Genomic DNA, 141945 nt, shown 5'->3' on the forward strand with positions numbered 1-141945 from the left:
TGATTTGCTAATGTATGTTCTCTGCTTGAATATTTTTCCTTGCCTCCACTTCCTGATTTAAGAAAAGGCTGTGTTCCTTGCCTCCCTTCTTTCAATGCTTGATTAGAGTGGTTAAAATGGCATGAATGACTTTAAAACCCAAAACCAAACCCATGCTGACAAGTCAAGAATAAAAAGATTATTATTTAAAGAGGTACTAATTATAGCAAACTGTTTTCACCCAGCTTTCAGAAATTCCACCAGGGAGCTCACCCACTCCTGCTGAGCTGCCATAGACCCCAAGATTATGTTGTCTACCTTGGCCTTAGAAATTTCCCTAATACAATTCTCCTCCCACACCCTCATTCCTGATGCAATACACCAGTTATGACGGCAGGGCAACTGTCTAAAAACTAAACTATTGGTGAAATTTCAAAATACATAACAAAAAAAAAATTAAACACAGCAGATGAAGACCTCTTAATCCAAAAAGCAGGGGAATTATACAAGGGCAGAGTGAGTAAAGTTTAGAAAATCAAACTGACCAATACAAATGAAATTATGATATTCCAGTGGTAGAATTCTCGCTTTCCATGCGAGAGATCTGGGTTCAATTTCTAGCCAATGTACCTCAAGCGCAGCCACCACCCCACTGCCAATGGAGGTTTGGGTGTTGCTATGACGCTGTCTTAGGCTGGGTTCTCTGAAGAAGCAAAACCAGTGAAGTGTAAAAATGTATACAGAGATTTATATCAACGAAACAGCACACGAGTTTGTGGAGGCTGGAACATCCCAAGTCTGTGGATCAAGATAGAAGTTTCTGATTCACGTAGCCTGCAGTGGCTGGCCCACCCAAGATCGGCAGGTCAGAATCCAGGGCTCTTGTTCTCAGGCCGTGAAGATCAATGAATCCTAAGATCGGCAGGCAAGACTGCAAAGCTTCTCCTGATTCACGTATCTGCAGGGGCTGGTGAACCCAAGATTGGCAGGTCAGAGAGCAGGGCTCTTGCTCACAGGCTGTGAAGATCCAGGAATCCCAAGATCAGTAGATAAGTTGCTAGCTCAAGCCCTAAGAACTGGAGGTCAGAAGAATAGGAGGCAGCCACAGGATCCAGAGCAGACAAAAGCCAGAATGTCCACTTACATTCGGATGCAGGACACACACCCAAGGAAACTCCCTTTCAACTGACTGGTGACTCACAGCAGATCCCATCATGGGGTGATCACATTTAAACACTGAGAGTCATGGCGCAGCCAAGCTGACACACAACCTAACCAACACAGATGCTGAACAGGTTTCAGTGGCACTTCCAAACTAAAATGGATTAGGAAGAAAGGCCTGGAGATCTACTTCAGAAAATTGACCAGTGAAAACCCTATGGATCACAATGGTTCAGTCCCATTGTGCTTGGGGTAACTCTGAGTCAGAGGCTGACCCAACAGCAGCTGACAACGGTGACATTTGCACTCTTCAGCATCGTCAACATCCTATCTCAACGCCTTTCCCTCTAATTCTATCACCATGCAAACTCAGATCATTAACTTGTCAACCTCTTAAAACAAACAGAGGTGACCAGGGGAATGACTGTCCTGGAAGACCCCAAGGAAACACTGCAAGAGGCAGCAAGAACTGTTGAGCAAGCAGCTGGCACTTTCCCAGAGGACATTCATGATACTTTTCTGGGGGTGTTGAGGGCAGGAGGGAAAGGGGTATTGTGTGATCAAAACCACCTTTTCCCAAAACTAAAATATTTGCAAGCTCAGGGGGTAAAAGTACTTGCCGGTCAGGTGTAGCATCCATCAGAGAATAAGGGTGGGCTTCTGGGGTGACCGACATGGGTGCAGACCCTGGCTGAGTGTGCTTACTAACGGTTGCCTCGGCTGGGAAGCTCTTTGCTTGTTTCTTCTCTGACAACTCCTTCCCATCCCCATGTTTCAGCTCAAGTGTCACCTTCTCAGAGAGGCCTGGTGGTGCAATGGTTAAGCGCTCACTGCTAGCTGAAAGGGTGATTCGAACTTACCCAGTGGCTCCTCAGGAGAAAGGCCTGGCGATCTGCTCCCGTAAAGATTACAGCCAAGAAAACCCTGTGGGACAGTTCTACTCTGTCGCATGGGATCACTGTGAGTCAGAATTGATCAGACGGCACCTGACAACATCTACAGTAAGTGTTAATTTAATTCATGCACGAATATAGAAATGGAGTCCCTCACCTCAGTTGCAGTTTCCTCACATGTAATGAGGAGTGTCAATATCCTCCACAGCCCTACATTAAGCCCTGTCACAGGCCAGCACTGAGTGAAACTCTGGGAGTATACTAGTGGGCCGAAGAGCCGGGCTTTCCTGGCAGAGGAGGCTGAAAACTACCTGCTATGACATAGGAAGCCCTTAATAAATGGGAGCTGTCATTACCTCTAGAAGCCCTGGTGGCACAGTGGTTAAAGCAGTTGACTGTTAACTGAAAGGTCAACGGTTTGAACCCACCAGCCGCTCCTTGGGAGAAAGATGCGGCACTCTGCTTCCATAAAGATTTACAGCTTTGGAAACCCTGCAGGACAGTTCTACTCTGTCCTACAGGGTCAGTATGGGTCAGAATTGACTCCACAGCAGTGGGTTTGGGTTTTTTGGGAATGTTATCTTCACCTCTTAGAGAAAACCCAAGACTTGGAAGTCTATGCAAAGCAAAGAAATTATGGAATCTTAAAAGATTTAACTACCACCTGTCTGTCAGTTTGTCGTAATGTGGCAGCCTGTGTATTGCTGTGATGCTGGGAACTATGCCACTAATATTTCAAATACCAGCCGGGTCATCCGTGGCAGACAGGTTTTAGCAGAGCTTTCAGACTAAGGCAGACTAGGAAGAAAGGCCTAGTGATCTACTTGCAAAAATGAGCCAACGAAAACCTCATGGATCACAACAGGGCATTGTCTGACTCACTTCCTTTGGCCATGTCATCAGGAGGGATCAATCGCTGGAGGAAGACATTGTGTTTGGCAACGTAGAGGGCCAGCAGGGGTGAGGGAGACCCCGGGTGAGATGGATTGGCACAGTGGCCACAATGATGGACTTGAACATGCTGGCAATGGCAAGGATGACACAGAACCGGGCACCATTTTGCTCAGAATTAAATCCACAGCAGCAAACAATAACAAAACGTTTAAAGGCTCTTCACTTTCTCCAAGCTTTTGCTTCACTTCGGTCCCATCGCAGCCCCCTGGCTGCATTTGAAACATGATTTTGATTTACAGAACTTTTAATTTTGGGTGTCAAATGACATAAATAGCAATAATAACTATAATTAGTGCCTGAGCAGAACAAAAGAAAAACAGGATGGTTCTGGGATTGGAAATTCCTAAGAAGACATGTCTCTCCAGAGGCAAGGGGCAGCTCAGGACCTACCCAGAACAGCACCCGCAGCAGCCCCAGGAGTTCTGCCCCTTCAGGCACAAGGGAAGGCACAGCTCCCCACTGAGAAGGCCACTTTAGACTGGTCTGGGCAAGGAGCCCTGGTGGTACAAGGGTTATGCATTCAGCTGCTAACTGAAACGTTTAAATCTACCCAGCTGCTCCACAGGAGAAAGACCTGGCAATCTGCTCCCATAAAGATTACAACCTAGAATACCCTAGGGGGCGGTTCTGCTCTGTCACATGGGGTCAGTATGAGTCAGGATCAACTCGACAGCACCCAACAACAGTTTGTCTCCACTGTTTATTTCTATTTGCATAAAGCAGCAAATAAGAATGATTTCGGACCAGTCTTGGTGACAGTGGGTCCCAACCCTATAACCCATTGCCGTCGAGTCAATTCTGACTCATAGAGACTCTATAGGAGTTTCCAAGGAGCGGCTGGTGGATTCAAACTGCTGACTCTTTGGTTAGCAGCCGAAGGCTTAGTCACTGCGCCACCGGGGCTCCCATGGTAGGTCCACAGGAGAGAAATAATGCCCTTGGTCATTAGTGGGGGCAGCCAGAGGAAGAGGGCTCTGGTGGAAACAGGACTTGGACAGGTAAAAGGAAAACATCAGCGACCCGCCCCAGAGGAGGAGGCAGGTGGCCCAGATGAAATGACAGGCCTGTTTGTTGCCAATTATCATTTGTCAGTATGGGGGCTTCATGACCCCTTACGTGGGGGTTTGCTCTACAGGAGGATTTTCTGCACCTCGATTTGGAAGACCATTAAGTTGCATTTTAAAATCATTTCAAAATTTGTATCAAGTAACATGTGCATTTAATTAAAATTTAATTCCTTCAATGCTTCATAAGTAATTCAAGCACTGGAGTTGTAACAGCTCTCTAAGGATGCTGGCTGCAATCTCAATCCATTTTTCGAAGAGAAGCCTGCCAGCTCTACTGCTGAAATATCTCCAGCGCGCCTGCCCTTCCCACCCTGCTGCACTGCCGCTTCGGACACTCACTCTGTCACACCAGCCTCTGGTCTGGAGGTCCCCTTGCCTCCAGGCCTCCATGACCCTGCCAAATGGGTCTTTCTGAAAAGTAGATCTGATTGGCCACTCTCTGAGCTACACTCCTTTCTGGGCTGTCCCGTAGCCTTCAGGTTAAGTTCAAATTCCTGAGCATGATACCATGGAAGAGGGCTTTCCAGTCCATTTCCTATTCTCCAGGACCCAACCCACCATTTTGCCTGATGTACTTGAGGAGTCAACCACAGCCAGCTGCTCCCCAGCATGCCTCTCAGCCTCTCTAACCTGCGCCCATGCTGTTGCCTGCCTGGAATGCCCTTTCTCCCATTTCTCTGCCTATAAGATTAATTCAATCATGCAATCTCCGGCATTGTTTCTATCACCAAGGCCATATTTTCCAACCACCGACCCTTCTTCTTCTCCAATCACCAGTATTATCACTGCATCCTGATTGCATATTTGATCAATTTCAGACTGCAGAAGTTGGTAAAAATCTTCCATTTCTTCATCTTTGGCCTTAGTGGTTGGTGTATCAATTTGATTAAGAACCATATTTTTTTTTTTCCTTATAGGCTTATGGATATTATCCTGTCACTGACAGCATCATACTTCAGGATAGAGCTTGAAATGTTCTTTTGACAATGAATGCAACGCCATTCCTCTTCAAGTTGTCATTCCTGGCATAGTAGACCATATGATTGATTCAAAATGGCCAATACCAGTCCATTTCAGCTCACTAATGCCTAGGATATTGATCTTTATGCGTTCCTTTTCATTTTGGAAGATTTCCAATTTTCCCAGATTCATACTTCGTACATTCCAGGTTCCATTTTATTAATGGATGTTTGCAGCTGTTTCTTCTCATTTTGAGTCATGCCACATCAGCAAATGAAGGCCCCGAAAGCTTGACTCCATCCACGTCATTAAGGTCGACCTGTTACTCCTGTTTTTACCCCCAATATCTAGCACAGTGCAAAACCAAGAATAAGTATTCAATAATTGGCTTTTGAATGAATGAATGGAGGGTACCATACAGTTGCCGGCATGCTCTTTTTGAAAAGTAAATCTGACCTTGTTATTCTGAGCTACATTTCTTCCTGGACTCCTTCCTGTGTGATGAGGTAACTAACACTGGGAGGTAACAATAAACAAGAAGAAAAAGGAGGAGAGAGATTTACAAGACTCTGGCAAATAACTTATTTTCATTGAGTTTCTGTTTCCTCATTTGTGAAACAAAAGTGCTGCCGGGATGAGCTTTGAAGGTATCTTCCAGGTCTCAAATTCCAGCTGGCTTGGCCCGGGAACAACTGTTTCCTATTAGAGTCTCTGGCAACCATAACCCGAGCCTTAGTGCCATCTAGTGAAAAAGAGGCACAGTAGCAGTGAGGGGAAAGGCCAGGGAAGGAAGAGGGAGCAGCAAGAGAAGGAAACCCAAGCTTAACTGTATTATGGGGCAGTAAGAAAGAAATTAGGTCAAAACTGAAAATATGAGGTTAAACAAGAGGCCTGGCTTCAGCGACTTTGAGCCCTGAAAGTATCCTGGCGATGCCCGAACCTATTGCCGTTAAGCCGATTCCGATTCACTGGGACCCCACGTGTTTCAGAGGAAAACTATGCTCCACAGGGTTTTCAACAGATGTAATGTTGTGGAGGCAGATCACCAGGCCTTTCTTCCTTGGTGCTGCTGGGTGGATTTGAACCTTTAACCTTCCAGTTAGTAGTCGAGCCCAAACCATTTGCACCACCCGGGGACCTAGTGATGGAATAATGAATTAACCTCAGTACATGTATAAAGCAGTCAGTTAGGATGCCTGAAACATGAAAAAGACCACAAAACGATATCTGCAGAAATTGCTGCTGGTGGTGCAGTGGTGAAAGCGCTCAGCTGCTAACCAAAAGATCAGTGGTTCAAAGCCACCAACCGCTCTGCGAGTGAGAAAGATGTGACAGTCTGCTTCCATCAAGGTTACACCCTTGGAAACCCAATGGAGCACTTCTACTCTGTCTTACAGGGTCGCTGTGGGTTGGAATTGACTCAGCAGCAGTGGGGTTGGATGGTCCTCTTGTTCATTTATCAAGGTACAGCTTGTTATTTCAATCAAATTTTTTCTTTGGGAGGAAATGTACTTTTCAATAACCTATGACATAGGACTCTAATGACTCAGTAAAACCACAAATTCAGTATTTCATTAAGAGTAGATACGTATTTCTCGAATTTCTTTCTTTACCTACTTTGGACTGTAATAAGAAACATTAAAGATCTAAATCGGACCTGTAACACTATAGAAAATTTTAAAGACGATCCTTAGTGATGCAGTAAAACAATAACACAAACAAGTGTTTAAATCATGCTCAAATGAAAGTTCCATTCAAATTACCAACCTGAAAACTTGTAATAACCGATTATTTGCTTTCTAAATTACTTTCTAGTTGCCAAAAATAAGAACAAGACTCAATCAACCACTTGAACAAACCAACAAAAAATTTAAAAAATTGAATATTTAAAGAAGGACTATGCTGTCCCCAGGGCCATGTCCTGAGACCATTTTCTGGGCAAAACAGATATTGAAGGGGGCAAGTAGACACTTGGGTAAATGAAGGCCCTTAAGTGAAGAGCAAGTCAAATCAGTCCTACATTTAAACCTTCCCTAAAGTGAGATTCCACTAGAGTGCATGGTTATGTTTGCAGATAATAACCTACACCTGCATAGCACATTACCTTATAAATCCATTCTGAGACATCATACTCCATTTGGGCCTGGTCGGACCTCGGGAAATATTTGCTGACTGATATCACATTATATAATGCAGTGATTATTATTGCATAACCCCGGAAACAATATAGTACAGCATTGAAACTAGGCCATGTCCCTGCAGTGACCATATTTTCCAAACTAAGAATAAGGCCATGTGTAGTGACAAGACACATGGGGTCACCAAGAGTTGGAACCGACTTGACAGCAATGGGTTTGGTTTGGTTTTAGTGACAAGAATGGGCACATAGAGACAAAGGGAAAACCAAGACTGCCAGTATATATCACTTCCAAATGATTTCTTTCTTGGGAGATTTAAAATCTAGAAGTGTATGAAAAAGGCAGAAACTATAGAAGGAAAAAACAAGTCAGCGTTTTTATAATCAAAACGAGAATCCAATGGGTTAGTTTTGGAGACAGATTTGAAGGAAGGGATGGCTCCCTGGGCACAAGTGTTTCAGGCATTAACAGCATAAAACAGTGAGTGAGTTATGGGTGATGGACTTAGGAGGCAGGTCTGTGCCTGGTTTTTATATTTTATCTGCCATTAAATATATGCCTCAACCCGTATGCTTAATAGATGTGCCTCCTTTATGCCTGATACAGTTACACAAAATTCCATCTGACAAATACAAAGAGTTTCAAACATACAAATTTGAAAAATGAACTTTAAATAAAAATTTTAAATTCAAATGATGCTTAAATAGATAACCAAAGTACATCAGGAGAAGATCCATCCACCAGTTCTGCTCAAAGCTATCAACTTCATGGTAAAACTCAAATCAGGAAAACACTCGCAATTAATTTCAAGGCCTGGAATTAAAAATACACAGCGCTGTGAGTCAGCAGCCTGCAGTCTGACCTGCCAAATTTGGGTTCTCAGCCTCTACAACCACTGAGTCAGGAGAAGCCAGCAGCCTGATGCCTGACCCACGAATTTGGAACTTGCCAGCCTCCACAACTTCGTGAGCCATTTCCTTGAATTACGTTTCACTGGTTTTGCTCCTCTAGAGAACCCAACCTAAGACACTGGGGTAGCCGTATGATAACTTTAGATGAACAAACTGGCAGCAACACAGCTCACTGAGACTCAGTCTCTCTCTCTCGGTGTACAAGATCAGCCATTACAATAAGAAGTTCTTATAGCTTGCCTGTATTTTTGATCATTTGTGTGGCGTTTTACCCCATAGCAAGATGTCTTCAAAGAGAAAGAACAGAACTAGTTCAACTGAAAGTAGCAGCAAGAAGCATAGGAATGCCATCGATCTTAATATAAAAATGAGCATCGTAAAAGCGTAAGAATCAGGGAAGAGAGTGAGCGCTATAGCCTGAGAACAAGGCATGGCGCATTCTACTGTATGTACCATTCTCAAGGATAAGGAAAGGATCATCGAGGCAGTGAAAGAATCACCAGGAACAAACGCTGTGATAACAAGACGCCAAAAAGGCCTAACCCACGAAACTGAAAAGCTCCCAATACTTTGGATCGAGGATCAAATACAAAGGAAGATGCCAACTGGCCTTCTTATAATTCAAGCTGAAGCACGCAGCACTTTTTAAAAAAGTTTTTATAGTGCTTTAAGTGGAAGTTTACAAATCAAGTCAAGCTCTCTCTCACACAAAAACTTATACACACCTTGCTACGTACTTCCAATTGCTCTCCCCCTAACGAGACAGCCCACTCCCTCCCTCCACTCTCTCTTTTCGTGTCCATTTCTCCAGCTTCTAATCCCCTCTACCCTCTCATTTCTCCTCCAGATAGGAGATGCCAACATAGTCTCAAGTGTCTACTTGATCCAAGAAGCTCATTCCTCACCAGCATCCCTCTCCATCCCATTGTCCAGTCCAATCCATGTCTGAAGAGTTGGCTTTGGGAATGCTTCCTGTCTTGGGCCAGCAGAAGGTCTGGGGGCCATGACCACCGGGGTCCTTCTAGACTCAGTCAGACCATTAAGTCCAGTCTTTTTATGAGAATTTGGGGTCTGGATCCCACTGCTTTCCTGCTCCCTCAGGGGTTCTCTGTTGTGTTTCCTGTCAGGGCAGTCCTTGGTTGTAGCCGGGCACCATGTAGTTCTTCTGCTCTGAGGCTGAGGCAGTCTCTGGTTTATGTGGCCCTTTTTGTCTCTTGGGTTTATAATTACCTTGCGTCCCTGGTGTTCTTCATTCTCCTTTAGTCCAGGTGGGTTAAGACCAATTTACGCATCTTAGAAGGCCACTTGCTAGCGTTTAAGACCCCAGACGCCACTCTCCAAAGTGGGATGCAGGATGTTTTCTTAATAGATTTTATTATGCCAATTGACTTAGATGTCCCCTGAAACCATGGTCCCCAAAGCTCTGCCCCTGCTACACTGGCCTTTGAAGCATTCAGTTTATCCAGGAAACTTCTTTGCTTTTGGTTTAGTCCAGCTGTGCTGACCTCGCCTGTATTTTGTGCTTTCTTTCCCGTGACTTAAAGTTCTTATCTACTATCGAATTGGTGAATACCCCTCTCCCACTCTCCCTCCCTTCCCACTCTCATAACCATCAAAAAATATTTTCTTCTTTGTTTAAACTATTTGTCTAGTTCTTATAATAGTGCTCTTATACAATATTTGTCCTATTGCAACTGACTAATTTCACTCAGCATAATGCCTTCCAGATTCCTCCGTGTTATGAAATGTTTCACAGATTCATCACTGTTCTTTATCAATGGGTAGTATTCCATTGTGTGAATATACCATGATTTATTTATCCATTCATCCGTTGATGGACACCTTGGTTGCTTCCAGCACGCAGCATTTTTGATACTCTTAAGAAACGTGCAGGAGAGGAGTGCAATGAAATGTTCAAGGCCAGCCATGGCTGGTTTCTGAGATTCCAGAGACGATTCAGTTACCACAACACACACTTAAAAGGTGAAGCTGCTAGTGCCGATGAAGAAGCTGCCAAAGTCTTTCTAAATGAATTCAATGAAATCATCTCAGAAGGGGACTATTTGCCTGAACAAATATTTGATGTGGATGACACCAGATTATACTGGAAGAAAATGCCTGATTGGACCTGCATCCATAAAGAGTCCAGAGCAATGCCTAGATTTAAGGCATTTAAAGACAGAGTGACCTTGTTATTAGGTGGACATGTTGTCGGATTCAAGCTGAAGCCATTTATAATTTATAAAGCAGATAATCCATGTGCATTCAAGAAAATAACCAAGCACTTATTGCCGGTTTACCACTGATCCAATTGGATGGCTTGGATGACAGACGCCTTCTTCGAGAACTGGTTTTTCCTTTTTTTTTTTTTTTTAATTTATTTATTTTGCTTTGGGTAAAAGTTTACAAATCAAGTCAATCTCTCATACAAAAAGCCATACACTCCCAGCTGCTCTCCCTTTAATGAGACAGCACATTCCTCCTCTCCACCTTGTATTCCCTGTGTCCATTCTGCCAGCTCCTATACCCCTCTTCCTTCTCCTCTTGCCACCAGACAGGAGTCGCCCGTATAGTCCCATGTCCACTTGAACCATGAAGGTCACTCCTTACCAGCATCATTGTCTATCTTATAGTCCAGGCCAATCCCAGTCTGTAGAGTTGGTTTCGAGAATGGTTTCAATCTTGGGCTATCAAAGGGTCGGGGGACCGTGACCATCAGGGTCCCTCTGGTCTCAGTCAGACCACTAAACCTGGTCTTTTTACAAGATTTTAAGATCTGCATCCCACTGTTCTCCTGCTCCATCTGGGATTCACTGTTCTGTTCCCTGTCAGGGCAGTCATCGGTGGTAGCCAGGCACCATCTAGTTCTTAGGGTCTCAGGCTGATGGAGTCTCTGGTTTATGTGGTCCTTTCTGTCTCTTGAGCTCATATCTACTTTGTGTCTTTGGTGTTCTTCACTCTCCTTTGCTCCGGGTGGATACAAAAAAAAACAGAAATCAGTGGGTAGAGGCCAATTTATGCATCTTAGATGGCCGCTTGCTAGCGTTTAAGACCCCAGATGTCAAAGACTGGTTTTTCAATTGCTTCATAACCCAGGTAAAGGAGTATTAAATGCAAAAGGAAATTCCTTGTAAGAGTCTCCTGCTCCTTGACATCCTAGACGTCCACCAAATCTAGGCAATCTCCACCCACACGTAAAAAGGTAGTTTATCTACTGAATACATCGCCCCTATACTACAGCCTATGGATCAAGGTGCCATTTCAAGGTTCAAAGCCCACTATTCACAAACAACAGTTGCCAAAGCTATAGCTATAACAGAGGATGGTAAGTTGACATTGTGTGAGTTTTGGAAAGACTACAATATCCTCCATTGCATCAACAGCATTGCAGCACCATGGGACGGTGTTAGTGTAAAGTGTATGCAAGGGATTTGGAAAAAAGGTCTGAAACATTTCTCTGCATTTGTTAACAACTTGGAAGGTTTAGGCCAAAAAGAAACGCTGGCCCAAATAAATAGTAAAATTTTGTTGCTAACGAAAGCCTTGAGTTAGAGGTTGATGCAGGTGACGTGAATGATTTGATAGGTTACAATGAAAGAGAGCTTTCAAACAAAGAGTTGATTGAGCTACAAGAATTGGAAACACAGAGGAATGTGGAAGAGGAAGAACAAAAAAGAGTAGAAAGAGAGCCAAAAATGTTTAGCGTAAAAAAATTGCCTAAAATTTTTATGGATATTAACAACACTTTATCAGAATTAGAAAGCATGGACCCAAATGTCGAATGTTTTAGAAAGGTAGAACGTGAAATGAATGAAATCATGAAGTGTTATCATGAAATATATGAAGAGGAAAAGAAAAACACTGTTCAAACCAAACGATTCAGTTTTCTCATGATTTCTAAGTCCCACCTCAGGATTGCAAACCCCAAGCTCAGGAACATTCGACAACCCCAGATAATTCTCAGCCATCAACCAGCTGTAGCTTTACGGACGACTCTGAAAATGCAGACAAATTATCATTCGAAGGGTTTATATCTGATTAATTTTGTTGTCCTGTACTGTATTATTGTAAAATGTGATTTTAGACTGTATTTCGCTTATATTTTTGTATACAATAAGCCAAGATCTAATACGTTGAGTTTCCACTGAACCTTAAAATGTACAATATTAAGCTTAAGTCAAGATTTAGTCAGGAATCGTAAGGTGAAGACAATTTCATTTGTTTCAGATCACCCCTTGGGTAGGCCTAGGCTACCCTGTATTTTACATAATGCCGCTTTTTGCATAATGAGCTGGTCTTTGGAACTGTCTTAGTTACCTAGTGCTGCTATAACAGAAATACCACAAGTGGATGGCTTTAACAAACAGAAATTTATTCTTTCACAGTTTAGGAGGCTAGAAGTCAGAATTCAGGATGACAGCTCCAGGGGAAGGCTTTCTCTCTCTGCTGGCTCTTGGGAAAAGCCCTTGTCATCAATCTTCCCCTGGTCTAGAAGCTTCTCAGTGCAGGGACCCTGGGTCCAAATGATGCGTTCTGCTCATTTGGGCTCTTCTTGCTTGGTGGTAATGAGATCCCTCTCCTTTCTGCTCCCTCCTCTTTTGTATCTCAAAGAGATTGACTCAAGATACAACCTAATGCTATAGATGGTGTCCTGCCTGGTTAACATAACTGCCTCTAATCCTGCCTCATTAACATCACAGAGGTTATTGTTACTGCAAATCAAGAGGATTCGATCTACCTGCTGCCTGCCGCAAAGCCAATACTGAGACAGGAGAAGGTAAGCAGCAAGAGGGCTTTGCTGAACACTGTGTTCAAGAGACAGAGGGTGCTAAATTTCCCCCAGATTCTGTCTGCCCCAAAAGGGCTAACTGGAGGGTTTTATAGGGAGAAGGTCAGGGTTTAGAGATTTCCAGGAATGTTGATTCCTATTGTTGACGTCTTGCAGGCCTCTTTATGCCATCCTAGTTTTGGTCACAAGACGGGTATAGGTTTTGCTCAATTATCTTGGGTCCTGATGTTATCACTCATTATTTTTGCCCCCTGGGAGAGAAACATGGTTTAATCAACAACAAAAAAATCTTGATTACCTGGTTTTTCTACGATGGAATTTGTTTTTCTGCAAAGGCATAATCGTGAGACAGATTCCAGAGCAAGTAATTGACGTTTTCAAAGACTAAAGATTTAATCACAGCTTATACAGCTAAACTAGAAAATATATTCTCTCTTATTTTAATATTAAAACACGACAGAAAATGTATTTTCTCTACTTCATTATGATTTACAACACATAGGATAATCCCATCAGATCACAACAAGGAGGACAACCACACAATACTGGGAATCATGGCCTAGCCAAGTTGACACACCTTTTGGGGGGACACAATTCAATCCATAACAGGAACTTAACCCTGTCAATAAGTGAGGAGTGTATATTAGGTTAATGTGAAAAAATTACCCTCTGAATTCATACCCATTGAAATGTAAATATGCTCTGATTCTCCAAACTCCCCCATTTCATCTAGAAATTCTGTTTGGAAATTCTTTATATCCATAGGTGTCACAGTCATTACTCCTTTTTTTGCTGAGAAGTATGCTCTGCTTAGAGGTGTTTTATAAGAGTTCTTTTTCCTGTAATGAATACTCAGCAATTCAGGCCTGTCTTTTCAGCTTTTTTTTTAGATGCTAGCATCCCTTGATTAATGGACCCGCCAACTGGCTGAGCTGATATCATACCAACAAAGGCTCAGCCTGAACAATGTCACTTCTTATCCTGGTTGTCCAAGCTCTTCTGGTTTAGAAGCTTTGTGTGCCTCCCAGGTACACTAGTACTTCATTTGGGGTTTTGTTAATAATAAGGAAAATTACACTAAAACAGATAATTGAATTATTTCATTCCATAGAAATGATTTCTGTTTGTTAATTTGTTTTGTTCAAATAATGTGCTTCAGATGATGGGTTTTTTTTTTTTTTTTCCGTTTTTCTCTCCTGTCAGCTAAACTGCTGCCAAACCATTTAAATCAATGTATAGATCAATACAAATGATTTTTTTTTTCTAGATTCTGCCTGGAGATAAAGCCTTGCAAAAATAGAGTTGTTTAAAAGAGGGGGGGAAAAGTCCTTAACTGAAAAATATTTTGTTTTCAAAAGTCAAAAACATAGAATCAGTTAAAAGTTAAGGTCATGGGCCTTGGTGGTCAGTTTTGCTTGTACTTTTGATGTTGCTGGTAAAATTCCATTTTAGTAGAAGAATTAGAGCTCTCAGATTATAAATGAGCAGAATTATGGGCTAGTCTCCACCACCCGTTTTGTCAGTTTGTCATAATGTGGGAACTTGCACTTTGCTATGATGCTGGAATCTATGCCACTGGTATTTCAAATACAAGCAGGGTCACCCATGGTGGACAGGTTTTAGCAGAGCTTCCAGACTAAGACAGGCTAGGAAGAAAGGCCTGGTGACCTTCTTCTGAAAATTAGCCAATAAAAACTCTATGGATCACAACAGAATATTGTCTGATATAACGCTGGAAGATCAGCCCCCTGAGGTGGAAGCTACTCAAGATACACAGTAGCCGAAACAATGGACTCGAGCATGCTAACGATCACACAGGTGGCGCAGGACCAGACATTTTGTTCAGCTGTGGGTGGGGTTGCCATGAATTGGAGCCGACTTGACGGCAACCACCAACGACAATGTGGGCTATCCTAAGCTTTTATATACAGATAATATTCTTGAAAAAATTATATAACCGTTAGGGTAGAATAAACTTCAAGAGGATTATGAAGACTAGTGAACCCAAAGCTATAAAACTATAGACCACCTCCCAAAAATGTATTCCACAGTGTGAATAAAGGAAAGTACTCATGTGAGCACCAAATGCCAGACTGGGGCTGAAACAAAAGAAGAAGAGCAAAAAAATAGTCTTTTAATGCATGGGGGAATATGTGCAAAATGCAGACCTCAAAAGACAAAAGTCCAAACCAAACAAAAACCAAACCCAGTGCCATTGAGTCGATTCCGACTCATAGTGACCCTATAGGACAGAATAGAACTGCCCCATAGAGTTTCCAAGGAGCGCCTGGCAGATTTGAACTACCGACCTCTTGGTTAGCAGCCGTAGCACTTAACCACTACACTACCAGGGTTTCTGACAAAAGTCCAGAGTTTGAGTATATGCATGCATAACTTCCATAACAACAAAAATCTAAACTGATGTTATAAAATAATAAGAGCCAAGATAGCTAGTCACAACATCCAATGAAAAGAAGGCAGAAGGTGCTTCCAGTGCTGGCAGACTGGACCAATCAACCCAAACTCGAGGAATAGAAGGTTCAGAGACATTTAGGTCACATAAAAACCACACTTGAGCAACATCAAGACTAAATGTCAAAAACCCAATAAAAAAAAAAACCTCAAAAGCCATGTAGAAAGGTCCCTACATGGGGCAAACAGTTTCTGCTCAACTACTAACCTTGTTGTTGTTGTTGATCGGTGCCACTGAGTTGGTTCCGACTCATAGTGACCCCATATACAGCACGCTGCTCGGTCCTGCACCATCCTCACAATTGTTGCTATGTTTGAGCCCATTGTTGCAGCCACTGTGTCAATATGTCTCATTGAGAGTCTTCCTCTTTTTTGCTGACCCTCTAACCTACCAGGAAACCCTGGTGACATAGTGGTTAAGAGCTACAGCTGCTAACCAAAAGGTCAGCAGTTTGAATCCACCAGATGCTCCTTGGAAGCCCTGTGGGGCAGTTTTACTCTGTCCTCTCGGGTCAGAATCGACTTGACTGCAGCAGGGTTTTTTTTTTTTTTTTTTGGGCTAACCTACCAAGCATGATGCTCTTCTCTAGGGATTGGTCCCTCCTGATAACATGTCTAAAGTACGTGAGACAAAGTCTCACCATCCTCCCTTCCAAGGAGCACTGTGGCTGTACTTCTTCCAAGACAGACTTGTTTGTTCTTCTGGCAGTCCATGGTATATTCAATATTTTTTGCCAACACTGTAATTCAAAGGCATCAACTCTTCTTCGGTCTTTCTTATTCATTGTCCAGCTTTCGCATGCATATGAGGGGATTGAAAATACCATGGCTTGGGTCAGGCACACCTTACTCTTCAAGGTGACATCTTGCTTTTTAACACTTGAAAGAGGTCTTTTACAGCAGACTTGCCCAATGCAATGCGTCGTTTGATTTCTTGACTGTTGCTTCCGTGGGTGTTGATTGTGGATCCAAGTAAAATGAAATCCTTGACTTCACTGTTTTCTCCATTTATCATGATGTTGCTAATTGGTCCAATTGTGAGAATTTTTGTTTTCTTTATGTTGAGGTGTAATTCGTACTGAAGACTGGATAATCTTTAATCTTCATCAGTAAGTGCTTCAAGTCCCCTTCGCTTTTAGCAAGCAAGGTTGTGTCATCTGTATATCGCAAGTTGTTCATGAGTCTTCCACTAATCCTGATGCCCCGTTCTTCTTCATATAGTCCAGCTCTTTGGATTATTTGCTCAGTGTGCAGACTGAATAAATACGGTGAAAGGATACAATCCAGATGCATACATTCCCTGATTTTAAACCACGCAGTATTCTCCTGCATTGTTCAAACAACTACCTCTTAGTCTACATACAGGTTCTGTCTGAGCACAATTAAGTGTTCTGGAATTCCCATTTTTCTCAACATTATCCATAATTTGTTATGATCCACAGTCTTTGCATAGTCAATAAAACACAGGTAAACATCTTTCTGGTATTCTCTGCTTTCAGCCAAGATCCAGCTGACATCAGCAATGATATCCCTCAATCCACATCCTCTTCTGAATCCATCTGAATTTTTGGTAGTTCCCTGTTGATGTACTGCTGCAGCTGCTTTTGAATGATCTTCAGCAATATTTTAGTTGCAGGTGATATTAATGATTGTGTTTGATAATTTCCACATTCTATTGGATCACTTTTCTTTGGAATGGGCACAAATATGGATCTCTCCCTGTCGGTTCCCCAGGTAGCTAGCTGTCTTCCAAATTTCTTGACATAGGCAAGTGAGCACCTCCAGTGTGGGAGCTGTTTGTTGAAACATCTCAGTTGGTATTCTGTCAATCCTGTAGCCTTGTTTTTCGCCAATGTCTTCAGTAAAGCTTGAACTTCTTCCTTTAATACCGCCAGTTCTCGATCATATGTTACCTCCGGAAATGGTTGAGGAAACCGTGGTGTCATAGTGGTTAAGAGCTATACCCACTCGTCTGGGCTCTTAAATGCTAGCAAGCGGCCATCTAAGATGCGTCAATTGGTCTCAACCCACTTGGAGCAGAGGAGGATGAAGAATACCAAAGTCACAAGGTAATTATGAGCCCAGGAGGCAGAAAGGGCCACATAAGGCAGAGACTACATTAGCCTGAGGCCAGAAGAACTAGATGGTGCCCAGCTACAACCAAGGACTGTCCTGACAGGGAACACAACAAAGAACCTCTGAGGGAGCAGGAGAGCAGTGGGATGCAGACCCCCAATTCTCATAAAGAGATCAGACTTGATGGTCTGACTGAGACTAGAATGGCCTCAGAGATCATGGTCCCCAGACCTTCTGTTAGCCCAAGACGGGAAACATTCCCAAAGCTAACTCTTCAGACAGAGATTGGACTGGACTATGGGGTAGACAATGATACTGGTGAGAAATGAACTTCTTGGATCAAGTAGACACATTAAACTATGTTGGCATCTCCTGTCTGAAGGGGAGATGAGAGGGTAGAGAGGATCAGAAGCTGGCCAAATGGACACAAAAAGAGAGAGTGGAGGGAAGGAGTGTGCTGTCTCACTAGGGGGAGGGCAATTAGGGGGGTATAGCAAGGTGTTTATAAATTTTTTGTATGAGAGTCCGACTTGATTTGTAAACTTTCACTTAAAGCACAATAAAAAAAAAAAAAGAGCTACGCCTAATAACCAAAAGGTCAGCAGTTCAAATCCATCAGGTGCTCCTTGGAAGCCTTATGGGGCAGTTCTGCTCTGTCCTATAGGGTCACTATGAGTTAAAATCGACTCCACAGCAACGGGTTTTGTTTTGTTTTTGAAATGTTGAACGTCGCCAATTCTTTTTAGTACAATGACTCTCTGTATTCCTTCCATCTTCTTTTGGTACTTCCGGGTCATTCAGTATTTTTCCCATAGACTCCTTCAGTATTGCAAGGGTATCGAGGCTTGAATTTTTTTCTTCAGTTCTTTCAGCTTGAGAAATGCTGGGCATGTTCTTTCCTTTTAGTTTCCTAACTCCAGGTCTTTGCAGATTTCATTATACTTTGTCTTCTGGAGCTGCCCTTTGAAATCTTCTGTTCAGCTCTTTTACTTCATCATTTCTTCCATTTGTTTTAGCTACCCTGTGTTCAAGAGCAAGTTTCAGAGTCTCTTCTGACATACACTTTGGTCTTTTCTTTTTTTCGTGCCTTTTTAATGACCTTTGCTTTCCTCGTGTATAATGTCTTTGATGTCATCCCACAGCTCGTCTGGTCTTCAGTCATTAGTGGTCAAAGTGTCAAATCTGTTCTTGAGATGGTCTCCAAATTCAGGTAGGATATACTCAAATTTGTCTTTTGGTTCTTATGGACTTGTTTCAATTTTTAAAAGATTAACCTATTATGGTTGATTGGATTTCAACTCATGGCAACCCCACATGCTACAGAGTAGAACTGCTCTTTAGGGTTTTCTTGGCTGTTATCTTCACCTACGGAACAGCTGTACTCTGCACACATGGGATTCCCATGATTCAGAATCCACTCGACAGCAAATAACAACAACAGCTTTACGGAAGCAGTTTGCCAGACTTTTCTTCCACAGAGCCACTGGGTGGGTTTGAACCACCAATCTTTGGGTTAGCAGCCAAGCACAAAACAATTGTGTCACCCGGGGACCTTCCATTAAGATTTCAGCCCAGAAAACCCTATGGAGCAGTTCTACTCTGTAGCACATGGGGTCACCATGAGTCTGAATTGACTGGACAGCAAAGGGTTTGGTTGTTTTTTTGTTTGTTTTTGACAATGTAATGCATATTGCAGATGTCATCCCTGAATGTTCTAAAGGCAATGGGGACAGCAGTTCTGTGGTAAGTATAAATAATAAAACACTCAATTGAATCCAATATAGGAAAGTTCAATGAAAATACAGCAAATATACAGCTTACTAATGAATGGTATATAAAAGGGATTTAAGTAAACTTTCCAGCAGCAACCGGTTCATGATGAAACAAATATAAAGTCCCTATCACTGACAACTTCCTCAGTTTGTTATATTGTTCTAAAAGATTGTTGTTGTTAGATGCCATTAAGTCGGTTTTCGACTCATGGCAACCCAATATGACAGAGTAGAACTGTCCTATAGGGTTTCTTAGGCTGTAATCTTTATGGGAGCAGACTGCCAGACCTTTCTCACCAAAGAGCTGTTGGGTGGGTTCAAGCCACCAACCTTTTGGCTGGCAGCCAAGTGCTTATGATTGGTTGTCCACAAATAATCTTACAATGACTCTTCTGCTAGGTATTTTACAAACACCGAAGAGAAATTGCTGAATAGAACACTCCGGATCCCCAACCATACATAACTTTGGGTGTTATTGGTTGTGCCATTCAATGTTATATCATTTGCTGACAAATTAATAAGAGAAATGTTATTTTCTTTGATATTACTAATATCATGCAGATATTTTTTAGGATCTTGCTCATTAAAATCGGGTGCTGTGTGTGTGTGTTCAGGAAATCCTAGTGGCATAGTGGTTAAGAGCTTGGGCTGTTAACAAAAAGTCTGTCGTTCCAATCCACCAGATGCTCCTTGGAAACTCTATGAGACAGTTCTGCTCTGTCCTATGGGGTTGCTATGAGTCAGAATCCACTCGACGGCAACAGGTTTGGTTTTTTTCAGTTTGGTGTGTGTTTAGGTGAAAGTTTGCAGCACGGATTAGTTTCTCATTCAGAAATTTATACACAAATCGTTTTGTGACAGTGGTTGCAATCTTGCAATAGGTCAGCACTCTCCCTCTTTCCTTTTACACCCTGGGTTTCCCCGTGTCCATTAGCCCAGGTTTCCTCTCTCTTCCTGCTTTCTCTTTGCTTTTGGGCAGGTCTCAGACACTTGACTGAACTAAGAAGCATGTTCCTCACATGTATTATTGTTTGTTTCATAGACCTGTCTAATCTTTCCCTGAAAGGTGGACTTCGGGAGTGGCTTCAGTTCTGAGTTAGCAGGGTGTCTGGGGGCCATAGTTTCAGGGGCCCCTCTAGTCTCTGTCAGATCAGCAAGTCTGATTTTTTTTTGTGAATTTGAATTTTGTTCTACATTTTTTCTCCCACTCTGTCCCTCTATTGTGATCCCTGTCAGAGTGGTAGGTGGTGGTAGCTGGGCACCGTCTATTTCTTCGGGGTTCAGGCTAGTGGAGGCTGTGGTTCATGTGGTCCGTTAGTCCTTTGGACTGATATTTTCCTTGCGTCTTTGGTTTTCTTCATTCTGCTTTGCTCCGAACGTGATGGAACCAATACAGTAGTTCCCCTTATCTGCGGGAGGATACATCCCAAGACCCCTCCATGGATGCCTGAAACTGAGGATAGTACCAAACCCTATATATATATACACACACACACACACTGTTTTGATCTATACATACATACCTATGATAAAGTTCAATTTATAAATTAGGCACAGTAAGAAATTAACAACACAGCAATAATAACATAGAACAATTATAACAATACACTGTAATAAAAGTTATGTGAATGTGGTCCCCAGGTAGGATGGAGCAGAAACGCTGTGAGATTTCATCACACTATTCATTTAACATTTTCAGGCCACAGTCGACCGAAGGTAATTAAAACCACCAAAAGCGAAACCGCAGATAAGGGGGGCTACTGTAGATGTATTTTAGATGGCTGCTCTCAGGCTTTTAAGACCCCAAACGCCACTCACCAAAGTAGGATATACAACATTTTCTTTGCGAACTGTGTTATGCCAACTGACCTAGATGTCCTCCGAGATCATGGTCCCCAGCCCTGAGCCACAGTAACTCAGACCCTCAAGGTGTTCGGATGTGTGTAGAAAGCTTCTATGGCTTTGCTTTGGTCAAGTTGTGCTGACTTTCCCTATGTCGTGTGTTGTCTTTCCTTTCACCAAAGATAACACTTGTCTACTATCTAGTTAGTGATTTCCCCTCCCTTGTAACCATCAAAAATTGTTTTCTTTCTGAGTGTAAACCTTTTCTTGCGTTTTTGTAATAGTGGTCCCCTACAATATTTGTCTTTTTGTGGTTAACTTATTTCACTCAGCATAATGCCCTCTAGATTCATCCATATTGTGAGATGTTTTTCAGATTCATCATTGTTCTTAATCGATGCAAAGTATTCCAATGTGTGTATATATCATAGTTTGTTTATCCTGTCATCTGCTGATGGGCACTTAGGTTGTTTCCGTCTTTTTGCTATTGTGAGTAATGCTACAATGATCGTGGGTGTGCATATGTCTATTTGTGCGATGGCTCTTATTTCTCTAGGATATATTCCTAGGAGTTGGGATTGCTGGATTGTATGGTATTTCTATTTCTAGCTTTTTAAGGAGGTGCCATATCGTTTTCCATAGTAACTGTATCATTTTACATTCCCACCAGCAGTGCATAACACAATAGTTGTTGTTTTCTTTTTTTTAATTCATGCCAGTAACATCAGGATGAAATGGTATCTTATCGTAGTTTTGATTTGCATTTCTCTAAGACGGCAGTGTGGTGGGAATGCCTTATGATCGAGAGCATTTCCTCATGTGTCTGTTAGCCACCTGAATGTCTCTTTGGTGAAGTATCTGTTCATATCATTTGCCCATTTTTTAATTGGATATTTGCTTTTTGTTATTGAAGGGTTAAAGTATTCTATAGTCTTCAGGAATTGTCAGATATGTTGTTGCCCAAAATTTTTTTCCCACTCAGTAGTTTCTCTTTAAAATTGGGTGCCTTTTGATTTCCTCCAAGCAAGTCTAAGAAATTCTGTGATTCAATAAGCATTAGTCTTTGTTTCAGTTTATTGTCTTCAGCGGCATTACTCATGCCTGGAACAATTACCACAGATTGCAATGAATAATTCAAATCTGAATCATACAAACTTTCTAATCTCCTATCTAGTCTTTCTTCCCCAGAGCCATCATGTAATGTTCCTGGGGTAACTAAAAACACGAGACCTACGTACCTCCTCAGGAGCCCTCGTGATGCAGTACTTAAACACTCAGTTGCTAATCAAAAAGTCAACAGCTCAAACCCACAGCTCCATGGAATAAAATACCTGACGATCTTTTCCCATAAAGATTTAAGCCTAGGAAACTCTATGAGGCAGTTCTACTCTGTCCTATGGGGTTGCTATGAGTTGAAATCGACTTGATGGCACTCAACAACACATATACCCTCGGTCTTATCCTTCCAAAGGAAACCCTGCCGGTGTAGCGGTTAAGTATTACAGCTACTAACCAAGAGGCTGGCAGTTCAAATCCACCAGGTGCTCCTTGGAAACTTTATGGGGTAGTTCTACTCTGTCCTTTAAGGTTGCTATGAGTTGGAATTGACTCGATGGCAATGGATTTTTTTTTTAATCCTTCTAAATGGAGCCCTGGTGGAGCAGTGGTTAAGAGGTCAGGTTGCTAACCAAAGGTTGGCAGTTCAAATCCACCAGCTGCTCCTTGGAAACCCTATGGAACAGTTCTACTCTGTCCTGTAGGGTCACTGTAAATCTGAATCAACTTGACAGCAGTGGGGTTTTGGCTGATCCTTCCAAGTAAATTTAGATTCTGAGAGAATACAAAGTATTATTCTCTGGTACAAACTTTTCTGGCTCATACTCCTTCCTGGCAGCAGCTTTTTTTCCTTGCGGTTGGTGTTCACTACCAGTTTGGCGGAAGTCATCCAATATATTATGGTCAATCTGATTTTAAAACCGTTTTCTTAATCTAGGTTTATATGTAGAAGGTTTCAGTATCATCTGAATTACTCTGCAAAAATAAAATTCCTTTTCAACCCATCTGGAAACACTTCAAGGTTTTTCCCCTTCTCATCAAGGAGCAAAACACTTTTTGTTTCAGAAATTTGGAACCGTGAAAGGTGGGCCTGACCACAGCAGTTTACACGTACATGTTTATACAAACCGGCTGTGGGGAAGTGAGACTTCCTGAGCTTCTCAGTGCTTTTATAAGAAGCCCTTCCCTCCTGAGGCTTTTCACATTTAGACCCAGAGCCATTTGTCTGGTTAGTTGCTCTCATCCAAAAGGATAATAAAACTTCTCTTATCTCCCAGGGAAGGCCAAATGGCTAAAGCTGAGCCCAGGTCCCTGGGTTAAGCCCCAGGTGCCAGGAAGACGCCAGCACTCTCTTTAGGTATTTACATGTCAAAAGAATGAAGTCCCAGAATTTGGAGACATCTTTAGGTGGTAATACCAAAGGTGGTAAAGTAGCTGGTTGTGCAGGGGTTAAGCACTTGACCGCTAACTGAAAGGTTGATGGTTTGAACCCACCACCTGCTTCCCTAAAGATTACAGCCTTGGAAACCCTATGCGGCAGTTCTACTCTGTCCTATGAGTCCAAATCGATTCGATGGCAGTGGGTTTGGGTTTTCTTTTTAGGTGGTAAAAGCAGAGAAGCTTGAGACTATCTAGCTCCTGGAGAGATTTTATTTACATACCAACAGGTTTTTTTGTTTGTTTTTTTTTTTTAAATCCAGGACTGAGTCTATTCCAGAATGGAGTGAGTGTCCCAGGAGCAAGAGCGTAAGCCTTGCCGGGGTGTTTTATACGAGATTGGATGAAATGTATTCATGAGCCTGATGCCCAAGTTGCTGGATAAATCATTGTCTCCCAGTAGTTTACCATCCTTTCTCCTCTACTCCCTTCTCCAAGGGACTCCATTCCTGAAGTCTGAATTTAGAAACCACATATGCCTGTGTTAAGTCAAAAATCACACCCGGAATGGGTGGCCTACGTCTGAAATAATCAGGAAGTTGTCAGAAGTACTTTTAGCGTGTCTGCATCTGTTAGGTTTTTTTTCATTGTGAGCAACAGAAACAGATGCTGACCACCTCAAGCAGCAGGTGAGCTTTCAAAACATATGAGGTAGCTCTCATCATTAGGGAAAAGCTGAAGACTGGGCCAGGAAGGGAAGGAACACAGGTAGTAATTAGAATCTGGGCAACAGGAACTAATGAACGGTGCGGCCCGGGAGCCAGAGTTGTGATGAATCTGCTTCCATTTTCTTTCTTTCTCTCTGCGTTTCAGCTGCAGGTAACAGCTGAATGGCTTAAATAAGAAAAGTATTTCATTATCTCATATAACAAATAATGTGGACAGAAGTACTCCCAGGCTTGGTCTGGCAACTCAAGTGTGTACCTCTGCTATTCTTTTGTCTTTTCTTTCAATCCCAAAATGGCTGCAGCAGCTCCAGATATCATGTCCTCACATCAGTATCCCAAGCAAGAGGGAAGAGCTACTGTAATAAGGGGCTTTTCTTTTATTAAGTAAGCTTTGCATTAGTCTTCCCCTTATAATCCATCGATTGGAAATGGATCAAATGGCCACCACTTGCTGCAGGAGAGGCTAGGAAAGCAAGTATCTGGCAAAAAGGAACAGGACAGCTATAATTGATTTAGATCAATTGAACTTCATTTCCTTGGCTACTAGATAATTAAGACAGGCAACATTGCTGTCTGCCTTAGTGATCTAGTGTTGCTATAACAGAAATACCACAAATGGATGGCTTTAACAAAGACAAACTTATTCTCTCACAGTCTAGAAGGCTAGAAGTCTGAATTCGGGGTTCCATTTCCAGGGGAAGGCTTTCTCTCTCTGTTGGCTCTAGGAGAAGGTCCTTGTCATCAATCTTTCCCTACTCGAGGAGCTTCTCAGCACAGGGACCCCAGGTCTAAAACATGCGCTATTCTCCTGGCTCTTGTTTCTTGGTGCTATGAGGGCTCCCTGTCTCTCCTCTGCATGCTTCTCTTTCCTATAGCTCAAAAGAGATTGACTTAAAACACAGCCTAATCTTGGCTCATCAGCATAACTGCCTCTAATCCTGCCTCATTAACATCATAGAGGTAGGATTTACAACACATAGCCCTGGTGGTGTAGTGGTTAAGTGCTACAGCTGCTAACCAAGAGGTCAGCAGTTCAATTCCACCAGGTGCTCCTTGGAAACTGTATAGGGCAGTTCTACTCTGTCCTATAGGGTCGCTATGAGTCGGAATCGACTTGACGGCAACGGAATTGATGGGAACGGGAGGAAAATCACATCAGGTGACAAAATGGTGGACAATCACCCAATACTGGGAATCATGGCCTAGCCAAGTTGATTGATATTTTGGGAGAACACAATTCAATCCATGACACTGCCTGAAACTAAATCAGTGCTCCGTTAGCAAGGAAAAATGGAGAATGGCTGTTGGTTGGCACCATACAGTATTGCCATAGGGCTCCAGGTTCAAAGCTCTGGGAAAGAGAACCAATGAGCCTAGCTTGGGTCACCATGGTCAAGACAACATGGGGGACCTTCCCTGAAAAGTAATCTTCCAAAAGGGAAACAGGGTCTTACTGCTAAAAGATGGAAGGTGGAAACTGAATGCCAAAACAAGTACATCGCCACCTCCTTCTCCCATTGGCCTTTTTAGGTACCAAGAACAGGTGACATAATTTGTGGAGCCCAATGCAAAAATGACTTTTTTTTTAAACAAGGACCCCTTGTTCAAAAATTATTAAGAATATCAAGGCAGTGACAGTACAGCATTAAACCAAGCAGGGGACCTTCCCGAGCACAGAACCCTGTGTGACTGCACAGGTCATACACCCATGAAGCCGGCCCTGCACCTAGCCCAGGATGGAATAAGCGCCCCAGGAGAGTAAGCATTGGTAGGGGTGTTTTAGTGTCTGTTTATATATGAGACTGGATTAAATACATTCATGGATGGTGGGGAAGCTATGATTTAAATTGTAATTTAACATCTGCCCAGCCGTCTGTACAAACTTTCAGTTAAAAAGCAAAGAAAGAAGTGATCACACCCCTTCCGTGTGGATAATAACCCTGGGCAGAGGCAGAATTCAGAGAAGACAGAGTCTCAAGGGGTTTCCAACCCACTTCAGGTGTAACAGAGTAAGGGCGACAGCAAGTAAGCTTTTTTTCTCATGCTGATTCAGACTTGGCAATGCCAACTGGTTATTTCATCTTTATAGTGGCTTCTGCAGTACAATGCATTACCTCCATTTTACACATGAGGTCATCAGGGCTCAATAAGGCCCATAGTCATGCATGGCATGTGGTCAAGCTGGGGTTGGAAGCCAGGCAGTTTGAACCCAGAGCCAAGTTCGTTAGTGCATCATCAAACAAGTCTAGTGGGCTTTGGGAGCACCTGGGGTTAAGCACTGGGCTACTAACTGAAAAGTTGACAGTTCAAACCCACCCAGACATGCCTCGAAAGAAAGCCCTGGCAATCTACTTAGGAAAGATCACAGCCATTGAAAGCTCTATGGAACGGTCCTACTGTAAAATACATGGGGTTGCCATGATGATGAGCTTTGAGAATTTGTAAGCAGTTGGCTCAGGGAGACCAATAGGTTCACGAGTATTTGTCAAAATACTTTAATTAAAGTGCATTGTAATATGAAAACCAGAGTGTAAATATAGTGTTCATGTTTACTAATAAAACAGATTAGAATATCCCAGGTAGCTGAATACACTCAGATAATGAACTTAATTAAATTTTGAATAGGTTCTTGGTTTGAATTTTATTTAAAATATTTACGTAGTTAAAATAACCTGCTATTCATTTTCTACCAAAATGCAGCAAGTGTTGAGACACTTCAAATTAGTAGAAAGTCAAAATGAATAAATAAGGGTCTTGTTTCAGCTGCAGAATTACAGAATTTCAGAGCTGTGCCATCCAGGCCTTGGCAACCAACTAGTCTAATTGAGATTGCAGAACAATGCCAGCCTCAAATTCAATTTACCTAATATCCAAGGTTTGTGAAAGTGTCAAGTTTAAGGAGATACTACCTCAGTGAAATTAAGACCCTGCTAATCTCATTTCAAAATCAATTTTCCCTCCAGGACAATTCTTAGGAACCTCGAGAATCTCTTGCTTTATAATAAGCAGTATATATTCAAGGCTTGATATCTAAGTACACTCATATAAAAAGATTCCTTTTTTAAAATAGAATCTCACAGTGAAAGTGCCCTTGAAGCACTCTGCCAACTATTGAAGGACAATATGTTACTTTATAAATACACCTGAAATACTTGCTAAAGATGGAAGTATTTGCTATGCTTGGATATTGAAATATGAAGTGCAGATATGGGAATGGTAAATGGGATGGCCACTACCATCTGTCATTCTGTCATACTGTGGTGGCTTGTGTGTTGCTATGATGCTGGACGTTACGCCACCAGTATTTCAAATACCAGCAGGGTCATCCATGGCAGACAGGTTTTAGCAGAGCTTCCAGACTAAGACAGACTGGGAAGAAAGGCTTGGCTATCTAGTTCTGAAAATGAGCCAGTGAAAACCTTATGGATCACAATAGAATATTGTATGGTATAGTGCTGGAAGATGAGCCCCGCCCTCCCCCCCCCCCGCCCCCAGGTTGGAAGGCACTACAGTAGCTGCAACAAGAAACTCAAACATAACTGACAATCACGAAAATGGCAAGGGACCGGCAACGTCTCTTTCCATCATACTTGGGGTTGCTGTGAGCTGGAGCTAACTCAATGGCAACTAACAACAACAAATGGGGATGGTAAAGGCAAAACAAAGCTGCCAAATCCTCCAGACTTCCTCTACTTAAAAACAGTGTTGATCAGTGAAATTAGGTCTGTACAAGATTGTTGCAGCATTATTTTTAACAGCAGAAGATTGGAAACAACACAAATGCCCATGGACGGGAGAGTGGTGAAATGTTACGGTACCAGGGTGGTACGTGGTACAACGGACTAGATTGCAGTAATGATAATACAAGCACTGCCTTTATATACTAATGTAGACCTGGTGGTGCAGTGGTTAAGAGCTATAGCTGCTAACCAAAAGGTCAGCAGTTCGAATCCACCAGCTGCTTCTTGGAAACCCTATGGGGCAGTTCTACTCTGTCCTATCAGGTAACTATGAGTTGGAATTGACTCGACAGCAACAAGTTTGGTTTGGTTTTGGGTTATACACTAATAGAGAATTATCTCCAAAATAAATTAAATGGAAAAGAACAGCGGCTCTAGTATGTTAACATTTCTGTTAAAAAAAAAAAAAAAAAAGGAAAGCAACAAGAATGACTTTACAAATTTCTTTGTGTAAGCATAAAACATTTTTGAGAGGATAAGAAAAAAACTGATACAGTGGTTGCCTCCAGGGAGGTTGGGACTAGGGGTAGGAGAGAGAATTTTTACTAGGCCCCCTTTTGTACCTTTTGAATTTTGACCTATATAAATATCTTATTACCTATTAAAATAAATTAAGAAAATATTATTCAAAGGAGAAAACAGTAATGTTGATCATCATTATATTCAATATGATGATTATCCCAATCACGTGATATGTCATGAACTAGATAAATTTCTTCACCCGGGGATTTAGGAATGCTTAGACCAGCCTGAAGGAGCCCTGGTAGCGCAATGGGTTAACCGCTTGACTGCTAACCAAAAGTTTGGCAGTTCCAACCTATCCATTGACTCCCAGGGAAAAAGACCTAGTGATCTGCTCCTGTAAAGATTACAGCCTAGGAAACCCTATGGGGGCAGTTCTAGTCTGCCACATGGGGTCGCTATGAGTCAAAAATTGACTCACCTGCATCCAACAACAACAGACCACCCTTGGAGCTGCCATACTATCTCATTTTTCACAGTGGAAAGTAATGTTCTGCTTTTAGTTTGATGAACAAACACACACATTCAGCAGCTCCCAACGCTCTTGACAAAGGACAGTCGTTTTAGGAAAATGGGCAGTACTGGCTGGGATTCCAGGAATTTTGTGTTGCTGGTGGAAAGAAATGGCCCAATATGAGACTGTATTTTTAATCACTGGCTCCGCTAAGAGTCAACTGGTATGCAAATAAAACCCTCTCACTAAATATTCATTGACTGAATGACCCTTCTTCCACTTCTTGAATCATAAAAACAACATGAGGTGTGATCTGGAGAAACTTGGGGGAGCTTAAGTGGTGTCATCAGCTGTGAGGTTTCATCTTCCAGGATTAATGGAGGTTGTTACCATCATCTCTGTGGTAACAAATGGAACGCTGCTGACCGGAAATGTGGCTCCTCCAGGTGGCTGGGGAAGCTGAGCCTTCCTGGCTGCTCCTTGCTGTGGTATCTGGTCTGAGTCAACGGCATCAGCTGTAGAGTGGAATAGTGGTCTGGGAAAGATCAACAAATACTAAGCATCCTAACAAGGAGCGCTGTGACACAATGGTTAAGTGTTCAGCTGCTAACGGAAAGGATGAACCCACCCAGCTGCCCGCGGGAGAAAGACCTGGCAATCTGCTATCTGCTTCCATAAAGATTACAGCCAAGAAAACCCGATGGGGCAGTTCTACTCTGTCACTGGGGTCGCTATGAGTCCGACTGGATTCGAGGGCACCTAACATCGATACCCATCCTAATTAATGTGACTGCTCAGCAAAGAAAAACAGCATGCAAGGGTCAGGTCAGAATTGCCATAATTTCCACTAAGCCAAATGAACAGCACGACAGCCGTCCTTTCCGCTGAAATGGTTTCTGTCCCTAAAAAAAAGGCGGGGGGCAGGAAATCCCTCAGGGGAAAAACCAGACATTCAATAGCCCTTTACGTCTCCAAAAAAGTTTCTTGGGACCTCAGTCTATCCCTTGCCTCTAAGATCTTTAAAAATAGAAAGTTAAGTTTGTTCTTAAAGACAGTAAGTTGATTTCAAGGCCAACCGCCTGGGAAGCGGGTGTCAGGGCAGCGCTGTGGGCAGGGTGGTCAGCTGGGAGCGAGGCCACTACTGGCGGGCAAGCTTCTCCTGGGGACTCGTCCAGCGGGCAGTGCCGGGTGCAGGCTGCCGGGCGGCGCGCGGGGCCTGGGGCGAGGGGCGCCCGGGGCCGCCTCACTCCTCCTCCTTCTGCTCGGGGATCTCCACCGACAGGAGCTGCTCGCCGGGCTCCGGGCCGGGGCTTATGCGGATCCGCACCGCGGGCTCCTCGGGCTCGGCCGCCCCCTCCGCGCCTCCGTCGGGCTTCCCTGGGGAGGCGGGTGGCGGAGGGCTTGGGGCCGGGGGATCCAGCGGCGGGGGCGCGGGGGGCGCGGGCTGGTCCGGGGCGGCCTCCGCCAGGGCCGCGGGGGGCTCTGCGCCTGCCAAGCCCGCCTCTCCGGCGGCGTCCTTAGCGCTCTTGCCCTGGAATCGGCAAAGGGAGACTGGTGAGGCACCGGCGGAACGTTCGAGGGGTCTGCAGACTGGGTGGCCCCATCTTGTCCCCGCCTCCTCAGCCCCCAAGGGGGAGACGGAGGAGCGCGCGCGGGGCGGGTGGCATCTAGGAGCTTGGGGAGGAGCCTCATCAGGGTTATTTAGTAGAATAAAACATGTTATGGTAACGCTGAGGAATTCAAAGCCCCCATTGGATTTAGTGGAAGGTCTTGGCAATATTTTAGATTTTTGTTGAGTTGTGGGGGCTGGAAGCCAGGGTGACCTATTGAGGGAGAGGCCACCGAATGCCCAGGCTGTGACCATGAATGCATCGGGCCACCAAGTGGAACCCAGGCTGAACTGGCCTGCCCTGCCAGGGAAGGACGCTCTTGGAGGGAGTGAGAAAAAATCTAAGCAAACAAGGTAAACTGATGAGGGGAGGAACAGCTGGTGGCATGGCCACCTTTCTGGGAGGTCTCAAAAGTTGAGATATGGGGCTGGGCACCACTGGCATTAGGCTGAGATGAGCCACGGGTCTGGGCACTTGATGGGTGGCCAGTCTGTGGTGCCTCCATAGACTGGCCATGGTCTGTGTATCAGGAGGGAATGGGGTAAAAACCAAGCCTCTGAGGACACTCACGAACCCCCTTACTCTGTCTGGCTCCATCTCTACACAGAAGGAACCCAGAGAGGGAACTGGCCCCTAGAGGAGGAAGTCTATGTGGTCCTCAGCCGCCCAGGCCCCACTTGAGGTGATGGGAGTGAATTTAAACAGAGTAGCCAGAGTGCTTGTGAGGAATAGAGACTTGTTGAAATTGTCTCAAGTCATGGGATGTTGAAGAAAGGAAGCAGAGAGGGGGGAGCAAAGAAATTGCTAGAACCCAACGAAGTTCTGGGAACCTGTTGCTCTCTCTGTCTTGGCATTTTGGCATCTGTTGAAGCATCTGCTCCACCTTCCTTGTCCACTCTAAACTCTGACCACCCACTTCCAGGGGAGGATGCCACGTGGTACCCCTGAAGCATCAGGCTATGCATGGAACTAGAGAATCATGGGAAATGCTCCGCCATGTTCAAAATGCTTTTACAGAAGGTCTCCTACTTGATCGTTCCAAACCCATGAGGTATCCATATAGCAATCTGGGTCTCAGAAAGCACGACGAGCTTCCCTGGGGTCATGGAGCTGGCGAGTAACAGAGCTGGAATTTGCGCATAGATCTTAGGACTCGTATTTAAGAGCTTCTTGCACTCTGCCACTCTATTCCAGTGTTGTGAATTACATCACCTTTTATCGCAACTCTCATGCAAATTCAATTCACACCTCAAGCTGCCTCAGTGAAAAAAGCTACCATCCAGGAGCCACAAGCCCCGTGTCAGATATAGCCTTTCGCTATACAGAGAACATCTTGGAGTCCACTCCAGAGTCATATCCACTCTCTGACTTTCCCAGCCCCTCTCAGCAGCCAGCACTAAAGACTTCATGTTACTGGCTTGACCCTGCCCTTAACACATTGTGAACCAGGCAGTCATGTCTTTCCTCAGGGGGGCCATCAGTGGCTGTGTCTGGAGAATGTCCGGGAACCCCTGGTGGCTTTGATGTCACTCACCAGACTTCTGCTGTCAAATGCCCCCTGGATAGATGCCCTGGGCTCTGACACCAGCCTGTATTGAGACTGAGTTCATCCTGCCCAATCCCAGATCTCCCCTTTCCCAGCAGCCTCCCTGAAGGACAGTCATGAACAGCTATACTTAATGCCATCATTCTAATTGGCATTCTTGGCTTTAGTCATAGAAAAAAAAATCCCAGAACTAATCTTCAAATTCCCTTTAGATTTATTGGGCTGGGAGCAGTTGGCACCGTGCCTGTCTGTGGGGTTTTGCCTTTCAAATCGTTTAAATTGTCAACAACACAGTAATAAATATGGAATGTCACCGTCATCTGGGGAGGGATGTGTCCTGCTCACACCTACTCCTCCTACCGCTGCAGCAGCACGAAGACTTCCCTTTGATGAGCCGTCCCTCCCCCGCTCTGTCTGGGGATGAGCATGTTGCCCAGACCTCTCCAGAGCACTGCATCTCCCTAGCCACAGTGATCAGTACAGGAATTGGCATGTGACCCAATTCTATCCAATGAGAGTGAGCCCTGGGACTTTAGCTAGAATCAATGGGAAAGTACTTTCTGCTGGAGTTGCTAAACTAGGAAGATGTAACCCTAGAGCTCCTGGGGGCGTGCCTGGGAATGGAGCATCACCAAGGAGAGCAGAGATGAGAGAATGAGAAAACAAGTCCTCTTGGCATCCTTTGGGTCCCTGAGTCCAGTCTTACTTGACCCAATAAATTCCCTGTTTTCTTAAGCCAAGCTGAGCTTGCACTCTGTCACTTGCATTTCTGTCACTTGCAACCAAATGAATCCTGGCTGATACAAACAAGAGTAAAAAAAATATAACCCTAAAACTAAATGTATGGTCTCCTCTCTGAAGGTGTCCCCTTGCTTTCTCCCTGGCACGTAGCAGAAATACACAGGATGGCCAGGTTCCTGACAGCATTACCTGTTCCAGCAACTGCTGCTGTCTTGCAGCGGCCTCTAGCGCAGCCAGTTCTTTGAGCCGAGCCCTGAGGTGGGCGAGCTTGCCGCCTTTTGCCCCCTTGGCGCCCAGCTTTCCTGCTGCAGCTAGGGCAGCGTTGAAGAGCTTGGGGGTGCCCGCCCGGAGAGGAAGGATGAGCACGCTCTTCTGCTCCTTGGGCTTGTTGTTGTTTCTCAACATGCGCCTGCAAGAAAGCAGCGCTCGCTTATATCACAAGCTCTCTCTGGGAGAGAAGAAAGCCTCATTTGTATAGAATCCTTTAAGTTAGAATTGTGTGATGGAGGTGGTTTGTGGCTAATGATTTCTGAGTGCTTTTTCTGTACCAAGCACAGTGCTGAGTACTTAACACGTAACATCCCACTGAATGAGCAGAACAATCATGATGACATGCATCTTATTGTCTGCGCCTTATAGAGAGGAAACTGAGGCTCCGAGGGGTTGAGTAACTTGTCTGAGCTCACACAGTTAAGAAATGTTGGGGGACACGTTAACATATAGGATCAGAAATAGCATACCAGGTGCTACTGAGTCAGCTCCAACGCGTGGCGACCCCATGTGTGCCAGAGGAGGACTGTGCTCCAAAATGTTTTCAATGGCTGATTTTTTGGAACGGGTTACCGGGGCTTTCCTCTGAGGCACCTCTGGGTGGACTCAAACCTCCAACCTTTTGGTTAGCAGCTGAGCACATTAAGCATTTGTACCACCGAGGGACTCCAGAAATAGCATACCCAAATGAAAAACCCTAAAGGATCCGAAGCTGTTTGCTTCTCCTTCTTCTGCTTCGTCATGGCTTCACCATCATCACCCTCAATCAACATCACCAGCACTTATTGAGTGTCTATATGTGTCAGGCCCTGTGCTCGGTACTTCACAGGCACTCTGAGGTAGAAAAACCCTAAAGTGGCCCCATGATTCCCACCACCTGGTGTACACCTCCCTGTGTGACCCCTCTCCCTTTGAGGGTGGGCAGGACCTGTAACTTGCTTTTAACCAATAGAGTAAAGCAAGACTGAAGAGATCTCACTTCTGGGATTACAATACCTAGGATTGTGACCTTGTCTTGCAAGAAGACTCTCTCCCCTCGTGGCTTGGATGAAGCCAATGTGGGAGGAGATTGAGGGCAGCCACTGGCCAGCAACTACCTAGGAAGTGAGGGTGGCCTCTGTCACAGTGAGAAACCAAGGCTACCAGCTCTTCAGCTGTAAGAAACAGTGCTGCCAACAACCGTGTGGGCTTGGAAGCAGGTCCTTCCCAAGCTGAGACTTGACAGGAGACCCAGCTCTGGGTGACAGCTTGATTCCAGGCTTGCAGAGGACCCAGCTCCAGATTCCTGACCCACACAAACTCTGAGATAAGAAATGTGTGCTGTTTTAAGCTGTTAAGTTCGTGCTAATATTGTCACGTAGCAGTAGATAACTAACACACACTTTCTCATTTCAGTCTCACTATAACCCCCTGGAGTCCCTGGGTGGTTCAAATGGCTAACGTGCTCAGCAGCTAACCAAAAGGCTGGAGATTCAAGTACACCCAGAAGTGCCTCAGAAGAGAGGCCTGTCAATCTATTCCTAAAAGATCAGCCATTGAAAACCCTGTGGAGCACAGTTTTACTCTGACACAGGTGGGGTTGCCATGAGTCAGAATCAACTCAGTGGCAATGGGTACAACCCTCACAGGTAGGTCTTATTATTCGCTTTCATTTCCAAATGAGGATATGGAGGTCCAGAGGGGGGTGAATAAGTTGCCCAAGGCCACACAGCTAGGAAGTGGCAGAGGTGGAATTCAAATCCATGCCTCTGGCCCCATATCCCAGATCTTACCGATGACAACACCAGGGTCATTGTCTTCCTGGAAGCTGACAACACTCCTTGAGAAGAAGAGAGCTGTGATTATTATGCCTATGACAGTAGGGGAAACTGAGACTCAGAGTGGGTAGAGTGACATGCCCAGTGTTGCTAGGAAGTGGCAGAGGCAGAATTACAACCCAGATCTTCTAAATGCACGTGCCACCCTGTATCTCTAAATGAGGATAGAATTTTCCATCAAACAGAGCCCCAGCTTTGACAAGGAATTTTTCATGAAATTTTTTCATGTGTTGAGTGGCTTGGCTCAAGAACAAATGTGTTTCGAAGGCAATCTGGCGGGCCTAGACTGCTAAGTGGCAAATCCATTCATCAGGGCTCCAGCGGAACTTGTTTGTTTAAAAAGGAGGCTATTACTGGCTGCTTATCTAATCAGAGGCAATGGGTTTAAGTTGTGCATATTGATATTAATTGCCCAAGACATGCATTCTCTAGCTGGGGCTCCCGCAGGGGAACACAAACATGATAATTCATCAGAGGCCTCTCGCAGGCCTGGCACCGTCACCTGTGTTATTTGAGTCCATAATTCACAGCATGACAGACCTGGGGAAGGCTCAGCATGGTACTGAAATGACAAAAAAGCACAGCCTAGAGGACCTTCACTGACCGATAATGGCCGGCTCTGTTTTGAAACACTGAGCCGGCTCCCGTGACATTTCCAGATTAAGGAAATCCATCTTCATTTTCAGATGACACCTGGCCCTGTAATTAGGATTGAGCTTTCGCCCCAGGTGGCGTAAACGGTTTTCGATTGACTACTAACCTAAAGGTTGTTGGTTCGAACCCACGTGAAAGAAAGGCCTGGAAATCTGTTTCCACAAAGATTACAGCCAAGAAAAACCTACGGAGAAGTTCTCCTCTATAACACATGGGTTGCCATGAGTTGGAATCGACTCAATGGCCATGGGTCTGGCTTTTTTTTTAATTCACCCCAGGAGAGGCTGGCATTTTTACCAGTTTCAACCCCATCTCTTGGAGTGGCAAGTCAGAAATGTGAGCATCTCATTGATTTGGGGCCTCAGGTAACCCCTCTGTAGAATGGGGAGCTTGGACAGAATCCCACCAGTGGCTCTCGCCAACACAGACATCCTGGGCCCTATGGTTCTCAGAGATAGTGAATGTGATACTCACCTCTCTCCTCAAGCTCCTCTGTCTAGAGAGCCAGCCACTCAGAGGGATTACGCCACATCCGACAGCCCAGGGCTTCCAGCGCCTCCATGTTGCAGGGCTCATCAGCCTCCTCATTCTCTCGCTGCCTCGCAGGCTTACCACAGGCACTGCCCAGGAGCAGAGGCTCCTGCACTGCTCTTGGGGGGCTTCTGAGGGGCCCCAGTTCATTTGCCAGACCCTCACCCTAACTGAGCCAGAGGGATGGGATGATAGCTACCAGCGTGGCTTTCCTGAGCCTTGCTCCCCTCGCAGGGATGAGAGAGAGAGTGTCAGGGAGTCTGATGACAGTTCTCGGACATATACTTCCCTGTCCCTTAGAAGACTAGGGACTGGCACTCAAAGCTGACATGGCTGGGAGAAGTGGGTGGATTTTGTGGGAAAAGCTCAAATGACTGGCCTTTTAAAAGCTTCTGTGGAGTCCTTGGTGGTGCAAATACTTTACATGCTTGGCTGCTAATCAAAAGGTTAGCAGTTCTAGTCCACCCAGAGGCACCTCGGAAGAACGGCCTGGTGATCTGCTTCCAAAAAATCAGCCATTGAAAACCCAATGGAGCACAGTTCTACTCTGACACACATGGGGGCGCCATGAGTCAGAGCTGACTTGACAGCAACTGGGTTACTCTTCAAAGAAGCCAAGGTCACTAAAGATAGAAAAAGGCCGAGGAACTACCCAGATTAAGGGACATTAAAGATACCCAGCACCTTTATGCCATGGGTGATCCTAGATTTGATCCAGGAATGGAAAAGAGCAAAAGAAAAGCTATAAAAGACATTATTGAGACAACTAGTGAAATTTGAATATGGACTATGGATGAGATAATAGTATTGTCTCAGTATTAATATCCTCATTTTGATAAAAGCACTCTGGTTATATAAGAGAAAGTCCTTGTTCTTAGGAAATGCACACTGAGGAATATATGGACTTTTTAATGAAAAACCAAAACTATTTTTATGTACCTGGCCTTCTTCCGGAGTAACTTCTGAGACTCGGGATAATGCACCAAAATTTCATTCAAGTCCTTCTTATCCAGGATGAAGAGGTTGGTAAACCCGTGGGCCACCACGTTGGCCGTGCGCCGATTCCCGCCCCCAACAGCCAGCAAGCTGAGGCAGAGAAGAGAAGGAGGTGAGACCATCCAGAGGCGTTGGTTTTGATGGTATTAAAACCTTCATCTTCCCCCCTGTGTGGAGCACAATGGCAGCCTACGCATCTGAGAGCCTGGGCCCACCCTGCATATGTCCACAGACGCTGGGTTGCATTCATAGCGGGGCATTCAGCCCCACCAAAGCAGCTCTCAAGGACATGGCCATGTCCCCCATTCTCCTCCCCAATGGCATCACTAGGGCTGGTGTCGCCCAGTGTGGTAACTCATGGTGTCACCCCACCATGGACCTCCTCCCAGACCAGACCGTAAAGAATCCTTAGTAATGTTTTTTTGTACTAACGTGACTCATAAATCGTGATTCCCGCTTATCACTCTTCTTTTCCTTTAATTACTACTTCATTGTCAAAAAAGTTATTGATATCGCTTCACAAATACTAATTAACACAATAACGTAGCTAAAGCTCCAGGAAATTTGACAAAATCTACGACTATAGACACAGCGGCAGCAATGAAAACAACAGCACGTGCTTGTAGGGCAGGCAGACGAAATCACGTGATTTGACGAAGTGTCTTTGTAATAATTTTTTTTTCTTTGTAACGGGTATAATGACAGCTCTGACCCAAGGGCGTTAGAAGGTTCAAAAAAGCAAATTAGCATAGAGTTTTAGCCTTGTAGGTAGATTGGTACATGTAAGCTGGGCTTACGAGAAATATTTTTGTTATAACTAACTGCAGGGATATTTTTATAAAAAATAAAAAATTTCTGGTGAAACAGTGCACAAAAATTTTACAGACAGTCATTTTGGTGCCACCCCCCTCTGACAGTGTCACCAGGTGTGGTCTGCGCCCCCCACATTTCCCTGCTCCTCCCCAGGCTTTGCCCAGCTCCCCTCACGTCACCCCTCCTCTCTGACCTTATTTCTCCAAACACGGATCCAGCCTTCAGCACCACCAGCACGGACTTCCCATCCGGGCCACCCAAGACCTGCACCTGACCCGCCTGGATGATGTACATCTCACGGCCAATCTCCCCCTGGAACAGAGAGGGGGCCAGTCCCCCATGTAGAGAAGCAGCAAGGGCTGAGCCCACAGCGAGGAGGAGCCCGGCTCTGGTCCTGGCCCTGCCACCCACCGGACGTGTGGTGTGGAACCAGCCACTTCCCCTCGTGGCCTCAGTCTCCTCGTATGTGGACTGGGGAGACTGACCATGCCCTGCCCTGCCTAACTGACAGCTTTATGATGGGGAGTGAGTGCTGTCGTGGAAGGAAAATTCTAGGGTGCTAGGGGAGCTCGGAGGTGCAGGTATAATGGTATCCTGCCAATTCCCAAGCATACACAAGGATGGAGGGCCCGGAACATGGAAAATCTAACAGTAGTCCACACAACAAACTCTTATTTATGCCTAACATGTATCAGGAGCTTAGGAAGCCTTTGCTAACTGAGATAAGAATGGTGATAACAACTAGCAACAACGATAATGTCATCCAGCACTTCAGTGGCATTCTTCCGGGTCAGGCACAGCTCTAAGTGCTTCGTGTGGTTGGATTTACTTAATCCTCAACAACCCTCAGGGGGAGGAATGTTTTGCCCAAGGTCTCAAAGTTAGGCTGAGGCTGACCCAGGCAGAAAATCTGGTTCTAGCGCTCATACTCTCAACCCGGTCTTTGTTAGGTGCTGTCAAGTCGATTCTGACTCAGTGACCCCATGTAAAAGTAGATCTGCCCCATAAGGTTTTCTTGGCTGTAATCCTTACGGAAAGAGCTACTGAGTGGGTTCGAACTGCCAACCTTTCAGTTAGCAGCTGGGCACTTAAGTGTTGTCCTACCGGGGCTCCTCTCTCAATGCTAAGTTAAACCACATGAATGAAAGAAGGAAGGAGCACATAGCTTGCTTTGGAGTGCAGTCAGACATGCCCAGCCTGCCACGGACCTTCCAGTGCTCACACCCTAATGGACCTCTGCCCTGACCCCCTGCCTGTTATCGCACTTGGCACATTTAAAGGGGGAAGGCCAAGGACAGGCAACTAGGTTATACTTTCAATTCATTCAACAAATGTTTCCTGTGCATCTCACACGTGAGTGGTCCTCATAACAAAGAGGAAGAAAGTTTCATTTCCCTGTTTCTGTGTCCAATTTGAGAAACAGGGCCCAATTGTGAGGGATGTAAGGAGCCCACCCTCGCCTCACTCAGCGGCCCCGGAGTGGCTCCGGTGTTCTCAGTGAGATCAGCGCAGAGCAAAACTGGCCAGCAGAGGACGCGGTTCACAGTACACATCAACGACTCAATTCCACTTTCAGTGCAGAGGACCCCAGCAACCTGATTAATCTTTTCTCATCTAAAGCAAATCCCACATAACCTGCAAAGATAATAGCAACACATTTGCGCCTACTCTGTTCCAGGCACAGTGCCAAACTCTGTATGCACATCTTATTCAAGCCTCACAGTCACCCCACAAGGGAGATACTATCAATATCCCCACTTTACCCAAGAGAAGACAGACTCAGAGAGGGCAAGCTACTTGCCCAAGGCTGCACAGCTAGGAAATGACTCCAACGTCAGACAAATCACTGTCTTGCTGCCAAACCCCTCTTGGCCTCTAAGGCTGCAGGTTTAAATTCTCAGCCATCTGCAGCATCCCCCTCCCTTCTTTCCCTGGCTCTCTGCTTCCAGAAACTTCACTGCTACACAGCACACAACCTGGACACAGGGGTCTTCTTGAGGTTAGCGGGGTTCCTGAGTCTTATAGGGGTTGCTTGGGCAACACTTTCACCCCTACACACGCATCCAGCCTTGTTAACAGCTCTGCACAAGAAGTCTGCAATCTGGATTCTTGTACCCCCAGCCACTCACTCACCAAGTGACCTTCATCTCTCTGTGAATCTCAAAGAGTGGGAGCGGAAAGGGTCCTAAACACTATCTAGTCCTGGGATTCAAGCCCAAATGTTTCCTGGGGTCAGGTGGGTGACATAAAGGGTGAAGGGAGCCTGGTGTGGTGCGGTAGGGAGTGGTGGGGCCTGTGGCAGCAGGAGAGAGCATGATGCCCTCCTGCAGGGGCAGCCCCCCCTCCACCCCAGCTGACTCTCACTATTTGAGAAAGCAGGACCCAGCATCAGCAGATTTTCTAAGTTTTCAAGCAAAGATAGAAATCTGGATTTTTATGTGAAACTTCCCCATTTTTAAAGGTTGGGAATTAGTTCAACTTGAAAAAAGAAAAAAAAAAAAAACTCACAAGATACCTGTGAGCTGGATTGTACACAAGGGCCATTAGTTTGCAACCTCTGATCTTGTCACACCCCATTTTCCTGATGGGAAGACTGAGACCTAGAAGGAGTTCCATTTACACAGTCAAGGCCCTACGCCTCTTCAGACTCCTTGCTTTCCTTTTCTGTAAAGCGGGCATCCTCACCTTGGACCTCCATGGTCCCATGTCTGAAGGAGCTGCGGAAATGCTTGGCAAAGTGTGAGGCACATCTGTGGTCACTGCCCGGAGCCACCTGATCCCACCCACACCGGGAGCTCTCGGTCAGGTCACCAGTATGTGGAGCTGCAGCCGCTCCTCCCTCCCAGCAATTCCGCTGTCTCCTGGCCCCTTCGCAGGCACACTCTCCAGCCCAGCTCCTTGAGAGGTACGTAGCGGAGTTGTAAATCCCGACCACATCCACAGTTGCCTCCTGCCACTCACCTTCTTACACACGTAGTCATTGGGCAGATAAACAACAGAGCGAAGCCTCTTCAGCATGTCAAAGATCATCTGCCGGTCACAGCCCTGTCCCGGAGAGGAGAAGGAGCCCCGTGTAAAGGCAGGTATGGCTGGGGCCTCCCAGAGCCCTGAGGGGATGGGATGTTGGGTGAGCCATACCTGGAAGAGGGCCACTTTGCTGACAATGTCGTAGTTCACATCAATGGCGAGGTCTAGCCGCATCTTGTCTGGAAGCTGTACCATCAGCTCTGACTCGTCTGTGAGCAAGACCCTGGGCTTTTCAGAGGCTAGGCCAGAGCCCCTCCCCAGCACACACCCAGACTGGGTGCACATTGGGCACACATTGTCCTGCCACATGGAGCTGCTCTGGGTCAGAGTAAGTGCCCATGCCGTTCCCGCTGCGACGAGTGCCCTCGTGCACTTTCCTAACTCCTACTCATTTTCGAGGCTCAGCACAAATGTCACCTCCTCCAGGAAGCCTTCCCTTGACATCCCCCACCCAGCAGCTATGTTAGTACCCTTGCACTGTAGCACTTACTACACCCTTTACTGCAACTGGGAATGTTCTGTCTTTCCCACTCACTCTATTAGAATAACATCAGTAAGTGCTACCATATATCTGGGAGTCCCTGGGTGGTGTAATTGGTTCATGTGGCAGCTGGAAGGAGGCCAGTCTTACCCAGCATGCCTTGGGAGTGCCAGGTGTACTCGTACCAGGTCTTGACACGGTTCTGCACGGACCTGGGGATCTTGTAGAAGTTCATGTACTTGACGGTGCTGTCCATGCAGCTGCGGTAGTAGGTCTGTCCCGCGGTGGCAGCCCCCACCACGTCTCTCATCTGGGGAAATGGTTGGAGGTGTCAAGGAAGCTTCCGGGTGAGAGTGCAGGGCTATTAAATGGCTCTGTGGACGTGAGCCATACATGTATTTACTTTACACAGGCCAGGGGTACATATGCTCGCATGTCCACACACAGAGAAGGTTTTACTGCTGGGGGATGTTCTGGCTCCCATGTGGATGCGGGTTGGGGAGGAACAAGGCTGCTGGTTCCCCTGGTGCCCTCGGTTCCCTTGGACCATGCAAGAAGGGAACACTGGACTGGGCTGGGCAGGTTCTGGTACAACATGGCCCATGATACCAGTGGCCCCTTGTCTGGGCCCACGCTGGAGGACATGTGAACCAGGTGAATGTCCCTCAGGGCAGGACTCTCCAAAGGTAATTCTGAGAACACCTGGTTGTCGCCTCATGCACAGACTAAAACGCAGGGTGCTCCCCCAGCACATTAGAAACCACCAGGGGGGTCCCTCAAAGGAAACACCCAAATCCTCAGGCCTCCCTGACATCACGAAGGGACTGAAGTCTCAAAGGGAAGAGGCCTCAGAGTCTTGACAGGGGACCTACAGCAGGTCCCTACCCTCCTTCACCAGCAGGTCCCGGAGCTCCAGGCATCTGACTCTCAGGCTTAGTCCGAAGGGAATGGGCACAATGGTGACATCCCGGGCAGTAGCGGGAGAGGGGCTTTGGAGTGGGGCCTTGCAGGCAGGCAGGAAGCCAGCCTGGTGACCCAGCTACCTGTCCGATCATCACGGAGAAAGCAAAGACACCCGTGAAGTAGTTCAGCAGCTGGAAGACAATTTCGAAGAGTGTCTGGGGGTCGGGCAGTCCTCCGATGGTGATGAGGGTCTTTACAGCCCAATAGTAACAGCGAATGTAACTGGAGAGAGGAGAGAGAGGGGACTGTGGTCATCACAGGCCCCACCCTGCCAACCTTGAATGGCCTGGCTGAACACCTCCAATAGGTGCATGTGTGCAAAAGAGAAAACCCTTGACAGCTCATAAAGGCCAGAAGCCAAACCCCACATGTGCACGAGACTTCACAGTTTGCAGAGTATGTTTGCAAATGCTGTCTGGTTTGATTGTGGCTCTGTCCCAACCCTGTAGGGACATGTTGTCATCCCTATTGACAGATATGAAAAGTGAAGCCCCAAGGGATTGCTCAGAAGAGTTGTCATCAGTAGGGTAGGGGTCTTCCAACTTCCTCCCTCAAAGAGGCAATATTCCTGCAGTTTCTACAGTCTCCTACATCCACCATCATGTTGGCTCGTGGAAAGCAAGGAAACCCGGGAGATACCCAACATCAAGGCTGGAAGATATCTTGGGGGATCACCTTTTCTTATCTTCCCTCTTGCCCACCTGTTTTCCAGATAGTGAAACTGAGGTCCCAAAGGAAAAGGAGCACCCATGGTCACCAGGTGGTGAGCTCCAGAGCTGGAATAGAACCTAAGGCATTGTCTGCTTCTCTGAGCTATCGCCCCACCATCAGTAACCCCCCAATATAAGCAAGTGAACCACTAGGTATGGGGTATGAGTATTGGGATCCCACTGGGTGGCAAAAGGCATAGGAAATACCCCAAGCTTGTCTAAGTATTACAAAGCAGCCAGAGTCCCTCATATACTTTTTTGATCCTTCCAGGGATCAAAAGAGGATGAAGACACAGGACTGACCAGTCCTGGCCAGCTTTCCTGTGCCTTCCTGCCCACTCCCACGGTGCACAGGAGCCATCTGAGCCTGCCCTGACCCTCTGATGTGCTCAGGGTCCACACTCAGCTCTGAAATCAAGACCATCACTCAGTTGGCAAATCATCCAGTCTGACAATAACCCCAAAATCATCCCCCCCGGGCTCCATCCACCAGCTATTTATGCAGCGTTGTGGTTAGAACACGGAGCCTGGGGACAGACCACCTGGGTCAGACCCAGCTCTGCCTCGTTCCCGCTCCATAGCCTGGACAAATTACACAATCTCTCCAAGCCTCAGTTTCCTTCTCTGTAAAATGAGGATGTCAATAGAGCTAGACAAGTGCCTGGCACATTACGGGCCCTGAGTAAATGTCAGAGTCAGTATCTTCATCGTTTCGCGCCTGCCATGTGCTTGCAGTGGGAACAGAATGGACGCGCCAGTGTCCTCATGAAGGGCGCCATCTGGTGGGGACAGGCAAGCGAACATGCAATGAGAGCTGGGAGAGGGATGCAGAGGTTTCTGGGGAGTGTGGCGATGGGCTCTGCCTTGGACAGGCCCCCGAGTCTCTTTGAACCTCCCCTGCCTCGCCAAGCCCACAGTCATACTGGTCCTAACCACCAGAGGGCGCCCAAGGCAGCCCTTAGCCAAACTGTGGTTGGGTCCCAAACCCCTAGATTGCTCTCTTAGAGGTGGGTGTTCTTCCCACTGTGCCAGGAGTTGGGAGAAGATCCAGGATAGATGTCCACAAAACTCCGGCTTTTCCTCAAACCCTTCCTGGTCAGGAATCTTCCACTGGCATGGCACTTCTTAGGGGCCTCCCTAAGGTCCTGGTGTCCCCCACGCCCTCCATGCCCCAGCCTGGGCGGAACCACAGTGGGAGAGATGTGGGACAGAATGAAGGACCCAGCATAGGTAGGCACTCAGGTCCTCAAGCCCCTGGCACATAGTCGGCACTCAACAAATGGTAGCTGTTTCAGAAGTGATTATTTTCACTATTAACCACGACGTTGGATTCTTGAAGAATCTCAATGGACAGCGCTGCTCTACAGGGTAAAGTTCAAAGTCCTCAAATGAACTTGGAGAGTCCTCTCGGCCACTTGACCCTGCCTATTTTCTGGACACTTCTACACACGGCATCCCCTCTAGCCACATGGGGCTGCCCCGGTTCCTTGGTTCCACCATTATTTTACAACTCCCCACCTTTCTTCATGCTGTTCCCTGCACCAGGGAGTCTCTGTCTCGTCTCTCCACCTATCAAGGCCAAGATCAAACGTAACTCTTCAGCGAAGCCTCGCCTAACTAACTCTGGCAGAATTGGCCATGCACACATCCCTTCCCCGCCCCCTCTACAGCACTGGGGACCAAGCTGGCACCTTTTTTTTTTCTCAGTTGAGGCTGATGGGACAATGGTTATGATGCTACAGCCACCCCAACAGTGCCTGGGTTCAAATCCAGCTGACTTATGAACTGTGTGACCTTGGAAAGTCACTTCACATCCCTTACCTCATCTGTAAAATGGGGATGATAACAGTACCTATCTTGTGTGATTGTTGGGGTCCCTGGGTAGTACAAATGGTTAACACACTCAGCTGCTAACGGAAAGGCTGGCCATTCCACCCAGCGGTGCCTGGAAAGAAAAGCCTAGAGATCTACTTCCAAAAAATCAGCCATTAAAAACCCTGTGGAACACAGTTCTGCTCTGGCACACCTAGGGTCACCACGAGTCGGAACTGACTTGGTGGCAACTGGTTTGTATGTGGTTGTTATTAAGGCTAAACAAGTTACTATGCCAAGTGCTTAGAACAGGACTAGTACATATAAGTGCTCTATAATGCTTGCTGCTATTATTACTGTTGTTATTGTCATCGTTGTCATCATCATAATTATTTCAGCATGTTCCATAAGTATGGCAGCTCTCTGGATGGGCACATAGGTTCCCCCTAATTTCCAGCTCCCCAGTTGTTAGTGATGCCTGGGCGGTTGCTGTGTTGAGTAGCATTCTGTGGTTCGTTCCCACTCAGCTATCTACGTGAGGTGGAGGTGTGGCCACAGATGTGCAGTGTACTTGCCAACCCTCCTAGACCTTGGGATGCTGAAAGGGTCTTTCTAGAGGGTCTTGTTCATATGTATACCCCCCTCTGTCTGGCACAGAGGCTGGCACATGACAGGTGCTCAGGGAACATCAGCTTAGTGAGACGCAGAGACATGCCCTTGAATCTTATCATATCAGTGACTCCTTGGGAACAAGGCAGCCTCAGCAATATGGCGGCAATGAGACGCCTTTGTACCATAAGTGATAAAGAACACGAATGTCGGCCAGGCACGGTCCCCCAGGAAGGCTGTGGCTCACCTGTTTCCCACGCCATCGTAAACCCAGTGAGTGGAGCCGAGGCCCTCGTAGGCTGATGCCCAGTAATACAGACATGAATTCAAGTGTAAACTGTAGAGCAGGTATGCTGTCGTCCTGATAACCCTGCCAAAGAAGGAAAAGGTGTGAACATAGCAGAGAAAGGGTGGTGGTGACATCTCACCCCAGGGTCAGGACTGCAGAGAATGAGTCTGTCACCACCTCCTCCATGTCCACTGCAGAGATGCCCTTGTGAGAACTGCACAGCCCTGCCTAGCTGCCTGGCAAGATGGATACCTGGCCAATGGGATCAATTGGGTGGGCCAACTGGATGCTCTTTTGAGACTATGCCAATTAGGGATGGTGACTCTTGAATGGAAAGTTGTCAAGACCTGGGCCCAGAATTGGCACAGGGTAGCAGGGCCACACATGTGCACAAGTCCTGGAGGAATGGACAAGCCGGGGAGGGGGGGGCAGTGGGGATGTATTCTTGGGGAGGAGCAAGGAAGGGACAGCTGGAGGCTGTGTCTTCCAGGAGAGATGTGGAGAGGAACCCTGTCCTCCAAGTGCGACCTGGCTGGTCTTCCGTCCCACCCATGGACATCTGCAAGACAGCCCACTGTGCCCTTACAACCGTCCCCCCATGGTTGAGCTAGGGGCTCAGTTCCTTGGGCTGAGACCAAAATGAGGCCCAGCTCACTGGAAACGCTGGTGACACACACGTGTCAACCTACGTGGGTCCTCATCACAATTGGGGGAAACGGGACATTCCTAGTTCTCTAAAACACAAACATCCTTTTGGAGAAGAGGAGGTTAGGCCAGGAAGAGGCCCAGCTTCCGGTGGGAGGAGGTCTGGGGGGCCAGGGGCTACAAAGGGGAAGTGATGGAGGAGAGGTCGGCTGATTCTGTTCTTGCTACAAAGGCCCCATGTCCTCTGTGTGTGTGTGTGCATGTATGCACACATGTGTGCACATGTGTGCGTGTGCGTGTGTGTGTATAGAGGCATCTCACCTGTAAACGTAGGCTTTGCTGAGGATGGCTTCCAGGCGGTTGTTAAACTCGAAGAAGGCCATGTACTGGGAGGAAAAGCCAGGCATCAGGGCAGGCCACTGTATGCGGGGTGGCATGCTGCCCCACCTCCCAGACCCATTTCCCCTGGGTGCTGGGACTGAGAGCCCTTTCCACAGCCCCTGAAGGAGGGGGATGGACAGTGTGCATTCAAGATCAGAGGTCCTTAGCCGTTTAGGGAGTGGAGGTCAGAAACTCCGCTTCTGAATCTGATGAAAACTACAGCCCTCTCCCCTTACAAAGTGCATACAATCACGTGCTCACAGTTCACATGGCATTTCAGGGGCTCCTACTCCCTCTGAATCCCATCATGAAACTTTGAGACGTACATGCCCCCAGGATAAGGACCCTGTTTTAAGTGTTTAAAAAGAAGACAATTTTGTAAAGAAACAGCCTCCCTCACATGGCTCACCTGTATCTTTCAAAGTCACTTTATAATAATAAAACCCAGCCTAAACAAAACCCAGTGCCATCATCCAGTTGATTCGGACTCATGGCAGCCTCATATGTTACAGAGTGGAACTGCTCCATAGGATTTTCTGGACTATAATCTTTACAAAAGCAGATCACCAGGCCTTTCTTCCCTGGTGCCGCTAGGTGAGTTTGAACCACCAACCTTGCACTTATAATAATAATACTAGTAATCTCCCTTATTGAGCACCTACTATATGACTGGCACTTTATACGTATACATTTCTCTTATTACTTATTTCTATACGAGGTAGGTATTATCATTCTCCTTTTACAGAGAAGAAATGGGCATTCATGGAAGCTCAGTAACTTGCCCAAAGCACGCAGAGGGTGACAGAGAGAGCCAGGATTCGAAACCAGATCTGACTCAAAACTGCAAGCTCTTTCCATTGTGCTACACTGCCTCTAGATCTCTACATATACATCTTTTGACATTTGAAAATAATGCTATTGTCCAAGTGTTTATTCTAATTTCTACTCAGGGTTTAAATTGAATGCGAAGGACCATGACCTTGGGTCCTCACTTTAGGCTCAAAGAGTTGCATCCTGAGTCATGCTGGATATTAGAGGCGCGAGTTACACACACTCACTAGGACCACCAAGTGACCTGAGATATGAACTCACCTCTACATTTGGGGTAGAGCTTGGCCTGGAGGCCAGCCTTCCTCACCCAGACATTTGGCTCAAATGCAACCTCTGCAGCCCCCAGAGGCTGGCAGCCCCCTTCTTCTCACAGCCAGGGGGCTCAGAAGCAGCTTCTGTGCTCAGTTCCAGCAATGTGTGTTCTCTTTTCATTGGGAACTTACATTCCTCCTATTTTTCTCTGCCCTGTTCCTCTGGGTTATTAAGGTTATTGCATTTGCCTCTTTTGTAAATTCCCTCATTACTGTTTTTGGGAAGAGGCATCATATAAGGAGACAGAATTGAATTTAACGTGTCAGTCAACAAAATCCACTTGGGGCACCCTGTGTGCTCTGACCACCTATCCACCGTGGTCAGACAGCTGTGTTCTCCATGCTGTATCCTCCAGACCCTCTCTGGGACACTGTTCTGCCCAGTGTGTGTCACCAAGCACTGATCAATGACAAACCAGATGTCAGGCTGCACCTTCAAATTCATCCTGGGCACTTCTTAGATCCTGCGGCCTTGGGCAAGTCACCCAAGCTCTCCTCTGTCCTTTAGATGGAGACCATTATAAAGCAGAGGCCCCTCTCTTGAGAGGAGGCTGGGTGGCACAAGCAGTTTGCAATTGGCTGCTAATGTAAAGTTTGGCAGTTCACACCTACCCAGCAGTACCACGGAAGAAAGGACTGGTGACCTGCTTCTGTAAAGACTACAGCCAAAAAAAAACCCATGGAGCAGCTCTACTCTGCAACACGTGAGGCTGCCATGAGTCAGGCGCAACTTTCTTGAGAGCCTCTATAATTACTGAAAGCACAGCCTGTGGAGAATGACTGCTGGATTCAAATCTGGACTCCTTTCTACCTGGGTGACCTTGGGAAAGTCACTTAACTTCTCTGTTCCAAAAAAAAAAAAAAGTTGTAGAGGGTGGTAATAATAACACTTACCTTATACATTGAGGAGTAAGCACTTTTGAAGCCCCGGGAACAACGCCTAACATATAGGGCCACAGAGCACCAGCAATTGTAATGAGCTTCCCACTGAGGCATGTGTGCAGCGAAAGCACCTCCCCTCAGGCCCTTCACAGGCGCCACCCCCTCCCCAGTGCTGCTGAGGACAACCAACAAGAAGTGAGGGCTGGTGCATACATCATCTCCATCAATCATCACAACAGTGCTGTGACGTGGGAAATATTATTATCCCCATTTTGCAGACAAGGAAACTGAGGCTCAGAGAGGTAATACAGCTCGTTGTGTTGGAGCTGGTATTTGAACCAGGTCCATCTGCACTGAAGGCCATTGTGTGTACCACTTCTCCACAAGCTAACAAGTCTTACCTTTAAACATCGGGGCAAGCGAAAGAGGGGGTTCACACCGAATTTCAAGTAGAGGAAGTCCAGGGGGAGAAGGCAGAGCAGGTCCATCTGGAATCCCAATGTGACACCACAGTGTGTGAACAGGTGACCCCAGGTGTGTGGGGCAGGGTGAGGGAGGGGGTCTCTACCTGCAGTGGCAAGATGAGGCCAGAATGCCCCAGGCAGGGCCTAGAACTGGAAAGCAGAAGGAACCCCACCAACAAGCCCCTGCTTGGCTTCAAAGGCCACGTTTGCAACCCCGAGGGCGGCTTCATTACCATGAACAATGGCTCTGTGCCCAGTAGGGGGAGCTGGAGGTGTACAGACACAACAGTACGGGCCCCAACAGCCTGTACCATGGCCTGGGACTTGGGGCCCTGGGCTGGGGTTTGGAGGACACTCCCGTGGGAGATGGGACCAGCATCCCCTGTGTGGCAGGAACCAAGTCACCCTGGCCCCAGAACTCCCAGGGCCCTCAAAGCCACCACCTTCCGAGACCCTGTGGGTGCTGAAACGTGTGTCCTCGCACACACCTTGAAGCGGCGAGACTTCAGGTAGTTATCCCTCATCTGCTTTTTGTCCGTCTGGAAGAAAATGGGATCATGACTGTGAAATGGCCTTAGAGCTGAGTTCCTGCCCTTATGGGGGGCAGAGATGGAAATCCCCACAGAACCCCAAACCCCTCGCCTTTATGTTGGTGTAACAGACCCATGAATGTGGAGCCAGACTGGACCAGAATAGGTTCCGTGAAACCCTTGCATTTTACAAGTGGTGAAGTGGAGCCGCAAGCAGGGAGGGACCTCTCCAAGGCCCAGCTAGATTCTGGGGTGGCATATGAGGCCATTGAACACAGTGGCCTTAACCAACCAACTTTACGCAGTGAACTTTTGCAAATTTATTTACTGAGAAATGGGCAACTGCTCTGATCAGTTCAGGAAAGAGGTTGCTCAGAGAATCCTTTCTGCTGGAAATTGTTCTGGAAACCAAACCTCAATCCTCCTGGGTACAGCAGAGTTGGCGCCTCCAGTGTGGAAGTTTGGGAAGTGACCCCCACAGGGGACCAGCCTGTGCCTCCCCCTTCAGACAGTCAGGGTCCCAGTTTCCTCCCTGGCAAGTAGGGCTGGACCAGAGCACAGGGTCTCAAACTGGTCCAAGAAGCAGACACTTGAACTCAGTGTGTTCTTTGCAGGCCCCCCAGGAAATGCTGATTGCCAGCGGCTACCTGGCTGAGGACCCTACATACATCATCTCAATCCTCAGTGCTATGAGGTAGGAATTATTACTGTGCCCATTTTACAGATAAGGAAACTGAGGCTGAGAGGCAATACAGCTAATTGTGGTGCAGCTAGGAATTGAACTAGGTCACCTGTTCTCAAGGCCATTCTCTGTACCACTTCCCCATCTTTAGTTTCATTGGGTGGTCCAGGAACCATTTTGCCAACGGGCAATACTTGAGGTTTGTAATTTGGACATTGCAAAGGAGCACAAAATAAGCACCTGTGTTGTTGAACAAGCACAGATGTTCCTGAGATTTCCTTGTTCATTCATTTGTTGGCTGTCACAGCACGGGGGGTCAGTCCCCTGAAGGCTGTGGCTGCGGGGTCTGCCCCCCGGTCACTCCCTCCACCTGCCTGTGACTCACAATGATGTCCCCGCCTTTGACAAACTGCAGGCGCAGCTGGAACACGGTGATATCCAGGAGGTAGATGAGGTCACACAGGTAATCCATCAGCAGCCAGAGGTGCATGTTGTCCGGCCTCTGGTAGGGGAAGGCCCAGCGCACGGGAATCAGCCAGCAGTTCCAGTTCCAGGCCATCACCACGAAGAACAGCCACAGGATGTACATCAGGTCTGCGGGGCGGGGGGGACGTGCTAGAAGGTCAGCGGAGAAGGGGCTCCTCGCCAGTGGGGTCAGGGTGAGGCTTACTTTTCCATTTATCTGGATGGATGGACAGACGGATGGACGGATGATGGATGCATGCATGGATGCATGGATGGATGCGTGGATGCATGGGTGGGTGGGTGGATGCATGGGTGGGTGGGTGGGTGGATGAACAGACGAATGAGTGGACAGATGGATAGACAGAAGGATGAATGATGGTATTATAGTTCACTCGGTCATTTTAGAGGCCCATTGGACAGGTGTTCAAAGCCCCAGGACTTAGGACACCAGGGTTGGACTCTTGCCCCCAAATGACTTCTTGTATGGCCTTGGAAAAGTCCCTCCCTGGCACCCGTCCTGCCCTCAGAGAAGTCTCAAGAAAAAGTCAGATGAGAGAGGAAGGGAGGTCCTTTGTAAACTGTAAAGCGCTGTGCACATATGTGGGATTTTATCCTGAGGAATGTAGAATGGACTTAAAGGGAAGTGAGAGGAATTCACTTTAGACATTGAAGAACTTCTGTCCTTTTCTGCTCAGAGCAGGAGCTCCAGGAAGAAACCAGCCTGAGCAGAGTAGAAAGAAGACTTGGCCAAGAGTCAGGAGATTCTGGTCCTGGGCCTGCCGCTAGTTGTGTCTACAGGTCAGTTAACGTCCTCATCCATGAGATGGATGCAACTTATCTTCCTAGCCCAGGAATTTTTTGTTTTTTAAGAACCAGGTGAGGAAGTGTGGAATCAGTTTGCAAAGTGTAAGTGGTCCTGAGCCTTGCCCGTCCATCACTTCCACTCCACCAATCACGCTCCCCTGACCCGCTCCCGTCACCTTTCCGCTCTCTGGCCCCTCTCCCATTAAAACCAAAAAAGCCAAACCCATTGCTGTAGAGTCAATTCTGACTCATAGCAACCCTACAGAACTGTCCCACAGGGCTTCCAAGGAGCAGTTGGTGGATTCGAATTGCTGACCTTTTGGTTGGCAGCCATAGCTCTTAACCACTGTGCCACCCCACCCAGCACTCACTGGTCAGCGGGTCGATGCTCTGGGGAAACTGGTACATCTTCCAGGGGCGGCGTTTGAACTTGCAGCAGAGCATTTCACAGTAGTGCTCCTCCTCTGCCTGCCCCGTGTCTGCAGGCTTCACGTCTGGGGCTGGCTCGGGGGCTTTCTTGGCCGGGGCTGTGGGATGACACTGGTGACCACTTGACCCAGCTCTTAGGCCCAGGCATGGGATGCAGAGAGAAGACTCCCAACCACAGACCCTGGAACTGGAGCTGAGGGGATCCCAGCACCACCCCACAACCCACTGCCAGCTCTGTGGGGAGAAACCAAGGCACTCCCCTGGAGTAAGTCCATAGCTCTCTCCTCAACAGAAGCTTGAGTGCCCACCCAGAAACTCTCACCAGATACCAGTCTGGAACTGATTCTTGGGAGCTGCCCAAAATGAGGTGCTTCTGAGTAAGCTGGATATTTCTATTCAGTCTCTGCTTATGTGTCTGTGTTTGCGCCCCCTTGGTTCTCTCTGGTGGGCTGGGGGCATTTTGTACCTAGGGCTCTCGCCACCCAAAGTCAGAGTGCTGAAGGGGCCCAGGGCATGTGAAAATCAGGGAAATGATGCTCCAGGTTTCTCAGCTTCTTCACCTCTAAAATGAGAGACTAGATGGGATCACAGTTTCCCTGTGCATCTATGGTGATTCTTACTGGTGACATAGGGATTGGCTCTTATAGGTTCGGTACGGCTATGTTTCTAGCTTTAAGACTGTGAAGTCAGGCTTTGCTAGGTCCATCAAGGGGGTCATGAGTTCAAAGGTACAGCTGCCCTCTGGGAAGACCTAGAAAACCCTCTCTCACAAGAGGGGGACGGTTCCCTCCTGATACCTTGGAAGTAAGGTAACTTCCATGTAGCACCATAAGAATATTGCAAACCAAGGCCTCTGAAAAATAAGACTTCCTAGTTCCAGGGTGGGCTGTGGACACTATCTGAGTGCAAGACCTTGAGACATGTCGTCCCAGGATGGTACTGCTCACAAGCCAACAGGAAGTAGGCAGAAAGGTCAATGAGGGCACTTGACCTGCAGGAGAGGGAGTCAAGTGCAACTGGACCATTGGTTAGAACTTCGACTTTCTCACCGCCCCTGGGTTTATATCTGTACTTTCAAGGCCCAAAATCCAAAGAATGGAGATCGGGGTCTCTCATGCACCTTAGCCATTTCCTTGGGGCCACCTCACCATGAGTTGACAGGGAGATTTGGGGCTCCCACCCTACCTTTGGCCAGACAGGCCACTTCCCACTCCAGACTCACAGGGCTTAGGGCTCTCCTCATCAGAGGTGACATCCGGATCGATGAGCTTCTCCTTGACTTTCTCCGTCCGCTCCTTGAACAGCTTCACCAGCTCCTGGAGCCGGTCGTTGATAATGGCACTGTTCTGGCTGGCCGAGGAGGCAGCTCGGTCCTGGTCACTGTGGGGTTATCACCCAAAAGTGAACAGGCTGAGCAGGAAGAGACCCTTGTGCCCTGGGCAAGAGCCAGGCAGTGTCTGCCGCCACCTGCCCCGGTTTCCTCTGACGTCAGAAACATCAGACCACATTGCTGGCCACAGACACAGCTGGGCTCAGAGTCTGCGCCCATTCTGCAGATTTTGCAGTGTTCTAGGCCGACCAGAAGCAGCAGGAGACCCAGCCACTGGCAAAGTCTGCCTTGTGGTGGAGAGCTCCAAACCATCCACACTCACCCCACACACAGCTTCCCTCTCCCACTCACCCCACCCAGCCTTCTGGCTCCCTGAAACCCCAGAGGTGGCCCCACTTACTCCATCCCCTGTGGGGTGGAGGAGTCTGCCCAGGCAACCACAGGGGACTCTGCTGGAGACAGCATCTTGAGCTCTTCGGCCTCATCATCTTGGGAGGGCAGCTTCTTCCTGCACAGAAAAAAGTGGCAGTACCTTCAGCCCGTGCAGGGCCCAGGGGACAGGAAACTGCTTTGACCCCTTCAGGTCACCCAGATCCTCTGCATCCCACCCCCTGCTCCTGGGTGGGGATAAGGATGCTGCCAAAGAGTCCTCCTGTGCCTAGTGGGTAAATCATCTTTATAAAAAAACAGTAGAAGGGAGGGGCACAGGTACTCTCTGGACCTCAGTCTCTACATCTGTTCAATGGGCCAGCACAAGGGTTAACCGCATGGACTTGGTATCAGGCAAACCTGAATGTGAATCCCATCCCTGACCCTTACCAGTATGTGACCTTGGGCTACTTACTTAAACTCTCTGAGCCACCTCAATTTCTCCCTCTGAAAAATGAGGCTAACCTCAACTAAATGAGATACCACTCAATCAGGTCTCAGCTTGAATGTCCTTCCTCTCCCCTCCTAGTCTGAAGTCACCTCTCCCCAAGTCACCCTCCACCTTTTCTATCACATCCTCCTTAGTGTCCAGTCTCTAAAGAAGGCCTAAAACCTCATCGTCCATCGTGTTAACTCTCCTCAGAGCTCAGCCTCACCAGCCCTTCTAGAGCTGCTCCGGTGGAGAGAAAATGCCCGTGGGCCATGGAGCCAAGCCCGGCCCACCTCCACCTCAGGCAAGGCCCATCCTCCCCCTGGAGCTACAGGTTCCCTATCTGCAGAGTAACAACTAAATTGTCTCCAAGGTTCCCCTATCATTTAGGAAGCCCAAGTCTGACACAGATTGCTGCTTTTGGGAGCAGGTAGTGTCTAGGTTGACGGTTTGCGTATGTTCACTTGGATTTCAGAGACAAGAAGATTCTTGTCCAACCTTCTCTAGCCCCCGCCCCCACTCCAGCCTGAGGTCAGCAGGTTGAAGTCTGAACAGTCTGACTGGGGGAAGGAGGGTGTTGCTTCTGGCATTGTTTTCCAGCGGTATCTGAGGGGCTAATTCACTTTTCTGGTTTTCCCGCCCTCCTTCGCAACAGTGAGAATGGACTGCTTTACTGAGAAACACAAAAGATAAATTAGACTTCATCAAAATTTTAAACTTCTGTGCTTGAAACAACACCATCAAGAAAATGGAAAGACAACCTACCAAATGGGAGAAAATATTTGCAAATCATATCTGACAAGGGACTTGTATCTAGACTACATAAAGAATTCTTACAACTCAATAAAAAGACAAAACACTACCTAGTGTTTGGGGTGATTTTTCTAGTGTTCTTTGGTGTTTTCGTTATATTATTTAATATAAAAAGGGGAGCAGAAATTAGCCCTATCACATTTATTGCCCTTTCTAAATTGTAGCTGAGAGATTTTAGGACAGATGTTCCTTGGAGAGTTCTTGTAAGGAGCCCTCAGCCAGGAGTTAGGAGTGTAGTCCCACTCCTGACACCAACACGCTGTGTGCCCTCGGGCCAGCTGCTTCACCTCTCTGACCTCAGTCTCTGCATCTGTCAAAGGGACATGTATCACAGTGCTTAAAAGCCCAAGAGAAGCATAAAAGGTGACCTGTGGGTCCCTGCTGCTGAGCCTGGGACCGTGAGGGTGTCAGATTTGGCAGGAGAAGGTGGCAGCAAGACGGGCGAGGGTGACTTTTCCTCCACGATGAGTGGGAGTTTGTCCGCATCAGTATCTTCCACCTGCACCTCTGGGTGCTCTTCCGTGGCAGGCACTTGGGGAGAGGAAGGGGGAGAGACCGTCAGAGAGGGAAAAGCCAAGGCCTCAGGAGCCTTGCTGTGCCCTTGAAGAAAGCCACAAAAGGTATGATCAGAGAGGCCTCTGGCAGCTTCACCTTTCAACAGGCCCACAGGAAAGCACCATGCAAGGGATGCAAGCATTCAGATCCCATGGCCCTCTGAGGTCCACGGCCACCCAGCCACCAGCCCAAGAGCCACGAGAGGAGCCACAATGCCACAGAAACTCCTGGACACAGCCTAGAGTCCAGTTCTCCTGAGCCTGGAAACCACATTAAGGTCCTGGGATGGGGGGACAGCTCTCAGAGAGGGCACCGGGAGCCTGGGGGAGCTGTAGTCCTGAGGGCCTGAACCAGTGCAGCCACGTGGCCCTGGGCCAGCTGGTTCCCCTCTCTGAGCCTTGGCTTCCCCTTCCCAAGGTGATGCCTTCCCAGGCCTGTCGGGGAGAGACCTGAAGAGCACGTGGCCTCACATCTGGAAGAGCCTCACACAGAGACATTTGAATGTCTCCTCCAGTCAAGGGTAACAGACTGTCTTCTTAGTGTGTGTGTTTATTTGTAAGGTTAGCATTTATAATACCATCTATTTGGGTGCCTGCTTTGACATTGCCTTGTTTTTATACATGACAGGTGCCCCTAAAATTCATTAACCCAGCTCCTCCCTGGGCTTGTGAGAGGCCTGGTGCCATGTCCCATGTCCCAAGAGTCACGTCCTTCCTGGGGAGCCTGAGTGTAGCGCTGTCTCAGGCTCCATTACCCACTCCAGGGACTGTGGGGACAGGTCTGCCTTAAGGCCAAGCTTAAAGGATGCTGAGGGGCTGGGATGGTCCTCCACCCCCGCTCCCCATCATACCTGGGTAGGACCACCCAATAGTACCCAGGCACAGGTATTGGGTACCAGCAAAAGCAAGGATATACCCTTCAAAATGGGGGGGGGGAGACATTTTAAAATAAGTGGATATATGTGAGATAGATATAGATGGATATGGATATAGATACATATTTTTAAATGCATTGAAATGGTCACCATGGGAAAATCCAGGGTGTAGCAGAGTTGCTTAACCTTCTTTTATAGTTTGGTGGAAAGAATAGAAGGAGGCCTCAAGACTTTTTGGCATAAAAGCCTGTGAGTGACCATCTAAGATACTCCACTGGTCTCACCCCTTTGGGAGCAAGGGAGAGTGAAGAAAACTAAAGGCACAAGGGAAAGATTGGTCCAAAGGACTAATGGACCACAACTACCACGGCCTCCACCAGGCTGAGTCCAGTACAACTAGACAGTGCCCAGCTACCACCACTGACTTCTCTGACAGGGATCACAATAGAGGGTCCTGGACAGAGATAGAGAAAAATGTAGAACAAAATTCTAACTAAAAAAAAAAAAATAGATCACACTTAATGGCCTGACAGAGACTGGAGAAACCCCAAGAGTATGGCCCCCAGACACCCTCTTAGCTCAGTGATGAAGTCACTCCTAAGGTTTACCCTTCCGCCAAAGATTAGATAGGGCCATAAAACAAAAGAAGACTAAAGGGACACCAGGCCAGGGGCAAGGGCTAGAAGGCAGGAGGGGACCGGAAAGCTGGTAATAGGGAACCCAAGGTCAAGAAGGGAGAGTGTTGACATACCATGGGGATGTTAACCAATGTCATAAAACAATATGTGTACTGCTTAATGAGAAGCTAGTTTGTTCTGTAAACCTTCATCTAAAGCACAATAAAATTAAAAAAAAGACTTTTTAGCATTTGTTTGACTAAACTCTAATCCCTCGATGGAAGAGGATGAGCAGGAGTTGAGAATTTTTTTTTAAATCAAGGGAGAATGTTTGCCCAGACAAACAAGGGATCCCCAGGCTGTGGGAAGGACAGCGTGTGAGGCAGAGGGGACCTTGCCCTACTACCTGGCAGACCTTAAGAGCTGAGCTGGAGGAGGGGAGAGGGTGCAGATGCAAGGGCAGCCCCTTAAAAATGCTCAGGGCCCCAGTGTGACCCGCTGGGGTCAAGCATCCAGGAGGACATCTCAGGGAGCCTGGGAGGGGCAGATGCGTTGTCCTAGGCCAGGCCCTGCAACCTGGATCACTCCCAGGACTGACATTTCATTTCCCACTGGCTTGGCAGAGGGAACTCAAAATAGAAATGATATTGGTTTATATCCCACTGATTTAGAGAATAAGAGTAATATTGTTAAAAATATGAAGAATAACATTGTATGTATTAAATTGGCTTAGAGAATAATAATATTTGCCATTAAGCACTTTCTATGTGCCTGCCAGGCATTTGTTTCACGGAACTCTAACTGCTTTGTATATATTAACCCTTATACAGTAAAACCTGCGAAAGCCGGAACCTGTGTAAGGCAGAAACCTGCCAGAGAAGGAAAACGTAAATATTTTCCACTAATAGAGAGCAATAGAAAAGTGATAAGACTGCACCCTGTCAGAGGCAGAAAACTTGCAAGACCCAGAAAAACAAGACAATCCCATCGAGTTCCGGCTCTCACAGGTTTCACTATATTAACTCTTTTAAACTTCCCAGCTGCTCAGTGAGGTAGTTGTGATCAATGTCCCCATTTTCAGGGGAAGAAAACTGATGCACAGAGAGGTTAAGAAATTGGCTGCAGAGCCAGGATTTGGATCCACAGGTTACACTCTTATTCATCACACCACACAGATTCTCGGAATCCCACCCTGAGGCTGGTGGCCAGCCAAGCTGGAGCCTCTGTCAAAATGAAACCCCAGCTCAGGAGGCCCCAAGTAGAGCCACTGAGAGGGCAACAAGGTTCTCACTCCGTGTTATCATTGCCTTGTGTGTAGCACCTAATTCATGACATGTCACAATAAAGCCAGTTCAGTCCACTGTCCCAATGTGCCTTACAAGGTACATTTCCCTGAGTGTAGGGTTCCCAGGTAGCAGGGAAGACACAAGATGATTTTATGGTACAGACAAGGCAAAGGAGAATGTGGCATGAGACCCTTACTCCCGTTTCAACTCTGTCTCAGGTCAGCGAAGTCTCAGGGTAGTGCTCAAGGCCCAACCTCCTCTCTGACTCGTCCTAATCCTCCTTTTGGCTAGGAGAGCAGGCCTCAGCTGCAAGCCTTCAGCAGGCCTCCAAATCTCACCGCAACCTTTCAACACTATTTGTATTCTGTGTATTGGTAGTTATAGTTGCCCTCTATTTACGGCAGGCAATACTGGTTCTCTCTTTAAATAGTAACATCAAACTTCCCACTAAATACATTTAACTAAAAAAAAAGTGAGTCCATTGAAGAAAAATCCCACTGCAGTAGACTCAATCCCAATTCATAGCAACCCTATAGAACAGAGTAGAACTGCCCCGCAGGGTTTCCAAGGCTTTATGGAAGCAGACAGCCACATCTTTATCCCGCAGAGTGACTATCGCATTCAAACCACCAACTTTCCGGTTAGCAGCCAAGCACTTAACCACTGTGCCACCAGAGCTCCTTGAAGAAAAACAGTGAGCAAGTCAAAGGAGAGGCGGCATAGAAAACAGGAAAAATCAGGGAGTGCTACCTGGTGGGGGTGGAAGTTGGGAATCCTTTGAAGTGAGTCAACCGAGGGCATACCCATTGGAAGGCTGAGCCTGGGGTATCATCCCTTGTCATGGGGAATGTCTGTGTGCCATCTCCCCGGCTCTATGCCTGCCCCAAGCCAGGATGAGGAGAGAAGAACCCCAGTGGGTGTCTTCCCCTGAAATGTTCAATTCTACCTGCTGGGACTGATACTGGACGGTATCATCCAAAAGGAGGAAATAAGCAACCAAACAAAGCAAAAGGGAAAGTGGGCAGGTCTGGCTTGAATTAAAGCAGAAAGTGACAGGGACCAGCCCAGAGGCGCCAGGGTGTCCCTGAGCACTTTGTCATTAGGCAGCAAGCAGCAGGAACCCGAAGGCCACTGCAGGGACCTTGTCACAATTAACCAGATCCAGACTGGCCCTCCTTCTGGTCCCTGAGGACGCCTTTCCTCTTAGCCTGCCTGTCTGCACCCAGGGGGCCTCTCCTTTCCGGAAATGGCATTGACTGGGCACCACAGAGCAGGATGAAGGCACTGATCAGCAAAGCAAGAGGAGGTGTCTTTCCACGAGACCGCACCACCACCATGGCACCCATGAGGGAAGCCAGCACAAGCCATGCCGAAGCAACACACCATAGGTACAAGCATGCTGGGCAGGCAAGTTCACGCTACCTAGGCGGCGGATGGAGCTCCTGGTCTGCTTGGCGAAGCTGGAGTTGGACAAGGTCGTCCTCCGGGAGATGAGGATGGGGATGCGGGTGGTTGGGGGGCGGTAGCTGGGCACATTAGGGAGCTGTTCCTCCAGGCTCGGAGGGGCGGGCCCAGGGGCCACCTGGCCAGGTGGCTGGTCCTGGACCAGGTGATTCAGCTCCATGTCCCGACCTGGATTAGCCATGGTGCCAGGGCCAGAGGGTGTCCGGCAGAGGCAGGCCCCTAGGCACTGCAATGAGGAGCAGAGTTGGGGGAGGGAGGTAGGAAGAGCCCTCTCTCCGCAGCCAACCATACAGCCTGGTCCCTGGCAGAGCCCACAGCAGCTCCGCTGAGGTCTGAAGCATCGCTCTTGTCCTGGAGCTTAAGGTCTAACATGGTTGTGAACCACGTAGCCGGTCCACCCAACAGCTCCGAGGGACAGCCCGGAGCCTCTGACTCCTGCTCTCTCTGCTAACCAACCACCTGCAGTGTTTCCCATCTCAGACTCAAAACAGGTTAGAAATAAAGAACCCAGAACTCCTAGAAACTTAGACTCTGGGACCCACAGAACCTGGGACTCACACATTCTTATCCTGGTAGAATTTTCCATCCTAAAGCCAATTAATTCCACTTCCAACCAGAAGCAGTAACTTTTCCTTGGGCCTTGGTTCTCGCACTAGGCTACGCGTTGGAATCCCCTGGGACCTTTAACCATTTCTGACTCCCAGGCCACCCCCATCCCCGCCAGACATTCTGATTTCATAGTCTGGTGTGAGGTCTAGCACCAGGACTTTTTAATCTCTCCAAATAAGCCCAACCTGCAGGCAAGTCTGAGAACCAGGGCTCGAGGCCAGTGCCTCTCCAACTCTTAAGCATACAGACAAATTGCCAGATCTTGTTAAAATGCAGACTCCAATTGAGCAGGACTGGGGTGGGGCCCGAGATTCTGCATTTCTAACTAGCTCCCAGGTGATGCCAAAGCTGCTGGTTCCATACCATTTTGAGTGATGATGGACAAATGGACATGTCTCTATGTTTCTCAAAGTGGGGTTCCCAGACCACCTGCCTCTAGATCACCTGGGGGAAGGCATGGAAAACTGGAAGCCACCCCTGCCAGCCCCCCAGACCCTGAATCTGCACCTGGGTGATCCTGATGCCGCTTAGTTTGAGAAGCCCTGCTCTGGATCGCCACTGTTAGGACCTGGGGTCTCTCACGACCTTCCGAAGCTGCCGCTCTCATTTATTTACTGAACACATAGAGACTGAGCGCCATGGTGGCACAGGACACTGGCAGCCTGTTAAAAGGTGTTCCGAGCTGATGGTGCAACTAATATTAGCTAAAGGGTATTGGCCCTGCTGAGCTGGCCCAGAAACACAATGGCCTAAAGACAGGGCAGCCATGTGGTCAACCACAGAGGAGTTTCTGTGTAAGGCTGGAGACTGAATTAGTTAACTTCCTGTGTGATTTGGAATTCTCTCAAGGGAGTGAGTTGGCGCTCCCTACAAGAATAAAATTTTCTTCAAGGCAGGGGGACCCTCCTTCCACCCTTCCGACTGAGCTGGCCTGGGCAGAGCTCAATAAAAGACACGTTAATGGCGAGCCTCCAGGCACCAGGCAGAAGAGCCCCACCCACAATGAAGCTATTTTCCCCCATGGGCCTTGGACAGGGTAGGGTGCCCTGCATGCTCTGTGCCACACTCCAGGCTCTGCAGGGGCATGGCTGGGGTCTGCCCCACCCCCAGAGAGGCCCCTTTGTGCCAGGACTTTCTCGAGGCCTGGTTAGATGGAGCAGGAGTGTGGGAACTCAGGGTCCTGGCGGGGGAAGGACATCCCAGGGTTGTACCTGATAGTGACTTCCGGAGGTGCGGGGGCAGATTTCACTCCACCAGCTACCAAATTCCACCTCTCGCACCAAAGATGCCCCGGGAGCAACCACCACAACCCTACTCGGGGAAGGCACCAGCGGCTACGTTTTCCAACAGTGAGCCGGTGAGTTGGTAAACCGCAAACACTGAGACTTTGACTCCACACAGACCAGGGCAGCTCTCAGGTCCTCTAAGGCAAGAGCCCTGTCCTCCTCCTCTGCCTGTGACAATCCAGCTTGCTGCTGGCTAGGACACAAGCATCCTTGTTCCCATTACAGTCCCCTGCCTCAGTGCCAGCCACAGTGCAGGCACCTTCTACACTTCCTCTTCCTTTCTTTGCCCAACAACTCTGTGCATCAGTACTATTACTCCCCTGTTTTTCTTGACTTGAGAGATACAGCTCAGAGAGGTTAAGGAACTGGCTCTGGGTCACACAGCAAAGACAAGAATGGAGCCAAGAGTGAAGCACAGGTCTGTGCCCTTGATCTCTTGGCCTAATCCAGCCACACGGGGAGCCTCGATTCCTGAGGAACAGCAGCAGCAGTTTGAGAAGTCTGGAAGCGTGCAAGGCACACGTCCCTGCAGGTCAGGGCTCCATCCATACCTAGCTGTCCGGCTCCATGGCCCAGCTATCCTGTGGCCCCCTCAACTCTGCCCCCACTGTTCCTGGAGTTCTCAGGATTGAGGGATGAGGTGGGAGTAGGGTTTCCTGGCCCACCAGGAGTCCTGGGGGCCTCAGCTGCAGTTCCCCTTAGGCCATCGAAATACTTCATCAGGCCCAAGGTGCGGAGGATGGGTTTTGATTGAGGACCTGGGGAAGGAGAGGTGGGAGGGGCTGGGTGGGAAGATGGAGGAGCAGGAAGGGGTTACCCCTGCACAGATGCTGCGCCTGGCCTGAGGGTACCTGGATGTTACTCTCCAACCACCCCCACCCCCACCACACACACCTACCTCCTGAGCTGGTGGCCACCTCCTCCTCCTGCAGCTCCTAGAAAAAATAAAGCAGACACTTCATCCACCTCCCGGCCCTAGTCTAACTCAGCCCTGGAAGGAGATCTGCCCTCAGGAGAACTCCTGGGCCCCAATTCTCCTCCTTGCCCTGACCACCCACCCAGTCAGACCCTGCCAGTCCACCTCCTGGGGCATCCAGGGAGGTGGCCACCAAACCGCAAAGGGCGGTGCACACAGGAGCCCCAGGCCCCAACACCTGGACTTGTCAGGTATAAGGGGGGAACTCCCCCTGCAGCCTGTGCACGTGGACACAAAGCAACTAAAGCAGCCGCCGGGGCTCTCCCCACCCAGCCCCGCACTGCACAGTGTACAAGCCCTTTGGCTCCTCCTACAAACCCCAGGAAGTGTTTTTAGCCCAATTTTACCAAGGTGACCACTGAGGCCCAGAGTGAGGAGGCAACTTGCCCAGAGCCGCACAGCCATGTGAGGACTCCGGCCCCAGCCCTCCTGACTCTCCATCCGAGCCCGTGCCATCTGAATGCCTTCCAGTACCACCTGATCCCTGTTATAAACAGAGTTACCGATTACCCAGTACCGTGCTCCTCCAGAAACCCTGGTGGCATAGTGGTTAAGAGCTACAGCTGCTAACCAAAAGGTTGGCAGCTCAAATCTATCAAGCACTCCTTGGAAACCCTATGGGGCAGTCCTACTTTGTCCTACAGGGTCGCTATGAGTCGGAATCAACTCAACAGCAACGGGTTTGGATTGGTTTGGTTTTTTTCTGCTCCTCTCTGTCCTATGGGTATCTCACCAGTTGAAAATCCCCCCATAAACAAAGTGGGCAGGGCCTCAGCCCCTTTTTCTGATACCAGCCCAGGCCCCGGAGGTTCCCCAATACCAGGCTGGAACCTGGTCTGTGGGGTCAAAAGGGCTTCTGTGTACCTGGTGTGAGGCCCTCTGGTGCTGAGTCCCGCCTACTCCACTCTGGTCCGTGCCTGCCTCCACCACCAGACAGCTATCCAGCAGGACACTGTAACACCGAGGGGCAGGAGGAAAGACTAGGATTAGGGGTGGTAAAGGCCTCCTGAACCCTGCTGAGTGTGAGACTCTGTGCCAGGAGCCGGGTCACAGAGATGCCCTCAGAAGGCTCCCAGGCTCTGCTAACTGCCAGCCAGGCTGAGATATGTGCCAGGACAAGGCCCAAAGCACACAGCCACAGCCCTGCCTAGGAAGGAGGGCTTTCCAGAGGAGGTGGCGGGCGAGCCGGGCCTTGAGGATGATGAGTTTACAGGAGGAAAGGGGAAGGGTGTGCAGGAAGGGGAACAGCACGTGTGAAGAAAAGCGTGGAGGGTGGTTTGAGGAACCGTCCTGGGGTGTGGCCCAAAGGGCATGACAGCAGGTAAAGGCCCGTGCAGCACATCCCACTGAGAATCTCGGGCAACCTTGGTGACGCAGGCAGGCCAGGGAGGATGAGAAAAGCGAGGCCCAGAGAGGTGAACAGAGCTGGCCAAAAATGCACAGCAACTGTCCCAAACCACGCAAAACTCCAACCAGCCTCTGGGTCTTTCTGTGCTGTGAGCTCAGAGCCCAGTGCAACAGCTGAGGGGGGCAGGCATCCCTGGCCCAGGCAATCCCTGGGTGGCAGGCTGGGGTGAGGCTACAGGGAGTCAGGGGTACTCTGGCAAATCAGAGAACCTGTGCCTATCTGAAGGTGGTGGCCCCACTCTGCTTAGAATGGGGCCCACCCAGGGTGGCCAGATCTTCCGATTTCAAGGGGAGCCTGAAATTCAGGTTTCTTAGGTGAAACCTGATCTTTAGATGCTGATAATGAATTCAAATATATATATAAATCTCTAAAACAGCCTGTTTCCAGGGCCCTTGGAGGCCATGTGAAACCTCTGGGTTAAAAGATGGCTCAGAACCAGGGGCCGATATGATTTTCATAATTAGAATTACATCTGGCTTCCTAACGGTCCCACCCCACCCCAAGGCTCCCTGCCCCTGAAGGGCTCACAGAGGGTGCTCCATGATGTGTCTGCCACCCAGCAAACCTACCATTCATCACGGCATACACACCCTCTGCCCAGAGGGCCAAGGAGGGGGAGAAGATGTGGACACAGGATTGCAGCTCTGGGTGGTTGGGAGCCAGCAAGCAGGAAGCAGTGGTAATCAGATGGCACACCAGCACCCACGGCAGTGTGCCAGGCACTGGGTCAAACAATTTGCCTGCAGTGTCTCCTGAATCCTCACCCAAATAAGCCTGCCAGCCTGGGCTGTGACGGGTCCCATTCCAGCTTAGAAAACAGAGTCCCAAAGAGGTCAGATGGCCTGTCCCCATCACATCGCCTGTCTGAGGCCCAGACTAGGTGGGACTCCAGTGTCTCTGATGCCAACTCAGTGTTCTTTGTTTAAGCTGCATTTTGGAAGTTTCGTTCTTATTGTCAGCTACCATCCAGTTGGCTCCCAAGTCATGGCGACCCCATGCACAACGGGATCAGACAATTGTGATCCGGAGGGTTTTCACAGGCTGATTTTTCAAAAGCAGATCACCAGGCCTTTCTTCCTATTCTGCCTTAGTCTGGAAGCTCCCCTGAAACCTGTTCAGCATTATAGCAACACACAAGCCTCCAATGACCACTCCTGCCCTCCAAGGCCATGTCCTTAACACCCCACTCCACGCCTGCCTCTGAGCGCCCACATGGCCCCACGTGACATCAAGCAGGAAGACAGGTGTCTCCATGACCCAAGCACCCATTTGCTGTCCTCTTGTCTGTTATATAGGTATTTCCATTTGAGGGGCCCAAATTCTCAGAGCAATACTCCCCACCCTGCCCAGGAAGAAACAGATTTTCTTAAAGAGACCCAAGTCCCCAAAGCTGGGCCACAGAATGACTTTCATGGGTCCCGGGCACTGCAGCCTCCAAAGACCCCTTCCGTCATTAAAAAAAAAAAAAGTTAAAATTTTTATTTTATGATCGCATTTATATGAAGATTAATAAATTAATGTTATATATTAGAACATTCTCTTCAATCTAAAAGTTTTTTTTTCTCATTTTAAAAAGAAATTAAAGCCCCTAAAAGTATTTAGAAATCCCTGGTGGTGCAAATGTTTAATGCGCTCAGCTGCTAACAGAAAGGTTGAAGGTTCAAGTCCACCCAGAGGCACCTAGGAAGAAAGGTCTGGCAAGAACTTCCGAAACTCAGTCACTGAAAACGCTGTGGAGGCTACTCTGACACACACAGGGTTCCCCATAACTCAAGCTCAGCTTTCAACTGATTAAAGTATTGAGGTTCCTGTTCCTACTGTGCCGAAAGGGTAAGTCGGCCCTGCGCAGAAGGATCGGGGATGGGCCGTCCGCTGGGAGGGGCTGCCCTGATTCCCCCTGCCCGACACAGACATGACCCTCCTCAGCTCTCAGGGCCCAGAGCACAAAAGCCCGGGAAATGAACTGCTCACAGACCCAGCCAGAGGCTGCCTGGGGTTCCGTTCACTCAGGCTTCAGTCATTCTAGCTGGGGCCACCAAGTCACTGCCTGGTTTGGGTGAGTCACCGAGAGGCCCCTGGGCTGCCTGTCTGCTCATCTGTCAAGTGGAGCCAGTCTTGCCCAGCTTGTACAGCCTGACATATTTGAGGGGTTCCAAGGGCCAGTGAGAATCTCACGGAAAGTCAAAAAGGACCTTCCATGTTAGGCATTGTTCTTACGAGTCTTCTGTCTCAAAAAATGGTAAGCAGCCTTCCTTGTCTGTTGTACCAAGGGTTTGCTTTGGACCCAGCCCAACTTGGGATAGACTCTCAGCTCTGCACTTGCTGGCAGGGCACTCTTCCACATGCAGAATACCGTCTCCAGACCTCAGTTCTCGCATCTGTGGAATGGGGTTAGTAATAGAATCTGCCACTCAGTTTGCCCTTAACACAGTGTCTGATATGGGGGAAAAAAGTGGCAATAACCAAATGGCAGCAGGTGTTATTATTATTATTGGTCTTACAATTGCTATCATTAACCCCAGAGGAAGAGAATATCTGCTGGGTTATGAAGTCACCCGCGTGGGTAGGGGAACGTTTTGCACAAACATCCCCAGCTATCAGGACTGCTAACAAGCCCAGCGGTGGCCCCGTCAGTATAACCAAAGGTTGCTTGGGGGTCTTGTACCAAAGCCACACTGTCCCTGCTCATTGACGTGCCCAGTGCCTGCCAAGACTCCCTCTTACCCAGCCCAGAAGCAGCAGGCCAGCAACTTCTGGCAAGTTCCCAAGTCCTGAGGATTTCCAAGCAGAATGGCAGACAGAGGCTGGCTAAAAAGGGCATCCCGAGTGTCCCCCTGACTGGCCGAGTTAAAGGCCTGGGGGGTAGTGGCAGTAGCCAGTTTATGAGCAGTAACCTGCCTACTCTGCCTCCCCTAAACCACCCAGCAGGCCGTGCCCCCAAGTAAAAGGTCCTCACTGTTGCCTTCGCAGACCCTTACCCTGTATCCCAAGAAGGAAGAAGGGAAAGAGGGGGCCGTAGGGAGCAGCAGGTACCTACTTGGGTCTCGCTGTCTTTGCCAGCAAGGATGCCCATGGTGCCAGTGTTCAGCTGGGGGCCATGACACTCATCCCAGTCATGGGGCAGTGTGTGCAGTGGGGAATTTGGAGAGCCCCAGCCAGCCCCACACCTGTGAGAACAGCTCTGGAGCTGGAGCCAGTCTGGCTGGTGGCAGACAAGCCACTGGTCCTTCCTGACTCTAATCAGATGATGGGGATGTGCAGGGAACTCTGCAGAAATTCCCCCAGGGAGGCCAGGTGGGGACCAAAAGGCAGCAGTTGCTAGGAAAAGCTGAACTGTTGCTGGCAGAGACAGGGTCGCTAGGCGACCAGCTGCCTGTTTCCAGGGCACTCAACGTCATCAGTAACCTCTGTGCCTCTGCAAAGCTGGCCCAGAGCAGGCCTCCCCAGCCCATGACAGCTCAGCTCCACCTGCCCCAGTCCTCACACTCTCTGGCTCTGGGATTGCTCACCCTGCCACCATGGACACTCTTGTCCCAACCTGGGAACAGGGATCCAAAAGTTCCCTGAGTTAAAAACTCTGGGGGATGAACCTTTGACCTAAACCAAAAATATCCCCCGAAGTCTTCTTAAAACCAAAAAATAGTTTAGTTTAACTAGTAAAGAATGTCTGCCTTGATAATAAAACCTGTTAAGAAAACATTTTGCATCCCACTTTGGAGAGTGGCATCTGGGGTCTTAAACACTAGCAAGTGGCCATCTAAGATGGATCAATTGGTCTGGAGCAAAGGAGAATGAAGAACACCAACGACACAAGGTATTCATGAGCCCAAGAGACGGAAAGCGCCACATAAATCAGAGACTACATCAGCCTGAGACCAGAAGAGCTAGATGGTGCCTGACTATAACCAATGAGTGCCCTGACAGGGAACACAACAGAGAACCCCAGAGGGAGCAGAACAGTGGGATGCAGACCTCAAATTCTCGTAAAAAGACCAGACTTAATGGTCCCACTGAGACTAGGGGGACCCCAGATGTTATGGTCCGCAGACCTTCTGTTAGCCCAAGGCAGGAACCATTCCCAAAACCAACTCTGCAGACAGGGGTTGGACTGGACTGTAGGATAGAAAATGATACTGGTGAGGAGTGAGCTTCTTGGATCAAGTAGACACATGAGACTATGTGGGAAGCTCCTGTCTGGAGGAGAGACGAGAGGGCAGGGGGGCAGAAGCTGGCTGAATGGACACGGAAATACAGGGTGGAGAAAAGGAGTGTGCTGTCTCATTACGGGGAGAGCAACTGGGAGTATATAGCAAGGTGTCTATAAATTTTTGTATGTGAGACTGACTTGATTTGTAAACTTTCACTTAAAGCACAATAAAAATTTAAAAAAGAATGTCTGCCTTGAGCACTGCACTCTTTTAAGATCTATCTATATGGGATCAAGTTGACAACAGCAACTCGAAAAATTAGATAGGAAACTTCGGGGACAGCGAGTGTATGTTAATGGGGGAAGAACAACTGGGAAAAGGAGGCTGAGAATGGCTGCACAACTTGAAGAATGTAACCAATGTCATTGAATTGTAGAAACTGTTGAATTGGTGTATGTTCTGCTGTGTACATTCTCAACGACAACAACAAAAATAAAAGAAATTATAAAAAAATAAGAGAAATTATTTTAAAAAATCACTCGAGGAATGTTTATTTGCAGGAGCATGGATATGGCTGCACTGTATGCAGTTAACTCCGTATGCATGTGCTTGTGTGTGTGAGTATGTGTGCAAGTGTGTACTTGTGTACCTGTGTGTATGTGCATGTATGGGTGAACAAGTGTATGAATGTAATACGTGTCTATGGGTGTATATACGCAGAATGTGTGGGTATAAGCGTGTGCATGCTTGCACATGTATGCATGCATAACCTGGTGTGTGTGTCTGTGTCTATGTGCTGGCATGTATGTGTACAGTGCAGATACGTGCGTGTGCACCTGTGTGTACTGCGCACTCTGTACATGTGCATAGTTAGTACATGTGCATATGTGTGAGCTCGTTTTAACACTGGCCTTCAAGGTGATTCAGCTCAAGGGCAGGGCAAATAAAAAGTTTCCTGGTCTGTGTGTTAGGTGCACAGGGTTAGTGGAAGGAGGGATTCAGCTACATGCTCTACATAGACTCATAAGTCAGAGGTACACTTGGATGGAATGGACAGCCTTTGGGAGGTCATGAGCTCCCCATCACTGGAGGCAAACAAGTACAGACTGTGATGGAATGATTACATGTGAACTGGACAAGTGTGCACTAACAGCAGATGACTCTGAGTAGGCTTCCAGCTTCTAAGCTCTGTGTTGACCTCATGATTTAACTATTTCCTGACCAGGACCAAAAGTGACCCTCGTGGGGTCAAGAACGTGAGTGACCATTAACAAGGCACTTACTCCAGGCCAGGTCCTACCACATCCATTATCATAAGACATCACTCTGCAGGGGGACTACTATTATCCCCACTTACCCACCCGGAGGCAAGGCGAAGCTCTTGCCCAGGTCACTCAGCTAAGAGGAGCAAAGCTGGGGTTTCTGGTGCCAATGTCCATGCTCCTAACACTCAGTGAGGAAGGGTGTGGTGCAGGAGGTGGCACGGTAGGCAGAGTGGCAGGGACAAGGAACAACGCAAGGGAGGGGTAGGGCAAGGGGACGGATGGCCTGATCTGTGATAACAGCCTCCTCACTGCTCTCCCTGCCTCAATCTCTCCCCAACACAGCTGCCAGATTGTGTCACAGACCTTCAATGGCTCCCCATTGCTCCCAGGAAATCAAGTCCAAGGACTTTACAGTCTGGCCCCATTGCTTCTGCAGTGTAATCTCCCGCCATTTCCACCAGCCACTGTTCCCTGACACAGTGAATCACCCCTTCTCCTTGAAACACTTACTAACTTGGCTCCAGGGCTCCACTCTCTCCTTGCCTTCCAACCACCCCACCAGTGGCTCCTCCTCAGCCCTTCACTGATTCTTCCTCAGAGCCTAACCTCTCTCTGACCTTGCCCTTTCTTCCACCCACACTCCCTCCCTAGGACACCTCCTTCAGCCCACCCACAGGACCAGACCTAATCTACATCTTCGGTCCAGCCTTTCCCTGTGCTAACTCCAGGCTCAGGTGCAGCTGCCTACTCTTCATCTGCATGTCTGTCGGCTGGCCCATCTGTCCTCTGTTCACCCACATTCCTAACAGCCCCTCCCTCATCTCCATTTCTAACCTTTATTTTAACGGAACTATTTTCATGTTTTAATATTGAAATCTGCATTGATGTAGGTGAAGCATCAACCATTAATGGACAATAGAGCAGCCCCAGGGAAACCTTAAGGAGTTCCTGGGTGGTGTAAATGATTAACATGCTCAGCTACTAACCAAAAGGTTGGGGGTTTGAGCCCACCCAGAGGCTCCTTGGAAGGAAGGCCTGGTGATCTACTTCCAAAAAATCAGCCATTGAAAGCCCTATGGAGCCCAGTTCTACTCTGACACACGGAGTCACCATACGTTCGGAGCCAGCTCGATGGCAATTGGTTTGGTTTTATGTTTTAGAGAAGCCTTAGAAGACATCAAAGGCAACCATGGGACCACAGGGAGGTGTAGGGGGGAAGGACATCCCTATGCTATGGCTTTGTTAATAATAGAGGAGAACCATAAGCCTCTGTATATAACCACCCATCATCCATCCATTCAACAAACATTTACTAGGTGCCTACTGTGTATACCAGGGCTCAGGGTACATGGCAGTGAACCCAAAAGACAGAAATCCCAACCCTCATGGAGGTTCCCTTCTCGTGTATGTATGGTGAGAAGGGGGTGTCGAGTGGTGGGTGGTTGAGTCCTGAGACATTTTAAGCACCAGTGGGGAGCTCCCCAACTTTCCCCAGCCTCTTTGGGTCAGTGCACAGCGGCACACAGCACAGAACAAAAAAGGAGACCCCTTGAGCTGCAGAAAGCAGTCCTAGCCCCTCTCTGGAGCCCCACCTCCCTGGGGCAACCCTTAGCCAAGCAGAGCCAGAACCAGGTGGACAAATGCCTTACTCAAGCTCTTCCTCTTCGTCCTCCTCCTCTTCCTCTCCATCTTCCTCCTCATCTTCATCCTCCTCTTTAATTTGGGGCAGCTCCCTGAGACGGGATCAGAGGCAGGAGGTAAGTCCACCTGCAGCTGGCTCCCCAGCCCACCTCCTGCCCCATTTTCTGTAGGATGGCCCATCTACAGAATGCCCCAGCCCACTCTCAAGACCCAGCCTTGGGAGCCCCACCTGAAGCTCAGACGTGGGGCACCACGTAAGCAACCCTGAGTTCTCTCTAGCAATGAGGCCTCTTCACTGTCCCAGCCCCCACTGCCCTGGTGGCGACGTGAGGCCAGTCCCTGAGCCCCTCTGGGCCACAGTTTTCTCATCTGTGCAATGGACGCCCTGGGCTTGTGGATGTCTGAGACTCTGCGCCCTCCCAGCTTGGACAGCTGTCACCCAACACCGCTGTTCGAAGTGAAAATTGTTACATCCTTGTAGAGGGCATTGTGGCCATCACTACCACATGGCACATTCCCACCCCTAGGACCCAGGAACCCCACCCCTGGAAACTTATCCTGCAGCTGTACTCAGGTTCAAGTGCAAACACACACACACAGGAGTGTTGGCTGCAGAATTGTTTCTAGTGACAAAATTTTGGAATCAACCAAAATGTCCCTCAACAGTGGACAGGTTAAATAAATTATGGTCCCTCCATAAGACGGAAGACTATATAGTTGTAAAAAACAAAAAAATGAGTATGATCTCTGTGTACCAAGGTGGGAAAACCCCAAGGTACGCTGTTAAATGAATATAACAAGGTGCAGAACAGTGCACGGGGTATGCTAAATTTTGTGCAAAAATAGAAGGGGATCCCATTCATGCTAAATACTGATCCATTATGGCAAATTCCTACAGACAGATAGGACATTAGAGGTTACCAGGGGCTGGGGAGCAGGGGGCAGAGGGAAAAGGGACTCATTGCTTTATGGGTATAAAGTTTCTGCTTAGTGTGATGAAGAAGTTTCGAAAATAGATGGTGGTGGTGATGGTTATACAACATTGTGAATGTAATTAATGCCATTGAACTGTACACTTACAAATAAAGTGGCAAAATTTATGTGATATATGTTTTTAGCACAATAAAATATAAAAAATTTAAAAAAGAGGGGGATCTGCTCTTGTGTATAACAGACTGTCTCTGGATGTGCACATAGAACCTGGAAGCCATGGTTGCCCATAAGGAAGGGGCAGCTGTCTGGGCGCCAGGGAGGAGGGACAGGCCTGGTTCCCCCTCTGTGCCCCTTCATGCCTTTGGGATTTCACACCATGTGCCTATTGTCTTCTCAAACAATAACTTTTTTTTTTTTTTTCAGGGTGTTTCCAGCTCCCTACCTGGGCATCTCCTCCACGGCCCTGAGCTCCTCTTGGTAAACCAGAGCCTCCTCTGCACCCTCTGGGCTGGCGCTGCCTTCCTCCTGCTCTGCCTCCTCCCAGTGAGGGTCCACCTCCTCAAGGATGAGCTCGGGCTCTGCTTGCCTTCCAGGGAGGATGCTGACTGCGGGGGAACACAGGAGGAGCCGTCTGAGGGGTGCAGGGAAGAGTGAGCCCAGGCCCTCAGAGGGAACTCTGGCCATCACCAGCAGGGTGCTCTCTCAGCCAAGCAGCAGGGGAAAGTCTGTTATCAGCAAGGCAGTGAACAACCAAATCAGGGCAAAGCTATGGGTTGAAGGCTACAATGATTCCCCTGTCTCTTCCCATTTTTTCCCCCCTCTTTTTCCTCTTAAGCCAGAGCTGATCAAGTTTGGTTCTGACTGGGGCCTCCTTCAGGGAGGTTTGTGTGGAAGTCAAACAAAGACACTTGTGGGCCAACTGGGACCCAGGGCAACCAGCTCAGGACCCCACTAGAGGAAATTCTTCTAATCACAGCAATTCAAGTGATGCCAAGAGACCCAGGCTTGGAGTCTGCCTTGTCATATCCAGGTGCAGGGTGGCCTGGATTGTCCCAAGGGATGCAGAGAGCCTGTTCACTGTCTGCTCTCCAGATGCCATTCCCTGGTGACAGTATACCACATGCCTATAATCTCAGTACCCACTCCTGAGAGACTTTCTATCCCTCCAGGACCTAGAAGTTCCACCAGCCAAGGGAATTTGGCTTTCTGGGTGAAGGTGGTTCCACCTGTGAATAGGAGCCTGTGATTTCTGATATTTCTCCGCTTACAGTGGTCCCTAACAATGAAAACACTGTGGGGCTGTGGGCTTGGCAGAAGTAGGTGCAGAGTTGTCTCATGAGGAACCCAAGCCCACTTGCAGGCAGTTGTTAGGGAGGAAAGAGGAGACTGCCTGAATACCAGGTGTTTCCAAAGAGCTTCAGGAGCCTTGGGGGCCCTCAGGCCGAGCATGACTTAGTAACTGTGACTTTAAGTGGAGGCTGGTCTCGAATTCTGTGCTGTGACCCGTGATTATGGAGGTTATTGTTTGTAGTGCAGCACAATAATAACAATAAATAGCCACATTTACGGCACGCACACTACGTGCCAGCCCCGGTGCTAAGTGGCTTATGTGGATTAACTTGACCAACCCTCAGATCAGTCTTTTGAGGTGGGAACAATGATTATCCTCATTTTGTTTTCCTTCTTTCCCATTTTATAGATGAGCAACCTGAGACACAGGTTAGGGGATGCTTTCTTTAATGGGATGCTTCCCATGGGCCAGGCACTGGGTCATCTGTCTTCTTAGAGTCACCTCCCTCTACCGTCCCCATGCTCCCAGGCAACAGATGTCATCCTCCTGTCACAGAGGGAGCCCCTGCTCTCCGAGGAAGACCCCAATGCATCCTGACCTAGCCCTTTCCACGGCCAATCCTGGCTGCCTCTGGCTCAGCGAATGGCCTACGGCTTGACCAGGGAGGTGCCTCCATGTGTGGCCCTGAATCCGGTAGTGGGACTGCTGTGTGTGGTGCTACATGTTGCTGTCCAGCAATGGTGCAGCATCTCCGCCCCAAGCAGCCACTCGGGGTGCAAGTTCCTGCCTAGGCCTAGCAGGGGACACCCAGGGGGCAGAACATCCCCTTGCCCGTGAGCTCGTTAGCTTTGGCAGCAACCCCAGAGGGTGAGAACAGTGCTCTCCCATTTGATAGACCAGGAATCCAGCTCAGAGAGGTCAGGTTACTTGTCCAAGGCCACACAGGAAGCCGGAGGCAGCGCCAGGTCTCCCGATACCAAATAATGGCGTGCAATTCCAAATGACAAACGTGCCCTGTGAGCGCAGCACTGGCATTAGCGGCCACTGTGTAATGGATTAACCCAGCACTCAGTGTAAAGAGTTGAGGCTGCCCTTGCTTACGAGTCTTTTGTTTGCCTTAATCTTTTGTTTTTAGGCACTGTTTAGTAAGCAAGACTTTTACAAGAGTTGCCTCATTTCATCTTTGAGACAAGCCTGCAGGGTGGGCCCTACGTTGTCCCCACTTCCTGCCAGGCGGGATGGACAGGGAGCACAGACTCTGCCACACCCACCTGGCCTGGCAGAGGAGCTGAGCACCTCTCCATGGGCATTCGGTCAAGTGCTCCGGGTTTTTCCAGCCCTCCCCCCGCCACCTCCTCTCTCCTACTGCCAGGTCACAGGTGGGACCACTGAGGCACTATAGGTGCTCAGGGTCTCATGGAAACTGCTGTTCCACCTGGAATGTTAATTGTGCCCCTGGAGCCCCTCACAGGCACACTACTTTTTGACCAGCATCTTCTCTGCCAACCTAGGATGTCCCTCAGGCCATCGAATGGGGTCCTGACCCCGGCAGGGAAGGCCAGCTACTGGTCTGGGGAAGGAGCCCTGTTTCCAGGATCTGCAAACAAGACGCCCCAGGGCACAGATGTGAGGCCAAGGCCTCTTCCCAAAAAACCGACCAAACCCATTGCCATGGAGTTGATTCAGACTTAGGGTGATCCCATGCGCTATAGAGTAGAACTGCCCCATAGGGTTTCCAAGGCTGTGATCTTTATGGAAACAGACTGCCACATCTTTCTCCCATGGAGCAGCTGAAACACCAAGCTTTTGGTTAGCAGCCAAGCCCTTAACCACTGCACCACCAGGGCTCCTCAAACTGGCAGTAAAAAAAAAAGGGGGGGGGAGGGCAATTCTGGGGTGGGAACAAAGTGAGGAAATGCCTGGAGGTAGGAGAGGGAGGGCATGTGGAAGAGTGGTCCTTGATGCTAAAGACAAAGCAGCTCCTGATTTTAGGGGACTAGGCTGTAGGCCCACCACTCGTCTGTCGGTTTGTTGTATTGTGGTGGCTTGCATGTTGCTGTGATGCTAGAAGCTATGCCACTGGTATTTCAAATACCAGCAGGGTCACCCATGGTAGACAGTTTCAGCAGAGCTTCCATACTAAGGCAGACTAGGAAGAAGGACCTGGCAGCCTATTTCTGAAAAGAATTAGCCAGTGAAAGACTTATGAATAGCAGCGGCACATTGTCTGATACAGTGTCGGAAGATGAGCCCCTCTGGTTGGAAGGCACTCAAAACACGACAAGGGAAGAGCTGCCTCCTCAAAGTAGAGTCGATCTGAATGATATGGATGGAGTCAAGCTTTCAGGACCTTCATTTGCTGATGTGGCATGACTCAAAATGAGAAGAAACAGCTGCAAGCATCTATTAATAATTGGAACACGGAATGTACAAAGCATGAATCTAAGAAAATTAGAAGTCGTCAAAAATGAAAGATTGATTTTCTAGGCCTTAGTGAGCTGAAATGGACTGATGTTGGCCATTTTCAATCAGACAATCATACGGTCTACCATGCTGGGAATGACAAATTGAAGAGGAATGGCATTGTATTCATCATCAAAAAGAAGATTTCAAGATCTATCCTGAAGTACAACGCTGTCAGTAATAGGATAATATCTGTAGGCCTACAAGTAAGGCCAGTTAATATGACTATTATTCAAATTTACACATCAACCACTAATGCCAAAGATAGAGAAATTGAAGATTTTTACCATCTTCTACTGTCTGAAATTGATCAAACATGCAGTCAAGATGCATTGATAATTACTGGTGATTAGAATGCAAAAGTTGGAAACAAAGAAGAGGGGTTGGTACTGGAAAATATGGCCTTTGTGATAGAAACGAAGGCAGAAATTGCATGACAGAATTTTGCAAGACCAACAACTTATTAATTGCAAATACCTTTTTTCAACAACATAAACGGCGCCTATACACGTGGACCTCGCCAGATGGAATACACAAGAATCAAATCGACTACATCTGTGGAAAGAGACGATGGAGAAGCTCAGTATCATCAGTCAAAGCAAGGCCAAGGGCTGACTTTGGAGCAGACAATCAATTGCTTATATGCAAGTTCAAGTTGAAGCTGAAGAAAATTAAAATAAACCCAAGAGAATCAAAATATGACCTTGAATGTATCCTACCTGGATTTAGAGACCATCTCAAGAATAGATTTGACACACTGAACACTAATGACTGAAGGCCAGACAAGTTGTGGGAAGATATCAAGGATATCATACATGAAGAAAGCAAAGGTCATTAAAAAGACAGGAAAAAAATAGAAGACCAAAATGAATGTCAGAAGAGATTCTGAAACTTGCTCTTAAATGTAGAGGAGCTAAAGCAAATGGAAGAAATGATGAAGTAAAAGAGCTGAACAGAAGATTTCAAAGGGTGGCTCGAGAAGACAAAGTAAAGTATTATAACGACATGTGCAAAGACCCAGAGTTAGAAAACTAAAAGGGAAGAACACATTCGGCATTTCTCAAGCTGAAAGAACTGAAGAAAAAATCCAAGCCTCGAGTTGCAATATCAAAGGATTCAATGGGCAAAATATTGAACGAAGCAGGAAGCATCAAAAGAAAATGGAAGAAATATACAAAGTCACTGGACCAAAAAAGAATTTGTCGACTTTCAACCATTTCAGGGGGTAGCGTATGATCAAGAACGGATGGTGGTGAAGAAAGAAGTCCAAGCTGCACTGAAGGCATTTTTGGTGAAACACAAGGCTCCAGGAATTGATGGAATACCAGGTGAGATGTTTCAACAAACAGATGCAGGGCTGGAGGTGCTTACTTTTCTATGCCAGGAAATTTGGAAGATAGCTACCTGGCAACTGACTGGAAGAGATCCAGACTTGTGCCCATTGCAGAGACAGATGATACAACAGAATGAGGAAATTACTGAACAATATCATTAATGTCACATGAAAGTAGAATTTTGCTGAAGATCTTTCAAAAGTGGTTGCAACAGTAAATTGACAGTGAACTGCCAGAAATTCAGACCGGATTCAGAAGAGGACATGGAACCAGGGATATCATTGCTGATGTCAGATGGATCTTGGCTGAAAGCAGAGAATGCCAGAAAGATGTTTACCTGTGTTTTATTGACTATGCAAAGGCATTTGACTGTGTGGATCATAACAAATTATGGATAACATTGTGGAGCATGGGAATTCCGGAACACTTAATTGTGCTCATGAGGAACCTGTACACAGACCAACAGGCAGTTGTTCAGATAGAACAAGGGGATACTGTGTGGTTTAAAATCAGGAAAGGTGTGTGTCAGGGTTGTATCCTTTCACCATACTTATCCAATCTATATGCTGAGCAAATAATCTGAGATGCTGGACTATATGAAGAAGAACATGGCATCAGAATTGGAGGAAGATTCATTAACAACCTGTGATATGCAGATGACACAACATTGCTTGCTGAAAGTGAAGAGGTCTTGAAGCACGTACTGATGAAAATCAAAGACCGCAGCCTCCAGTATGGCGTACACTCAACATAAAACAACTGGACCAGTGAGCAACATCATGATAAACGGAGAAAAGATTGAAGTTGTCAAGGGTTTCATTTTACTTGGATCCACAATCAACAGCCATGGAAGCAGCAGTCAAGAAATCAAACAGTGCGTTGCATTGGGCAAATCTGCTGCAAACGACTCTTTAAGGTGTTGAAAATCAAAGACGTCGCCTTGAAGACTAAGGTGCTCCTCACCCAAGCCATGATGTTCTCAATCACCTTACGTGCATGCAAAAGCTGGACAATGAATAAGAAAGACCGAAGAATTGACTCCTTTGAATTGTGGTGTTGGCCAAGAATATCGAATGTATGAGTCGGAATCAACTCGATGGCAACGGGTTTGTTTTGTTTTGTTTTTTTATGGACTGCCAAAAGAAAGAACAAATCGGTCTCAGAAGAAGTACAGCCAGAATAGTCCTTAGAAGTGAGAATGATGAGACTCTGTCTTCTGTATTTTGGACATGTTATTAGAAAGGACCAGTCCCCTGGAGAAGGACGTCATCCTTGGTAAAGCAGAGGGTCATCAAAAGAGAGGAAGACCCTCAACAAGATGGATTGACACAGTGGCTGCAAAGATGGGCTCAAGCATAGCAATGATTGGCAGATGGTGTAGGACTGTCAGTGTTTCGTTCTGTTGTACATGGGGTCACTATAAGCCAGAATTGCCTCAATGTCACCTAACAGCAACAAAGGCTGTAGGCAATAGGAAGCTGTTGAAGGTAGTAGAGCAGAGGAGTAACTGGACAAAGATTACTCTGGGGCTGAACAAACACTGGAGGTGGGGAAAGTCCTCCTGGCAACTTCTTGTATGACCTCAGGGTCCCCAGATCCAGGCCTGGGATATGACACCCCATCCCTCTGCCTCTCCCTGGCCCTGCCCCCATCTCCTGCCCCCTGGGCCCCAAACACTGTTCTCTCGCTAACTTCATGTTTTTCAAAGTGTGGTCCCAGCCTCCCACCCCCATCATCAGAATCACCTAGGGGAGGGAGTGCTTCTCAAAAATGCAGATTCCCAGACTCTCCATACTCTTCAAATCAGAACTGACCCTACGGGCAATGGGTAAGCAATAATATCATGGCATCGCAGGTTTGATATGTTAATTTATGCTTTTTTAATGTCAATTTAAGTGTTAAAACCGTTTGTCACTGTCCACTGGTGTTCTGACCCTGAGGGTAAGCATGTGGCCAGGCCCAAGGAGAAGCTCTTCTAGGGAAATGCTGTCGGAGGAGTACTGGCTGTGCCAGACCTGTGCTAGGCTCAGTGTGTAGAGTCCTCCTGGGGCTTTTCCACAGCCCTCCAGCGGAGAAGTCCCCCTCCCATCTAGCCTAAATCTCACGCCTTTCCTCCTGCTGATGGAAAGTGGCTGGTCTTGGTCCTTCATACCCACCAGGCTCCCTAGAGGAGGCTCTGGGGCTGGTGTAGGTGACTCTGGCCCCTCACCCCTGCCGGGGGGCATCTGGAGGGGCAGGGGTGGCCCATTCAAGTAGGGTGGGGGGTTGGCCAGCCACCTCGCCTCCCCCTCCCATGCAGGTCTTCTCTTCTGAGCACCCTTCTTTCCTTCCATCCATCCGTTTGTCCATCCACGCTCTCCCAGGCTCCCTTCTCCCTTGTTTCAGAGGCCTCCAGCTGCCACCTCCCCTGAAACAAAAGGAGAAGTCAGACACATGGGCCTCTGGATGGACAGACGGAGGGAATGAATGGATGAGGGGGTGAATGAATGAATGCTGGGGGAGTTGGCAGAGAGCAGGAAGAAGAGGGAGACTCACCCCCAGCCCCTCAGCGTCACCCCGATTCCTGGCTCCTGTACTGCATCTGCCCCCACACTGCCCCAGCGCCCAGCCATGGCCCCCTCACTCCAGGAGCTGCGGGGGGGGCCCTGTGCGTGCTGGCTGAGATCCTGCCTCCTTCCAGAGGTGCAAGGAGGAAGATGGGGGATGACACCCCATCCTCGGTGTTCTCCGTGGCCTCTGGAGGGTCTCTTTGTGGTAACAGCCTCTCTAGTCTTTGCCTGCCTGAGCAACTGCTGCCAGGTCAGTGGGCTCTAGTCGCTGTCCTGTCCACCGAGAACTTGCCCTGTCAACTTGGACAAGCCTCAGGCTCTGCCCCCTGCCAGCCCCAACAGCAGAGGAAGTGGCTGCCCTGCACTGTCCCAGGGTGACCCTGAGTACCATGGGCGCCATGAGAGACAGCATGCCCTGCTCTGAAGGCCAGCACACTGGCCACACCAGGTAGCACCCTCCTCCTCATGCTGTCATTATGATCACTATGGACCCCATCATCTCCCACGCTGCCTCCGACAGACTCGAGCTCCAGCGGCTGTCTGTCCATGCTCCAGGCCACAGTGGGTGACCCCAGCCCCAGAGTTCACTGTGACCAACATAGGCCTAATGAGGTTCATAGCCTTGCAGACATGGTAGTGAGCAGCCCTGGAACACTGAGGCCCACGGTCTAAGGAGCCTGTGTCCTGGCTGGAACAGGGTACGCCACCGCCCACAGGCCTGACTCCTATTTGCTCACTACAGAACCCATCACAGGGCTGGCAAAGAGTAAACCAGGTGCAGATGAATGGACTCCAACTCACAGTGACCCCACGTGAGTCAGAGCAGAACTATGCACCGTAGGGTTTCCAATGGCTGCCTTTTCAGTAGTAGATTGCCAGACCTTTCTTCCTAGGCACCTGTAGGTAGATTCAAACCTCCAATCTTTTAGTTAGCAGTCGAGCATACGTTAACAATTTACACCACCCAGACCCTCCATAATTATTTGTTGATGACTGAACAAATGAATAAATGAATATCCTGTCTACTGTATGCCTTTCTGGAGGCCTGAAATGAAGGAAGAGCTGATTCTGCTCCCCCTCCACCCAGCCACGACCCCTGTACTCCAGGAGCTATCCCATCCTCCTAGTTCCAACCTCACTCCTGATGCGAGACTGGGACGAAAGGCAGCACATACTTCTTCAACACAGCTGCAGTGATGGGCAGGCTGTCCCAGCCCAAGGGGGCTGGAATCTCTGGGGCCTGGCTCCTCCAGGGAGGCCCCACCCCTCTCTCCTCTGCCCATCCACCAGGGACCCTGCTTAGCAAACCCACTTATCCAGCTGCCAAGGGGAAGGTGGGAGCTCTTTCTGGGTGTTCCAGCAGGCAGGGGGCCCACCAAGTTGGCCTCAGGACTGTTTCTCTTGCTAGAAACTGGAAGCACTAGGCCCCCCATAGTGTCTCTCCCCAGCGTCCAGGAAGGGCCTCCACCAGCCACCGGGCTCTGGCAGCTGGGATGGTTGACCAGAGGCCAGGCTGTCGAGAGTAGGGCTCTCTCAGCTCCACGTCAGGGGTCCCCACTGGGCCCCCTAAGTGAGTCCAGGCCCAGCCAAGGATAGCCCCACTGGTCATACCCACTCAGACCAGAGGACACCAGACAACCCACCCTGAGATACACACAAGGACCCACTAGTGCATCACTTACTGGTCTGCACGTCACATGTCACAGGGGAGTCAGGCTCCTGGATGGGGAGAAAAGGAAAAGGAAGACAAAAACCCCTGCCACAGCTTCATCACCAGCCTCAGCCACCCTCACCCATCCCCCCGCCCCCGCCCCATACACCAGGGGCCAGAGGGCTTCCCTAGCCCCCTCCTGGGATGCCCTGCGAGGTCCTGTTGCATCAGGTTGGGCTCTTCTCTGCCTCCGCTCTCCTGCCGCAGGGGCCCCCTCTCCTCCAGCCACCTTTGCTTAGCTGGGCCCTGCCTGGGAGCCCCTCCCCTCTGCTCCCCAGGTATGAAAGGCCTCCTCCCTTCCTTCATTGGGGGCTTGCTCCTCCACAAAGGCGCCCCTTCAGCACCACGCTCTCCCCACCCCACTTTTGTCCTCCACGGCCCTCCTTCCCCCATTGACTGAGTTTTCCTGCCACCAGGCCTCCACCTCTTCTTGGAAGATTCTGAACTGCTCTCCCTCTGCCACTTGGAGAGGACGCATGAACAGGAGTCTGAGGGCTCAGCCTGCAGGAAGGGGCTCCTGAAGCCCCTGCCCTCCTCCCATTGCAACCCCCGCCCCGCACTTCATGCTGGCCCAGCCCTGGAAGAGGGGCAAGTGGCCCACCTGTCTGGGCCTCAGCTGTCTCACAAAAGGGGGAGGAGGGTCCTGCTGTGCCCAGAGCCAATGAGGGGATTGATGGCGAGGGAGTGGGGGGACTTTGAGAGCCTGAGTCTTAGCCAGGTGAGGAAAGAGGGGTGGCCTCAGAGAGTCACAGCATGGGCACCTGCAAAAAGGAGCCAGGCCGGGGCTTACATGACCCAGAAGACAAGATCCTCCTCTCTCCTGTTCCTGGATATCTTCATTCCTTTCCTGCATTCTCACAACCCTGGGCCCATTACTTAGGTGGAAAAATTGAGGTCCCCAGAGGGCCAGGGCCAGGACAAGGTGACATAGCCAGAGCTAAAACCCAAGCCTCTCATCTCCCAGCTACAGCTCCAGGTACATCTGTGAAGAAGCCCAACTGTCCCCAAGGGGAGAATGGTCAGGCCCCAGGACCCAGTGTCAGAGCCCTGGGTTCCCAGGAGGGCACACAGGCACCGCTAGCTTCCTGGGAGCTCCACTCCTTTCCAGAACATTCCAGGTGCTCTTGCCTCTGGATTTTCTACATGCTGATCTCTGCCTAAAAGGCCCTTCCTACACCATGCCCTTCGCTTTCACCCTCCTCCTTCCTACCCCTCCTTCAGGTCTCAGATTGGAGGCTACCTCCACTGGAAAGCCTTCCTTGATGCCCCTGGAGGCTTCTTCTCTAAGCTCCATATCCTCTCCAAGACAGGGCAGGGCCAGCCCACCTGAGCCCTATGCTCAGAGAGCATGTGTGCCTCAGAGAGCATGTGTGGAATGAATGCCTGAGGAGCAGACAGGAGGCTAGGTGGGCTGGGCTCCCGCTGGCAGGCTCCCTTCCTGCTGTGCACCACCCCCACCCCCAGGGTCACAGGGTGACCATCCCTCCTCCCCTGCACTCCCAAGGCCCTTCCCACCACCACCACCACATCGCAGGCCCCCAGCTCCCCAGCCCCACACTGACCTGTTCCCTGGCCTTCCCATGGATCACCGGCTGCGGCAGGGCCTTTTCCAGCCTGTGCAGGAGCCACGCCACCAACCTGCGGTGGGAGAGAGAGGAAGCTGAGGCCAGAGGCATCCCTCCCAAGGCCAACAGCAAGCTGGTCAGAGGCAGACAAGAACCCACGTCTCCAGCCTCAAAGACCAGCACCACCGCTACCAGGCAAGCCTCTGACTGCTGCTCAGACCCAGCCAAAGGCTCAGGTTCCCCTCTCACTGTGGGGAATACCTATCCGAATTGTGGAATCTCTGGGTGGTGCAAACCGTTAATGCCCTTGGCTGCTAACTGAAATGTTGGAAGTTTGAGCCCACTTAGAAGCACTTCAGAAGAAAGGCCTGGCAATCTACTTGCAAAAATCAGCCAATGAAAACCTTAGGGAGTGCAGTTCTACTGTGACACAAAGGGGGTCACCATGAGTCGGAACTGACTTGCCAGCAACTGGTTTTCATTCCAACTGTAAATGTTAGTATCCTTTGGCTCTACAACTCCATTTCTGGCCATTCATCCTACAGGTTTACTTGTACATGAGCCAAATGGTGCGTGTAAAAGCTTATCGATCGCAGCAAAGGAGTGAAAACAAACCTAAATGTCCACCAAATGGTTAAATCAAAGCTGATCCATTCATATGATAGAGTATCATGCAGCTACTGGAAGAATGAAGTAGATCTATACGTGTGAAATGGAACCATCTCTAAGATATATTTTTAAGTGCAGAAAGCAAGATGCAGGACAGTACCTATAGCTTGCTACCGTCCAGTATGTGTTTAAAGGGAAATACATGCTCGTATGTGTAATTTTGTTTATGTGTACAGAGAACCAGCAAAGGACAAGAGGCTGCTAACGAGGTTGCCCTGGGGATCGGCCCTATAAAGCTGCTGGAATTTTCCCCAGGTGCATGTGTTACTTCTGTAATTTAAAAACTTCTGTGAAGGTTGGGTGTTGTCTGGGGCAGCCCGCATCCTGCTCCCTGTGGAGGCGTGGCATTCAGGTGACTCACCTGGCAGGGTCCCCGGGTGGCGGCAGGGAGGAGGCCTGGAAGCTGGGCAGAGGCTCTGGAGTCGGCTCCTCCTGCGGTTCCTGGGGGCTGGGGGTGGGAGGGGAGGGGCTCTCTGGGGCCTGCAGCACAGGCTCCGTTTCCAAGGGGGCTCCTGGAGGCTCTATGGTAGCAGGGAGAGCAGGAGGTGATCAATTCCACAGCTTGGTTTCACGCAGCCCCTCAAGGGCATGGGGACTAGATCTGAGGCGCCAACACAGTTAAGTAGGGAGCCCCTTGGAACCAACCCCAACCACCCCCATCATCAGACAGATGTGGAAACTGAGGCCCAGGGAGGGGAGAGTTTCACAAGTCTGTCCCAGGTCTCTGGTTTCCCAGCCTGAGCTGGGAATGGGGTTCCAGTGTCCCCCCAACAACCTGCCCTTGGGAAGACCCAAATGTTTCCCTAGCCTGGGTAAGGGCTGAGGTCTGTCTGTCCTGCCCAGACTCCCCCAGACTCCAGTTTCTCCCCCAGCCCAGCCCAGGACCCTCCCAGGCAGCCCCTTCCCAGGCTCCCCTCCCTGTACCTAGATCCAAGGCAGCATCTGCAGGCTCGTCTCTCCAGCTCTGGATCATAAACAGGAGTCAGGCCACGGATCAAAGCAAGCCCTGTGCTCTCCCTCCCCTGGACAGCTCAGCCCTGGCCAGGACAGGTGGCAGGGGGCTCTATCCCTCCATGACCCCCCACCCCAAAGTCATTTCTCCCCAGACAGACAGACCTTAGCCCTCAAGGCCCCTCCAAGGAGGAACACACCCCACTCTGTGAGTCCTGGAATTGCAGATAGCCTCCCAGGGAAGGCAGGTCCTTCCTGGGGCCCCAGAAAACCCTCCCAGTGGTCAGCTGCCTGCTCCCTCTTCTCCCCAACTCACCTCGGAGGTTTTTGGGGGCTGAGGCAGCACTTTCTCCAGATTCTGCTCGAACCACCTAAGCAGCCAGGACCCAGGCCTGTGGAGGGGCTAGGGGTCAGCCGAGTGACCTGGTGGAGTGGGCCCACACCCCTGGAGCCCAGGCCTAGAGCAGCCCTTCCTCATCCCTGGCTTCCATTCTGCCCAGTGGGGCCTGGGAGTGAATGCCCTCTAATGCCCCAAGGTGATGGGGGAGCTTCGGCCGCTCTCAAATTCTGACCCAGGGCTTGGCCAGGCTCTGGAACCAGCCACAGCCTCCTGGGGCAGCAGGTTGGATGGGGGCTGCTTGGGAACCTGAGTGCAGCACAGAGGCTTCTTGCGACAGGGACAGAGAGGAACGGTTTCAAGAGCATGAGACCAGGCAGTCACACAAGACCCCACGCTTGGAGGGGACCTGGCTTTCCATAAAAAAAAAATACTGCTCTGCTATTGAAGTCTTGAAATCTTTCACAACTTTTTAACACGGGGCCTGAGCTCCACAAATTAGTAGCTGGTCCTGGGACTACATGGTGGGTCCCTGACCCTTCTGCCCTCCAGGGAGCCCCACTCTCTTCAGTGAAGCTCTTCTCTTGGGTCTGGCTCAAAAGAAAGCCGGCAAGTCCTCTGGGTGCCCTCATCCTAAACTGTTTGATGGCCCCAAGTGTCAGCCGAGCGGCCATGGGGACCCCGGACTGGGCAGCCTCCAGGAAGCAAAAGAAATAGAGAGTGAGCTGGAGCAATGAATGAATGTGGATTGCGTATATTCATTCATGCATGCATTTGCTCATCCCACGTGTGCTGAGCCCCTACTCTACGGCAGGCACTGCACTGGGCATCAGGCATTCAACAGTGGCCAAGTCAAAAGCCCCTGCCCTCAACGACCCAGCAGTCTGGTGAATGAATGAATGAAGACAAGTGCATGACCCTGGATTTCCAGTGAAGATCGCAAACAGAGCCTTAGGGCTTGTGTTCTGGAAAGTTTTCAATTAGTTGGCAATGTGTAAAAATTGAGGATTCTACATAAAAACCTATATTTCTAACTTCTCTTGAAAAACTGGAGGATCTGGCCACCCTGGGCTGACCCTTCTGCAGGCCCCCCCCCCGCCCTGTGGCAGGGCACACGCTCCCCAGTTTGCCACAGTCCCCCTGCCTGCCACCCTCACTGGCCAGGCAGCATCCCCCTCCACCAGCTCTAAAAGTCAGAAGTTGTCGTCAACTGTGAGGCCAACACAAGTACCTTGTGCCCCCCACAGTGGTCCGGGACCTGCCTCAGGACTCCACACAGAGCCCACCTCCATGAAACCCCTCTGCGAGGTGCTCATCCATGCCTTTTCTCATTCTGGGAGATCTGCCACCAGGATCTCCCAGAAGTCAGCACAACAAACCATAGGCAGGAAAGAGCCCATCATCCCCATTTCACGGATGAGAAAAATGAGGTCCAGAATACGCCAGATGCATGTCCAAGGCTACACTGAGTTGGCAGAAGACTCTGCTCCTAAACCCAAAACCCTCGGCCCTGGGCACATTCCTCTTCCTACCACACGCACTACAGACAAGGCTTGGGGACTCGCAAACCAGTGCTTAGTGATGGAGACTCACCCTGTGTCTTGGGCCCTGGGGGCCTCACTGGGTTCATCTGCATACCCTGTGGAGTCAGAAAATTAAGGTGGTCAGCAGCAGGAAGCCTGCCAGAGCACCCCCACCCCACCCTACCCCACCCAATCTGCCTGGAGCAGGCAGCAAGAACGCAGCACAAACCCGGCTTCAAAGCCAGGCCCAGACAGATAAGAAGCTCTGGCCCCTTTGGACCCCCCCGCCAGGGCTGGGTCCATCCCAACAGCACCCTCATTCCTCACCCCCAAAAAGCCATCTTGCCTCCTGGCCTTACCTGGGCCCCCAGTGCTGCAGTGCCCAAGCATCTGTGCTCCAGCCTGCGAGGACAGACAGACAGACAGACATGGGCCAAACCAGGGTCTCAAGCTCAGGCTGCGTGGGCTCCCGCCAGCCCCTCTCCCACCTGACCTTTACTCAGCTCCCTGCCCCAGTACCTGAGCAGGGTCCTTCAAGCTAGCAGTGGCATTCTGGGCTGCCCCGCCACTGTAGACGGGCTGCGGGACGACTTTCTCCATCCCTTTCCTTAGCCAGGTCAGCACCCAGCTGCGGGGACTGCAGTGGACAGAGATACTTGCCTGCCTTGACCTCCCTTCACCCTCCCCTGACCCTCCCTGGTCCAAGTCCACAGCATCCTAAAGAACTGGGTTTGAACCCCAGACCACCTCTGCTGTGACACCTTGGGCACGTCACCTCTCCCCTGAACCTTGTTGTGTCCCTCTCAGGAAAATGGGGGCATCAACCCATGAGGTCAGAGCTGCCTGGTGCCATTCCAAGCCCAGCCCACTCAGTGCATGATACAGAGCAGCTGAGTGCTCTCTGTAATCCCCTGCCACCCCGATCACAGCCCAGGGGCACCCTGCCCCGCTGTCCACACACCCTGTTCCCCAGGAGGGCTGAAGGCTTCTTGGGGGTGTTTCCCTTGTGGCTAAAGCTGATCAGCCTTAATCTGAGGGTCACAGACAAGACTAGCCCCAGCCTAAGACGTGCTTGGTTTTGACACGTACTGTGGTCTGACATGTTTGAGCCACCTGAGAGATGTCATGTAAAGACGGGGGTTTCTGGCTTGTTGGGAAAATCAGAAGCTTTGGCTTCACATCATACCTGTGTTTCACATAAGCCCTGAGAAGCTTCTGGAAGACCAGAAGACCTCCACCCTCTGCCTGAAGCTCCCTTTAGCCAATTCCCAGGGTGCTCCAGTGTCTTCAGCGGGTAATGACCACAGACCTGAGGGCAGTATGCTTCCCCCCTACCATGGATCCTCAGTAGGTTAGGGCTGGAACTGAGCTGAGGAAAGGGCTGTGCTGTACCTGTTCACTTCTGGAACCACAGCAACCTGGGCTTGGAGGGAAGTGGGCAGGTTAAGGGCGGCCTCCTGGGTCTCTGGAAAAGAATCCCTTATACCTTAGGTCTGGGGCCTCAGAGAGAGCCGGATTCTACCCTGCTGGGGAGGTTAAGTCAGAGGCAGGGGAGAAGAGGAGAATTCCAAGTGGGCCCAAAGGCCAGGTTCCAGCTCAGTTCAGTCCCAGGAGCCCACCCTTAGCTTCTCTGAGCCTCAGTTTTCTTATCTGTGAAATGGGCCTGAGAGCTGCTGGGAGGCTCTGAGGGGAGAACACAGACCCCTGCCCTGCCAGCCTGGGCTTCCAGCACTCACCCTCAGGGCTTGGGCCGGCTGTGGCCACTTCCTCCTCCTTGAATGGCTCCTCGGGTGGCTGGAGGGTTCAAACAGGACCATGTAAGCCCTCAGTAAGACCTCTTGGTTCAGGCAGGGATAGCCCCTGACTTACTTAGGAGGGATTCCCACCACCACCACCCCCCACCTCCCACCCCCAGAAACACACAGCTCTATTCTCACACTCATTTGTCTTTGTAAATCCTGGTGGCCTCGCCTTCAAACTGGGACACTCCCTTCCTCCCAGTCCCAGGGTCCCTCATCCAGGGCTAATGCCCTCCCCCTCCCAAGGTGCCCCCCATGCCCCACCCAGGCAGCCCCTTAGCCTTTCAGACCTATCACATTTCCAGGGAGCTTCAGTGGCCTTCTGGAAGGGGGGAAGAACAGTTGGGGAGAGTTTTGAAGACTTGGGCAAACTGAGGGGAAGAGGGAACCAGGTGTCTCCTTTGCCTCCTGGGCCAAGCCTTTCACTCCCTTCTAGTAGCCAGGAGGAGTTCGGCCTCTACCAGCTGCCCCTCTCTGCAGTTACACTTGCTGCTACTGGGTGCACATATGTACATATACACACTCACATACACGCACATATACAGACAAGCATACACATGCGTATGTGCACAGACACAAATCTGGGCATACTCACTCTAACCTACATTTACATGCCTGCACAGGAACACAAACACGAGCATATACACGCATACACATGCATATACACACAGACACACAAACCTGTGCCTATATATCCATGTATACATGTACAGGCAGAAAAATATGCGTGTGCACACATATACACATGCACAGACACAAATACATGTACACATACATTACACACACATGTGCATACAGGCCCCAACACATATACATGTGCACACAGGCATGGGCAAGGATATGTGTGTGTGTATATATATATACACACACATGCATACATGCAAAGATGCACACACATGTATATACCTGCATGCACACATAGAAACACAAGCAATTGCATATGCACACACATACACACCTGTGCATATACACAGACACAGGACTATGTGTACACACATGCCTGCATTTATATGCACCATCACACATACATGTGCATATACACAAACACGTGCATACATGCACAGATACAGAATATGTGGATGTACATGCCTGCAGAGGCATGAAAATATGCAGACACATGCATGTACACACAGACGTGTGAGTACACATGCATACATGTGAATACATTCACAGACTGAAATATACGCATACACACACACTTATGCACACTGGCACACTACACACAGCATGAAACCACAAACACATTCATGCATGTGCAGATACTTATAAATGTATGTGTGTACACACGTAGGTGCACCCACACATATACATGTGCACATGTGTAAGCCTGCACACCTAATCTGCATGCATACGCACACATACGCACGCAGACCTACCACCAAGGATATGAGGCACACAGATATACATGCACATGTGTGCCTGTGCAAACACAGACATATGTGCACAAGCCTTATACCTGAGCATTCCACCGTTTCCTAAACACAGCCTGCACCACCCCCATAATGGCCTTTCCTTAGCCAGGAATGCCTTCCCCCCATCTCTTCCAGTTAAAATTCTGCCCAGACCCCTGTGTCTAGGAAACACTTGTCCACCGGTGTCCAATCTCCAAAGTTTAGATGACTCTCTCCCTCCTCTGAGGCTTCCCTTATTCTCAGTCTTGCATGCCTATTTAGCTCCCCCAGGAGGGTACAGCTGAGGCCAATGTTGTAGCTCACCACATCCCCTCATCACCCTTGGTCTCCTGGTGGAATGAGCTGATTGGGTACTGTTTGCTGACTCCTAGAGGCAATCCCTTAGTCACCTTTATACACTCAGCACTAAGCATAGAGCCTGGCATCAATGAGGAACTAAATAAAAATCTGTGACTGAGCTGCTGAATTAGTTGTGATCAGGCTCCTGAATGAATGAGGCACAGAACTGGCAAGTTCTCATGCACCTGAAGGAAAGTTGTAAAGCAAAGCTGCTCAAAGTGTAGCCCATAGACCAGTGCCAGTCTTCAAGTGTTACTGGTCTACAATGACTAAGTCGAGTCATTGCTTCCTTCATGGAGAAAGCCTTCCTACAAAGTATTTATCTGGATTTTTACAGATAAACATCCATTGAACCAAGCAGTGTGCTTAGTTACATTAGTAGATTTACATTCTGGTGCAAGCTTCTAATCTCATCATAGACTGGTTACAAACAGTTCCTGAACAGGCTACTTTGAGTGGCACTGTTCGAGACTCTAGAGGTCAGTAAACAGTGACCGACCGGCCGGCCGGATCTGGCAAAACAGTTTTTTTGGAATATAGTCATGCTCATTCTTTACATATTTTCTAAGACTGCTTTCACTCTACAATGACAGAGTTGAGTAATTAACGGGGACAGTATGGCCCGTAAAGCCTAAAGTATTTATCTGGATTTTTACAGAGAAACAATTAGTCGTGGGCAAGTCTTGTCCACTCTCTGGGCCTGTTTTCTCATTTGCACAGCAAGGCCACTAGACCAGGAGACCTCTACGTTTCCTTCTGGCTCCAACAATTTCTCGGCAGTGGAAGGTCCACGGGGGGCAGGTGGCCCAAGATCCTCCTTGCCCTTTTCTTCTCACCAAGGGCTCATCCTGTAGTTCAGTCTCCTCAGGGGCCGTATCGGGCTCCAGCTCTGTCTCTGGTTCCAGTTCTGGCTCCGGCTCTGGCTCTGGCCCTGCCTGCTGCTCCTGCTCCTGCGCCTGCTCCTGCTCCAAGTCTGGCTCCGGCTCCGGCTCCGGCTCCGGCTCCGGCTCCGCCCCCTCCTCTTCCTCCATGTTGGTCTTCTGAGGGGTCACTGGAGGCTGAGGCAGCACTTTCTGGACCCAGCTCAACATCCTGATACCTATAAAGGACAGAGTCCTTAGACCTCCCCAGAGTGCTCACAGCTGCTCCCACCATTTATGGCTGCTGACCAAATGGTCGGCAGTTTGAATCCACCAGCCTCTCCTTGGAAACCCTATGGGGCAGTTCTACTCTATCCTATAGGGTCGCTATGAGTGGGAATCAACTCGACAGCAACGGTTTTTGTGTATGTGTGTATGTGTGTGTGGGTTATACATTTCCCTTTTCTCTCATCTTTAGAAAGACTTTTGCAATTATACCTCCAAGTATGTACCCTATAGAAATACTCAAGCTCATACGCATATATGTATAAACAGGTTGGTTTCAAAAGTGTTACAGCAAAAAGTAAAAGATACCCAAATATCCACCAAAGCAGACTGCTTATTAGAAAGTACCTAAATGTTCACCTATAAGAAGGGCACGTATTAAATAAATTTCAATACATTCATATAATGGAATATTACGGAGCTGTTAACAAGAAAGAAGCAAATGCTTTTGAACTAACGTGGGAAGATATACATGCTCTGGAAGCAAGTCATGAGCAAATCAGTTAAACAGTCTGTGCCTCAGTGTGCTTGTCTATAAAATGGGAATGTTAATAATACCTACTATCATGGGGTGATTGTGAGGATCAAATGAACTGAGAAGTGCAATGTACTCAGAACAGTGAGTGGCACACGCTGAGGGCTTAATAAATGGCTATGACTATCATGTGGTATCAAGTGAAAGGACTACGTAATTTTGGAACATCCTGTGCAGCACAATCTCATTATAAATGAGTACATACATATACACTATGAGTGGAGCCCTGGTGGCGTAGTGGCTAACAGCCTGACTGCTAATCAGAAGGTCTGCCGTTCAAATACACCAGCAGCTCCTTGGAAACTCTACGGGGCAGTTCTATTCTGTCTTATAGGGTCGCTATGAGTCGGAATCGATTCGACGGCACACAACTACGAACAACGCTATGACCAGCATATGGTTGGATAATTTGTTTTGTTTAATTTAAGAAAATAAGCCTATTTCCATGTTTTGTTTTTTTTTTTTTTAAGATAAAATGGGGGCCTTAGTGGCAAAGTGGTTAAGCATTTGGCGGCTAACCAAAAGGTTGGCAGTTCAAATCCACCATCTGCTCCTTGGAAACCTTATGGGGCTGTTCTACTCTGTTCTATAAAGTTGACTATGAGTCAGAATTGATTCGACGGCAGTGGGTTTTGTTTTTGGAAGATTGAAATGCCAGGCAAACCTCCTTTTCATGGTTCCCTATGATATTTCAGTCTTAGGGTAAATGGGTTCAGTTTTTGGTATCATTTATCTTCAGAAAACGGTGAGCCCCTGCCCTCATGATGGCCTGACCCAGGGGGCACCATGCAGGTCAATGTATCCAAACTCCCAAGCCCTGGAAGGGCCCTTCTCAGGCCATGTCCAGCAGAGATGGCCCCCATTGCTTCCTCAACCATGGCAGCCAAAGAGCTGACAGATTGTCTCTGTGCTTCCCTTCTGCCAGAGACCTTGGGCCCAGGCTAAAAAGAGCAGGTGCAGGGCTCAGTTCCTCACTGCTGCTCGCCATGCAGCGGGCCCTTCTGCTCACAGCTCTGTCCCTTCTCTGACCGCCATGACACTGCTTCTCCCATGAGAGACTGGGATGGAGGACAGAGTTCTGGGTGGATAGTCTGATCCCTGGATCAACCCCCCAAAAAATGATTTGGGGCCAGACATAACCTATCTCGGCTTTCAATTCCCTGTCGTTGTTGTTGTTAGGCACCCTTGAGTTAGTTTCAACTCATAGCAACTCAATGCACAACAGAATGTACAACAGAATGAAACACTACCTGGACCCCCGCCATCCTCATAATCATTGTTATGCTTGAGCCCATTGTTGCAGCCAGTGTGTCACTTCATCGCATTGAGGGCCATCATCTCTTTCACTGACCTTCTGCTCTTCCAAGCATGATATTCTTCTCCGGGGACTGGTCCCTCCTGATAACGTGTCCAAAATATGTGAGATGAAGTCTCGCCATCCTTGCCTCTAAGGAGCATTCTGGCTGTTCTTCTTCCAAGACAGATTCGTTTGTTCTTTTGGCAGTCCTTGTATACTCAATATTCTTTGACAACACCATAACTCAAAGGTGTCAAATCTTCAATCTTCCTTATTCATTGTCCAGTTCTCACATGCATATGAAGCGATTGAAAACACTATGGTGTGGCTCTGGAGCACCTTAGTCTTCAAGGTGACATCTTTGCTTTTTAACATTTTAATTCAAGGTGTCTTTTGATTTCTTGACTGCTGCTTCCATGGGTGTTGAATGTGGATTCAAGTAAAATGAAATCCTTGACAACTTCTATCTCTTCTCTATTTATCATGATGTTGCTTATTGGTTCAGTTGTGAGGATTTTTATTTTCTTTATGTTGAGGTGTTTGAGGTGTAATGCTGAAGGCTGTGGTCCTTGATCTTCATCAGTAAATGTTTCAAGTCCTCTTTACTTTCGGCAAGCAAGTTGGTGTCATCTGATATCACAGGTTGTTAATGACACTTCCTCCAGTCCTGTTGCTGTGTTCTTCTTCATATAGTCCAGCTTCTGGGATTATTTACTCAGCATACAGATTGAATAAGTGTGGTGAAAGGATACAACACTGACATACCCTCTTCCTGATTTTAAACCATGCAGTATCCCTTTGTTCTGTCCAAACGACGGCCTATTGGTTTGTGTACAGGTTCCCCATGAGCACAATTAAGTGTTCTGAAATTCCCATTCTTTGCAATGTTATTCGTAATTTGTTATGATCCACACAGTTGAATGCCTTCGCATAGTCAATAAAGCACAGGTAAACATCTTTCTGGTATTCTCTACATTCAGCCAAGATCCATCTGACATCAGCAGTGATATCCCTCATTCCTAGTCTTCTGTATCTGGCTTGAATTTCTGGCAGTTGCCTGTTGATGTATTGCTGCAACCACTTTCAAATGATCTTCAGCAAAATTCTACTTGCGTGTGATATTAATGATATTGCTCGATGATTTCTGCATTCTGCTAGATCACCTTTCTTTAAAATAGGCTTAAATATGGATCTCTTCCAGTTAGTTGGCCAAGTAGCTGTCTTTCAAATTTCTTGACGTAGATGAGTGAGCACCTCCAGCATTGTATCCATTTGTTGAAACATTTCATTTGGTATTCCATCAATTCCTGGAGCTTTGTCTTTCGCCAATGTCTTCAGTGCAGCTTGGACTTCCTTCCTTCAGTCCCATCAGTTCTAGATCATATGCTACCTCCTGAAACTATTGAACTTTGACCAATTCTTTTTGGTACAGTGACTCTGTGTATTCCTCCATTTTGTTTTGATGCTTCCCTGCATTGTTCAATATTTCGCCCATACAATTCTTCAGTATTGCAACTCAAGTCTTGAATTTTTTTCTTCAGTTCTTTCAGCTTGAGAAATGCTGAGCATGTTCTTCCCTTGTGGTTTTCTAACTCCGATTTTTACACAGGTCATTATAATACTTTGTCTTCTCAAGCTGCCCTTTGAAATCTTCTGTTCAGCTTTCACTTCATCATTTCTTCTGTTTAATTTAGCTTCTCTACATTCAAGAGCAAGTTTCAGAGTCTCTTCTGACATTCATTTTGGTCTTTTCTTTCTTTACTGCCTTTTTAGTGACCTCTTGCTTTCTTCATGTAGGATGTTCTTGATGTCATTCCATAATTCATCTGGCCTCCATTCATTAGTGTTCAATGTGTCGAACCTATTCTTGAGATGGTCTCTAAATTCAGGTGGGATATATAAACCCATACTTTAGCTGTCTTGAACTTGTTCTAATTTTCTTCAGTTTCAACGTGAACTTTCATATGAGCAATTATGGTCTGTTCCAAGGTCAGCCCTCGGCCTTGTTCTGACTGATGATACTGAGATTTTCTATCGTCTCTTTCCACAGATGTGGTCAATTTGATTCCTGTGTATTCCATCTGCTGAGGTCCAAGTGTACAGTCTCCATTTATGTTACTAAAAAAGGTATTTGCAATGAAGAGGTCATTGGTCTCGCAAATTTTTGTCATTCAGTCTCTGGTATTGTTTCTATCACCAAAGCCATATTTTCCAACTCTCAATCCTTCTCCATTTCCAGCTTTCACATTCCAATCACCAGTAATTATCAATGCGTCTCAACTGCATATTTGATCAATTTCAGACCGTGGAAGTTGGTAAAAATCTTCAATTTCTTCATCTTTGGCCTTAGTGGTTGGTGCATAAATTTGAATAACAGTCGTATTAACTGGTCTTCCTTGTAGGCCTATGGATATTATCCTATCACTGACGACATTGTACTTCAGGATAGATCTTTTTGATGATGAATGCAGTGCCATTCTTCTTCAGTTTCTCATTTCTGGCATAGTAGACCACATGATTTTCTGATTCAAAATGGCCAATACCAGTCCATTTCAGCTCATTAATGCCTAGGATATTAATGTTTATGTGTTTCATTTCATTTTTGGTGATTTTCAATTTTCCCGGATTCATACTTCATACATTCCAGGTTCCAATTATTAATGGATGTTTGCAGCCGTCTCTTCTCATTTTGAGTCGTGCCACATCAGCAAATGAAGGTTCTGAGAGCTTGGCTCCATCCACGTCATTAAGATCAATTCTACTTTGAGGAGGCAGCTCTTCCCCAGTCATACTTGGAGTGCCTTCTAACCCAAGGGGCTCATCTTCTGGCACTATATCAGACAATGTTCCTCTGCTATTCATAAAGTTTTCACTGGCTAGTTTTTTTCAGAAATAGACCACCAGGTCCTTCTTAGTCTGGAAGCTCATCTGAAACCTGTCTACCATGGGTGACCCTGCTCGTGTTTGAAGAGCAGTGTCATAGCGTCCAGCATCACAGCAATGTGAAAGCCCTCACATACGGCAAAGTGACAGATGTGTGGGGGAATTTCCTGGTGGATGGGGGCTAAAACCAAAACAAAACCCATTGCTGTTGAGTTTATTCCAACTCATGGCAACCCCATGTGTACAGAGTAGAACTGGTCCATAGGGTTTTCAAGGCCATCACCTTTCAGGAGGAGTTTACCAGGCCTTTCTTCCAAGGCACCTCTGGGTAGGTTTTAACCACCAGCCTTTTGGTTAGCAGTGGAGCACTTAACCATTTGTGCCACTCAGGGACCCACGGTAAAGGGTAGACACAGTGATTTCCAAGACCTGTAGAGCCTAAGGTTGATGTTTGAGGTCACAGATTCCAGAGTCCCAGTCAGCCCCAGTGGCCCCAGTGTGAGTGCTCCCTGCAAGCCAGAACTGAGCCAAGAGCTCTCCACCCATGATCATGCTCAAGTTCTCTCTCACATCCCACCCCCAGTAAAGTAAGTATCTTCATCACCATTTTATAGCTAAGGAAATGGAAGCACAGAGAGGTCAATAAACTTGCTCAAGGCAACACGGCCAGCAAGCAGCAAGCTGTGTTTGTCCCCAGGTCTGCCTGATTCCAGACTTTCTGCACCTACCCTGGGTGGTACTTTTGGCCTCTTCTGCAGACCGTTTCCCAGCAGGCAGCAATTCTGGCTTGCATTTCTGAACCTTCCGAAATGACAAGGGAAGCCTTCCCCAACTCCAATTTTTCTTCTGCCCCCAGACGCAGCCATCTCCTCCTGGATTGAGACTGTGTAGGCCCCCCCACCTATTTGCTGTGTCCCTGCTGGTTCTACTCTGATGAGGGAGGTTCAGGCAGGAAAGGGGACCTAGAAGGAGCAGCCTAAGGGAACCGTGGTGCTTCGACCACCAGTCTTTTCAGAATCCTCTGGGAATCTGGGGAAAATACAGATTCTTAGGCTCCTGAGACCCTTCATGGAGACCTAGAATCTGCATCTCACAAGATGCCCTGGAGATTCTGATGCAGGTGAAAGTTTGAGCCCCACAGGGGGAGAAGAAGCCCCAGTGTTCCCCGTCATTGCCTGTTTGTAAAGGCCTTGCTAGAATGGGATCACGGGGGTCCCATCCAGGGTCCTGTCAAGCCTCCACCTTATCCCAAGTTACCTGTTCAGATGCCGACCACCAGCCAGGAGTTGTCTTCACCCTTCTGCTTATAGCTGGACCTCTCAGACATGGCAGGGATTAATTGGGAGCGGCTAGGCCGTGTGCAAAGGATTAGCAGGTACCAAACAAGGGTGCGGGTGGAGAAGGGGGGTTGAGCCCAGGGAGCCAGCTGCTTCTCCTCCTAGGGACCAGTGGGGACCTTACCCCGAGGGAAGGGGCCCCATGAGGCACAGGTTTGCAGCACACCTTGGCAGAACCCCAGAATGGCTAGTGGGAGGATGCTGGCTTGGAGTCCTCATGCGATTCTGGAAAACTCTTCAAGGTGGCAGGGGCTTGTCGACTCTCAGCAGTAGTGGCAGGAGGCTCACCCTGGCTCTCCAGCCAAATGCCAGAACTCAGGCAGGTTCTCTCTGGCCTGGAGCCTTCTGTAGCTTCGACAGGGCCCCAGCACCCTGCCTCCGGCACCACCAGAATGGCTGTGGTCCCTGGGCCTCTAGGAAGGATGCAAGGACCGGTGGGATGATTGACTGCCTCTGAGCCCACCCTGTGACCTGGGCTCAGGCTCGACAGGGGAGACTGAAGGGGAGGGGCTGTGAGGAAAGGAGAGGGACTGTGAGGAACAGAGGGCCTGTGAGGGAGGGTACCAGCAAGGAGGGGCTCAATGAGGTGACAGGACCCAGAGTGGGGTGGAGGCTGGAAGCGTGTTCAGCAAAGCCGCAGATACTTGACTGGCTACTATATGTCTTGAGCTCTGCCTATGAGTCCAGCAGCGTGCCAGCCTAGGCACATTGAGCAAGACAGACATAGGTGCTGCCTTCATGGAGTTTACATTCCAATGGAGAGACAGACATAAAAAAGATTCCCGTACTAAACCAAACCTGTCACTGACAAGTCAATTCCAACTGATAGCGACCCTACGGGAGAGAGTAGAACTGCCCATAGTGTTTCCAAGGCAGTATGTCTTTATGGAAGCAGACTGCCACATCCTCCTCCCACGGAGCAGCTGGTAGGTTTGAACCGCTGACCTTTTGGTTAGCAGCCAAGCTTTTAACCACTGCACCACCAGAGCTCATTTAAAAAGATTAAAAACTAAAAAGTATATATACTGCAAATTATGCTAAGTGCCATGAAAGAAACGGTCAAGGCAGGGACCTGGGGCTGAGGGCATCTTTAAATGGGGTACTCAGGAAAGAGGTAGACACTTGAGCTGAGACATGAAGAGCAAGAAAGGCTCAGCCAGCCGTCAGAAGATTCAGGTGAAAGGTGTTCCAGGCGGAGGACACAGCAAGGGTAAAGGTCCTGAGGCTGGTGCACCTGGAGCTTTTCAATGACTGATTTTTTGGAAGTAGATCACCCAGCCTTTCTTCTGAGGCACCTCTGGGTAGACTCAAACCTCCAACCTTTCAGTTAGCAGTCCAGCGCCACCCATTTACACCACCCAGGGACTCCACATCTTTGTTAACCACCTTTGGAGTGTGGGGGTAAACATAAGAAAATCAAGATTGTGGTTGTGTGCCATCAAGTCCTTTCTGACTCATAGTGACTTTATAGAACAGACTAGAACTGCCACATAGGGTTGCCTAACCTGTAATCTTTATGGGAGCAAATCATCAGATCCGTTCTCCCAAGGAGCTCCTGGGTGGGTTCAAGCCGCCAACCACTTAACTATTGCACCACCAAAAAAACCCCAAACCTGTTGCCATCGAGTCTAACTCATAGTGACCCTGTAGGACAGGGTAAACTGCCCTATACCGTTCCAAGGAGCAGCTGGTGGATTTGATCTGCCAACCTTTTGGTTAGCAGTTGAGCTCTTGACCACTGCACCACCAGGGCTCCTAAATCAAGATTAGCCACTTTTTAATGTAGGCTATGTCTTTCTTTTTTTCAACAGTTTTATTGAGATATAATTTACTTACCATAAAAATTCACCCCTTTGGTCTTAAAACCTAGCAAGTGGCCATCTAAGATGCAGCAATGGGTCTCAACCCACATGGAGCAAAGGAGAATGAAGAACACCAAAGGCGCAAGGTAATCATGAGCCCAAGAGACAGAAAGGACCACATAAACCAGAGACTGCATCAGCCCAAGACCAGAAGAACTAGATGGTACCCGGCTATTACTGATGACTGCCCTAATAGGGAACACATCGGGGAGCCTCTGAGGGAGCAGGAGAGCAGTGGGATCCAGACCCCAAATTCTTGTAAAGAGATCAGACTTAATGGTCTGACTGAGCCTAGAAGGACCCAGAGGTTATGGTCCCCAGACCTTCTGTTAGCCCAAGACAGGAGCCATTCCCAAAGCCAACTCTTCAGACAGGGATTGGACTGGACTATGGGATACAAAATGATACTGGTGAAGAGTGAGCTTCTTGGATCAAGTATACACATGAGACTATGTTGGCATCTCCTGTCTGAAGGGGAGATGAGAGGGTGGAGGGGGTCAGAAGCTGGCCAAATGGACACGAAAATGGAGAGTTGAGAGGCGTTTGCTGTCTCATTAGGCAGAGAGCAATTAGGAGTATATAGCAAGGTGCGTATAAATTTTTGTATGAGAGACTAACTTGATTTGTAAACTTTCACTTAAAGCACAATAAAAATTAAAAAATAAAAACAAACCACAGTTTAAAAAAAAGTTCACCCCTTTAAAGTGCACAGTTTAATGGTTTTTAGTATGTTTACAGAGTTGTGCAGCCATCACCATGTATTAATTTTCGAACATTTTAATCACCCCAAAAAGAAACTCCATTCAACAGCAGTCACTCCCCATTTCTTGCACCCCTGGCAACCACGTCTACTTTCTATCTCTACAGATTTGCCTTTTCTGGACATTTCATATAAATGAAATCATGTAATATGTGATCTTTTGTGACTGGTTCTTAGAATCATCAGCAAAGTATCAATCCTTTGAGCCTTCGTATTGCCAAAGTATATCCCATGGTACGGATATGCCACAGTTTGCTTATCCCTTCATCTGCTGATGGACAAATGGGTTGTTTCTACTTTGGGGCTCTTATAAATGTCACTGTGAACATTTGTAGGCAAATCTTTGTGCAGAGAAGTGTTTTCCTTTCTCTTGGGTAGGTTCCTAGGGGTAGAACTTCTGGATCCTATGGCAAATTCAAGTTTAACTTTTTAAGAAACCGATAAACTGTTTCCAAAATATTGCCCCATGTCTTGACCTGGGTGGTAGTGATATGGGGGCTTTACTTCATAAATTATTAAATTATGTATGTATGCACTTTCTGTATTGTTATATTTTATAACTTTATAATAGAGTTAAACATAATTTGGGGGTGGGGTGGTGAGTGGAGTTGATTCTGGGAAAGTTTTCTGTGACCTGGGGATGCTGCCCTGGGGGCTGTATGGCACATGGGAGGAGGAGCAACTGGGGAATCAAATTTGACCTGTAAGTGTATAGAAGGTTTTGTATGAGAGACTGACTTGATTTGTAAACATTCACTTAAAGCAGGATTAGAAAAAATTGACCTGTATGTCACAGTGGAGGGCCCAGAACCTGTCAGCACCAGGGGCAAGTGGATGCAAAGCACATGCCAATATATGCAAATAAGCTTGGCTCTCCCAGGTTTCCTCCCCTTGGAGGTCCATCTCTAATACTGTGACCAGGATGGTGGGTAGGCCCCAGGGCTGTGGGTGCTGGGCTCAGGCACTCTTTCCTGGGAGGCAGCATGTGAACATCCAGGGGCCTGGGGGGCTGGGGGTGGAGTATCATTTGCTAATCCCTGGTCTGCTGAGGTCGCTAGTCTCCCTGATCCCCTTACGGTGACCCTGAATACTGGTAGCCACTAATCTCCGACGCTGAAGATCCAAAGGCTGGTTAGCCCTCTTCCAGGAAGTTTGGTGGGGAGGGGAGAGCCCCCTCCCAGTTTACAGATACCCCTAATGGCAGGACCTAGGGCCCTCACCAACACAGATAGGAGCCCTGAAGCCCAGAGAGAGACAGCAACTAGCCCAGGATCGCACAGCCTGAGATGGGCTAGGCAGCCATCCTCAGCCAGCCCTGGCATGGCCACCTCCAGGCAACCTAGCTCCCTGGCTGACCTGTCCCAAGATGCTCTGCCTTCACTGTGGCCTGGGAAATAGAGCCTTTCACAGAGTTTGAAAAGGAGTGGCCAGTGCACAGAAGCCCGGGAGCAGACTCTTCTCCTCAGAGTCTGTGGTTGCCAGGGTTGCCAAGGAGCAGGTACCCTCATAATCAGGCTGCAATGGGCATTGTCTCTGCAGAATGTTCCTTTATTCTCCTGCCATCCCATAAGGCACTGGGGCCTGGCCCACCTCACTTCCTCGCTCTTTTCCCCAATGAGTAGTCAGAAGAGCAGGAAGTCCTTAAAAGCCTGAGCACCCAGGTCCTGTGCCTCACTGATGAGGTAGCTGCTATCAGGGTTGGTCAGAGCCAAGGAACCCTCTCTTCCCTCCTCCCAGTACTCCACTTCCCTGCTCCTCCCCCATGCAATCCCATCCCCTGAGGTAGCTTCCCCTTGCCGCCTTGCCTTACCCTGTCCCTCCTTCCTTCTGTCCACCTACCTCCCACCTCCAGCCTCTCAGAGGCTCTAACTCAGGTCAGGAAGAAAGCAATTTGCATTAACGAATTTTCACTAAGATGTAAATGACTGAAAGGCTTCTAGGAATATCTGCTTTTTAAAGGGAGGAACTTGGTAACTAGCAATGTTTTTCTAGTTCAAATCTCTCCTGTCTCACCCCTTCTTTAAAACTTTTCTGTGTCTTCCTGTAGAATTTTAGGTAAAGGCCAGACCCAACCAAAACCCAAACCAAACCCACTGCCGTTGAGTCGATTCCAACTCATAGCGACCCTATGGGACAGAGTAGAACTGCCCCATAGAGTTCCCAAGGTGCGCCTGGCGGATTCGAACTGCTGACCTCTTGGTTAACCGCCGTAGCACTTAACCACTATGCCACCAGGGTTTCCAAAGGCCAGACAGTTAGGGCCAAAAAGTTCATATTAGTCACCCAAAAGCATCTGGCATACTGGACTACATTCTGCACCTGCCTGCTGCTGCCTCTTCCTGCTCGGAGTTTAAGTATAGACACAAATACTCTTTTAGATTGTTCTCTGACTGTCCCAAACCCCAACCCCTTCAACCTCCCACATAGACCCTCCATCAACCTCCACCACAGGCCTTAGCATATCCTGGGTGTGTGTCTGTCGGTCCTTCTGTTATATGGATGTCCCTGTCACCACACAGGGAGTTCCCCAAGAACAGGGCCTGGCACACAGTAGGTGCTCAATAAATGTTCACCAAGTAAACTGGCATTGGCCCAGGTCAGGTTCCCAGGTGGAAGGGTGTCTGGTTGGCCTGAGCCCAGGGTGAGCCTCTCAGTACACTCTGCCCCCAGCCATGGCCCGCATCATTGACCTCGTGCCCTGGGACGATGGCTCCACCCACGTGTACGCATCCCCGGCCATCCTGCTCCCCATTGAACGGCAGCGCAACATGCTGGCAGGTGTAAAGCAGCAGCTCTACCACCCGGTCCTGCCCACCCTGCGCCGCATGGACATGGACACCGTCAGGGCCTGCCTCTCCGATGAGCACTGTCAGTCCAGCACCTACTGCCGCAAAGGTCAGGCCACCTCGGCTGTCCCACTGCCTGCCGCAGGCGCCGGAGACCCTCCGGGCCTTTGTCAAAGGGGTGAATAAGTGTGAGAAGGGGAGAGGTCTGGGAGGGAAAAAGCCATAAGTGGCATGGCAAGGGGTTGATGGGGCCAGTCTCAGCTCTGCAACTCGAAGCCCAGAAAACTTCCAGCAAGTCACTTGGCCCGCCTGAGCTATTACAAACAATGCCAAAGTGGGTAACCTTCTACCCTCATTATTTCCTACTTGTGCAGCTATGAAGTAGGGTAAATTCCCAGAGGTAGGGCTGTGGGTGGGGTCAAAATGCATGTGTATTCATAATTCTGATATTATTGCTATTGGGTGCCATGGAGTCCAGTCACCCCATGTAACAGAACTGCCCGCATAGGGTTTTCTAGGATGAAATCTTTACAGGAGCAGATTGCCAAGTCTTTCTTCTGCAGAGCTGCTGGTGGATTCAAACTGTTAACCTTTCAGTTAGCAGCTGAGCACTTAAGTGCTTGTACCACCAGGGCCCCTTACCAAAAAACCAAAACCAAACCCGTCGAGTCGATTCCAACTCATCGCAACCCTATAGGACAGAATAGCTTTGCCCCATAGGGTTTCCAAGGAGCAGCTGGTGAATTTGAACCGCCAACCTTTTGGTTGCAGCCGAGCTCTTAACTACTGCACCATCAGGGCTCCTTAGATAATGCCATATTGCCCTCCATAGGGTGGAACCAATTTATACGCCATCAGGCAAGGTATGAGAGACCCTGTTTCTCAATAACTGCGCTAACTTTTCCATTGTTTCCAATCCGATAGGCAAAAATTTGTACCTTAATGTAGTTTAAACATAGATTTATCTTATTCAGTATTATTACTATGAATGAGGTTGAATGTCTTTCCATACGGTTAGGAGCCGTTTGTATTTCTTTTATTTGTGTGTAAACCACCCAGGCGTGTTGTTTACCCATTTGGGAAGGGTCTTGATTTCTAGGAGCTCTTTCTATAATTGGGAAATTGCCCCTCATCTGTAACATATTTTTCCCATTTGTCTTTTGACTTCTGTTGTGTTGTTTTATGTCGTCAAAGTTGTCAATCTTTTCTTTAAGGCTTCTGGGTTTTAAATTAGAATTAGCAAGGCCTTCCTCACTCTAAAGTTATGAAGGAATTTGTCTGTTTTCTTCTAGTACACTTTTTATGCTTTCATTTCTTACATTGAATCTTTGATCTGTTTGGAGTTTCTTCCATTGTAAGGGGTGAGATATGGATGCTACTTTAACTTCAATTTTTTAAAGCTGTTAAATATTTCAAAAAATTTTTAACGCACAGTGTGGTCCAAACCTCCCCTGTGCAGGCATGTGACCACTGGTGGACAAGGCCCTATTCCCCTCTTCTCTTCTTTCTACAGATGAGTTTGACAATGCCCACTTTACACTCCTCGGCGTCCCCAACAAGCCCCTGCAGTGCTTGGTGAGTGTCCTTTGCTCAGGGGAGAGGACACAAGCCCCAGCCTGCCCCCAGCCCCCAGCCCATTGGGTCCTGGGCTCTGCTTCTGGCACAGACGCTCGAGAATCTAAGTTCACCTGCCTGCTTGTGACCCCGGCCCACCACTGGCCCTGCCTCGGGTGTCCCCTCGGTCAGATGGGCCAAGCGTCAGCTCTGGCCAAGGTGTGGTCAGGAACGACCCCCTAGACTTCCACATCTACCGCGGTGGCCCTGACCCCCATCACCCTGGCAGGACATCACCGCCACCGGCCAGAAGCTCCAAGACAGGTACCGCGCGGGGAAGCTGGCGCCCATCGCGCCAGGCATCAACCGGGTCGACTGGCCCTGCTTCACACGCGCCATCGAGGACTGGTCCCACTTCGTGTCATCGGCCGGCGAGTTCAAGCTGCCCTGCCCGGACAAGAGGGGTCGGTCTGCCGGGCGCGAAGATGAGCTAGGGCAGGGCTGTCGCGACTACGGGGCCCGCGGGCAGCGGCAGGGGGCGTGGGCGCAGGGCGAGGTTCCTGTAGGGCTGCCGGGCTCCGGCAGGGACAGGGCGAGGGAGCCGGGGAGCAGTTGGAGCAGGAACTGCGGGCGGGACTGAGACCGGCTGAGGGCCGTGGAGGCGGGCTTGTCCTGGGGAGAGGGCAGAGCTGGGGCTCGCACCAGGCCGGAGGGGGTCCTCGGGGCCAAGGCTGGGGGCCGGACTCTTTCTGGGACCAGCGGAGCCAAGCCTGCAGGCGAGCTGGTCGGGCGGGGCAGTTGAGGCGGAGCTTACTCTGGGGGCGGAGCTTGTTCGGGGGCGGGGCTTGTCGGGGGCGGGGCTTTCCGGGGGCGGCCTGGGGAACGCAGAGGGACTTCTCTCCCCGCAGTCGAGAGCTTCAGTGGCTACGCAGTGCGGTACTTGAAGCCGGACGTGACCCAGAGCTGGCGGGTAGGGAGGGCTGCGCGCTGACCGGGTCCTCAGGGCCCGGGTGGGGAGCAGTTGACACGGGTCAAGAGGCCGAGAGCAGAGTCTCGCATCCCCAGGACCAAGGTCTCCAGCAGGGGGAGCTGTGTGGGGTGCAGGCGGGGTGTCCTCGTCCCTCCCCTACGGCCCCACCGCCTCACGGACCTCCCCCAAATCCCTCTGGCGCCTCAGTACTGCCTCAACCAGAACCCCAGCCTGGACCGCTACGGACAGAAGCCCCTGCCTGCCGACTCCCTGTGAGTGCCCCACACGCCCCGGCATCCCAGACCCAGAGGAGGGCGGGGAGGTCTTGGCTGCTCTCCCCCGTGCTCACCTAGTGGCCCTCGAAAATGTGCGAGGGAAAATTGATCGGCTCCAATACACCGCCAGAAAATTGCAGTTTCAGAATGAATAAATGTTTAATTCCTACCAAACGGAACACTTTTGTCACCCTTTCGGAGTGATCAGGTGAACTCCGTTAAAGCGGGGCAAATGTGCAGTGTAGTCCTTCTGGTGAGATGGGCGGGCACTCCTGGGACGGGAGTGAGGAGCCCGGCGAGGCTCGCCTCTCCCCACCTGGGCTCGCCTCTCCCCACCTCGGCTCACTCTCCCCACCTCGGCTCATTCTCCTCTTTTTTCCAGCAACGCTTTCCGACGCTTCGGCTCCCACTACAGGTATGGGAATGACTCCGTCCCCGCCCTCATCCGGCCACGCCTCCTCTACGCTCTTTATCAGCCCCCCTCCCCCCACCCCCCATCCCCCGACTCAGCAGATTCCCAGACCCCCCACGGGGCCGGGGCGGGGACTCGCGAGGACTAGTGTCCTGGGTGATGTCAGGGGAGACGGAGCTCTTCCCTCCGGAGAGATCCTTGCAGGCAACACCCCACTGAGGGGCGTGAGGGAGAGCAATACACGTCCCACCTGCTTTGGCCCAGAAGAGGCCAAAAGGAGGGGGAGTTACTTGGGAGGAGAGCAGGGACCAGAAGAACAGACAGACATACAAGCTACGTGACAAAAACCCAGCACACACACACAAAAAAAACCTGGTGCCGAAAAGAGCTGAAAAATGTCTCCCAGGATGTGGACAGGTGATAAGGGAGGAGGTTGGTGTTCCTGGCAGGGTCACCTTGCAAGTAAAGGCTTGCTGATGAGAATGAGCATGGGGGGTGGTGCAAGATATTCATTTTCCTAACTGGCCAGCTCCCATCTTTCTAGCCCCAACCCATCAGGCACAACCAAGCACTCCACCACACCTTTGCTTTGTGCTGTTTTAGTGCCTGGATGATCCTGTCTTCTCTGCCTGGGAAACTCCTACTCACTCTTCAAAGCCCAGCTCAGATGTCCCAACCTCCTTAAAGTCCTCCCTGACCCTCTGTCTCTTCTCCCTAACTCCCAGTTCACACCCCCTGCAACTGGTCACCACATTTATCCCTGTCTTATAGCACTGAGACTATTGCATTATAATTATTGCTGGGAAGTTTGCCTTTCTCACTCTGCATGCGTACTCATGGGAACACTGGTTTTTTGAGGGGAGGGATTGTTTTTTTACTATTTATAATGCATGACAGTAGGTTCACTCAGTGATTGAAAAATGAGGGAAGCAGTTCATGGTTGGGGATCAGTGGGAGAAAAGAATGAGGCAAACCAGAACTGGGGTGGGGGAGGGTAACACGAAAACCCAGCAGAGCAGCCAAAATCAGGTGGAAGTAAATAGGGAGCCACCGAAGGCTCTTGAGCTTCAGAGAGCCTGGATGGAAGCTGTGTCGTCAGAGCCTCAAGGGCAGGAAGGTAGGCTTTGGGGGAAGGCCCAGGGAAGGACAGCCTGATTTTCCCCCAGGATACCCTGGAGTCCCCACCTCACCTCTGTTTCTCTCCACAGTCGTGTAAACTACCTGACCCCCTGGCATTAATCTGTGAAAAAGAGGCTAACCCCCAGGCTGCCAGATCATGCCACCTTAGGCCCGGCAGTGGGACAGAGGGTATACGGCAGCACCATTCATCTCCCCAGCAGTTCAGCCTGGCCAGAAATAAACTTAATACTCCCACAGAGGGGGGTACCCGCCCACCCCTGTGTGTCTCTGTGTGTGCGCGCCTGTGTGTGTGTGTGTGTGTGTGTGTGTGTGTGTGTGTGTGCGCTCACGCGCGCACGCACGTGCATGTGTGTTGTGGGGGCTGGGGAAGGTCAGGACCTCTGGATGAAGAACTTTGACCCTTACCTCCCCTCCCAACTACTGGAGGACTGGTGGGGGACTGGAGGGAGATATGGTGACCCCAGGTGGAGAGTCAGGGTCTGAGCCCCAAGGCCCAGCCAGGGCTGGGGTACAGGGGCAGGCCTGGGAGTGGGTTTTCCTTGTGTCCCTGTCCCCTGCTCACAGCCCCACACCCAAGCCTCCTCCACCTCAGACCCTGAATTTGGGCCCTAAGGAGAAAGGAGGGTTAGAAATGGATTTTTAGATGCCTCTCTCTGAGGCGCTCACCATACTAGTGTGCTTTGGAGAGCCTCCCTAGGGCCCAGAGTCTCCCTGAAGGGATGGAGGCAGACTCTGAGGGGCTGGCCAGGCCTATTGGCTCTGTTTCCCATGAAGCAGCAGGGTAAAGAGGCATCAGCCTTGATGGGGTCTCTAAGGCCATTCAGAGAAGAAAGTTCCCTGCTCCCCAAGCCACAGCCAATGAACATATAATCTAAGCAAAAAGTTGTCTGCTCTAAAGAAGAATGAAGAACACCAAAGACATAAGGTAAAGATGAGTCCAAGAGACAGAAAGGGCCACATAAACCAGAGACTACATCAGCCTGAGACCAGAAGAACTAGATGGTGCCCAGCTACCACCGATGACTGCCCTGACAGGGAACAAAACAGAGAATCCCTGATGGAGCAGGAGAACAGTGGGATGCAGACCTCAAATTCTCGTAAAAAGACCAGACTTAATGGTCTGAATGAGACTAGAGAGACCCCGGAAGTCGTGGTCCCCGGACCCTCTGTTAGCCCAAGACTGGAACCATTCCCGAAGCCAACTCTTCAGACAGGAATTGGACTGGGCTTTAAAAAGACAGAAAATGATACTGGTGAGAAGTGAGCTTCTTGGCTCAATGAGACTATGTGGGCAGCTCCTGTCTGGAGGTGAAATGAGAAGGCAGAGGGGGACAGGAGCTGGTTGAATCTCATTAAGGGGAGAGCAGCTAGGAGTACATAGCAACGTGTGTATGAGTTTTTGTATGAGAGACTGACTTGATTTATAAACTTTCACTTAAAGTACAATAAATTAAAAAAAAAAGTCTGCTCTACCTATGCAGCTCCAAGACTAGCCTTCTGCCCACCAAACTACCAACCCTAAGGGCCTCCTACAAAAGGAAGGCATGACAGCCCTGGGGGCTCCTGGGCCAGCTCCAGACTAACCCCACCCAAAGGGGCTAAGGAGAGCATCTCCATTCCTTAGGGCATGGTTAGGGCAGCCAGATCTTAGCTCCCGGTCTTTCCTGATACCCCATCCCTACTCCATCTTCCGGCAGCCTGCAGAACAGACAGGTAAATAGCCACCAAACTGAACAACTGACTATACAGGACTTCTGTTCCTGGGATCTGAAGGACCCATGGAACACCTCGAATCATATGCAAAGCCACGTGTCCACTTAACATATTGCCGTGGAGGCGATTCCGACTCATAGCGAGCCTATAGGACAGAGTAGAATTGCCTCATAGCGTTTTCAAGGAGTGGCTGGTGGATTCAAACTGCCAACCTTTTGGTTAGCAGCTGAGCTCTTAACAACTGTGCCACCATGGCTTCACATGCATGTGTCCACCTGCATGTGCATTTTCTATGGAAAGGCTCTTGGCTTTCATCTGGCTCTCAAGAGAGTCCGCGCCCACAAAGGTTAGGATACCCTGGTTTATACCCTCTTGGTGCTCTACGGCTGCTAACCAAGAGGTCAGCAGTTCGAAACCACCAGGCACTCTTGGAAACTCTATTGGGCAGTTCCACTCTGTCCTATAGGGTCGCTATGAGTCGGAATCGATTCGACGGCAGTGGGTTAGGTTTTTTGGTTTGGGCACCTATTGCAAACAAGGCCAGGGTGTCAGGTGGAAGGAATTTAAAAATTTAGCACCAGCACTCTCACTTTCAGACTCTGAGTTATACTGTTTAGAACATATTCTCATGTGATCCATTATCTCCTCCAGGCCTTATAAGCACCATGGAAAGTGAGCAGAACCAATGCTACTCCATTTCACAGATAGGAAAACAAAGGCCCAGATCAGGGAGTTATCTAGCCTTATGCCAGAGTGTTGATGGCAAAGCAGGAGCCAGAATCCAGGACTCAAAGCAAGTCTTAGCACTTGGCACAGTGCCCACATATAGTGTGTGCTCAATATTTGTAGACTAAATCTGTTCCCAGAATGGTGGTCTTTCTGCTGTATCTTGGATAATAAACAAGGAGAGGTGTTGTGGTGTTATTTGATATGTCAGACAGAGCCTGCCCGTTATGGATTGCATCCCCCAAAAATGTGTGTCAACTTGGCTAGTCCATGATTCCCAGTATTGTGTGATTGTCCACCATTTTGTCATCTGATGTGATTTTCCTATGTGTTGTAAATCCTACCTCTATGAAGTTAATGAGGCTGGATTAGAGGCAGTTATGTTAGGGAAGCAGGACTCAATCTACAAGATTAGGTTGTGTCTTAAATCAAACTCTTTTGAAATATAAGAATCTAGCAGTTAGCAGAGAGACAAGGGGACCTCTTACCACCAAGAAAGGAGCACCAGGGGCATAATGTGTCCTTTGGACCAGGGTGGCAGGGGGGTCCCTGCACTGAGAAGCTCCTAGACCCAGGGGAAGATTGATGACAAGGACCTTCCCCAAGAGCTGACAGGCAGAAAAAGCCTTCCCCTGGAGCTGCACCCTGAATTCAGACTTCTAGCCTCCTTGACTGTGAGAGAATAAATGTCTTCGTTAAAGCCATCCACTTGCGGTATTTCCGTTACAGCAGCACTAGATGACTAAGACATTTCCTTACAGACCTGAGGCTGTTTTTATCTTCTTTTAGGGGTGGTGGCCCTCACACAGAGATGAGGGTCATGGCCTGCATTTCTCTGTCCTCAGGGATGGGCCTCTGCTGACAAGGGGGCAGGAGACAGGAGCACAGGGAGGAGCAGATAAGAAGTGGAAAGCAGATCACAGAGCCTCTTCTTCCACCACATCCTGAGGGAAGAAACCCTTTCCTCCAAGCCCAGCAGGCAGCCCAGGCTGGCTGGAACCTTGGAAAGTCATTGGCAGGGCCTCCAGGGGTGTCAGAGCTTCATTCTGCAGCCTAGACTGCCCCCTCCAACATCACAGTCCAGAGAGAGAATGGGTTTGCGGGAGGATGCACAGCAGGGATGCTAGAGTCCTGGCCAATATGGGACTGGAGGTGGCCAGAGAGCTCCAGAGAGCACGCTGGGACACTGGAGAGGGGGTCCACAGCCTGGGGTTCTTTTCCTAGCCCTGATCTGGCTACTGAGTGACTGGGCAAGACCTTCCCAGAATTCCACCCAGCAGACATCTGAACCCTGTGCTGGGGGCTGGTAGACACACCGACAAGATGCCGACCTGTCCCTGCCTTCAAGGTGCTTCCAGTTTGGTGGGAGAGCAGGCAGGCCCAGCGATTCAAACCTAAAAGCAGAAGGTGATAAGTGGGCACATCTGGACCTTGTTCCTCAAGCCCAAGATGCCAGGAATGGTAACATACACCCACAGTTTAATTAGAGATTTTTGTCCATCAACTGGACATTTAATCCTGACTTCATAAACATAAAACTGTGAGCCTAAGAATAAAGGAACTGCAGAGTAGTTGGGCATAAACAAGGCTGGTTTGGTACACACTCCCTATTTTTTAAGTGCAGAGCAATGTATTAAGCGCTTTGCAGGCCATCCCATGAGGTGAGTAATTTTAGACCCATTTTACAGATGTTGAGATGGGCTCAGAGAGGTCAAATGACTGGCCCAAGATCACACAGCTGGTAGTTGGCAGAGCTGGGAATTGAAGCCAGCCTGCCTGACTCTGGGCCTGTGCTCACGCATGTCTACCATACTCTACTGCCTCCTGCTGTGAAAGAGATGCAAGCCAAGAGTGGGGAGGAAACCAGAGGGGACTTCCTGGGGGTGGGGGCATCTGGCCAGAGCTTAGAGGGAGGATAGGATATCTCACCAGAAAGCTCCCTCAGAGCTGCTGACAGCAGCAGAACCTGAGGTTGAGAATCCCACCCAGAGGCCAAAGGCTAGAGGCCAAAATTTGGAAGGAAGCCCTTCACTCCCATCCAACCTTATGGTTTCCCTGCCTAGGCCTTCACTCAGCCTCCAGGGACTCTTTGTCCATCACAAACAGATTACATCGGAAATCTTCCCTGCAGCCACTACCTTGGGGACAGCCCGGCCTCTGTGTGGCTCCCATGCCTTCCTGGCCTGTCCCCCACCCACTCCCTGGCCCTGAGCCTCTACCCTTTACCCAAACACAAACCTACCAGCAGCTGTCTTGCTGTCTCCCAAACACCCCAGGCTCTTGTCCACTCCCAAACCTTTGTTCAAAGCCTCCCTTCTACCTGGAACATTTTTCTCATTTCTTCCTACCCAATTCCCCCTCCCCGCCCCTTTCTTCTCGGCAGGCCTTCCTCAAGTCCTCTTTTCTCCCCCTGCCCTCCCCCAAGACCAGGAGGACAGGGACCACAGCTGTTTCAGGGGACTGACTCGGGGCCCCTTGGCCGACATGAGCTGTCAGGAACTATTGCGCTTACCAGCTCCTCTTCTCCCTCGAACTGGGTTGGGGCTCAGGAATGGGTCCTGGGGCCTCCCATTAACACTGATCTGGACTAATGGAAACAATGATTATAAAGTGATGTCGATTTCGACTCATAGCGACCCCCTGTGACAGAGTAGAACTGCCCCATAGGGTTTTTCAGGCTGTAATCTTTATGGGACCAGATTGTCAGGTCTTCCTCCCATGGAGCCACTGGGTGTGTTTGAACTGCTGACCTTTTTGGTTAGTGCCAGAGTGCTTAACTGGTGCATCAGGGCTCCTTTACAAAGTGATGGCCATGTTTATTACAAAGTAACATACCAAGCACACATCCTGACCCTGCTGCTGGGCCTCCCGGATCCTTGAACTGCTAATTCCCAGTGCCCACCAGGGGCCTGGGGCTGGCAATGAGGGAAGGTTCTGGGGTGAGGTGAGGGCATGAACTGAGACAGGGTGGTCTGAGGTTCAGGGAGTACCCTAGCACATAGTATTTTGTACTAAGTATCAGCCCTTTAAGCATTTTTGGCTCTACCTCTTCGATTCATGAAAACCTCAAAACTGCTTCATGAGAAGTTCTTGCTTCAGCAAACAGTAGGTGCTCATTAAAGGCGGGGGTGCAGACTCAGGGTGGGGATGGACACACACATACACACACAGCCCTGTGGGCAGGGAGACCCCATACCTCCCCACCAGCCCGCTCCTTGACTTCCTTTTTGGGACTTGAGGAGGACAGAGCTTTCTGAGCCCAAATCTTTGTAGACTGGCCAAAATCAATATGGCCAAGGCTTTTCCCGGAGGCGTGACCTTCAAAGAACAAAGAAACTACCGGCTTGAGGATGGGATACAGAGTTTATTGTGGTCAGGCATGGCTCCAGAGAGGGGTGGGAGGTCCTGAGTGGATTTCCACAGCCTGAGTAGCCATGATCCCATCTGGGGCCTGCTCCACAGGAGGGAAGGAGGTGTGGGGGCTTGGGGGTCAGGATGGAGACTGGAGACTAAGAGGAGGCCTTCCAGAATGGCTTCTGCCTAGGGATGCCTCTGCACAGACAGGAAGACGGAGCACGGTGGTTTCTGTCCCTCAGGTTGGCTGCCCCTTTGCCTGCTGGTGAAGTGATTTCCTACTCCCCTGGGCAGATCCGGTGCCGGGACCAGTCCCGGCCATTGTTCCTGGCTTCCTGGCCAGTGGAGGCTGGTTTAGAGCCAGAGCCCCAGGCCGCCATGGCTGGAGCTGGGGGCCTTCATAGCCCAGGGCTGTCCCAGCCCCACTGCCTATCCCCTACCTGTGTGTAGGTACCCAGCCCCCAAAAGTCCATGCCACTTTCATCATTACCTGTTCAGCTTTGGGCAGCCTCTGGACCTCTCAAGGGTCTGTACATGGGAACATTCAGGCCTACCCTGCCTACCTCATGGGACAGTGTGAGGCTCAGACCAGCTGGTGCATGGGAAGGTCTTGTGAACAGGGGTTGACATTCAGATGGGAGGGCTGGGCTGGCTCACTCTCTCCTCTGAACTCTCAGTGCTCTTCCTTGTCTGAGTGGCTACAATGTACCAAACACCTCACATGGATAGAGTGAGGTGCCATTACTGGCTCCATTCATAGATGAGGAAATTGAGGCTCAGAGAGGTAAAACAACCTGCCCAAGGTCCTGGAGCCACTGAGTGGCAGAGGTAAGAATCTAGTCAGGTCTGATTGTGGTGTTCTCTCTCTCTTTTTTTTTTTTTTTGGTGAAAATATAAACAGTCATATACCATTTTAACAGTTTTCACGTGTACAACTCAATGACATTGATTACATTCTTCAAGTTGTGCAAACATTCTCGACATCCTTCTCCAAAATGTCCCATCACCATTGACTTATTAAACTCACTGCCCTCTAAACTTCTCGTCTAAGCTTTCGAGCTGCTGTTGTCAATTTGATCTCACATAGATAAAAAGCACAATGCTCAAGGCAGGCATATGTTACTAATTAAGCTATTTTTTGGCTTAAAAGAAAACTTCAGGGGAGAGTTTTGGTTTAAAGTTCAAAGATTATCTCAGACCCATAGCTTTGGGGGTTCATTGAGCCTCAGTGGCCCCAGAAAGTCTGGATTCCATTGAGAATTTGAAATTCTATTCCAATTAATAATCAGGATTCTTCTATAGAATCTTTGATCAAAACAATCAGTAATGGTAGTTGGGCACCATCCAGTTCTTCTGGTCTCGTGACAAAGGAGGCAGTTGTTCATGGAAGTAACCAGATATGTACACCGTTTCCTCCTCCTGTTCCTGACTCTCTCTCTTCCTTTGCTGCTCCAGGTGAATAACGACCAATCGTACCTTGGATGGCCGCTTGCTAGCTTTTAAGATCCCAGGTGCTACACTGTGAACTAGGCGGTTGAACAGAAGCAATATTAGGCCACCTGACAGGGATGTCCTTCAAAACTATGACCCTAACCCTACTGACTGTGGTGTTCTTAGCTATGACACAACACCACTGCCACCATGTCCATGAGTACAGGCTCCCAGAGAGCAAGGTCATCTGCAGTCTCCCCGTAAGGCCTAGCAGAGCCAACCACATAGCAGGAGTTCAAAAAAAGCATCAGACGGTCCACTTGCTGGGAAAGCCCTTTGGCTACCTGCAGGTAGTGAATTACTTAATATAGCCCGTAGTGATTCCCACACAATGATTGGGTGGGACTATTCAAATAAAGGGTGTGTGGCCCACCAAGGGGACTGGACAGCCTGCTAATAATGTGTGTGGAACATTCGTGGGGGTAGGACCATGTAAATTAAGTGTATGGAACCCTAACGAGGGGATGGTAAGTTTTGCCATCCCACTAGATTTTAACTGAGCCATCCCAGAGGCTGGGAATTTAGGACTTCACTACGGTCAAGAAGAAAACCCTGGCGGTGTAGTGGTTAAGAGCTGTGACTGTTAACCAAAAAGTCAGCAGTTCGAATCCACCAGTTGCTTTTTGGAAACCCAATGGGGCAGCTCTATTCTGTCCGATAGGGTCGCTATGAGTCAGAATCGACTCGACAGCAACGAGTTTGGTTTTGTTTATCATCAAGAAAGAAGACCTAGGAGTGGAGCACATCCCTTGGACCCAGGATCCCTGCCTGCACTGAGAACCTCCTAGACCCAGGAGACAGAAAGAACTGTAACACGAGAGTTGGTGAGAAGTGGCGGCAGAGAAACGGCAGCAGCAGAACCAGGATACTGGTGTGAGAGAGTGCGGTGGGCTTCCTGGCCCATAGAGCAAGGAGGCTACAGTGGCTGTGCTGACCCACAGAGCAAGAGAGCTGAGAGCCTTTGGGCAGGAGGCTTCCTGGCGGAGTGGGACGCCTCTGGGCATTTATCGGTATAGCTGCAGAGCTTTGTAACACTCTCCTGAGCAGGGCAAAGGCCAGGCCTGAGTGGGACCAAGGGCCAAGGGTTGCGAGAGGAGGCCTGTCCTCAGGGGATTGAGAGGAGCCCTGCACAGCTGAGAGGAGCTGAGAGAGCTGTCCTGCACTGAAGAAGGGAGATTTTGCCTACATGCTTCCTGATCCTGATTCCAAGTTGTAACCTGTTACTTCCCTAATAAACCCCATAATCGTGAGTGTGGTGTATGAGCTCTGTGTGGCCACTGCAGTGAATTATCTAACCCAGCAGAGAAGTAGAGAGTGCTGTGGAAGGGACAGCTGGTGTCAGAATTGGGGAAGAATTTGGAGACAGGAGATATGCCTGACCTCCACTTCATAGGAATCAGCCTTGGGCTGTTGCCGATCCTTGATTCTGTCTCCTTCCCCTTGTGAAGTCAGACAGGGAGGTCTGACAACGCCACCACACCATTTTTACACCACCCCACTTGCCTTGGCACTGACCTCTAGGACCCGGGAGAATGGTCCCTGGAGTGGCACCCCTTTACCCTAACTTTAGAATATCAAGTTCATGTCAGCCTCTCCCTTCTTCCTCCACCCACCTCTGTCACCCCCAACCCAGGCACCACCCTCTTCCCCATCCTGTCAGTGACTGGGGCAAGGGGACTGATCACCTGGAGACTAAAGAAGACAGTATTAGTGTATAGCCCCAGCACAGAATCTGAGTTCCCCCGTTACAACGCTCTGCTTGAGAGAGGGAGACTCTCATCAGAAATGGGACACAGGAAGCTGAAGTCATCCCGTAGGCCAAGTTCGCCAGGCAGGTAGGTGGCAAAGGTGCCTGGGCATGTATGGCTAGGGCAGCAATTCAATCCCAGTTTGTGCTGTTTCTCCCACTTGCAACCAAGAGAGACCAGACTGAGACACCGAAGGGGAACAGGCTGGAGGCCAGGAGAACACGGCAGAGAAAGGGGGACACAGGCTGATGCTCTCACCTTCCTAGAAGCAGAGCATCATGTCTGTAAAGTTCCTAAGAGATCAGGGGTCAAGAACCACACTTCAGACAGGTCCCTTGTTACCAAATGGCCAGAACTTGAACTGAGCAACCGGCTTCTCAGGGTAGGGCTCTATCCATGACCCTGGCTGTGGCCCAGGCTAGATCCCAGAGTCCCAGAGCCAGGTGGGAGCAGCAGGAGCCCCACTGCTTTGAGCTGGGGTTGGGGGTGGGACAAAGGAAGAAAAGCCATTGTAGGTTCCATGTGAGCTCAGCCATGCCCAGCCAGGGCTCCTCCTGCCCCAGCACAGGAAGCACATGGAGGGCACGTGTGGTGTGATGGATCAGCTTTATATAGGCTTTCTCCCTATAGTCTTAGAATAGTCACCAAATAATTGGGTGGGACTGTGCAAATAAGGTGAATGGAACCCTAAGGAAGGGATTGGTCAGTTTTGCCATCCCGCTAGGGTTAAAAGAGAGCCAATCCCAGAGCAGAGGGGCACCTCACTAACAGAGGCCTATCTACAGAAAATGGCGCGTAGGGCAATTAGTGTTAAATTGCTGAATGATCTCTCACAGCTGGCAGTGGAAACTGTGGTGGTAAATAGAAACTGCTCATTGGCACCCTGCCTTAAGTGACACCCAGGGCACACACGTGACACCCAGGACACACACCATACCTGGGTTCCCCCCACCCCAGTTAGGCCTCTGCTCACTACCACCAAGAAAAGCTAGGAGGAGAGAACATCCTTTGGACTCAGGATTCTGTGCTGAGACTCTCCTAGACCTAGGAGAAAAAGAGAGAAAGCTGTAATGCCAGAAACGACAAGAGACCGTGAGAAGCAGCGGCAGAGAAATGGCAGCAGCAGAGGCAGCAGAACCAGGAAACCGGCAGGAGACTACAAGGTAGGATTCCTGGCCCACAGAGCAAGAATGCTGAGCGCCTTTGAGCAGAAGGTTTACTGGTGTAGCGGGGTGCCTTCAGGCACTTGCCGGTGGAGCTAGGCTTGCAACCCACAGAGCTAGAAAGCTGAGTGCTTTCAGGCTGAGGCTTACTGGTGGAGTGGGGTGCCTCTGGGCACTTACTGGTGGAACTAAAGGGTTTTGTAACACTTGTCTGAGGAGGACAGAGACCAGGCTGGCCCTTGAGGCCAGAGAGGCTGAAGGCTGAGAGGCAGAAGGCCAGGGAGACACCTGCCTGTGGGCACAGCCAAGCTGCCCTGACCAAAGAAGTGTATCCTGAGTCGTTCCTGATCCTGAATTGTAGCCTGGTATTTCCCTAATAAATCTCATAATCATGAGTATTGTCTGTGAGTTCTGTATGGCCATTGCAACGAATTATCTAACCCATCAGAGAAGTACAGAGTGCAGTGGGAAGGACGGCTAGTGTCAGAATTGATAAAAAGGTTGGAGAGAGGAGGTACGTCTGACCTCTGCTTCATAGGAATCGGCCTTGGGTTATTGATCCTGATTCTCTCTCCTTCCCCTCCTAAAGTTAGAGGAGGCCAGATGCCCCCAACACACCACCATTTTTATAGCATGCCAATGCTTTCCAGCATCTCTGTGAGCTGGGTGGAGTTTTCCTGAGGTTACACAGCCAGAAAAGAAGCTGGGGTTTGAACCTGGCATAGATACAAGGGGCGCTGGTCACCCTCTTGCTGAGCAGTGGACCACAGGCACCATCCTGTGGGAACAAACTACATGGATTCTTAAGGGCAGCAACAAGAGTGTGGTGTCTGTGTCAGAGATGGGGCTCCCCAGCATTCCGACTAAGCCTTCTGCACCCAGTGTCTGAGCCCCTGGGCATGGGTAGCTCCTTGCCCTCCTGACCTTCTAACCTCCCTCCCTTCCCACCCTCTCCCCAGGGCAGGGTGCTCTTCTGATCCGTCTCCACAGGCTCTCGGATGCTCAGACCTGGCTCTTTCTCCCTCTCTCTCCCCACCTACATCCTCACCTTTGAGAAATGGAAGGGGCCCCAAATGCAGTTGGGCCACTAGGTGGGCAGGGGTGATGGTAAAAAGAAAAGGTGTGTAGAGGGGCTAAGGCGAGGGTGGCTGAGCTGGGCCTGCAGGTGGGGCAGTGTGTGACAGGCGAGTGTAGGTGGACAAGAACAGGTGGTCCTCAGAGGTGGGGCTGCCTGGGGATGGGGGAGGTCCCTTGGTTTCCCAGCAGAGCTGAGCAAGCTCTCAAGTTTAACAGGCCTGAGGCCCAGCTTCTGACCCTCCATCGGCCACTGGTCTCTCACAGCCTGGCTCCCTTCTCAGGGGCTGCACTTAAACTCCAAGGAGGTCAGGAGGCTGCAGGCCCATTCCTGTGAGGCACCTTTCCCAGCAGAGCCTCTATACACGAACTTATTCAATTCTCACAATAACTAAGATGAGTGTTAACCTCTCCATTTTACAGATGAGGCAACTGAGTCTCAGAGAGGTTAAGTGATTTGCCCAAGATTCCACAGCCAGAACAACTGAAGCTCAGGAGTCGAACCCAGCCCTCTGTTTCTACCGCAAGCCTGCCTGGCCTGAGCACCCCACTCTCCCCCTCCGCAGCCCATTCCCCTGTAGAAGAACGACCAGAAAAAGTTGTGCTTTGGTCTGTGACAGTCAATGTCTTTACTTCTAAAGAGTACATTGGACTCACTATATATTAACATCAAAAGTGGCTACCTAAAATGGAGTCATCCTTTTTAAAAATCCAAATTCTGATTTTTATATAAGATCCAAAATGACATGAAATTAAACTATACAATATAATGAATGGTATAACAAAATGCTTTTAGAAAGCAAAATGAAAGGAAAAAATTAGCAGTTGGGACTTTGTAAGCTTGGGTTCCATGTCTTTTGAGGCATTGTGACCAAGAGCCAGCGCCAAGGGGGGAGGAGCCGTTCCTCTGTGGGCACAGGAGGGGGACCCAGTTAGATTGAGGAGGCATATGTGGGCTTTTCAGACTTTGTAAGGTGAGAGAGAGGCAAAGGAGCATTTCCCTCCTTCTCGGGGCCCTTGGTGCACTGGTTAAAAGTCTTCTTTCAAGACCCATGACCAGGGAGAGGTAGGGCTGGAGGAGGGCAGGGAGCAGAGCTGGGTTCAAAATAATAACCTGGATAATAAATGTCCCTCTGGGCTTCCCAAGGGTGCCTGGGTGGCATAAACGGTTCGCTATCAGCTAACTGAAAGGTTGGTGGTTCGAACCCACTCAGAGGTGCTGTGGAAGAAAGGCCTGGTGATCTGCTTCCACAGAGATTACAGCCAAGAAAACCCTATGGAGCAGCTCCATTCTGTAACACATGGGGTCACTGTGAGTTGGAATCAACTCAGTGGCAATAGATTTGATTTTGGTTTTTCTGGGCTTCCTGAGGAGGGGCCAGGTGAGTCTGTGGAGGGCCTAGGCCATCCAGCCCTGGCGATTGACTCCATCTCCCTGCCAAGTACATCATCTACTTCTGTCCTTCTTCCACCACCCATTCCCTAAGCCCTGGACACCTGAGGCTCCTTGAGCTCTGTGGGCAGCCAGAGATCCAGAAGGACCCTAGAAGCACCCAAGGGAGAATGCTCTGGCCTTGGAAATAGCTGGATGTTGTCCCAGGCATCCTGTTAGCACAAGGCCCCTAGGGTCCAGGCCAGCAGTCGGACTGACTGGCTGGGGGAAAATTCCCAGGGGCTGGGAGGGCACCTGGGGTTAGAGGCTGTTCCCAGCCACACCCTTGATGCTTTGGCTCACATAATTTAGGGGAAGGACACTTGTGTGTTTCCACTGAGGAAACCCTGGGCTTGCCTGCTTGCTCCTGGCCCCAGTGGTCTAAGAGTCCCCTCCTCACACACCACTTCTGTCTGGCTGACAGCACATTGCCCAGCACTGCGCCAGCGATGCTGCAAAGGTCGGAAGAGTGCTTCCAAAACAGCAGAATCAGCCCTCAGCAAAAAGAGGCCGCCTTTGCTCCTTTCCCCCGGACGGGACCAGCCCCAGCCAAGGGTGTCAGAGGACTTCTCTGGCCCCCCTCTGGCTGGGCCGGCCACTCTCTGGGTAGACCCAACCCTGAGACCTCAGCTGGTACATCTTGCCCGTCAGATACCTGCCAGGCACAGGCATCCCAAGTGGGAGCAGACAAAAAACATGTGGCTCACTGCCTGCCCTCCTGGTCCCCAGGACCATGTCACAAATCTGGCCTGCTCCCCCAAACAGCAATTTGAGGGGGGTTGCCCTACATCCAAGGTCCCTGGGTGGCACAGATGGTTTGCACTTGACTACTAACCTAAAGGTTGGGGGTTCAAACCCACCCAGAGGTGCCACAGAAGAAAGACCTGAGGATTCGCTTCTGTAAAGATTATAGCCAAGAAAACCCTGTGGAGTGGAGCACTTCCACTCTGTCACACACGGTGTCGACGACACGAGTCATCACTGTGACAACAGGTTTGGTTTTGGTTTTTGCCCTACATCTGACTGCCCTCTGGGTGCGGGCCCTTCTCCAGGCTCTGCTGTGGTCATTCTCTTTCCTAACCTATCTGGTTTCTAATCAGGCTGAAAGGGGTTGGGAAGGTTGGGCTGGCATCACCCCCTCCTTGGGGTGGGGAGAGGTCACTTGACTTCCGGTCTGGCTCCAGGTCCCCTCAAGAAACCTAATCCCATGATGTGAAAGAGGCTTCGGGAATCAGGGCCAGCCACAGCAATCAAGCTGCCCCAACCCAGGCCAAGGCCAGGAGTGCCGGGCAACCCCCCCCCCCCACATCTGCCCACTGCCCTCTCTGTGCTCATGCTCGGGGACCTTGGAACACCAAGCTGGGTGGGAGGCTGGGCCTGTGGGGGCCCCTGTGAGCTTAGGGCAGGCAGGCGGCCACCTGGTAGGCGCCCTCGGCGGCTGCGGCAGCTGCGCTGTGCTGTGCGCTGTGCTCCTGCAGCAGAGCCACGTCCAGGAAGCGCTCGCCGCACCACACGCACTTGAACTGCTGCTCGCGCGCGTGCACACCTTGGTGCTTGTTGAGATGCTCACGCTGCTTGAAGGCCTTGTCGCAGTTGGGGCACTTGTAGGGCTTCTCGCCCGTGTGCACCCTCCGGTGCCGCTGCAGGTCGGACGCGTACTTGAAGCGCTTCTCGCAGTCCAGGCACTTGAGCGGCTTCTCACGGGCTGGGTCACAGCGGTGCTGCACGAACTCCGAGGAGGAGAAAAAGCGGCGCTCGCACAGGGTGCAGCGCAGGGGCTTTTCGGCGGCCGCGCAGTGGGCCAGCTGGTGCTTCTGAAGGGCTGACGCCCGCTTGTAGGCCTTGTTGCACACAGGGCACTTGAAGGGCCGCTCGGCAGCGCCGGGCAGGCACTTGTGCCGCAGCAGCTCGGCCGACTGGTCGAAGCCCTTCTGGCACACGGGGCACTTGAAGAGGGTCTCGAGGGTGTGTACGTGCTGGTGGTAGAGCAGGTGGCTGGGCTGCCCGAAGCCCTTCTCGCACAGGCCGCACTTGAAGGGCTCCTCGGTCTTGTGCGTGCGCCGGTGCCGCATCAGCGCGTACTGCTGCTTGAAGCCCATGGGGCACAGGTCACACTTGAAGGGCCGCTCGGCGCTGTGCGTGCGCTCGTGCTGCCGCAGGTCCGACGGCCGCTTGAAGGCCTTCTGGCACTCGCCGCAGCGGAAGGGCCGCTCCCCGCTCGGCGTGCACGGGTGCTGCAGCAGCTCCGACGACTCCTTGAAGTGCAGCTCACACACGTTGCAGCGGAACAGGTGGTGCTCGCCCGAGTGCGCGTACATGTGGCGCACCAGGTGAGAGCGGTGCTTGAAGGTCTTTTCGCAGACCGCGCACTTGTAGGGCCGCTCGGCGCTGTGCGTGCGCTTGTGGTGCACCAGGTGGGACGATTGGCTGAAGCTCTTGTCGCACAACGTGCACTTGTACGGCTTCTCCCCGGTGTGGATCCGCTCATGCCGTGAGAGCTCCGACAGGTGCTTGAAGGGCTTCTGGCAGATGGAGCAGCTGTAGGGCTTGTCCGTCTGTTCAGCAGTGGTGACAGTAGGTGCCGGGGGCAGCGCCGGGGCAGCGGTGGCCGCTGGCTCAGCCGCCTCTGCTGGCTTGTAGGTCTTCTCACAGATGGAACATTTTACCAGGCCACCAGCACTGCTGTGTGCGCTGTGGTGCTGTGCCAGCGAGGTGAGCAGTGAGAAGCCCATCTTGCAGACACCACAGACAAAAGGCTTCTGTTCCGCCTGCACACACTGGTGCTCCAGCAGGTCAGTGGCCTGGTGGAAGATCTTGAGACACTGGGTACACTGGAATGAGCGGTCGTGGCCCGCCAGGCACTGGTGTTCATGGGGGCTGGACAGGTGCGCCAGGTCGTGCCCACACACCCCACACTTGGGGCTAGGCTCACCTGCCGCCTGCAGGGGCGCGTGCTGCGGGGGCTGCAGGCCTGGGTCAGGCTGCAGGAGGATGCCATAGACGGCACAGCCCAGGGGGTTCTCGGCCGTGCCTGTGGGCAGCGTGTGCTCAGCCAGGGCTGGCGGTGGCTCTGCATGGTGCTGAGGCTGTGGAGGCTGTGGCTGCTGCGGCTGCTGCGGCTGCGTCTGTGGCGGCTGCTGCCAGCTTTCTGACATGCTTGGGAAGATGAAACAGGCTTTGGAGAGTAATGGCTTCAGTTTCCCACTTAAGGTGACTCAACCCAGAGAGAAGCTGCCCAAGTTTGGGGATGGACAAGGACCTCAGACAAGGCACGGCAGAGGGACTGGTCAGAAGTCCCAACTCATGAAGCAAGAAGTCAGACTACAGGGCTCTGTGGACTGGACAGAGGGCTCTTCCGGGCAGGGTTCCAGCATGCCAGGAGGGATCCGCCTTCCTTGACGATCAGTTCTATGGAGAAGAGAGAAATCGTGAGCATAGGTAGGAGACACGAACAGCCGTTCCCTGGACCGTCCCCGTCCTGCGTGCATTCACCACATGGGTATAAACCACCTTAGGGAAGGGCGAGACATTCAGGGCTGGGAGATTTGCCCCCTTCACACATGATCAGAGATGTCCACTGGCAGCTCAGCTCCTCTAGGCAAAGGGGATGGCAGAGGTCTCCCACTCAGTCCCACCCACTTCAGTCTCCCATCCCTGGGCCTGAGCTGAGCGTGTCAGCCTTCCAGAGTTCCCTCCAGCTCTCTGCCAACCCTCTTTAATCAGGTGTCTCACCGGTGAGAGACTGGACTCATAAGCCCCCAGTATAGAGAAGCTACAAATTCTCCTGCCTCTACTCACGTTCTATGAGTCACAGTATCCAAAAAAATAATTTTAGTAGTATAAACATTTCACAAATAAATTTTTACTTGGAAGCCCGATGTATAAGATAGATAAAAGCACAGGGGCTCCGGCTGACGCTTCCCTGGATTGCCAGCTCCTCCCTCCCTTGCTACTTCGAGCCTGACTCAGGACGACACTGCTTGCTCAGGGGACCACAGCAGCCTGCTGAGTAGAAGAGGCCAGACGTCCCAAATCTGAGACCCAGCAGCAAACTGCCTCTGGCAGTCAATATTTAGGACAGCTGCATAGAACCGAGGACAATTTCAAAAACCCTCTCCAGTGAGGTGCTGGGCCACACCCCTCAACTATGCCCTAGCCACCCATCCTGACCACATAACAGGTATGGGTGGCCTTGCAAGGACCTGGGCCAATGGATGATAGGGGCTAGACGATAAGTTCCCAGATCCACCCCCCCCCAACCCCGCCTCCATGTCCATGTCCCAGAGCAGCAAAACAGTCCAAAATCATCTGAATCTCTCTGATGGTGTCAAGGCCTGCAGGAAAATACAGGCAAATCCATGGGGTTGCCTCCACAACGTGGGAAGGAGCATGCTATCCCCAGAGTGTTTCTCCTCGTCATGTTTCCTGAGACAACCCTCTTCCCTTGCTGCAAGGCTGAACATTCCGGGTAATCAGCGGAAGGTAAAGGAGACCCAGCCTAGGCAAATCTCTAACTCACCACTTTGTGGCAGCACGAGGTAATGACAGCAGAAGGGAGGAACTTTTAGAGTCAGATGCAACCCACTTCCAGGTTCCCAACTCATCTGCCTCTTACATTTAAAAGTTTGTAAGTTTTCTAATCAAGGGAGGAGAAGGAAGGGGCTGCCTTCACAAGCCAGCCTGGCCTCTAACTGTTCCACCAAAGAAATCTAACAGTCAGGCTAAAAGCTGTCATCCTCAGCATCTTCCAGGAAGATTGGAAGGAAAAGACCTGCTGCTCCGGGCAGAGGCAGCAGGTTGCAAGAGCAAGTGGATACCAGTCCGTTATCTAAACCTCCCCAGGAAAGAGGGCAGCTGGGCTGTGGTGTGCGCCTTCTAGGTCTGGCTGAGCCAATCCAACTGTTTTTTCGGGCGTGAATGGCTGCCAGACCGAGGGCCGCTCAGCCTGAGCCCCTGGCCCCACTGGCCACCCGGGCCCTCCACCTCTGAAAGGTGCAGCTGGGAGGCCTCTTTGGTCACTCCCAGAAGGGAGAGAAGAGGGTAAGGGAAGCCCCCACCTGCGCCCCACCCCAGCCCTTCCTCTTCCTTAGGAAATCGCGTTGAAAGAGGATCGCCTCCCCGCCCGGCCCAGCTGGGCTGCCTCCTGTCAGCCCTGCCCGGGATAGTGGACCACTGTGTCCCTCCGAGGGAGGACCCAGGGCTGCAGGCCGGGCCCAGGAAGCGGCTGCGCGCGGAGGCCGGGCCTGGGCAGCCCAGGAGCTCAGGAGGCCACCGGGTCGGACCAGGAGGTGGAGGGGGCAGCCAGGCCCTCTGGGAAAGGGGCGCGGCAGGCAAGGGGACGGCTCCCAGCTGCAGCCCCGGGCGCCCCGCCGCTCACCTGCTCCAGGCCGCCCGCGGGGCCGGGCGCGGGTAGAGCGTGCGGGCGGCAACCGGCTGCTCTCACGGCCGCCCCTTTATTCCGGCTCCATCGGCGGCGGCGCGGCCTACGCGCGCTGCCAATCCCCGGCCTCGCGTAGCGGCGGCGGCGGGCCCGGGGGCGGGGGACTGGCCAGCGGCGGCCAGGACGGAAGAAGCGACGCGCGCGGCCGGGGCGGCGGGGCTGGGGTGGAGGAGCGCCGGGAGGGCGGGCGGACGGATGGACGGCCTTGCGGAGACAGGCGGACCGGCGGGCGACGCGGGGGCCTGGGAGGCGGGGTCGGGGGAGGAGCGGTAGCCCGGGCGGCGGCGGCGGCGGCGGCGGCGGGAGGAGCAGGCGGCGCGGAGCGAGGCCGCCCCCTGCCGGGGACCCCGAGGCCGGGCCGGGCCGGGCGGGCATGCAGGGCGCGCGGGGCTGTCTGCGAGCCGGCCGGGTAGGCGAGCGTCAGCGACCAAGGGAGGCGCTCCGTTTCCCACCCCACCGCTCGGTCTTAGGGGAGTGGGCTCCGGTGGTCTGGCCCCTGGCCCGACTCCTACACTTCAGAGAAGGGGCCTCCTAGCCTTCTGATCTTCTGAAACTGGCCCGCCTCTGACCGCTCAGCTTAACCCCTGGGAGTGGGGACCCTGGGGCTCGGACTTGGGCCCACTTTGAGGAGGAGGCTCCGGGACCTCTGACCCTGGCCGAGCCCCGAGGACAGGGATCTCTGCCGGGTCTAGTGCGCTAATCCAGGGACCGTCCGTGGCTGAGCGGTCTGGTCCCGGGTAGCTGCAGACGGGGCAGTGGACAGAGAGGTCAGGGCTCAGAGAGATCTGTGAAATGGGTACACGAGGGCTGGAGGCTCCGGGTAGCAACTCAGGGCGCAGCCGGCGTGTAGGCAGCGTGGTCTCAGAGCGCAGCTTTTCACTAGTCTTGCGGGGTCCCGCCCCCTCAGCCGGCCCGCCCCTCCCGGCCCCGCCCCCACGGCCCCTCCCCTCCCGGCCCCGCCCCTCCCGGCCCCTCCCCGAGGAGGTGCTAGCCCAGGCCACGCCTCAGCCCGGGCACTTCCGGCGCAGCGGAACTCGGGGCCAGGGGCTGCTGGCGGTCAGGCCCTGGCTTCTCGGTGGAGGCCCCATGAATGCTGGTCCCCTCGTGGGCTACAGCAGCAGCGGGTCCGAGGATGAGGCTGAGGCCGGGGCCGGGGCCGGGGCCGGGGCCCGGGCCAAACCGAGGGCTAGCAGCGGCCGTCGGTAAGTCCGAGGAAGTCTCCCTGGGGAAGGTGCGGATTAGCTCGAGACCTGGACGGGGGGAGGGGGGCAAGCGACGGGGGGCTCGCCGGGAAAGGAGGCGCAGGGAGGAAGAAGGGTCTAGAGGGCATCCCTTGATAAGGCCCCAAAATACCCCCACCTGGCCAGGCCAGGGTTAGCAGGCAGAAAACGTGGGTGTCCAGCCTCTGCTGCTGACTCAACCCATCTCCTAGCTTGCGCCCCTTCACCGTCCTAGGTCTGTTTCCTCATTTGAACACAATTGCAATAATAGTAGCTAAAGCTTATGGAGAGCTAGTTATTCATTCTTCCAAAAAATATTCATTGAGCATCCATGCAGCGCCATGCAGGGGACTGGGGAACTCAGCAGTGAACAAAACCATGAAAGGCTCTTACTCCGTGGCACTTCGGGTCTTGAGTGCCAGACCTTATGCTTGCTGGGCGGTTTACAAGCAGCATCTCATTTGATCTCACAATAACTCCATCAGGTAGAAGTACACTTTACCAATTAGGAAACTGAGGTCCAGAAGGGGGACATGATTTGCCTAAGACCAAAAAGCTAGGAAGTGGTACTCAGCCCAGGCCTGTCCAGCTAGGGAACATGACCTCTGAACCACACCTTCCACCTGCCCAGTTGTGTCCTGTTGGGGCTGTTTGTGCACCCTGCTGAGGTCTGCCCCAGAGTTACTGGGAGAACCCAATGAACGCCTGAGGAAAAGCTTTGTGGTTATCTAGAAGCAACTTCAGGAGCCCTGGTGGTGCAACGATTATGCACTCAGTGGACTAAAAGCTTGGCAGTTCGAAACATCCAGCAGCTCCACTCGAGAAAGACGTGGGCATCTACTGTCATAAAGATTACAACCTAGAAAACCCTGTGGAGCAGTTCACTGTCACACGGGCTGGCTATGAGTAGAAATAGACTCAACAGCTCCTAACAACAACAACCAGAAGCTATTTCATGTAAAACCCAAAACCAGACTTGTTGCCGCTGAGTCAACTGCGACTCATAGTGACCCTATAGGACAGAGTAGAGCGTCCCATAGAGTTCCCAAAGTTGTAAATCTTTACAGAAGCAAACTTCCACATCTTTCTCCCACAGAGTGCCTGGTGAATTCGAACCACTGCCATTTCAGTTAGCATCCAAGCTCTTAACCACTGCACCACCAGGACTCCTTCTACTTCAAGTACCCGGTTGGAAATAGATGCTCAGAGTCAGCACGTATAAGGGGTTACGACTTGGATTGTATGAACAAGGTAGAGAATGCTAGGGGGATAAACTGTACTTATATTCTCTTTTTCAATTACAGTGGCCAGACCCCCCTTGCCAGCCAGAGGCTGCCGGTGCCCGACAGTGTGCTGAACATGTTTCCAAGCACTGAGGAGGGGCCTGAGGATGACAGTGCAAAACATGGGGGGCGGGTGCGCACCTTCCCCCATGAGCGGGGCAACTGGGCCACTCATGTTTACGTACCCTGTGAGCATTCTAAATGTCTATCAATACCTGATGAAAAAATTGTGGTGGATCTTAGTGGGTTACTATGGAGCTGTAGGAGCCCTGGTGTTGCAACAGTTAAGTGCTCTGCTGTCAACCAAAAGGTTGGTGGTTTGAATCCACCTGGTGGTCTGCCCCCGTGAAGATTATACGTTGCTGTCAAGTCAATTCCCACTCATAACGACCCCATAGGACAGAGTAGAACTGCCCCATGGGGTTTCCAAGGTTGCAATCTTTAAAGAAGCAGACCGCCACATCTTTCTCCTACAGAGTGGCTAATGGGTTTGAACCACTGACCTCCCCATTCACAGCCAAGTGCTTAACCACTTCGTCACCAGCGCTCCTTTCCCATAAAGGTTACGGCCTAGAATATCCCATGAGGCAGTTCTACTCTGTCACCTGGGGCCACTGTGAGTCAAAATCGACTTGATGGCACCTAACAACAACAACGTGGAGCTGTAAAAAAATGATTTTGAACTCTTTGTTCTGATGTGGAAGAATGCCCAACATGTAGTGTTACATGAAGAAACCTAGCTGCGGAGCAGTTTGAATGCTGTGCTCTCATTTTTTTAAACAAATAAAATACATACGTTAGCAAATGCGCTGAGAAGGAGCTGGGCAAAGACGCACCCACGTTTTTGTCAGTCTTTAGGGTAGTGATCTTGAAAGTGGGGTGTGTATGCCCTGGGTGGGTCGTGGTGATCCATTAAGTTATAGGAAGAAGAGTAATTAGAACTTTTTCTTATACAGACATATGCTGCATAATGTCTTCTCAGGCAACATCCAACTGCGTATACGTCCATGGTCCCATAAGGTCATAATAGAGTTCAGAAATCCCAACAGGACGTAGCAGACATAATCAGATGTAGCAAACACAACAGCTTCCTGCATGCAACACGTGTATCTCATGTCTCATATACACAGGGATTGCGCTGCCAGGTGTATAATGGTACGGTACATATATAACCTATAACACGTGTCTTGATAGTCACGATAAACACCTGTGTTACTGGTTTATGTATGTACTGTGCTGTACCTTCTATCGTTATTTTAACATGAACTTTCCATACTTAAAAATAAGTTTATCATTTAACAGTGTATCCTTCCACTTGTGGGCAGCGGGATCCAATCTTCTGAGGGCCAAAGGAGGGAAGGGTTCACTCCTTCAGTCCATCAGCCAGAGAGTAAAGACTAAAACTGATCTCCAGATCTAGTGTAGCCCCGCTCCCCTTCATTTGGTTGTCACTGTCAAATTTACTGAGTCTCTTGAGTGTTGCAGTGTTACCCCTGTGTTTAATTTTCTTTGCAAAATATTACTATGAAGTACATCATGGCTCCCAAACACAGCAAAACCGGTGCTAGTGACAGGAGGAGCAAGAGGCAAAGGAGAAGTGTCAGTTTGGAAGTGAAACAAAAGGTATCCACGTAACTTTGCTAAGTACATAATATAGTGTTTGCACAATGTCCAAGTCACATAACATTCTATTTCACAGAATGTATTTTGGACATGAAGTGGTGTGTGACTATACTTATTTTTATCACATCTTAAATGTTTTTGAAAGTACACATTTTGTAACAATTTTACAGAGTAGCACATGTTTGTAATTTATAAATAAATATACATTTATTGGAGATATGTATTCGAACTTGTTTTACTTATGGCCTATATGATCAAAATAGCTTGTTCTGCTCTAGGTGATAGGATTTCAGGAGCCCCTGCTTTCTCCTTTACATACTGCTTTTTTACTTGAATTCTTGACAACGAGCAGTTGTTACTTCTATAACCAGAACTTTATATTAAAAGTATTATTAGGCTGCTGTCATAGAAATTTTCTCCCAAAACCCCAAGTAAAAAGGACCTCTCTCTGCTTTTTGGGCTTCTTCATTCAGCCCTGCCTCCTTGACTGAGAGGACAGCCCAGCCCCTCCACTCTTTTCCAGATGAAGCTGGGGAGGACTTTCTGGACCTGCTTGACATGTTGCTGCCCCACGCCCAGACCTGCGTCCCCCGACTGGTGAGGATGGAGGAGTTCCACCTCAGCCTGTCCCAGAGTGTGGTTCTGCGCCACCACTGGATCCTTCCCTTTGTGCAGGCTCTGAAAGACCGCATGGCCTCCTTCCAGAGGTGAGTGCTTCCCCTGCTTCTCACCTCCCTCCCCTCCAAGGCTCCTTGTCTCCTGGAACCCTGTGGGATGTAGGTACAGGGCATATTACCTCAGCAAGCAGGCGAAACCTACAGGTCAGGCCACTGGACGTTCCCTGGACTGCCTGCCCCACACATTGTCCTGTGCAGCCTTAGACAGGCCACATCAACTCTCGAAGCCTCCATTCCTTACTGCACACAGGTCATGGTCATGGTGGTGGCTGCCTCAGATGGGGCTTGTGGCAGTGAAATGAGGTCATGTGTGCCCTCAGCGTGGCACCTGGCAAAGGGGAGTTTATTAAGGCAGAGTCACAACTGGACCCACTTCTGGTTTTATCTGCCAGCCTAGGGCTTTTTTTTTCCCCCCCTAACTACCTCGTATTGCCCTTCTTCCTACTAGATATAGCTTTTCTCCTAGACTTGACCAGCTCAAACCTGCTCCTTCATGGAGGCTGTACACAATGGTCGCCTCCCCAAGAAGCTGTTAGTCCCAGGGATTATCCTGCCTTGCAGTAGTCTGTGCTCCAGATGTTTGCACCCCTACTGCCCATTTCATTCATTCCTGCATACGGTCATTCCCTGCTCAACTTCCCTTCTGGAGCCCAGGTTCCTCCAGGTCCGGGACTGTGGCTTCCTTATGAACAGCCCCACAGCTTTTTTCCAGGTACTTTGCTCACTGTAGGCTTCTTATAGATGTTTATTGGTTGACCGAGCAGTAGAGAGGGAGCCCCAAGAACACCTCCTCTAGAGCCCTCTGTGTTCTCTGAATCTTGTCACTAGAAGGAGCCTAAGAAGTCATCCAGGTGGTAGCTTTCTCACTCTGGTTTGATCTGCAGAACTGTTTTCTTCGAAGGAGGCAGTACACAAAGACCCGATGGGTAAGACTGGTAAAAGCAGAACTCTTTTAGCCAAAGCCCCACCTTTGCACCTAGGAGACCTTAGTTCCCCAGATTCCACAGAACTGCTCTGCCCGTTTGGAAAAATGCAGATTTAGTTAAACCCCTTCTGAGGGCCAGAGGAGGGAAGGGCTCGCTCCTTCAGTCAGTCAGCCAGAGAATAAAGATTAAAACTGATCTCCAGATCCAGTCTAGCCCCGCCTCCCTTCATTTGGTTGTCACTGTCAAATTTACTGAGATATATGCATATTAGTCAGGATTCCTGATCGAAAGTGCCTAGAACCCAACTCGAAGTGGGTGGTTTAAACCAAAGGGGACTTTATGTCACCAAAGCTTTCAGAGGCACCGCTGGCTTCTTGCATGGGTGGATTCAGGTGACCAGAAGATGTCAAATGACATCTGACTCTAACCATCTCTCAGCTCTGCCTCCCACTGGGCCGGCTTCATTCTCAAACAGGTTTTCCCCACCATGACAGAGGAGGCTACCAGCATCTCCAACACCAACAGAGACCCCCCTCCGCTCCCCTCACTAAAGCATCAAAGGTGAGGTCAGGGGCTTTGGAATCCGGCTGACTGAAGTTCAGATCCTGGCTCTGTCCCTGACTAGCTGGGTCATCTTGGCCAAGGTATTCAACCTCACCAAGCTTCAGTTTCCACGTCTGTAAAGTGGACATAATTTAGAATGCCCTCTTCACAGAGTCGTATAAGGATTCCATGAACTGATGTGCCCAAAGCCCTTAGCTCCGTCCCTGACCGATGGGAAAGGTTCTTGTTTAGATTAGATTGCAGTTGGCTTTTTTTTAACCTGCAAGGAACAGATTGGCCTTTAAATGATCTATTATCACCTAATTGATGAATAAGATTTTCTTAGTTCCCATCAATCAAGTTGAGATAGTCTCAGATTGTTTAGTAGAATGAACTGCTGTTAACAAAGTAGACTTCATACCAGCGTCTGGGTGGTGCTGTGTTTTGTTTGGACTGGGTAATTTTAGGGTGTTGTCCAACTGTAATATTTTAGGGTTCTGTTTCTTTGCCTCAGTTTACCACCTACATGATAGGGGGGCAACTAAATGTGAAATGATAACTGACTGTATTTTCAAAGTACTATTTATTAACATAAACTTTTTTTTTAAATTATTAATCTTTCTGGAATGTGGCCTTTTTCCTTCTTCTAAATTTCAGATTCTTCTTTACTGCCAACCGGGTAAAGATTTATACCAATCAAGAGAAAACCAGGTGGGTGTCCCCCTAATCTCCCCCCGCCCCACCCCCCGCCACTTCCAGCAGAAAATTCTTTAGTACAAAGATTGAGGGGGTGCTTTACTCCTGACCTTGCCTGTCACGCTTTTTGTTTGTCTTTTAACTACCTCTGTGACTACAAAAAGGAGCCCTGGTGGCAAAATGCTTAAGTGTTCCCTGCTAACCGGAAGGTCAGTGATTTGAGCCTACAAGCAGCTCAGTGGTAGAAAAGACCAGGCAATCTACTCCTGTAGAAATGAAAACAGAAAAACCAAACTGATTGCCGTTGAGTCAGTTCTGATTAATAGCGACCCTGTATAGGACAGAGTAGAACTGTCCTTTATGGAAGCAAACTGCCACACCTTTCTCCTGTGGAGCAGCTGCTGGGTTCAAACCACCCACCTTTTGGTGAGCAGCTGAGTGCTTACCACTGCGCCACCAGATCTCCTCCATAAAGATTACCAAACCCGCTGCAGTCGCGTTAATTTCAACTCACAACAACCCTGTAGAACAGAGTAGAACCACCATTTAGGATTTCCAAGGAGCAGCTGGTGGATACAAGCTGTTGACCTTTTGGTTAGCAGCTAGGTGCTTAACCACTGTGATACCAGGGCTCCCCATAAAGATTACAGCATTGGAAACGCTATCAGGCAGTTCTCCCCTTTCCTATAAAGTTGCTATGAGTCAGAATCGAGTCGATGGCACGCTACAGCAACATGACTACAAAGGCAGCTGTTCCTGAATCTGAACCCTTTTTTTCATTAAGACAAATAACTGAGGGAGGTTTCTGGGGTAGGCGGAAGTTGAGAAAACTGTCTTGGTACAGTGAAAAAACCTCCGGGACTGAAAGAGAACCTGGGTTCCTGCCCCAGCTCTGTCCCAGTTGTGACATTTGGCTCCTCTCTTCCCTTCCATGACCCATTTCCATGCTGTCAGGTGCCTCCCCTTGAGACACTTATCACTGAGTGGTTGTGAGGCTCAGATGAGCTGAGTGAGTTTTGAAAAGTAAAAAAATTAAAGTATTAGATGAACATAAGAAGGAATTATTATCAAGCCTTCAAAGTCAGCCTCCCTCTCTGATCCACTCACTGAGCCCCTCCCCCTATTCCTCTCAGCACTCTGAAAGGAAGGCTCATTCATTCACTCATTCTATTCTGCATACATTTATGAAGCACCGACTTTGTACCAGGCCCTTGTTATATGCCAGAGATTCAGCAGTGGAGAGGGTAAGCACAGTCCCTGCTCTTAGGGATCCTAAACTCTGCAGGGGAGACAGATAATAAACAAGGAAGCAAGATCATTATAAGCATGATGGAATAGAAGTAGATGGCCAAGAAGGGCACCAGGAAGGTGGCATTTGATGGCAACCTGAGAATGAGAAGGAGCCAGGCTTGGGAAGAGCTGCTGCAGGAGCCTTCTGCGCAGAGGACACAGCAAAGGAAGTGACTTCAAGGGAGGCTAGAGGTTGGCATGTTTGAGGAAAGCAGTGGAATGGAACCTGGGGAAAGTAGCAGGAGGCAGGTAGGCAGGGTTAGTTCATGCAGCACCTTCAAGACCAAGGTAAGGAGTTTGGACTCTCAATGTAGTGGAAGCCATTGGAGGGATTTGAACCTAAATTAGACATGATCTAAGTTTGTAAATGTTGATCTGGCTAGATTGTGTCTGTATCTGTGGCTAATGAGTCTGGAGAAAAGATGTAAGAGAGCAAGTGTAAACACAGACCAGTGAGGAAGCATTTGTAGTTGTCCAGGGGAGGGCCCAGTGGCGGTCTGGACTAGGGTGATGACAGTGAAGGAGCTGAGAAGTAGACACATTGGAGATCCAGTCAGGTAGAATCAACTGGAATTAACAGTGGGTTGGATTTAGATGGTAAATTTCTGGGTTTTTGGTGTAAACAACTGGATGAGCAGTGTCCCATTTTCTGTGATCAGAAACACTGGTGGAATAAAAAGCCAAAGTTCTGCTTTGTACATGTTAGGTTTTACTCCCTGTTAGCCCCCAGGTAGTAAATGTCACACTCCCAGGTGGAAATGTCACATATGCAGTTAGATATACAGAGAGGTGCCAGTTGGAGATAGAATTTTGGGAGTCATCATCTATGTGGTATTTAAAGTGGGGACTGGGTTAGATAGTAGACAAGAACTGTTTTAGGTGAAGGGAAAGACAACACAATACAGGAGAGGTCAGCACAACAGGACTAAACTAAAAGCAAAGAAGTTTCCTGAATAAATCAAATGCTTCGAATGCCAGAGTAGCAGGGGTAGGGGTCTGGGGACCATGGTTTCAGGGGACATCTAGGTCAACTGGCATAGTAAAATCTGTTAAGAAAACATTCTGCATCCCACTTTGGTGAGTGGCCTCTGGGTCTTAAACGCTAGCAAGAGGCCATCCAAGATGCATCAATTGGTGTCAACCCACCTGGAGCAAACGAGAATTAAGAACACTAGAGACACAAGGTAATCATGAGCCCAAGAGACAGAAAGGGCCACATAAATCAGAGACTACGTCAGCCTGAGACCAGAAGGCTACAACCAATGACTGCCCTGACAAGGAACACAACAGAGAATCCCTGATGGAGCAGGAGAGCAGTGGGATAAAAAAAAAAACCTCAAATTCTCTTGAAAAGACCAGACTTAATGGTCTGACTGAGACTAGAAGGACCCCAGAGGTCATGGTCCCCAGACCTTCTGTTAGCCCTACACTGGAACCATTCCCAAAGCCAACTCGTCAGACAGGGATTGCCTGGACTAAAAGATAGAGAATGATACTGGTGAGGAGTGAGTTCTTGGCTCAAGTAGACACATAAGACTATGTGGCAGCTCCTGTCTGGAAGGGAGATGAGAAGGCAGAGGGGGTCAAAAGCTGGCTGAATGGACACAGGGAATACAGGGTGGAGAGAAGGAGTGTGCTGTCTTATTAGGGGGAGAGCAACTAGGAGTACATAGCAAGGTGTATATAAATTTTCGTATGAGAGACTGACTTGTAAACTTTCACTTAAAGCACAATATAAATATATAAAGCGGGACTGGGTAAGATCAGCTTGCAGGAAAGTACAGATGGAGAAGATACGAGGGCTGGGGATTGAGCTCTGCTCAGCGTCCCTCCCCGTTTAGAGGTTGGAAAGAAGAGAGGGCAGCAAAGGAGATGGAACAAGGATACCAGAGGTAAGTTCAAACTAGGAATGTCTAGTGTGTGATGTCTTGGAAGCCAAGCAAGAAAGGGTTTCGAGGAAGGAGTGGTCAGCTGTGTCAGATGCTGAGCAGTTAAGATAAGGGTAGTTGAATTTGGTAACATGGAAGCCATTGGCGACGTTGACGAGAGCAGTTTTGGCATAGTGGGTTGGAGATAAGAGGTGAAGAAGTAGAGACCGTGAAGGTAGACAAATTTTTTTCAGACATTTTACTGGAACTGGGATGGCTGAAGATAGGAGTTCAAGAGAAGGTTGTTAAAGATGAGATATACAGCATCTCTGTGTGCTTATGGAACGGGTAACTGATACCAGAGAGGAATGTCCTTGTGAAAGGTCCAGAGCAGGGTTTGGTTGCAACAGGAGTGATGATGGAGCACATGGGTGCAGAAGCTTCTGGGTTGGCAGATGAAAGCCCTCCTAGGAGGTTGTTAGACCTTGACGGGGGAGGGAGGGGAGATGTGGTTACAGGTAAGGAAGGAGGCTTGAAGATGGTGGTGGAGGAATAAGTCAGCTCAGAATTTTAGTCTCTGTAGAAGAATCCTGATCAAAGGGAGGGCGAGGATGCAAAACAGAATTTCAAATTCTCATGGACTCCAGGCTTCCTGGAGCCATGAAAATTGGATGAACCCCTGAAACCGTTGCCCTGAAATAATCTTTAAACCTTAAACCAAAAATAACCCCTAAAGTCTTCTTAAAACCAAGGTAATAGTTTAGCTTAACTAGTAAAAGAAAGTCTGCCTTGAGCATTAAGCTCTTTTAAGAACTATCTATTTGGGATCAAATTGTCAACACACACAACACTACAGCAACTTGAAATATAAGCTCGGAACCTTAGAGGGCAGTGGATTTATGTTAATGGGGGAGGAACAACTCAGAAAAGGAGGATTGAGAGTAGTAACACAATTCAAAGAATGTAATCAGTGTCACTAGATAGTACACTAGAAACCATTGTATTGGTGTATGTTTTGCAGTATATATTCTCAAAAACAACAACAAAATTAAAAAAAAAAAAAACAGAATAATAGATGTTGGTGAGGGTGTGCGGAAATTGGAACCCTTACCAAAAAAAGAGTCAACTCACAGATTGGACAGTGCATTTACCAGGGAGCTAGGATCAGAACTCATGGCCAGACCTCTATGTTTCCTGTCTGACACGTCCTCTGCCCCAGTTTGATGGTTCGTGTTCTCGGAGACTGCGTCTCATGTCCATGATATCTCCACTTCTGTCTCCCCCCAGGACTTTTGTTGGGCTCGAGGTCACCTCAGGGCATGCCCAGTTCCTGAGCCTGGTTTCAGAGGTGGACAGAGTCATGGAGGAATTCGCCCTCACCACTTTCTACCAGGTAATGGACGGGGCATTCTCCTCCCCATTGGCCCATCTGTAACTGGAGTAAAACCATCCTGAAGCCTTTGTTAGAGGCAAACTGAAGAGCCCTCTAGAATTTTCCCCTCAAGAAGTATTCCAGGTGCCTACCTTGAAAGGACACACATCCCTGGGGAGTTAAGGGATCGGAGGTGTGGTCTGATGTAGCCCTCCCAAAGTCTACCATTTCTTAGGAATCTTGTGTTAGATCTTAAATAAGTACAGGATTTGTGTATTCTACTCCATAATCATGTTTGTTTTTATATGTTTTAAAATAGTAGTTTTCCCCAATATTTTTTAATAAAATCGACATTCCAGGAAGAGTTGTAGTTTCAGGTGCCTTCCTGCGCCTTGTCCACCGCCCTTCAGGAGCATTTGGACCCCAAGCTGAGTATCATGGTTTTAAAGGGGCGTTGGTTTTATGTGATACGTTTTTAAAAAACCGTACTGACATGTATAAGTATAGATTTGAATAGAGGTAATTATCATTTCTTCCTAATTTTAGACATTTTCATTTTTATTCATTTAGTCTTAAGAAGTATGGCATCTGTTAGAATGTTTGAGATCAGGAAATAGAGTTGGAGCCTGGGTTTTCTTCCATGCCCCCAAATGTAATGGCTTTCTCTATGATATTAAAGGAATGCCTCTGAAGAAAGGACCAACCGGGGCTATTTGGTCTATCCATTGGGGGGTGCTTGGGAGTGCTTGGGGGATGGGAGTTTAGTTACCCATTGAGCAGGCTGGGATCCAGTAGGGACGCCATGACAGGTCTGTCACAGACCTGTCTATGTCCCCCAGGGCCTCTCTGGGGGTATCTGGGTGACTGCCTGTCTCTCTGGTGTTCCTCCTCTACAGAACCCATCATTCCATGTCAGCCTGGCCTGGTGTGTGGGTGATGCACGTCCCCAACTGGAAGGACAGTGTCTGCACAACCTGCAGGTGAAGTCTCAATGTGGGAGCACAGGGTGCTGGGCTCTAGCAGCATTGGGATGCATGCTGGGGAGGAGGGGGCGGGCAGCCAATTGGCCTTGAGGATTATGAGTCCAAACCAGAATTCCTGGGAAACTAATGATATTACCTATCCCATTGCTGTTGAGTAATTCCGACTCCTAGTGACCCTATAGCAACCCTATAGGACAGAGCAGAACTGTCCCATAGGGTTTCCAAGGAGCGGATGGTAGATTCAAACTGCTGACCTTTTGATTAGCAGCCATAGAATGACATCATAGGAGACCTTTACACCTTACCTTGCTGCTCCAAGTGTGGTCCCGAGACCTGAAGTGCCACCATTATCTGGGGGTTTATTAGCAATACAGGCTCTGGCCCCACCCTAGACCTAACGAGTCAGAATCACATTTTAACAAGCCCCCCAGGAGAGAAGCACTGGCCTAGAACACTGATCTGAGAGGATGCTTCAGGCCTGCCTGGGGTCCTGGCCTCTCATCCAGAGGTCGAAGGCTTAGGTGTCCATGGGGATTGGAAATGAGTGAAATGTGGCAGCCCTCGCAGCCTATGTCACACTTTGATGATGAGATGCAATGGAGAGTGGTGGCTGACACGCCACCCTGCGGGGGAGACGGTGGGAGCACTGTGGACTGGGGTAACGGGCCCTGCAGGAATGCAGACCTGGTGTTTTCACGAGAAGCCAGAAGGCCAGGTTTTTATGTGTAATCTCCCTGTTTTCAAATGTTGGCAACTAATTTGAATTTTTAAAAAACATTTTGAAGTAAAGTGAGACGTGCAGGCTGGATACAGCCCACGGACCATCTGTCATCAAGTGGCCACCTTTGTGCTCAGCCTGACCATGCTGGAGGCAGCAGCAATGTGGCATACAGAGGAGCCTGACTTTGGGCTCCTCGGAGGGGCCGGGTCCCAAGCCTGGTTTCAGTGGTTTCTGTAACCCAGGGCTCTGAGCATCTGGTCTGTAAAGCTAGGGTGGTAGCACTGACCTCATTAGATTCCAGAGCCTATTAGACAAGGTAACGAAGTGTGGAGCCTGAAGCCTCCCCTCAGCCTTGCCTGGCCTTTGAAGGATTCCCGTAGACTGGTTTTGTTTGCAGTGTCCTCTGAGTCCCCGATTCACTGAACGTGACGACTGTCCTTTCCTCGTTCCTGGTTTAAGGAAATTGTGGATGAGTTTGAAGACTCTGAGCTGCTGCTGCGTGTGTACGCTGAGCAGATTCGCTGCAAGTCCGGGAACAAATTCTTCTCCTTGCCTTTGAAGTGAACTCAGAAGACCTCCTTGCGCAGGCCCCTCTGCAGGCCAGGCAGAAAGGGAGGAGCCTGTTGGCATCAGTGGGGATGCTCCCAACCTCCCACCAGAAGGGCCCCACATACCTTCCCCCTGGCAGGAGGTGTAGCCAGCCACTCCTGGTCTGCCCTGTGTGCCTGTATTGTGGTCATTCCCAGAAATTACCGGTAGAGGGCAGCCTGGGCTTCCCGGTTCCTGTTCTGTGGTTCCACAAAAATTGGGGTCACCAGGTGAGCCCACCCACACTCTCAGCCAGAATCCCCGCTGTACAGTCTCTCTAACCAGTAGCCCCTCCCTCCCGCCCCACACTCCCCCTTCAGCTGTTTGCATTTTGATGCCATTGGCCTCTAACCAGGGTTTTTTAATCAGCATGCCCTGGTTCATCCCTGCTCAAGCCAAGCTGGGACATAGGGTGCTACAGTGGGGCTGTCACCCTCGCCACTTAAGGGTGTCACCTTTATTTATGTATTTTTACTCTCACCCCCTCCTGCTCCAGCAGAGGCCAGTTCAGGGCCAAGGTACAGGGCGCTGATTTGTGGTTGCACGTGAGTTCTCTCCATCCCTTCCTCCCACTAGACCCCGTCAGGTATCTGAGGCTGGAGCAGATGTTTCATCTGGCCTGGCTAGTGGCTGACAGCCAGGCCTCCAACGCTCTGTGACCTCCTGCTTCCCCATCAGCTTCCCCAAAGAGGCAGAGAGGAGCCTTCCCTGGTGAGGTTCTCCGGCTGCCGCCCCTGCCTGCTGCAGCCTGCAGCCATTCTGAGAGGAACCTGGAGGGAGGGCTGGGAGGCACAGAATTTATTTTTTCATCAAGCCCTCACCAGGGCAAAGGACCAATCCTGTCCGGTTGCTACCTGGATTTCTGGTAATGGATGAAAAGATATTTTTTTATGTTATAGTTTTAAATTGCATTCAACAAATAAAAATTACAGCATTTATTTTGGATTTTATTGTGCTTCTGTTCAACAAGGTGAAAGAAAAGACTTTACCCCCACCCTCTGCAGCACTGCTTCACGGTTTAGCGGGGCTCAGGAGTCTCTGTTCTGACTTCTGAGGTGGCCTTGAGGAGCAGTAACGATGCCCCAGAAAGTGAGGGTGGTGTCGCCTGGCCAGCTGGGCCTGTGCACAGAGAGGCCGAGAATCCCCCATCTAGCACAGGGCCTGGCATGTGGCCGGCTCCTGTCCCCATTGCTCATGAATGTGAGCACAGACATTTACACCTTATTCCACTCTTCACACTTTCAAAGGCCTTTCTAGGATTTCTCATCTATTCCTCCTAGTAACCCCTTGAAAAAGGAGCCCTGGTGGCACAACAGTTAAGCTCTCGGCTGCTAACTGAAAGGTTGACCCTTTGAACCCACCCAGCAGCTCCATGTGAGAAAGACCTGGTGATCTGCTCTCCTAAAGATTACAGCCTACTACAACCAATGCCCTGACAGGGAACACAACAAAGAACCCCTAAGGGAGCAGGAGAGCAGTGGGATCCAGACCCCAAATTCTCATAAAAAGACCAGACTCAATGGTCTGAGACTAGAAGGACCCTGGAGGTCATGGTCCCCAGACCTTCTGTTAGCCCAAGACAGGAGCCATTCCCAAAGCCAACTCTTCAGACAGGGATGGGACTGGACTATGGGACAGTAAATGATACTGGTAAAGAATGAGCTTCTTGGATCAAGTACACACATGAGACTATGTGGGCGTCTCCTGTCTGAAGGGGAGATGAGAAGGTAGAGGGGGTCAGAAGCTGGCCGAATGGACACGGAAAGAGAGTGGAGGGAAGGAGTGTGCTGTCTCATTACGGGGAGAGCAATTAGGAGTATATAGCAAGGTGTTTATAAATTTTTGTATGAGAGTCCGACTTGATTTGTAAACTTTCACTTAAAGCACAATAAAAATTAAAAAAAAATGTTTACAAAAAAGTGAAAAAGCAGGTTACATAGTACTATATACTGCATTTTACTATTAAAAACGCAAGTCCACACGATTCGAAAAAGGTTAAAAAGAAAAAAAGGTACCATAAAATGTTAAGGATTGTTAAAAAAAAAAAAAAAAGATTACAGCCTGGGAAGCCCTATGGAGCAGTTCTACTCTGTCACGTGGGGTCGATATGAGTTGGGATTGACTCATTGGCACCTGACAATAACAACCCCTTGAAAAGCAAACTGGGTAGGAGTGATCATTCCCTTTCTACAGAAGGTGAACAGGCTAAGTGCCTCACCTGGGGTCCTGTGAGAAATCACGCACGATAAGGCCTAACGCAGTGCTAAGCTCACCTGCTCTGCTGCAGCCCTTCGCACTGCCTGCTGGTCAGGCCTGGGCTCCAGACTCCACCCTGGGCCTGAGAGGAGGGTATGGGGAGAGGGTGTGTGGCACCAGCCCCGCTGTACCTGCTGTGAGCCCACCCTTGCTGCAGCAGGCTCCTGGTGGCTGTGCCGAAGACCCAGGAAATCATCCCTGTGCCTTGTTCCCCCACACCGCATTCATCTGCTGATTCAACTCCGACCAGTCTGGCTTTTGAGGTCACACTGGAGAGGGAGAGGAAGCCAGGCATCCTCCCTTGCTTGCAAGGAACATGGGCAAATCAGCTGTGCAGCCAGCGCTTACCAGCACCTGCTCTGTGCCAGGCGCTGGAGTGGGCAGTTGGGTGAACAGACTTGGTTGCAGCCCTCACAGTTGGGGCAGGCAGGCAGTATGGAGAAGAAGCCCCCTCCTCAACTCTGATGCCAGTCAGATGGAAGTACAAACAAATCTACCCCCACTTTCTGCAGGTTCCGGTTTCAGGGCAGAAGCTCAGCCAACAGCAAGGCAGGTTCTGCGCCCACAGACTACCTGACTTTCCTCATCAGGGACCCCAAGCCTTGGGCCCA

At 49.5% G+C, this 141945-nt stretch overlaps 4 protein-coding genes across 4 annotated transcripts; 2 read left to right on the forward strand and 2 right to left on the reverse strand.

The window, feature by feature from the left end:
• Positions 1 to 30134: 30134 nt before the first annotated feature.
• Positions 30135 to 91282, reverse strand: CNGB1 (cyclic nucleotide gated channel subunit beta 1). Its single transcript, XM_049864747.1, has 32 exons — positions 91127 to 91282; positions 88378 to 88435; positions 88034 to 88106; positions 87161 to 87278; positions 87001 to 87043; positions 86712 to 86757; positions 85098 to 85173; positions 84755 to 84794; positions 84192 to 84351; positions 83159 to 83234; positions 81568 to 81604; positions 72691 to 72853; positions 71324 to 71407; positions 63718 to 63805; positions 62776 to 62812; positions 55555 to 55717; positions 53915 to 54022; positions 53407 to 53564; positions 52127 to 52282; positions 50872 to 51080; positions 49763 to 49813; positions 49212 to 49298; positions 46727 to 46791; positions 45719 to 45841; positions 42421 to 42562; positions 41528 to 41687; positions 41008 to 41105; positions 40831 to 40914; positions 38063 to 38181; positions 37000 to 37146; positions 32978 to 33197; positions 30135 to 30422 (listed from the first exon to the last, which is right to left on the reverse strand). The coding sequence occupies exons 1-32, from the start codon at positions 91280 to 91282 to the stop codon at positions 30135 to 30137; spliced, it is 3633 nt and encodes a 1210-aa protein (XP_049720704.1).
• An 11400-nt stretch (positions 91283 to 102682) lies between these two features.
• On the forward strand, positions 102683 to 108193 carry TEPP (testis, prostate and placenta expressed). The gene is made up of 7 exons (XM_049864511.1): positions 102683 to 102905; positions 104310 to 104371; positions 104640 to 104814; positions 105259 to 105320; positions 105528 to 105592; positions 105978 to 106010; positions 107216 to 108193. The coding sequence occupies exons 1-7, from the start codon at positions 102683 to 102685 to the stop codon at positions 107244 to 107246; spliced, it is 651 nt and encodes a 216-aa protein (XP_049720468.1). The 3' UTR covers positions 107247 to 108193.
• Positions 108194 to 119030: 10837 nt separating this feature from the next.
• Positions 119031 to 125317, reverse strand: ZNF319 (zinc finger protein 319). The gene is made up of 2 exons (XM_049864490.1): positions 125226 to 125317; positions 119031 to 123256 (listed from the first exon to the last, which is right to left on the reverse strand). The coding sequence occupies exon 2, from the start codon at positions 123001 to 123003 to the stop codon at positions 121246 to 121248; it is 1758 nt and encodes a 585-aa protein (XP_049720447.1). The 5' UTR covers positions 123004 to 123256; positions 125226 to 125317; the 3' UTR covers positions 119031 to 121245.
• A 987-nt stretch (positions 125318 to 126304) lies between these two features.
• USB1 (U6 snRNA biogenesis phosphodiesterase 1) lies at positions 126305 to 140023 on the forward strand. The gene is made up of 7 exons (XM_049864510.1): positions 126305 to 126490; positions 127813 to 127979; positions 129938 to 130121; positions 132218 to 132271; positions 136702 to 136807; positions 137683 to 137766; positions 138950 to 140023. The coding sequence occupies exons 1-7, from the start codon at positions 126375 to 126377 to the stop codon at positions 139052 to 139054; spliced, it is 816 nt and encodes a 271-aa protein (XP_049720467.1). The 5' UTR covers positions 126305 to 126374; the 3' UTR covers positions 139055 to 140023.
• The last annotated feature ends 1922 nt before the right edge of the window (positions 140024 to 141945 follow it).

This window comes from Elephas maximus, chromosome 21 (genome assembly GCF_024166365.1).
Source record: "Elephas maximus indicus isolate mEleMax1 chromosome 21, mEleMax1 primary haplotype, whole genome shotgun sequence".
In the NCBI taxonomy this organism is placed as follows: Eukaryota; Metazoa; Chordata; class Mammalia; order Proboscidea; family Elephantidae; genus Elephas; species Elephas maximus.

Excerpts from the sequence above, each read along its gene's own strand:
- USB1 (XM_049864510.1), top strand. The coding sequence starts at position 126,375 with ATGAATGCTGGTCCCCTCGTGGGCTACAGCAGCAGCGGGTCCGAGGAT. Across the intron at positions 127,980-129,937 it reads CACTCATGTTTACGTACCCT|ATGAAGCTGGGGAGGACTTT; the intron begins GTGAGCATTCTA and ends ACTCTTTTCCAG. Across the intron at positions 136,808-137,682 it reads CCCTCACCACTTTCTACCAG|AACCCATCATTCCATGTCAG; the intron begins GTAATGGACGGG and ends CCTCCTCTACAG.
- TEPP (XM_049864511.1), top strand. The coding sequence starts at position 102,683 with ATGGCCCGCATCATTGACCTCGTGCCCTGGGACGATGGCTCCACCCAC. Across the intron at positions 105,321-105,527 it reads ACGTGACCCAGAGCTGGCGG|TACTGCCTCAACCAGAACCC; the intron begins GTAGGGAGGGCT and ends CTGGCGCCTCAG. Across the intron at positions 106,011-107,215 it reads CGCTTCGGCTCCCACTACAG|TCGTGTAAACTACCTGACCC; the intron begins GTATGGGAATGA and ends TTCTCTCCACAG.
- CNGB1 (XM_049864747.1), bottom strand. The coding sequence starts at position 91,282 with ATGTTGAGCTGGGTCCAGAAAGTGCTGCCTCAGCCTCCAGTGACCCCT. Across the intron at positions 46,792-49,211 it reads GCTTGCCCCGATGTTTAAAG|TACATGGCCTTCTTCGAGTT; the intron begins GTAAGACTTGTT and ends TTTTCCTCCCAG. Across the intron at positions 37,147-38,062 it reads TCCGTGTTTGGAGAAATAAG|CTTGCTGGCTGTTGGGGGCG; the intron begins GTCAGAGAGGAG and ends TCTCTGCCTCAG.
- ZNF319 (XM_049864490.1), bottom strand. The coding sequence starts at position 123,003 with ATGTCAGAAAGCTGGCAGCAGCCGCCACAGACGCAGCCGCAGCAGCCG.